The following is a 142,090-nucleotide window of genomic DNA, read 5'->3' on the forward strand; positions in this document are numbered from 1 at the left end:
TTTTTTTTTTTTTAAGATTTATTTATTTATTTGAAGGCAAAGTTACAGAGAGGCAGAGGGAGAGAGAGAAATCTTCATCCACTGGTTCACTCCCTAACTTGCCCGCAACGGCCGGAGATTCGCCGATCTGAAGCCAGGAGTCAGGAGCTTCTTCCAGGTCTCCCACATGGATTTAGGGGCCCAAGGACTTGGGCCATTTTCCACTGCTTTCCCAGGCCATAGCAGAGAGCTGGATGGGTGTGGAGCAGCCAGGACTCCAACTGGCGCCCATAAAGGATGCCAACCCGGCAGGCTGGGGCTTTAACCCACTATACCACAGCACTGGCCCCTCACTACCATTTTATTCCATGATGCATTTAACTGTCCTGAATGATAGGTTCACCTGCTGAAATCACTGGCCAATCCTTTTCAATCAAGGTTTTCTGTTTTGTAATTGACCTAGGTAACAAAGTTTTATGCGTCTTAGGGAAGTTTCATGTGTTTTCTATTGCCTTTACTAAGTTTAATTTCTTTAAAAATTTCGATCTTTAAGGAGTTAACTTCATCTACCTTAACCAATTAGATCTGGTCCACAGCTTTGGTTAAAATGCTCAGGTTTAACTTACTTTGACCAAATGACTTAAAACTCTGACAATTCTTTTACACATAAATCTCTAAAACTGAGTCCTTGTCCTTGAGGTTTCAAGCTGGATCCCTGGAACTCTCAAAAGATGAGGCTCTGTATTGGGAGAGATAATAACTGTCTTACATGCTTTGTGCTAGAAGCCATCAAACTGCATTCTACTGGGATCCCTTAGATCCACCTCAGAGGAAGGCTCTGCTGCTGTCCCTCAACCACACCCCCTTTCAACATGAAGCAGCCAGGGCCGTGGTTGCCCCCTATCCTTAGTAGCATTAGGGTCCATTCTTCAGAGAGGTTGGGTAGGGGTGAGATGTGAGGAATCAGATGGACCAATAGGCAGTTAGGTCAGGTCCCTGTTGGAATGAGAAAAGGGGAAGTCAAAATGTCTGCTTTCCCCAGAAACTGCCTTTAGGAGGACAACAGTGCCTATCCCCGCTCTCTGAGTTTCCAGTTTTATCATGAGACTAGCAAGGAAGTAGCAATCCCACATTTCTGATTTTTTTTTTTTTTAATCATGAGCAGGCTACATAGGATTAGAATTCCTGCCCTCTGATGGGTTTTGTTCCTGCCCTCAGATTGGTTATTAGCTGTTATTCTGTTCCTCCGAATTATGCTTAGCAAGTTTCTGGGATTTTCCTTTATTGGAGCCCCCTTCCTGATACTGCAGCAGGAGGTTTCTGGCTTACATTAGTCTTATTTCACTGGGCCAGCACTGTGGTGTAGCTGGTGGAGCTGCCGCCTACAGTGCTGGCATCCCATATGGGTGCTGGTTCTAGTCCTAGTTGCTCTACTTCCGATCCAGCTCCCTGCTGTGGCATGGGAAAGCAGTGGAAGATGGCCCAAGTCCTTGGGTCCCTGCACCTGCATTGGGGACCTGCGGAAGGTTCCTGGCTCCTAGCTTCAGGTTGGTGCATCTTCAGCCATTACAGCCATCTGGGGAGTGAACCAGTGGGTGGAAGACCTCTTTCTCTCTCTGCCTCTGCCTCTCTGTGACTCTGCCTTTCAAGTAAGTAAATAAATCTTTTTAAAAAAATCTTACTTCACACACACACAAATTGTCAGTGACAAAAACTTCCCAACAAACAAAAGTCCAGGACTAAATTACTTCAATAATGATTTTGATCAAACGTTTAAAGAATTAAAATAAATTCTTTTCAAATTCTTCCAAGAAATACAAAATAAATACTTCCTTACTCATTCTATGAGAACAGTCTTTCTCTGGTACCAAAGCCATATGAAGACAACACAAGAAAAGACAACTATAGAACAATATCTCATGTATATAAATGCAAAGCCCTTAACAAAATATGAGCAAACGGAATCCAAAATTAGATTACCTGGATTATAAAATGAGGCCAAAGATTAATTCCAGGAATACAAGAAAGGCTCAACATAAAAATAGTCAATGTAATATATAGCTTAATTGGGGCCGGCGCCGTGGCTCAATAGGCTAATCCTCCACCTTGCGGCGCCGGCACACCGGGTTCTAGTCCCGGTCGGGGCGCCGGATTCTGTCCCGGTTGCCCCTCTTCCAGGCCAGCTCTCTGCTATGGCCAGGGAGTGCAGTGGAGGATGGCCCAGGTGCTTGGGCCCTGCACCCCATGGGAGACCAGGAAAAACACCTGGATCCTGGCTCCTGCCATCGGATCAGCGCGATGCGCCGGCTGCAGTGGCGGCCATTGGAGGGTGAACCAACGGCAAAAGGAAGACCTTTCTCTCTGTCTCTCTCTCTCACTGTCCACTCTGCCTGTCAAAAAAAAAAAAATATATATATATAGCTTAATAGAACAAAAGGAAAAAAAACATATTATCTTCTCAATTGACACAGATATACTTGGCAAAATTCAACATATCTGATTAAAAAACACTCAGAAAACTAGGAATAAAATGGAACTTCCTCAACATTATAGGAGCATTTATGAAAAACCCACAATTAACATAACATTCAATGGTGGAAGACTGAATACCTTTTCTCTTAGACCAAAAAACAAAGATGTCTATTTTCATCATCACTATCCAACATTATACTGGAAGTTCTAACAGAACAATTAAGCAAAAAAAAAAAAAAAAAAGATGTCTGTGTTGGAAGATAATCAGTAAAAATATCTTGGTTTGTAGATGGCATGATCCTACATAGCAAAAAATCTCAAAGAACCCACTAGAAGACTACTAGAGCACATTCAGAAAGGTTGTAGGACACAAGATTAAAATGCAAAAACAATTGATTATTAAATACCAAACAATCTGAAAAGGACATTAAGGAAACAATGTCATGTATTATAGTTTCCAAAAGAATGAAATATCTAGGAATAAAGTTAACCAATGAAGTAAAAGACTTGTACGTTGAAAGCTACACAACATCGCTGAAAGAAAATAAAGATCTAAATGAGTACTAAGACCTAGATAATTCTATGTAAATATACTAGAAGGCTTATTACACTTATTAGAAATATTAAGATGGCAATAATACCAAAAACATAGAGTAGTACAGATTCAGTGCAGTCCCCTACCAAAAGTCCAATAGCCGCCTTTTTCAGAAATGAAAAATTCGACCTTTCAGGCAGGTGTTGTGATGCCATGGATTAAGTTGCTGCTGGTGAAGCCTGCATTCCATATTAGTGAAGTCTGAGTTCAGCTGCTCAGCTTCCAATCCAGCTCCCTGCTAATGCACCTGAGAAAGCAGTGAACCTGTCCCCAAGTGCTTAGGCTTTTGTAACCCATGTGGACAACTCAGATGGAGTTCCAGGTTCCTGGCTTCCGCCTGGCCAGGCCCTGACCATTGGGAAGTCAATCAGTGGGTGGAGGATCTCTTTTTCTCCCTCTATGTAACTGTACCCTACAAATAAATAAATTAACAAATCTTAAAAAAAGTGACCCTTAAATTTGCGTGCAATTGCAAAGTATCTTGAATAGCTAAAATAATATTGAAAAAAGAAAAATTCCAGGGCTTACATTTCCTAATTTCAAAACTGACAACAATGCTACAGCAGTCAAAACAGTGTGATACTTCCATAAGAACAGACACACAGATCAATTGAATAGAAATGAGAGTACAGCAATAAACTTTTACATCTATGAGGGCACTTCAAAATGCTCATAGAAATGGAACCAAAAGATAAGTTTATTTTGGTGCAAAAAGGTTTTCAAGCTGTGCAAATGAGGGATTTCTAAAAGATGAAAGTGCTTATTATGAAAAACTGTGCAGATTCCAAAAAATTTTGCACCACAATAAATTTATCTTTTAACTCGATTTTTCCATGAACATTTGAAGACCCCTCATGTGGTCAATCAGTCTATTTTTAAAGATTTATTTATTTGAAAGTCAGAGTTACACAGAGAGAGAAGGAGGCAGAGAGAGATCTTCCATCTTCTGATTCACTCCTCAGAGGACTGTGATGGCTGGGGTTGGGCCAGGCCAAGGACAGGAGCCAGGAGCTTATTCCAGGTCTCCCACATGTGTTTAGAGGCCCAAGCACTTGGGCCATCCTCTGCTGCTTTTCCCAGCCATTAGCAGGGAGCTGGGTCAGAAACAGCTGGGACATAAACTGGTGCCAACATGGGATGCTGGCATTGCAGCACAATGCTGACCCCCAAAATGACTTTTCAATAACACTATATATTCATTAGCAACTTTCCAAAATCTTTCTCCTTTGAATATGAAATACAGTTGATCTTTAGACCTTACTCCCCTTAATTCTTCTGTTTGTTTCTATTCATGTTTGTGGTTTTGTCGTCTATATTCAAACTAATCATTCTCTCACTGAAGATGGAAGTGTCACAGTTATCTATTTCCAGGTAATGAATCACCCCAATACTTAATGGATCACTAGCAGCAAACATTTCTTATTATCCCTCACGGTTCTGGATGTTGACTGGGCTCACTAGGCTGGTTGTGTGTCTCTTAAGCACCTGCAGCCAGAGGGTGGCTGATCTCCAGTCATCTTGAAGTTTTCCTCATTTGCAGGCATGCTGTTGATGCTGGCTGACGACAGGGCCCCTAACTGGGCTGCTGGTCAGAACACCTCAACATGGCCTCCATGTGGCCTGGCTATCTTCACAGCTTGATGATTGGGCTCCAAGAGCAAGCAACCCACAGAGAACCGGAGGAAGCTGCAAGGTTGTGGCTAACCTAGCCTCAAAAGGTATGCAACTTCACTTCTGTATTGCATCAGTGAGTCTGTCTTGAAAATCCACCCAGTTTCTTTTTTTTTTTTTAACTTTTATTTAGTAAATATAAATTTCCAAAGTACAGTTTATGGATTACAATGGCTCCCCCCCCCATAACTTCCCTCCCACTTGCACCCCTCCCATCTCCTGCTCCCTCTCCCATTCCATTCACATCAAGATTCATTTTCAATTATCTTTAAATACAGAAGATCAATTTAGTATATATTAAGTAAAGATTTCATCAGTTTGCACCCACACAGAAACACAAAGTGTAAAATACTGTTTGAGTACTAGTTATAGCATTAATTCACATTGGACAACACATTAAGGACAGAGATCCCACATGAGGAGTAAGTGCACAGTGACTCCTGTTGTTGACTTAACAAATTGACACTCTTGTTTATGGCATCAGTAATCTCCCTAGGCTCTAGTCATGAGTTGCCAAGGCTATGGAAGCCTTTTGAGTTCACCGACTTCGATCTTATGCTGACAGGGTCATAGTTAAAGTGGACGTTCTCTCCTCCCTTCAGAGAAAGGTATATCCTTCTTTGATAGCCCGTTCTTTCCACTGGGATCTCACTCACAGAGATCTTTCATTTAGGGTTTTTGTTTTGTTTTGTTTTGTTTTGTTTGCCAGAGTGTCTTGGCTTTCCATGCCTAAAATTCTCTCATGGGCTCTTCAGCCAGATCCACATGCCTTAAGGGCTGATTATGAGGCCAGAGTGCTGTTTAGGACATCTGCCATTCTATGGGTCTGCTGTGTATCTCGCTTCCCATGTTGTATCGTTCTCTCCTTTTTTTATTCTATCAGTTAGTATTAGCAGACACTAGTCTTGTTTGTGTGATCCCTTTGATTCTTAGACCTATCAGTGTGATCAATTGTGAACTGAAATTGATCACTTGGACTAGTGAGATGGCATTGGTACATGCAACCTTGATGACCACCCAGTTTCTTAAGGGGGCGTATGTTTCACTTGTTAATTAAAGGAGTATCAAAAAATTTTCAGGTATATTTGAAAACTACCACAGACACTAAGTAATGTGAGATCATAATACTTAGGCTTAATCAGTGCCTGCCTGGCATTTTAAATTTTTTTAAATTACCTTATTTCTGGGGGCTAACTGTGGTATGATGTTTTAAGCCATCGTTTCTGATGCTGGCATCCCATATCCTGGTGCTGGTTCAAGTCCTAGTTTCTCTGCTTCTGATCCACTTCCTGCTAACACACCTGGGAAGGCAGCAAAAGTGGCCCAAGTACTCGGGTCCCTGCCACCATGTGCGAACCAGGATGGAGCTCCTGGCTTTGGCTGTTGTGGCTACTTTGGGAGAGTACCAGCAGTTGGAAGATTTCTATTTCTCTTTCTTTCGGACTCTCTGTTGTTCTGCCTTTCAAATAGATAAAAAAATTAATATTTCTTGTATCCTGCCCCTCACCAACTTTTCTTTTTATTCATTTTGTATTATGTCAATATGGACTCATAGTTTTCTGCTTTATTCAGTAGTAATCCATTGCTACCCTTATTTATTCTAATGTTCAAATTATATCAGATTTGGTCAGTGAGAACCATTTTATTCTGACTTTGACTCAATTTTACTTAAGCACTTTCTTGCTTTCTGATGCAAAGATATATTGAATTTTCACTGCCCCAGCCCTAGAGCTGGCCATATTTCCAGAGAGCTGAGGTTTCTTTTAGTTGAGAATGAGATTTAGAAATCAAGCTCTTTTATTTATTTTTTATTTTAAAGACTATGTTTATTTGAAAGAGTTACAGATAGAGAAGGAGATACAGAGAGAGAGAGATATCTTCTATCTGCTGGTTCACCCCCTACTCCCAAATGGCTGCTATGGCCTGGGATGGGACAGGCCAACACCAGGAACCAGGAGCTTCATCCAGGTCTCCCATGTGAGTGTAGGGGCTCAGGCACTTGGGCCATCTTCCACTGCCTTCCTGTGTACATTAGCAGGGAGTTGGATTGGCAGTGGAGCAGCCAGAACTTGAACCACTCCCACATGAGATGCCGGCGTAGCAGGTGGCAGCTTAACTCGTTAACGCCACAACGCCAGCCCCAAAAGTCAATGTCTGAGTGTGTGCTCATTGATATTAGGATGTCTCTGCTCCCGAAATTCTTTTGGAGGCAGGAGTTGGAAACACACACACTTAAATCTATACTATGCATGTATATTGAAAATCTTGAATTCACACCAATACACATCTGATACCAGCATTTATTCTAGTTTCCTTGCTTTCCACAGTTATGACTCCCTGACCTGTGAGGGTGAAACCACGTTCTAATTAGCCTTCAGATATTTACTTATTAAGCCAATTTCCTGTATGAAACCAGCCTCCTTGCCCTAGTGGATGCCCTCTCACCATGCTAAGGCTCGAACACCATACATAGGTGTGCCCTCATTCTCCTGCTAGGGTGCTGGAAACTCACACCATGTCCCCGCTGTGCAAATTTGCTCCTTCCCTTACTAGGGCTCTAACATGAAAATATATACAATCTGCTCCCACACTTCCAGGAGATATCCCCTTCTCCAGCTCAGATTGGGTCTGAGCATTGTGTTACCCTGCCCAGATGGCTGGATACTCTCTTTAACCTGCTCTGATTCTGATGACCCACTCTGAGATCCCTCCAGGTGTGGGCACCTGACTGTCCTGTCTCACCTAATAGATTTTTGGATCCATTTTTTTTTTCCAGAAAGAGAAGTTAACAGAAGGGAAGAAGGCAGACACGACATCAAAATTGAGGTCCTGCCTCTGCCATGATTAGTGCCTGACTTAACAACATTATATCCTTGTTATTTGGTTGCCTAACTCATAAGGGGAGGTGGAATCACCATGATGTGGAGATCACAGGTTTCTCCTGAGACTGATAACACAAGTATTCATTGTGTGCCTAGCATGTGTTAAGTGTTTATTTTATGTTAGTTACTGTTAATGCTTAAATTCCAAATTTTTCAGAGAAAATTTTGACATGTTGATTTAATGTGTGATTTCTGGGTTGGCTTAATTTTTGGATATTGGACCAATGGAAATAGTTGATATAACTAGGCCATATTTTTAAAAATTAATTGATATCATGAATGTAAGGAATAGATGGGTGGTTTCCAGAGCCTGGGAAGGGTATGGGGGAGAAAGGATGGGAGAGGATTGTTAACAGTAAGGTGAGTAGTTGCATATGAGGATAACTGTAATGTTCCATTGCCCAGTAGGATAACTATGCTTGACAACAATTAATCGAATATGTCATGATAGCAGTAGAGAGAGTTTTGAATATCCCAATACAAAGAAATAATAAATGTCTGAGGTGATAGCTATGACAGTTACCCTGATCTGACCATTACATATCATATACATGTACTATAAAGTACAATTACTGTGCATCACTTAACACTAAAAATATAAAAAATTAAATAAATCATGATTTGAAAATTATTCATCTTGGCCGATGCTGCGGCTCATTGGCTAATCCTCCGCCTGCGGTGCCAGCACCCCGAGTTCTAGTCCTGGTTGAGGTGCCGGATTCTGTCCCGGTTGCCCCTCTTCCAGGCCAGCTCTTTGCTGTGGCCCGGAGTACAGTGGAGGATGGCCTAAGTGCTTGGGCCCTGCACCCCATGGGAGACCAGGAGGAAGCAGCTGGCTCCTGCCTTCGGATCGGCGCAGTGTATGGGCCATGGTGGCCATTTTGGGGATGAACCAACGGAAAAAAGGAAGACCTTTCTCTCTGTCTCACTCTCTCTCACTGTCTAACTCTGCCTGTCAAAAAAAAAATAATAAAAAAGGAAAATTATTCATTTTGTCAAAGCTAAAATAATTTGTTTCCATCTACTTTCCAGGTACAGCAGTGAGCAACTGGAACTTCACATGGGAGTGAAAGTCAGTGGATGAGATAATGATCACCTTTTGAACACAGCTTAAATTAGGTCTTAATGTCAACTTTTATCAGTTATGCACCATTTTCTCCAAGGATACCAGGGTGCTCGAATTACACATGGAAAACATGTAGCTCAAAAGAAGGAAAAACCCATCTCTTTTTTCTTTTTGATCACAAGTGCAAAGACTGACTATTGTTTCTTGTTGCTACAACCTCTTTGAGAGAGGATATTTGTAAATATGGAGGATATGTGAAACTGTACATTTTTAACTTAAAATAACTGTCAATACAAATGCATAAAATAAGTTTCAAATTGATCATTTTACCATTGTTTACAATAGTAATGTAGATATTCACTCACAAAAATTATTTAAAGAATTATAGTTTGCTTTTTTTTTTAATTTGAGAGACAGAGAAAAAGGTAGATAGATAGATGGACAGATAGATAGGCAGCTAGAGAGCTCTTCTTTGCTATCTCCCAAATGCCTGCAACAGCTGGGACTGGGCCAGGGCTAGAGCCAGGAGCCAGGAGCCAGGAATGAAATCCAAGTTACCCATGTGGAAGGCAAGAATCCATCATCACTGCCTCCCAAGTCTACATTGGTAGGAAGCTGGAGTCAGGAACCAGAGGCAGAAATTAAATCCAGACATTTTGATATGAGATGCAAGTATCTTAACTGCACAAACATGCATTCCCACGGAATTATAGCTTTTTTAATTAAATGGAATATTAACTATTCCATAAAATTTGTGATGTGAATCTGAAGTCTGAACATGAAAATACATTCATATATATTAATTAGGGAAAGAAAAGCAGATTGCATAAGAAGCATAATGTGATAGGGACTGGCGCTGTGGCGCAGTGGGTTAATGCCCTGGCTGGAGGCGCCGGCATCCCATGTGGGTGCCAGTTAGAGCTCCGGCTGCTCCACTTCTGATCCAGCTCTCTGCTATGGCCTGGGGAAGCAGTGGAGGACGGCCCAGGTCCTTGGGCCCCTGCACCCATGTGGGAGACCCTGAAGAAGCTCCTGGCTCCTGGTTTCGGATTGGCGCAGCTCCAGCTGTTGTGGCGAATTAGGGAAAGAACCATTGGATGGAAGACCTCTCCCTCTCTTTCTCTCTCTCTCTCTCTCTCTGCTTCTCCTCTCTCTGTGTAACTCTGACTTTCAAATAAGTAAATAAATAAATCTTTAAAAACAAAACAAAACAAAACAAAAAATAAGCATAATGTGATAATGTTTTATTCTGGTGATAATACATATATAGAAGCATAAAAGTCAAAATATTAACAATGATTGTTTCTTTGTGATGGATTATTATGATTTTTAATTTCTTCTACTTATCTGTATTTTTCAGTTTATCTACAATGAAAATAGGTTATTTTGATAAAATAATTTCTTAAAACACCTCACTGAAAATTATGATTAACTTTCTATGGCCAAAATATTGTTAACATTTTCTAACTTTCAGATGAGAAAGAAAACTAGAGATGGAAAATTACCACAAAGAAGCAAACTTTGAAACTTTGAGATTCCTGTGTTTTTCTTTCTTTTTTTTTTTCTGAGCTACAGTCTTGAAGAAATAAAAATTTGTAACTTCAGAACACTTGCTGACAATTTGGAACCTGTCATTAACAGGCCTGCTGGAGACCCACCACAGAACAAAGGAAAATGTTAGATTATGGCTCTGTTCTTTGGAGAGATTCCAAAGGATTCTCCAGGGATTGCACGTATTATCATATTATCCAGTCAATCTGAATTTCATTTAGGAAAAGTTGAAAATCCATATAAAACATGGGATCACCATTTAACCCTGTCTTCCACAGTCTGCTCTATAGATATTAGTTCTGTGGTATATGCTTTTTAACAGCTGATAAAATGAGAAAAATGTTCCTTGGGACTGGTGTTGTGGTGCAGCAGGTTAGGATGTCACTTGGAATGGCTACATCCCATATCAGACTACCTGGGGTCAAGTCCAGCTTCTGCTTCTAATCCAGGTTTCTGCTGATGTGCACCCGGAGAGGTCGCAGGTTATGGCCAATTACTCAGGCCCCTGCCATCCATGTGGGAGACCCAGAGGGAGTTCCAGTTTCCTTGCTTCAGCCAGGGTCAGCCCCAGCTATTGTGACCACTCAGGGAATGAACCAACAGATGAAAGTACTCTGTCTCGCTTTCTTCCTCTCTCTTCCCCTTCCTCTCTCTCTGTCACTTTGCCTTTCAGATAAATGATTGAAACATCTTTTTACAAAATGGTTCTGTATTCAAAGAATTTGAGGAAGTATCAGTCTCAGTGTTGACAAGTTTATTTCCAGGAGCTCCTTCATAGAACCTTAAATGTGCAAGAGTGCTTAGTGGTCTCCCAGAGAGATGATACCATTTAGATTTGTGTACCTTGTTGATCATACAATAATTTTCTCCACGAAGCATCTCAGAGGAGACTAGTGGCCTGTATTAATACTAACTACAGACAATGCAGGTCTAGTGGATGAGGTAGACTTGAGGAAGATATCCTGAAACCAAATGAATGGCCGGGAAGTAGCAGATTAGATTCAACGTGAGGCAACAGATGCTACCCAGATCCCAGTATAAAGTCACAGTACTAACTTCAGTAATACTCAATTATCTTTAAAAAGTACCCAGTTTTTGTAGAAGTGATACAGGATTATTGTTAAAAAAAGGGATGTACAAAGAAAAAAGTAAAACTTTATTTGATGCTATCATAGGTAATCTTTAACAGTAGTCAGAAAGCATAATTTTAAGTGTTCTATTTACTTTAGGCATTCATTTTTATAGGATCACATTCTACATACATGTTCTTTAATCTGTGGTTTTATTTATTTATTTTTTTTGCATATGGTAATTGTCTTTATTCATTACAGTTACATAAATATTTCTACATACATGTTCTTTAATCTGTGGTTTTAAAAATATCTATTTTTTCTAAAATATTTTCCAAGTCAATAAATGAACATTATAGGTCCTTTAAAGGTTACATAGTTTTCTGGCCGGCGCCACGGCTCACTAGGCTAATCCTCTGCCTTGTGGTGCCGGCACACCAGGTTCTAGTCCCAGTCGGGGCGCCGGATTCTGTCCCGGTTGCCCCTCTTCCAGGCCAGTTCTCTGCTGTGGCCAGGGAGTGCAGTGGAGGATGGCCCAAGTGCTTGGGCCCTGCACCCCAAGGAAGACCAGGAGAAGCACCTGGCTCCTGGCTTCGGATCAGCGCGGTGCGCCAGCCGCGGCGGCCATTGGAGGGTGAACCAATGGCAAAGGAAGACCTTTCTCTCTGTCTCTCTCTCTCACTGTCCACTCTGCCTGTCAAACAAACAAACAAACAAAAAAAAAACAACCAAACAAACAAAAAAACAAAAGACTTCCCTCTCTCTGCCTCTGCATTTCTGTTAAAAAAAAAAAAAAGGTTACATAGCTTTCCTTTACTTGAATGTGCAGTAATTTGCCAAGCAAATCCTGTCTTGATGGGCATCTATGTTCATTCCAATGTAATGGCAGTATTAATTACCCATTCAATGAGACTTTTTTTCCATTGATTTCTGTGAAAGAAGAATTTCCAAGATCTCCTCTTAATTTTTAAAAATTAATTCCCTAACTTCTTTGTTTTTTTTTCCGAAATATGTATGTTCCCCAAGTTTCCGATATTTAAGGCTTTGAATTTGTCTATTCTCATGGATTCAGCTATTATTTCCAAATTTATTTATTTATACACATTTATTTGAAAGACAGAGAGATGAGACATACACAGGGAGATCTTTCATCTAGTGTTTCACTTCCCAAATGCCAGGCTGGCACTGGACCAGCCAAAGGGAGGAGCCTGGAACTCCATCCAGGTTCCCCTTGTGGGAGGCAGGGCTCCAGCTAACTTGAGCCATTACCTGCTGCCTCCCAAGGTGCTTATCATCAGGAAACTGGAATCAGAAGCAGAGGCAATACTCAAACGTAGGGCATCCAAAGTGGTGTCTTTTTTTTTTTTTTTTTTGACAGGCAGAGTGGACAGTGAGAGAGAGAGACAGAAAGGCCTTCCTTTGCTGTTGGTTCACCCCCCAATGGCTGCTGCGGCTGGTGCGCTGCGGCCGGCACACCGCACTGATCGGAAGCACCGCGCTGATCGGAAGCCAGGAGCCAGGTGCTTCTTCTGGTCTCCCATGCAGGTGCAGGGCCCAAGGACCTGGGCCATCTTACACTGCACTCCTGGGCCACAGCAGAGAGCTGGACTGGAAGAGGAGCAACCAGGACAGAATCTGGCACCCCGACCAGGACTAGAACCCGGTGGCTGGTGCCGCAGGCAGAGGATTAGCCTAGTGAGCTGCGGCACCGGCCCAAAGTGGTGTCTTAACTACTGCATCAAATGCCTGCCCCTCAAGTATTATTTCTAATTACCTGTTTCTGTAATTCATATTTCTAGCCATAATAGGCAGCTTTCTCTGAGCTCCATCTGTCTCAGTGCTATTTCCTATTATATTTTAGATAGCAGTACTTGAGTATCCTGCCATAACTTCAAATTTCAATATATTCAGTACTAAATTCATCACGTTATGCTACAAACTGGCTCTCTTACCCTACTATATAATGTGTGTTATTGACTAGATAGCCTCTCATCTTTGAATATTTTTCTCCTTCACTTTCTGTATTCAAATCATTGGTGCTTACTTATTTCCTCTTTCATAACATTTTTCAAAAGTGTCAATATAAAACCAAGCTATTATTGAACTTCCATTATGTACGTGGTGTTTTGAATGATTGTTTCTGCCCAGCCAAGCACTGAAATAGTAACTGTCAATGTGATGGGGGGATTTTTGGAGCTGATTAGATCACAAGGATGGAGACCTTGGGAGTAAAAGAGATCCAAGAGAGCTCTCTTGCCCTTTTTCCACCACATGATGACATAGCAAGAAAAGCACCGTCTATGAAGAAAGGAGTGAGCCCCCAGCGGAGATCAAATTTTCTGGTATCAAACCTTCACCTTGGACTTGCCATCCTCCAGAACCCTTGTGAAATGTTTGTTGTTTAAGTCAATAAGCCTATGATATTCTATCATAGGAGCTTGAAGTGAACACATTATAATTCAGTCCTTATACCAATTATATAAGCTGATTTCACATCTATTTTATAAGTAGAAAAAGTGAGGTTTGGAAAAGTTGAGTACCTTGCCTGAAGTCACATAATTCATGAATGATTGGGCTGAGATTCCAATCGAACTCTTTTCTGACTTTGAAGTACACGTTTTCCCCGGAAGCATGTGCTGTTTTCTGTTGATCCTACTGCACTGACTTCCCTCGTTTTCCCTTACTTTGAGTTACCTCCCTTCAATCCCTTTCAACTTCAATCTACTCTCTCCAATATATCTCTGCTGCCAGCTTTATTTCCTATAAACACATCTATCCTAAGACCTAGGCCTGCAAAAGCTTTATTCCAATGGTTTCAAAGAATGTCACCTGTGGGAAAAATTCTTTTGCTCCCATTAAACCATTTCAAAGAAGGAAAGAATTATAAGTTATCAGAAGAGGCGGAGACAGCTAAAGTCTTCAATAGTGAAGTGAATGCACTCTCAAGCCAAGTGAAATCTGGAGAGGAACAGGATGTGGAGAAGGGATGAGCCAGAGGTCCGGATATTGCCTCCTTCTGCCTGTGTTCCTCCTACACACCAAGGGGAGCTGAGTCCCTCCCCACAGAACAGGAGACCACGTCTGGGAAACCTACCAACAATTCAGGATGGAAACTGGAAAAGGAAACCGATGTTTTGATTAAGCGAATATTTGAAATTATTTCATTCCGAAGAAAAATATCCCAATTAAAGTGCCAAGCATTCAATATTCACAAACAGAAAACAGATGCAACATGTGTTCAATTTGAAACTGACTTGGGAATAACTCTCCCCAAACTGAGTGAGGACATATTTAAACAATATAATTCATAACAGAGCTCTGGAGAGGTTTCTTAGAGGAGACAAAGGGGGTACTATACACACATTTAGTTATCCCAAGAGTATGTGCATGTACCAAACGTCATAAATATATGTCTGCTATTCAGCTGTGCAATTGCCACATGCTTTCCTAAATGACTAAATTACTGATTACACAAGACACTAAAATCTTTTTAGAAATACATATATTAGTAATGTTTTTAGAACTAAATTATAAAAATAATTAACCAGTGGAAAATATTTTCTTTGTATTTCCCTAGCTCATTCCTTTCCTGAAAAAAAAAATTGTTACTTCCTGATTTGGAAAATGAATTTGGAGCCAAGTTTTACATTCTCCTAAAATGGAATCTTCAACAAAGATTTTTTTTTATCCTTTGATCCACTTAGAAAAATGAGGCTTATCAACTGTTCAGAAATAAAAATTCTTTGATAATTTCTTTTGTAATATTAAAAGTGTTTTTGGGGAGCAAGAATAGGATCATAGTTTTTAAAAAAACTTTAGCCAAATTTTCATCCAAGTAGATCAAGAAATGTTTGCAGACTCATAAAATGCTTCCACATGTTTCTAACCAGAAAACTGATGATGGATACCAATTGTGGCATTTTACAGCTAATGCTATCATCAGTATTTTGAATGTATTTTTTGTTGTTACTGTTGTTTGTTTCAACAAATGAGATTGCTCACAGTTTGAAGATGCTGTTTAACAACAGATCTCACCTTAAAAATAAATTTATATAAAATCTATTCAACAAATATAGTGCTTGCTCTGTGCAGAACACTATACTGTGCTGCTACTATCTTTCTTCAGGAATTAAACTTCCATACTGGCTAATTTATGTGATAACTTAATTGACTGATTTTTAGAAGAAAAAAAATTTTTTTTTTTTTGACAGGCAGAGTGGACAGTGTGAGAGAGAGACAGAGAGAGAAAGGTCTTCCTTTTTGCCGTTGGTTCACCCTCCAATGGCTGCCGCTGCAGCCGGTGCACCGCGCTGATCCGATGGCAGGAGCCAGGATCCAGGTGCTTTTCCTGGTCTCCCATGGGGTGCAGGGCCCAAGCACCTGGGCCATCCTCCACTGCACTCCCTGGCCATAGCAGAGAGCTGGCCTGGAAGAGGGGCAACCGGGACAGAATCCGGCACCCCAACCGGGACTAGAACCCGGTGTGCCGGCGCCGCAAGGTGGAGGATTAGCCTATTGAGCCACGGCGCCGGCCTTAGAAGAAAAATTTTTATGTGATTTTTCTTTTACTTTCTCTCTATCCTTCTGTACACTCAATTTTGTACATCCATAGTCCCAATTAGTATATTTTTAAAAAAAATTTTATCTAAGTTGTACAAGTTTCATGTATTTCATATATACAGATTTAAGAACACAGTGATACATCCCTCCCTCCTGCCCATGCACTAACATTTCTTCCTCCTCCCTCTCCCATTCCAATTCTTAATTTTTACAGAGATCTACTTTCAGTTTACATAATGATCATAAGGTTAATCCTACACTAAGTAAAGAGTTCAACAAATAGTATGAAGAAAAAAACACTGCTCCTCAACAGAAGACATCAGGGCTGTGAACTATCATCATTCAAAATGTCCATTTCATTCTATTAAGTTACATTTTAGGTCCTCTGTTAGTTATCACAGATCAGGGAAAACGTAATGATATCTGTCTTCTTGGGGATGGCTTATTTCATTAAGTATAAAAATTTCAAGTTGCATCCATTTTGTTGTAAAAGACATGATTTCTTTCTTTTTTTTTTTACAGCTGAATAGTATTCCATAGTATATATACACTATAATTTCTTTATCCAGTCTTTGAATGATAGACACTGGGTTCATTGTGTATCTTTGCTATTGTAAATTGAGTTGCATTGAACATGGAGGTACAGATAACTCTTTCATATGCTGATTTTTTGGAGGGGGATAAATTCTTAGGAGTGGGATGACTGGATGATATGGTAGGTCTATATTGAGATTTCTTATACATTTCCATACTGTCTTCCACAGTGGCTGCACCAGTTTACATTCCTACCAGTAGTGGATTAGGGTACCTTTTCCCCTGCATCCTTGCCAGCATTTTTTTGTTGTTGTTGATTTCTATAGGAGAACCATTCTAATGAGGGTGAGGTGAAATCTCACTGTGGTTTTGATTTGCCTTTCCCCGACAGCTGGTGATCCTGAGCATTTTCTCATGTGTCTGTTGGTCATTTCTATTCCCTCTTTTGAAAAATGCCTGTTAAAGTCCTTTGTCCATTTCTTAACTGGACTGTTTGCTTTATTTTTGTTGAATTTCTTGAGCTCTTTATAGATTCCGGGTACTAACATTTTTTTAACTTTTATTTAATAAATATAAATTTCCAAAGTACAGCTTTTGGATTACAGTGTCCCCCCCCATAACTTCCCTCCCATCTCCCGCTCCCTCTCCAATTCCGTTCATATCAAGATTCATTTTCAGTTATCTTTAAATACAGAAGATCAGTTTAATATATATTAAGTAAAAATTTCAATAGTCTGCACCCACACAGAAACACAAAGTGTAAAGTACTGTTTGAGTACTAGTTATAGCATTAATTCACATTGGAGAACTCATTAAGGACAGAGAGCCTACATGAGGAGTAAGTGCACAGTGTATCCTGTTGTTGACTTAACAAATTGACACTCTTGTTTATGGCACCAGTAATCACCCTAGGCTCTTGTCATGAGTTGCCAAGACTATGGAAGCCTTTTGAGTTCACCAGCTCCGATCATATTTAGACAAGGTTATAGTCAAAGTGGAAGTTCTCTCCTCCCTTCAGAGAAAGGTACCTCCTTCTTTGATGGCCCATTCTTTCCACTGGGATCTCACTCACAGAGATCGTTCATTTAGGTCCTCTTTTTTTTTTTTTCCCCCAGGGTGTCTTATCTTTCCATGGCTAAAATACTCTCATGGGCTCTTCAGCCAGATCCGACTGCCTTAAGGACTGATTCTGAGGCCAGAGTGCTGTTTAGGACATCTGCCATTCTATGAGTCTGCTGTGTATCCTGCTTCCCATGTTGTATCATTCTCTCCTTTTTAATTCTATCAGTTAGTATTAGCAGACACTAGCCTTGTTTATGTGATCCCTTTGACTCTTAATCCTATCATTGTGATCAATTGTGACCTGAAACTGATCACTTTGGCTAGTGAGATGGCACTGGTACAAGCCACCTTGATGGGATTGAATTGGAATCCCATACCACACTTCTAATTCTATCATTTGGGGCAAGTCCAATTGAGCATATCCCAAATTCTGGGTACTAACTGTTATCAGTTGCATAGTTTGCAAATATTTTCTCACATTCTGTTGATTTCCACTTAACTTTACTGAGTGTTTATTGCAGTACAAAAATCTCAGCTTGATGTAATTCCATTTGTCAATTTTGGTTTTGATTGCCTGTGCCTCTGGGGTATTTTCCAACAAGTCTTTGCCTATGTCAATGTCTTGTAGTGTTTTTCCAATGTTCTCTTGTAATTTGATGATATCAGGTTGTGGATTTATGTCGTTGATCAATTTTGAGTGGATTTTTGTGTAAGGTGTAAGGTAGGGGTCTAGTTTTATACTTCTCCTTGCAGAGATCCAGTTTTTCCAGCACCATTTGTTGAAGAGACTGTCCTTGCTCCAGGGATTGGTTTTAGCTCTCTTCTCAAAGATAACTTGGCTGTAGATGCATAGTTTGAATTCTGGTGGTTCTATGCTGTTCCATTGGTCTGCAAGTCTGTTTTTGTGCCTGTACCAGGCTGTTTTGATTATGACTGCCCTGTATTATATCTTTTTTTATAAAAAAGATTTTATTTATTTATTTGAGAGGTAGAGTTGCAGACAGTGAGAGGGAGAGACAGAGAGAAAGGTCTTCCTTCCATTGGTTCACTCCCTAAATGGCTGCAACAGCTGGAGCTGTGCCAATCCGAAGCCAGGAGCCAAGTGCTTCTTCCCAGTCTCCCATGCAGGTGCAGGGGCCCAAGCACTTGGGCTATCTTCTACTGCTTTCCCAGGCCACAGCAGAGAGCTGGATTGGAAGAGGAGCAGCCAGGACTGGAACCGGCACCCATATGGGATGCAGGCGCTGCAGGCAGAGGATTAGCCTGCATTAGCACCACAGCATCAACTCTGTGATATATCTTGAAATCAGGTATTTTAATGTCTCCAGGTTTGTGTTTGTCATGAAAAATTGCTCTGGCTATTAAGGGTCTCTTATGTTTCCATATGAATTTCAGAAAAGTTTTCTCTAGATTTGTGAAGAATGTCATTAGTATTTTGGTTGGGATTGCATTGAATATGTAAATTGCTTTTAGTAGTATGGATATTTTGATGATGTTGATTCTTCCAATACAAGAACATGGAAGATTTTTTCCATTTTTTAACATCTTCCTCTATTTCTTTCTTTAGTGTCTTGTAATTTTCATTATAGAGATCTTTGACATCTTGGTTAAATTTATGTCAAGGCATTTGATCTTTTTGGAGGTATTGTGAATGGGACTGATCCTAGAAGGTCTTTCTCAACTATAACATTGTCTGTGTGTCCAAAGGCTATTGATTTTCTGTCCTGATCTTATATCCTGACAATTTTCCAAATGATTTTATGAATTCCAATAGGCTTTCAGTGGAGTCTTTTGGATCCACTATATGTAGGATCATGTCATTTGCAAATAGGGATAGTTTGACCTCCTCCTTTCCAATTTGTATCACTTTACTTTCTTTTTCTTGCATAATGACTCTGGCTAAAACTTACAGGACTATATTGAATAGCAGTGGTGAGAGTGGGCATCCTTGTCTGGCTCTGGATCTTGGGAGAGGGGGAATGCTTCTAGCTTTTCCCTATTAAACAGGATACTACCTGTGGGTTTGTCATATTTTGCCTTGATTGTGTTGATGAATGTTCCTTCTATATCCATTTGGCTTAGGGTTTTCATCATAAAAGAATATTGTATTTTATCAAATGCTTTCTCTGCCTCTAGAGATAATCATATGGTTTTTAGTCTTCATTTTGTTAACATGATGTATTATATGTGTGTTTGTTAATGCGATTAATTGATTTGCAAATGTTGAACCATCCCTGCATATCGGGGATAAATCCCACTTGGTCTGGGTGAATTATCTTTCTGATGTGCTGTTGGATTTAATTAGCTAGTGTTTTGTTGAGGATTTTTGCATCTATGTTCATCAGGAAAATTGGTCTGTAGTTCTCTTTCTCTGTTGCATCTTTTTCAGGGTTAGGTATTAAGGTGATGTTGGTTTCATAGAAAGAGTTTGGGAGGATTCCCTCTTTTTCAATTGTTTTTGAAAAGCTTGAGAAGAGCTGGAATTAGTTCCTATTTAAGTGTCTGGCAGACTTCTACAGTGAAGCCATCTGGTCCTGGGCTTTTTTCTTTTTGTTGGGAGGATATTTATTACTGATTCAATTTCTGTCTTAGTTATTGGTCTGTTTAGGTTTTCTATATCTTCATGACTCATTTTAGTAGTTTCTATGTTTCTAGGAATCTATTCATTTCTTCTAGGTTTCCTAATTTGCTGGCATAGAGCTTTTTGTAATAGTTTCTGATGATTCTTTATATTTCTGTGGTATCTGTTGTTACATTTCCTATATTATCTATGACTACTGATTTGGGTTTTTCAAAAGATAAGCTCTTCATGTTACTAACTTTTTGTATTTTTTTGTTTTAATTTTATTTCTTCTCCATTTTTAATTATTATTTCCTCCTAATAATTTTGCATTTGCTTTGTTATTTTTCCAGGTCTTTAGGGTACATTGATAGCTCATTTATTTGGTATCTTTCCAGTTTCTTCATGTAGGCACCAATTGCTATAAAATTCCCTCTTAACATTGCTTCTGCTGTACCCCCAAAGTTTATTTATTTGTAAGAAATAAAAAATTTATCTTTTTTAATTTTTATTTGATAGGTAGAGTTATAGACAGTGAGAGGGAGAGACAGAGAGAAAGGTCATCCTTCCGTTGGTTCACTCCCAAAATGGCCACCATGGCCGTCACTACACCGATCCAAAGCCAGGAGCCAGGTGCTTCTTCCTGTTCTCCCATGCGGGTGCAGGGGCCAGAGCACCTGGGCCATACTCCACTGCCCTCCTGAGCCACAGCAGAGAGCTGGACTGGAAGAGGAGAAACCAGGACTAGAACCTGGCGCCCATATGGGATGCCGGTGCCGCAGTTGGAGGATTAACCAAGTGAGCCACGGCACCGGCCCCCAAGGAATAAAAAATTTAATAACTATAATTTTAGGAATATAGTTATTCTTCCCACCATACACACCCACCCCATCCACATCCTCCCTTTCCCCTTCCCAGTCCCAATCTCCATTAAGATTCATTTTCAATTAACTTTATACACAGAAGACCAACTCTATACTAAGTAAAGATTTCAACAGTTTGCACACACACAAAAAAAAATGTTTGAAAACTAGTTTTACATTTAACTCTCCTAATACAACTCATTCAGTACAGAGGTCCTACATGGGGAGTTAGCACAGGGACTCCTGTTGTTAATTTAACAATTAACACTCCTATGTATGACGTCAGTGACCACCCAAGGCTCTTGACATGAACTGCCTGGGTTATGGAAGATTTTTGAGTCCACAAATTCCATCAGTATTTAGATAAGGCCATAAGCAAAGTGGAAGTTCTCTCCTCCATTTAGAGAAAAGTACATCCTTCTTTGATGGCCACTTCTTTCTGCTAGGGTCTTACTCACAGCGATTCTTCATGTAGAACATTTTTTACAACAGTGTCTTGGCTTTTCAAGTGTAAAATGCTCTCACAGGATTTTCAGCCAGACCAGGAATACTTAAGGGCTGATTCTGAGGTCAGAGTGTTACTTAAAGCGATTGCCATTCTGAGTCTGCTGGTGGACTGCTGCCTATATTGGAACATTCTCTCCTTTTTAATTCTATCTATTGCTATTACCAGACATTTGATCTTATTTATATGATCATTTTAGCATTTAATCCTATCTATATGCTCACTTTAACACTTAAGATAACATATTTATCACCTGGCTTAATGGGATTTGAGGTCCCATGACAAGTTTTGAAACTGTACCCATAGAAATAAGTCCATAGGAATGTATGCAGAACTATACAGCTTTACAGTTACGAACTTCCTCTTCCCTCTCTTTTTCCCACTCTTATTTTTTACTGAGATTCATCTTCAGTTGACATTATACACATATGATTAACTCTGTGTTAAGTAAAGAGTTCAACAAATAGTATGAAAAATAAGAAAAAAACAAAAAAACAAACTGTGTCAATTTTGTTTAATTGTTCAAAAAATCAGTTCTTTTTTGCTGATCTTTTGTATTTTTATTTCAATTTTGTTGATTTCTTCTCTAATTTTCTTTTCTCCTACTAGTTTTGGGTTTGGTTTGGTTTTCCAGATCCTTGAGATGTATTGATAGCTCCTTTATTTTTCTTATTTCTTGATGTAGGCACCAATTGCTATAAGAATTCCTCTTAACCCTGCTTTTGCTGTATCCCATAAGTTTTGATTGACACACCATTGGCCCAACTAACCAAAAAAAAGGAGAGAGATGACCCAATCAATAAAATTAAATGTGAAAAAGGAAGTGTAACAACATACACCACAGAAATAAAAAGAATTATTAGAAATTACTACAAAGAGCTGTATGCCAACAAAAGACTCCTGGACACATACAACCTACCTAAATTGAGTCATGAAGACATAGAAAACCTAAACAGACCCATAACCAAGATGGAAGTTGAATCAGTAGTAAAGACTGTCCCAACAAGTAAAACCCCAGGACCAGACAGCTTCACTGCTGAATTCTACCAGACATTTAAAGAAGAACTAATTCCAATTCTTCTCAGTTTACTCAAAGCAATTGAAAGGGAGAGAATTCTCCAAAATTCTTTCTATGAAGTCAGCATCATCTCAATTGTTAAACCTGAAAAAGATGCAACACAGAAAGAGAATTACAGAATACAAGTTGTATGTTGTCTTCAATTGTTACCAGGCGTATTTTTATTTCTCTTTTGATTTCTTCTATGACCCACTGTTCATTCAGCAGCATTTTATTCAGTCTCCATGTGTTTGCATATGTTCTAGAGATTCCTGAGTTACTAATTTCAAGCTTCATTCATTGCATTGTGGTCCAAAAAGATGCATGGTAGTATTTTGATATTTTTAAATTTGCTGAGACTTGCTTTATGGCCTACTATGTGGTCAATCCTAGAGAAAGTTCCATGCACTGGTGAGAAGAATGTGTATTCTGCAACTGTAGGATGAAAAGTTCTGTAGATATCTGTTAGGTCTACTTGGTCTGTAGTGTCAATTAACTCTTCTGTTTCCATGTTGATTTTCTGTTTGGTTGATCTGCCCATTGCTGAAAGTAGGCTATTGAAGTCCCTCATTACTATTATATTGGAATCTATGTTTCCCTTTAGAACAATTAACATTTCTTTTAAATATCCAGGTGCCCTGTAATTAGGTGCATATACATTTATAATAATTATATCTTCCTGTTGAAATGATCCCTATTCATTACATAGTGCTCTTCTTTGTCTCTTTTAAAACGTTTTGTGTTAAAGTCTATTTTGTCTGATACTAGGATGGCTACACCAGCTCTCTTTTGGTTTCTGTTGGCACAAAATATCTTTTTCTATCCTTTCATTTTCAGCCTGCATGCATCTTTGTTGGCAAGATGTGTTTCTTGTAGTCAACAAATATATGGGTTTTGTTTTTTAACCCATTCAGTCAGTCTGTGTCTTTTAACTGGAGAGTTGAAGCCATTTACACTCAATGTGACTATTGATAAGTAAAGATTTTACTCTGCATTTTTTCTAAAAATATTCCTATTTTTTTACTTTGAATTTCCTTTGAACTTTTACTTGGAATATATCTTGCCATTTTCTCCTAGCCTGTAGGATTTCTGATGAGAAGTTCATTGTGAGTCTAATTGGAGATCCTCTGAAAGTAATCTGGCATTTCTCTCATGCACATTCTAGAATCTTCTCTTTACCCTTTACTGTGGAAAGTTTGACTACAATGTGTCATGGTGAAGATCATGTCTGGTTGTGTTTATTAGGAATTCTGTGTGCTTCCTGTACTTGGACTTCCCTTTCTTTTGCCAAATTGGGGAAATTTTCTGTAATTATTTTACTAAATAGGCCTTCTAGTCCATTCTCTCTTTCCATACCTTCAGGAAATCCAAGGGCCATATGTTGGGTCATTTGGTAGTATCCCATAAATCTACAACACTATTTTTAACTTTCTTAATTTCTTCTTTTATTTGGTATGACTATAAAATTTCCAAATATTTGTCTTCTAACTTGGATATTCTCTTTTGCCTCATCAAGTCAATTGTAAACGCTTTCCACTGCATTTTTTTTTTTATTTCGTCTATTGCATTCTTCATTTCTTTTGTTTAAGATTTATTTTATTTATTTGAAAGTCAGAGTTGCAGACAGGGGTAGAGACAGAGAGAGAGAGAGAGAGAGAGAGAGAGAGAGAACTCTTCTATCTGCTGATTCACTCTCCAAATGGTTACAATAGCCGGAGCTGGGCTGATTGAAAGCCAGGAGCCAAGAGCTTCTTACAGGTCTCTCATGCAGGTGCAGGGGCTTGGGCCATCTTCTACTGCTTTCCTAGGCCATAGCAGAGAGCTGGATCAGAAGTGGAGCAGTCAGGACTAGAACTGGCACCCATATGGGATGCTGGCACTGCAGACTGGGGTTTAATTTAATCCACTGCACCACAGCACCAGCCATGCCTTGTTCATTTCTAACATTTCATTTTTATTTCTCTTTAAAATCTCAAATTCATTGGAAAAATTTTCATTTATGTCATGTACAGATTTCTTTAATTTGTGGATTTGCTTCTTATTACTTCTGAGTAATCCTATGATCAATTTTTTGAATTTCATGCCAGCATTTCATCAATCTCTTCATCTGCACATTCTAATATTGAAATGTTTTTGTCTTTCTTTGGGGGGGGTCATGATGTGTTCTTTATTCTTGTTTCTTGAATTTCTGCATTTATTTTTAGAGATTTGTGGAGATAGTTGTTGTTTTTTTTTTTTTTTTCTCTTACGGTTTTTATCTCTGAACTATGCCTCTGTGGCTTAGTGTAATTCTGCACTTTCAGTGAATACCAAAAGATGTGTTCTGGGTGTGTCAGGGGAGCTTTGGTTATTGCTCCAGGGTAGGGTGAACATCCAGGTTAATACCCAAGTTGGGAATCATAGAGCTCCTCTTGTTAACAGAAGGGGGTGAATAGTGACCTCTGTTGGTGTGAACACATCCTCACTTCCTCTCCTCCAAGGTGATCAGTGCCAGCTTTTAGCCCCAGTGACTGAAACACTCATCTGTGCTGCTGTATGAATCGCACAAATGATCTCCTCACTCTGAGCTTGGATACTCTCAGGCAACCAGGGAGTTCCAAGAGTGTGGAGCCACATACAGTGCTTGCCCAGAGACCCAGCTACTCCCTGCACCTTCTCATGCTGCCACCAAGTCCCCACAGTCTCAGCACACAAGACTCTCGCAGTTGCTGGGTACAGAGGTTCTGCTCTGCCTCACCAGCCTGTCTGGTCCACAGAGAGGAAGATGTTCCCTGAGTCTGCTGTCCATAGGTGCTCTGCCTAGACAGTTTGAGCCCTTGAGGCTGTGGTGTATTGGGAGGCTGGGGGCACCTCATAGTCCTACATGGGTGCACAGCCTTCTGTTTGATCTCACTTCAGTCTCCAAGCTGCCAACCGCTCCAGCTCTCAGCTGCTTGGTATGTTGTACCGCGCTTGTGCTACACAGCTGCACCTTCCACACAGGTCCAAAGTGGTCCTTTTCTTTCTACAGAATTTCCTTTATGGTTTTCTCTCTAATTCTCCCCCTGAGAGTGCACGTCCTACCCTTTCTTTTTGTACTAGCCTAGTGCAGTGCATCATTCCCTATTCCAGCATCTTGGAATCCCTCACCAATTAGTAAATTAAGAGTGGATTTAAGGCTGGTGCCGTGGCTCAATAGGCTAATCCTCCACCCGCGGCGCTGGCACACTGGGTTCTAGTCCCAGTCGGGGCGCCAGATTCTGTCCCAGTTGCCCCTCTTCCAGGCCAGATCTCTGCTATGGCCTGGGAAGGCAGTGGAGGATGGCCCAAGTCCTTGGGCCCTGCACCCACATGGGAGACCAGGCACCTGGCTCCTGGCTTCGGATCAGTGTAGTGCACTGGCCACAGCGCGCCGGCTGTAGCGGCCATTGGAGGGTGAACCAACGGTAAAGGAAGACCTTTCTCTCTGTCTCTCTCTCTCACTGTCCACTCTGCCTGTCAAAAAAAAAAAAAAGTGGATTTAAGAGGCTGGCAGTGTGGCATAGCAGACAAAGCCACTGCCTGCCATGCCTGCATCCCATATGGGCTCCACTCCCATCTAGCTCTCTGCTATGGCCTGGGAAAGCAGTAGGACATGGCCCAAGTCCTTGGGCCCCTAAACTCATGTAGGAGACCTGGAAAAAGCTCCTGGCTTCAGATCAGCCCAGCTCTGGCTGTTGCAGCCATCTGGGGAGTGAACCAGCAGATGTAAGACTCTCTCTCTCTGCCTCTGCCTCTCTGTAACTCTGCCTTTCAAATAAATAAATAAATCTTTAAAAAAGAATGGATTTAATATGCATATTATACATCTAATAAAATTAAAAATTACAAATCTAAAATGTGGTATAATGTAAGCTGTTATAAAATTATAAATATAAATACATGCATGTATATAGTGCGTGTTCTAAGACTTTTGCAGTATCACATTATGTGAATATCTGGTATTACAATTGAATACGTCACTGGTCCCTATTCCTCTGTCCCACTCTTCCTCCCCCATATCCATACCCATTACCTTGCCACTTTGCAATTTTCTTCCAGGGATCATTCTCTAATTTGTGCTTGGTCATGTGACTTGATTTGACCATTAGAATGAGAGACAAGAGAGAGTGTGCTAGTTGTGAGATGAGACCTTAAGAGATTTAGTGTATTTCCACTTTCTGTCTTGTTTGTTCCTGCCGTCCAGGGGAAGGAGATTCCAGGAATAGTCCACAGGTGCCAGAAGAGAGATTTAGACATACGGTGGTGAGTTGCCCCAGCTAAAGCACACTAGACAAACCCACTGAGAGCAGAGCTCCCAGTCCTTGTGTGTGAGACCAGCCGGTACCAGCTCTATTGTAGCCAGGACTGCCATAAGAGGTAACACAAGCCAGCTGAGTCAAACAATAGACAAGTATTTTCTTACAGTGCTGGAGGCTGGAAGTCTCAGACTGAGGTATTGACAGGTTTAGTTAATTTGGAGGCATCTTTCTGAAGCTTGCCAGTGTTCATCTTCATGTTCATATCAAATTCTCCCTCTATGCCTGTCTGTGTTCAGTTTGTCTCCTCATGAGAACACCAGTCACGTTGACCTCATTTTAACTGGATTATCTCTTTTGGGAAAAAAAAGTTACTTTAAAGGCAGAGTTACACAGAGAAGCGGAAAGACCAAGAAAAAAGGCGGGGGGGGGGCTTTCATCTGCTGGTTCACTCTACAAACGGCTGCAATAGCCAGGGTAGAGCTTCTTCTGGGTCTCCCATGTGGGTGCAGAACCCAAGCACTTGGGCCATCTTCTGCTGCTTTCCCAGGTGCATTAGCAAGGAGCTGGATCAGAAATGGAGCAGCCAGGTCTTGAACCAGCACCCATATGGGATGCTGGCATCACAGGAAGAAGCTTAACCTGCTATGCCACAATGCAGGCCCCTTAAGTTATCTCTTTAAAGATTCTTCCCCAAATTACAGTCATATTCTCAGGTGCTGGGGATTAGGATTTCAGCATAATTTTGTTTCTAGGAAACAAATACTCAGTGCATAACATCTTTGACACTCAACCTAGACAGATTCATAGGAAATAATAATAAATTAGTATTTTAAGGCACTGAGTTTTGGAGTGTTTTGTTAGAAGTGATTAGCTGAGTACAGATAGTGGGAAAAGATATTTAATTATTGAATGATAGTTTTGTAACAAAAATATTTTCTTTCAGATTGTTGCTACATATTCTTTTAAGCCAGCTGTATTTTTCCAAATGAAAAATAATATTTTCATTATTATTAGAAACGGTTATATATAAAATACAAAAGCAGGGGTCAGTGTTGTGACATGACAGGTAAATCTGCCACCTGCAACACTGGCTTCCCATTTGGGCACCCATTTGTGTCCCAGCTGTTCCATTTCTGTTCCAGTTCTCTGTTGATGGACTGGGAAAAGCAGTGGAGGATGACCCAAGTACTCATGAGGGAGAGCCAGATAAAACTCTTGGCTCCTTACTTGGGGCTGGCTCAGCCACTTGGCCATTGCAAACACTTGGGGAGTGAACCAGCAGATGGCAGATTTCTCTCTGTTTCTTCCTCTCACTGTAACTCTGACTTTCAAATAAATAAATAAATTTTTAAAAAATACAAAAACAAATATCCACTATCAATGTCCCCTCATCCCATCCATAGAAATCTAGTTTGAATGTCTTCCAATTATTTTCCTACTTATAAACACATAACAGACACACAAATTTTTACATATATATCCATTCACATTTTCATAAAAAGGCATTCTTTAATATATATTTTATACATATTTTTAAATAAAAGTGTTTCCAAGAATGGTTTTCCATGTTAATGTAGAGGTACATCATAATTTCAATGACCAATGCCAGTTTACTAATTTTTTATTGACTAGTGTATAAATTGCATTTGTTTTTTCATAATCATTTTATTTCTTTCTATCAAAATTTATGCAATAGAATTTCTTTCTAAAATACTTTTGGATTTGAGGTTAAAAAAAACACATGTGGAGACTATTACTACTTGAGTTTACTGTAAGATTTCAACTTCGGCTGACTTCACATAGATGGCTTTAACAGAGTATAAAGATGAAAATGTGTTTGGCCTTGATATAGTGTTCATTGAGTTGAAATAAAGATGATGACAAGAGCAGAGCCGATATTTTCATTTTATTCAACATTAATTTGACCAATGTCTACTGAGTTACATACAAAATGCATGGTGCTGTCCAACCCACAACAGAAATGAAGCAGACATAGATGTGGCAAGTATCTTCCTGCCCTGCCGAAGGAGCCAGCAGGGCGGGGGAGGAGGGGAGGTGGGATTGGGACTCTCCACCTTGAAATCCACAAAATTGTATATGAAATAATGACAGAAGTTCAATGGAAATGTACTAAAGAACTGGGCTTGCTTTTCCAGATTTTCTAGTTTTATAATGGATAAACTGTACATTTTCTTAAGAGCACCAATTTTCTCCTTGGTTTTTCTTCTGAATGAGAGAAACACAGAATTCCCATTACTCTAACAACAGGATGCATTCAGCAATCCTGCAGGTCTTTCCAAGGACAAGCCTCCCAGGCAAGTATTTTCTGAGAAGTTTTTGAAGTAGGACTTTCTCCTTTGGGCTTCGGCCAGCCATCTGTTGATTCTGAGTGCTTTCTTTCTTGCCTTCTGCCCTCCCATCTCAGTGGATATGGTCACAATAGGAGGTCAACCCCGATCATGCGAGGTCCTTGCTACCTCTGCTCCTCTTCTTCTGCATCAAGACTGCTGCTGCTCGGCTGGTGCCACTGGCTCCACTGGCTCCATCATTTCAGAACCTTACCTTGGTTGTGACTTCCTGCCAGAGAATCTTTCTCTAAGGAGAATGTGTTGGTGACGTTTGTGTAATTTCTCCTCCAGAATGCAAGGCCACTCAATGTGTCAAGCAATGCACACAACAGAAGTATTTTTTTCTGCAAAATTAGAAACCTTGTGGGAGGAAATAATATTTTTATCTGAGCACACTGAATTCAGATCAGTGTGATCCAGAAATTGCACAAACTCCATGCCAACCTACTCTCTTCCTTCCATCAGTAAATTTAGAAAGCACAGATTCATACAGCTCTACCAAGTCTTTATTTTATTTAATACTTTTAGCAATGCCATGTGTTTTCAGTATTAGGTTTCTAGGAAACAAATACTCATGCTATTGGATAAAGTAAATGACAGTTGTACCTGTTACATATTTACTTACTTCCTGATACACATTCAATCAGAGCTCTGTAATGCAGAAGAATGAGACTGGGACCAACAGATACACATATTTTCCACCAAGATGACAAAGATCTGGACCAAGGAGGAGGGGGATCAGGCTTTGTATGATAAGGCTCCGGTCATTATAGCAGTAGTAGTAACAATAGCAGTCACAATACCTAGCTAAGTACATTATCTACATTTACGTTGCTGCTTCTTCACAACAATAGGATGGAGGCAAATTCTATCATTATAATTATTATTCCCACTTCTCAGATGGTAAGACTGAGGAACAAAGTTATAGAGTGGCAGAGCAGAAGTTCATCCAGAGCCTGGCATTCATCTGCTATGTTCTGCTACTTATGAGCAATTATCTGTCACCCATCTTCAGTAACATCAACGTATTATTCATTTAACAGTAATGAAGTAATAACTATAAGTATTTATTTAAGAGGAGAGGAAAGTTGCTTAAGTCTTCCTGTTAGAAGAGAACTACCACTGCCGACAGCTATGCCCCACACTTGTCAATGGGGTGTACTATACCCATTATAGCTGTCACCATATGCCTATGTTTGAATCTAAACTCAGGTGAGACAGTATGTTTAAGAATTTACTCTGATACTTCGGTATGGAGCTGCCTACAGACAAAATGCATTGCATTTGCAGAGGACGCTCTCCCACATAGGCCCCGGATTGCCCTGCATGATGTGCTGGCCACAGGTGAGAAAAGATCCAACTACCCTTTCCATTCCCTCTACACAAATCACTCTTTTCTTCCTAGGTCCACACCTGTGGCTTCCTTCCTTCCAATCACCTCCACCTGGCTCGTTCTGAAGATGTCGCTGGTACTGGCCGTAACACCATCCACTTCTGTATGGACCCTTGCTGGAGAATGGGGTCACCTTCATCCACAGAGGACCTATGCAGCAAGACACGCCACCAAGTGTGGGGAGCAACTGGGAGCAACTCGGACTAGACTAAGTTACTGGAATTAAGACTTATTCTATGCATCTGCTCTCCCACAATATGGCGCTGGGAGAGGAGGAAATAGCTTCTACACAGCTGCCTCCAGTTCAACCAATAAACTGTAGGACCTGCTCCTGATTGGAGGAGAGCAGCGTACTCAGCATGTGGGTAGCAGAGTTGGGATTGGTGGAAGAGGACTATAAAGGAGGAGAGAGACAACATGCACCAGAAACATCTATCTGAAGGAACACCTGTGCAGCCCCCGAGAGAGCCAGCCGGCGGTGTGCCGCTCCCCCGCGGAAGTGGGGAAAGTGGCAGGGGGAACCGCCCTTCCACGGAGGTGGAAGGGATGGTAGCCAACCCGGGAAGAACCAGCAGCAAACCCGGGGAGGGCTGAGCAGACAAAAGAACAGCGCAGGGTCCTGTGTCGTTCCTCCGCGAAGACGGGGAGCGACATAATGGTGCCGTGACTCGGATATGAAGCCTAGGCAGGGTTTAGTGTCATTCCTCCATGAAGAGGGGGATCGACATAATGGTGCTGTGACTTGGATAGGAAACCTAGGAGGGAAGAAGCGGGAAGAAGTGGGAAAATACCGGAGAGAGAGACTATCAAAGAGCCTAGGGAAAAGCCGGATGGAAAAGTTGCCGGAAGAAGCTATCGAAAGCCTAGGCATAGACTCGGATACGGACTATGGGGGGAAGCTGGGAGAAATCTCTAAGGTCGAAAGCGAAAGTGAAAGCTAGAACAAACAGACTTGGATACGGACTGTGGGGAGAAGCCAGGAGAAATGAGAGGGGAATGTTGTTGGAAGAAAAGTTAGGAAACATACCGGGTAGAGAAAAATATGTTAGGGAAAATGAAGCTGTGGGGGCAGGCCGAGGCGGAGACATAAGCTAGCTTGGGATTCGTCAAGTCAGCCCGGGGAGCAAAAGGTGAAAAGCTAAAACCAGAGGCGGAGACGCGTAAGCTAGGTTGGAATCCTTCAGATTAGCCCAGGGAACTTAGACTGAAAACCAAGAAGCAGAAACGTGAGCTAGGCTGTGTGATTCGCGGAAGCTGCCGCGTGCAGAGAGTGCGGGGGGCACGAACGGGGAGAGCGCACGGGGCGCGAATAGAAGCCGGTAAGCCGCGCAGAGCCAGGAAGCCGCCGCGGGGGAGGCACCGAGAAGCAGCCTCGGGGTGGGCGCCGGGAAGCTGCGGGGATAAGAGAAACAGAAGTTTAGAAGTAAAATGAGAGAAATAGGAATGCTGGCAGATAGAAGTAAAATAGGAGAAATAGGAATGCCCGGAGATAGAGAAATAGAGAAAAATAAGGCCTCTCCACACCACAGCAATGAGAGAGCTTGGATTCGGTCTGCCTGATTAGTAAGACGATAAGCACCTGTGGGCGACTCCAGCAGGCAGAGCAGAGTGTGTGCCGTGGGGCACCGAAGACAGGCGCGTATCAACGCCAAAAAGAAAAAGAAAAAGAAAGGGGGATCTGTGGGGAGCAACTGGGAGCAACTCGGACTAGACTAAGTTACTGGAATTAAGACTTATTCTATGCATCTGCTCTCCCACAATATGGCGCTGGGAGAGGAGGAAACAGCTTCTACACAGCTGCCTCCAGTTCAACCAATAAACTGTAGGACCTGCTCCTGATTGGAGGAGAGCAGCGTACTCAGCATGTGGGTAGCAGAGTTGGGATTGGTGGAAGAGGACTATAAAGGAGGAGAGAGACAACATGCACCAGAAACATCTATCTGAAGGAACACCTGTGCAGCCCCCGAGAGAGCCAGCCGGCGGTGTGCCGCTCCCCCGCGGAAGTGGGGAAAGTGGCATGGGGAACCGCCCTTCCATGGAGGTGGAAGGGTCGGTAGCCAACCCGGGAAGAACCAGCAGCAAACCCGGGGAGGGCCGAGCAGACAAAAGAACAGCGCAGGGTCCTGTGTCGTTCCTCCGCGAAGACGGGGAGCGACATAATGGTGCCGTGACTCGGATATGAAGCCTAGGCAGGGTTTAGTGTCGTTCCTCCATGAAGAGGGGGAGCGTCAACCAAGGAGCTGGAAGATGAGGACAAAAGACACCTAAATACGCCCTTATCTGCTGGGCTGAATCGTAAGAGACTACCTTCTCGGGAAAATGGCAAGATAGCCAGTCAAGCATGAGTGACGTTTTGGCTGCAACTGGAATGCAATGTCACAGGGATAAATAGCTTCAACATTTCTTATGGATGGCAGATACTCACACACCTATAATGCCTTTCCTCTTCTGAGTTGTGAATCTAACAGAGCACGTGGTGTGCGTGCTGCATGGATACTTTTACTATGCGGTCTTTTACAGGAGAAGTTTGCTGATCCCTAATTGACATGAAACAGATTCCTCAAAAACTGGAGAACTCTTTTCTCCCCACAACTTCTTGAGCTAACAGAGAACTCATACTAATTTCTTCGCGTCAACATTCTCTTATGATTTATTTAAATTACTTGAAGAAACTTCTGGCCTGAAAAATGGATACAATTTGACAGAATTTTATTAGAATTATAGTGCAGATGAGCATTTTTTCCCTACAGTTTTTGCAGGAATCATTTATTTTATTGTACATATCCGTAGTGTGTTACTTTTCATTGTGTTATAACATTTCACTCCATAAGTATGCCACAATTTGATTATCCATTTACCTTCACATAAAATGTAAATAATATTACAAAAGACATTTTTATACATGGAATCTGGGTGCATTCTCTCTCTCTCTCCTCTCTATGTCCTTCCCTCCCTCCTTCCTCCCTCTCTCCCTTTCCCCTTCCTCTTTGTCACTCTGCCTTTCAAATAAATAACTCATAAAAACAAAGACCAAATATGACAGGAGGTCATTAAGGTGGGCCCTACTCCAATCTAACTGGGGTCCTTGTAAGAGGAGGAAGTTGGGACACATAAAGAGACAGCAGGGGTGTACCCACCTGGAGAGAAAAGACTATGTTTGGACACAGTGAGAAGGTGGCCATGTGCAAGCCAGAGAGAGAAGCCTGAAAGAAAAACAACTTTACCGCATCTTGATTTTGGGCTGCCAGCCTTCAGAACTGTAAGAAAATAAATATCTATTACTCTAACCACTCCGTCTGTGGTATTTTTTGTGGTAACCCCAGTAAACTAATACACTAGGGTCGCCCAGCTTACTTCCTGGGCAGAGTTTCCAGGCACAGTGCAGGGGACACGAGATGGAGCTTTGTGGTCTCCTTGAGTTGAGCAGCTGGGGCTGGGATCTGGGGCGGTCCAGAGCATCAGGGAGGAGAGGGCTCTGTCGAGAGGCCTCCCCGCATCTGCAGCGAGGTTTTCAGGTTGATACTGATCAGCAGACGTCTCCAAGAAAATACCTGAGTCTGGGGAAAGAGCCACCCCAAAAGAGAGAGGGAATAACATTGGGAGCTCAAACACGGCTGGAAATATTTTGTGCTTTTAGCAGCCAGCCTAGAAAACGACCCAATTCATACAGCAACAGGCAGGGTTCTGAGGAAGGCATTGCCTTAGCAGTCGGCCAGAATCAACTCCGGACTGCTCTTCTCTAACACAACGGAACCGCAAGCTGAAGAGCTGAGCTGTTTCCACAAATTAACTATAAACCGTAAGATTATTTACAATAATACAAAAAATCTAACCTCTAACAAGGCAAATTTCATAATGTCTGGGTGACACTGAGGAGAAAAATCAGTCAATGGAGGAAGTGCTAAATTATACAGAGAAAAAATTAGAAGTGTAATTAGGACATTAAGGTAATCATTTTAGCTCTATTCCACATGCTTCAGAAGATAGGGGAAAGACATGAAAAAGACCCGGCTGGAACTCCAGAGATCAAAAGTCCGATGTCTGAGAGGAAAAGTTAATGGGTGGGATCCGGAGCTGACTACCGCCCCAGAAAGATGAATGAGCTTGAGGAAACAGCAACCACAGCTGTTCAAAATGTACCAGCAAGAGGAAGGTCGGAAAAAGTGTAGAGCGCTCCGTTTAGCTGTGGGGCAGCGCCACGTGGCCTAACAACTCTAACTCTGGTCTCCATGGGAGGGGAGTGAGCGCAGAAAAAAAATCACTTAAGAAATAACCAAGGGGCTCAATGAATCACTACGAGAAATGTGATGAAAATGTCACACTGAATGTAATAATTAAACTGATTTTAAAAGTGATCAACCTCAAAGCAGGGCCGGTGCTGTGATGCTGAGATGTGTAGGTTTATCCTCCACCTGTGGCAACAGCATCCCATATGGGCCCCGGTTCTAGTCCTGGCTGCTCCTCTTCCAGTCCAGCTCTCTGCTGTGGCCCAGGAAAGCAGTGGAAGATGGCCCAAGTGCTTGGACCCCTGCAACTGCATGGGAGACCTGGAAAAAGCTCCTGGCTCTTGGCTTGGATCAGCGTAGTTCTGGCTGTTGAGGCCATTTGGGGAGTGAACCAATGGAAAGAAGACTTTCTCTCTGTCTCTCCCTCTCACTCTCTGCAACTCTATCTCTCAAACAAATAAATAAAATCTTTAAAAAAAAAAACCTTATGTTTCTGTGTGGGAGCAAACTGTTGAAATCTTTACTTAATGTATGCTAAACTGATCTTCTGTATATAAAGAGAATTGAAAATGAATCCTCATGTGAATGGAAGGGGAGAGGGAATGGGAAAGGGGAGGGTTGCAGGTGGGAGGGACGTTATGGGGGGGAAGCCATTGTAATCCCTAAGCTGTACTTTGGAAATTTATATTCATTAAATAAAAGTTTAAAAAAAAAACTTGTATATAAAGATAATTGAAAATGAATCGATGAAGAATGGGGTGGGAGAGGGAGTGGAAGATGGGATGGTTGCGGGTGGGAGGGAGGTTATGGGGGGAAAAGCTGCTATAATACAAAAGCTGTACTTTCGAAATTTATATTTATTAAATAAAAGTTTAAAAAAAACTTAAAAGGAGCTAGAAAGAAGAGACATATAAAGTATGTGGTTCCTCATTAGAAACAATGCAAAGCCAGAGACGGTGCGGCAGCGTCTTTAAATACTGAAAGGAAAAAACAGTCTGGCTAGAATTCTACATCCAAAAACCACTTCAAAGCAATGACTAAATAAAAATTTTCAGGGATTAAATTTAAAATATCTGTTTCTTAAAGAACTACCCCCAACACACACACACACACACACACACACACACACACACAGAGAGAGAGAGAATACAGGAAGTGCTTGTAACACATATCCAAAAGAGACTGATCTCCAGAATTTATAAATACTGGAATACGTCAGTGAGGCAAATAGTGTGAAGACCTAACAGGTGCTTTACAATAGACGAGATCAAATGGAGAATAATTAAATACAAGGCATGAAAATCTTCTTAGTCGCCAGAGAATTGTAGATGAGAACTGCATCATTAAGCACCTGTATTATTGGGCAAGAAACCAGCAGTCAGTACCTTCACACATCTTATAAAAAGGAGTGAGAGAGAGACTATTTCTTAGTAGCTTCCTGGTCAATAAAATAGATTCTCATTTTTCTGCCTGCTGTGGTGATAACAATGTACTGATTGAGGTATCTTATACAAAAAGCCCTACAAACTTGGTTATCTGTTAACGAGTTGTCAGAAGTCCCAAATTAGAATTGATGAATTAAAACATTGAAAAATTATATTAACTTTTGTTAATAATATCAGCAAGCAAGAAACTAGGACCTCAAAAGGAACAGCTTTAATCTCATAATCAAATTGGAAAGAATATTTATAGAAATTCTTTTGTATTTTTCCAGCTAATTAATTTAATGAGAAACGGAAATTGTGGTTAAACTATGAGTGCACCTTAACCGAGATCACTGTTTTTATGTATGAGAGGGTGAAAATAGAGAAAATGCTCCTTTAGGGTAATAATTATGTATTATTCATCATTGTGTTCTTTGTTGTGCTATAGTGAATTCTTATAACATAGAAAATTGTTCACAAATGTGTGTTGTGTAGAATTTGATGTGCTAAGATGCTTTCAGCTACCTGTAGAAAGGGCAGGACTAAACCCCTGTTAGAGTTACATTAGGATTACAATGAGGTTCCTTGCTTTGTTCCTTTGTCATCTGGTGTGTTTTGCAACATTGATCAACCTGTATAACTGAATGATAGCTCTTGCAATCCAAAGAAACAAAGCTGTAATTAAAGTGTAGCATGCGCTGGGGCCAGTGCTGTGGCATAGTGGGTTAAGCTGCAGCCTACAATGCTAGCATCCCTTATGGGCACCGGTTTGAATTCTGGTTGCTCCACTTTCAACCCAGATTCCTGCTAATGCACCTGGGAAAGCAGTATGGCCCAAGTGCTAGGGGCTCTGATACCTACTTGGGAAATTGGATGAAGTTCCTGGATCCTGCTCTGTCAGCCTAGCCCAGTTCCCACTGTTGTGGTCACTTGGGGAGAGAACGAGTGGATGGGAGATCTCTCTTTCTCTCTCCCTCTCTCTGTCTCTGCTTCTGTCTCTGTAACATTGCCTTTCAAGTAAATAAATCTTTAAAAAAAATCCTAGCATGTGTCCGTTTACCTTAGGCTCACTTTATAAAACCCAAGGAAGTACAACACTATTCAAGAAGACAAAAAATCAGTGAGCTAGTTTAAAAGGTTGCGAGCTTTTCAGTACAACCACTTACTAAATGCTAACTGAGAAGACGGGAAGAAGGTGGCCAAATTCATTTCTAGAGTTTTTCAAAGAGGACATGAAAATAGGCTAATGACAGGGGATTCAAACTCAGTAAACACTTATTGAGCATCTGCTTGTGACACTGTACAAGTTACAGTCTTGGTTTGATCCTTACTGCAACAAGAGTGCAACTGCCCTAAGTTAGAAAAGTTGAATTAGAACATTGAGTCAAGTCTACAAAATTAAAGAGGGAACAAGTTATGCAGGCAAACAGGAATGTTTAGAATTCCCCACTGATTGCCCCAGTAGCTGTTAGCAATGTTACAGCCAGGATGGATGGAATATCCAACCTATCCAACCTCTCCATGTGACTCTAATTTTATGCTCCTCAGAATTTAACTCAATGGTCTTCATACCTTAGGGTTTGTAAGATCCACACGACTGGGTTCCATAAACAAACCCATGCTTAATATGGATAATTTAAGGAGTTTTCAAGGGTAATTTTGGCTACACGCAATGTTTAGCTTTCCTGTTCACTCTGGGTGTCACCTGACTCAGAGATGCGATTCCACTGAGTAGGGCGCCAGGACAGGCAGCTGGGCTGGATTTTAGTTCGAGTCAGGATCTGGGGTTGAATAGCCTTCAGGTGGGAAAGCTGCCCACTCCTAAAACTAGCTTACCATTTTCATCAAAACTGGCCTCCAAACCACCTGCAGGGAGTGGTGTCGATTCATACAAATAACTGTTTTCAGAGCTGGGCTTATAATTGCTTAACTTGGCTTCAAGCACTGGTGTCAGCCCCGATCAGGGAGATCATTTTCCCTCAGTAAATAAGGTAGAAGTAGACCAGGTGGTGATGCAGTCCTGAGGCCTCAATGTTGTCTTGAAGGCAGAGTACTTCAGTAATGGCTCTCTCAGGCAGGTCCTCTGCAGGTGGGGGGAATAAACTCCCACACCTGCTTGAGCCCCTGCCGACCTGAGCTACCGCTCTGGTGACGCTAGACCTTTGCACACTGTAGCCCTCTGCATGGCCAACTCCTCACCAGCCCTCAAGTGCCACCGGGCTCCCTCCTCTGAGCAGGCGAGTCCTCTGTGCGGTGGGTCCGGGAGCCCTGATCCTGCAGGTGGAGGGAAGGGCTGCTCCTGGGTGTTCCACCAGCCCTGGGGCTTCCACTTGTGGCGTGGGCTCACCTTTCAGTCATCAGTCCCCACGAAAGACTGCAAGGCAAAGTTAAATGAAGCTTACTTCGTTTCTACACTTCATTCTGCATTTGGATGGGAAATGTACATTTTTGGAATAATTTTGATTTAAAGTAATTTTAAGAGGACATGGGCTCATCAAGGAGGACTTTTTATAATGATAAATGAAGACCTAGCTTTCTTGGAACATTTATAGTATACTAGCTTATGCATTAATTAGGTGATAATTAAATTTTGGTGTAGTCTGAAACTCAATACACACCTTGTTAAACCCTGATAATTACAAATTATAATAATCGTAAATATGGAGATTAATAGTTAATGATAGGCCGGTGCCGTGGCTCACTAGGCTAATCCTCCGCCTTGCGGCGCCAGCACACCGGGTTCTAGTCCCGGTTGGGGCGCCGGATTCTGTCCCGGTTGCCCCTCTTCCAGGCCAGCTCTCTGCTATGGCCAGGGAGTGCAGTGGAGGATGGCCCAAGTGCTTGGGCCCTGCACCCGCATGGGAGACCAGGAGAAGCACCTGGCTCCTGGCTTCGGATCAGCGTGATGTGCTGGTGCCGGCCGCGGCGGCCATTGGAGGGTGAACCAACGGCAAAGGAAGACCTTTCTATCTGTCTCTCTCTCACTGTCCACTCTGCCTGTCAAAAAAAATAGTTAATGATAAAGAACCTATTCAGTAATAATCAAGAAAAATTTTAAAGTGCAAATTCAGTTCTAAGGGAAGTGGAACATGACTCGTTAGTTTCTTAAATAGACATACGGCAGAATGATCAAGTGGTAAAGAACACTTTGACCACAAGAGGGAGCTCTTCCCTTAAAAAATAGTTGGCGCAGCCCTGGTTTCAGCAAGCGGCACTGTGGATTTTTAATTCTGGCGTGGCGTTGTTTTTGGAGGCTTCTTCCACTACTAACAATGCCAGAGGGGTGGGTAAGCGACAGAAGTTGTAAATCAACCGGAATATATTAGAACTGGCCACGAATGCTCGAAAGGGTGACCTCTAATTATACTTATTTAAAGTTACGGATTTAATTTTCGGTTTTCTCCGAGATCATGAAGTATTTTTTTAACCTCCTTTCTTTGAAAAGCCGTGTTGTCTTCCAGAAACGAAAACTGAGAAATTATTTATTTTGGTTTCACTTATTCAAGGAAAAGGGGAGTTGGTGCCATAATTTTATCATTGTGTGGACAGGAAGAGTCCCGTTGGCCCCCGCAGTGTCACTTTGGTCAACTTCCCCTTAACCCCAGCCTCACTGCCACGTCTGGATCTGGGGTTTGCTGCTTCTCCCCTGGATTGTCCGACAGCTTCTTTACAGTCTCCCCAGTGACCGCACACCCCATCTAGTGTGTCTGAGATGTAATGTACTTTATACATCACTTCCGGGATAATTTCCATGGAATATATTTGTTCACCACATCACCTTTCACTTTTTCAGTAGCTGGCTGTTTCTGCAAAACAAATCTGCGGGCTGCAACTCAGCATTGCAGACCCAGGTCAACACCACCTCCTGCTGAAGCCCCTGACTCTGGGCTGGGCTGGAATAATTCGCATCTCTCTCCCTCTCCCTCTCCCTCTCCCTCTCCCTCTCCCTCTCCCTCTCCCTCTCCCTCTCCTTTTCCCTCTCCCTCTCTGACCTGTGGCATGTTTCCTGTCTGTGTTATTTTCTAGTTGTTTGTGAGCACATCTCATATTACCTCCAAGACCAACTTCCTCAAAGGCGTGAATCCTGGCTCAGAAGCCAGACAGAAAGCTTGGCCTCAGCAGGTCCATGGGAATGAAGGCCTGCTTAAGAAAGCCAGACTTTCTGGGGGCAGAATTGAAAGAACTGGGTGTTCTGGCTGCATCACAGGCTGCCTCAAAACTCAGCTTATTAACAGCCTGGGAAAGCAGCAGAAGATGGCCTACGTGCTTGAGCCCCTGCTACCCATGTGGGAGACCTGGAAGAAACTCCTGGCTCCTGGCTTCAGCCTGATTCAGCCCTGGCCATTGTACCCACTTGGGGAGTGAACCAGCAGATGGAAGATCTCTCTGTCTCTCCCTCTCTCTCTATAACTCTGACTTTAAGATAAATAAATAAATCCTTAAAAAACTTTATTATCTCTAATATATAATATATTCATATAATATTATATTATGTATTAAATATTACGTTATTAACTATGAACTTATTAGTATTTATCAAGATTCTGGGAGTTGAGTACACTTAGGTGAGTGCCTGCCTCTTACCAACAGTGATCACAGCCTGGTGAGGCCTGGGCAGAAGCAATCTGGATGCTCCACCAGGCTGAGTGTCCACGGTGGCTTCCTTTATATATAAAAAAATGGGAACCTTTATTTTATTTATTTGGAAGGCAGAGTTACAGAGAGAAAGAGAGAGAGAGAGAGAATGAATTTCAATTTGCTGGTTCACTCCCCAAGAGCCAGGGCTGGGCCAGGCTGAAGCTAGGCGCCATAACTCCATCCGGGTCTCCCACTTGGGTGACAAGGGCCCAAGGACTTGGACCATCTTCTGTTGCTTTCCCAGGCACATTAGCAGGAAACTGGATTGGAAGTGGAGCAACTGATTCGAACCATCACTCATATGAGATGCTGGCTGTGCAGGCAGAGGCTTAACCTGCTGCTCCACAACACTCCCTCCTACCCCCCCCGCCCCTCCCCCATCGTAGTCTTCATTTCTCTGTCTGGTTCCCTGGGCTGAAGTGGCTGAAATCTCTGGTGGTTTGCTTAGCACGTTTCTCTCTTCCTCCATTTGGCTAACTTGGGCCTCCTCAGTGCGTGCTGGGCTTAGACTTCTAGCATGCGGCTGGCTTTCCACAGAATGAGCATTTCAGAAGAAACAGGTGGAAGGGTCGAGGCTTTTTCATGTGCTAACCTTGGAAATCCCACGGATTGCTTCTTTCAGGTGGTGCCCAGGACCGGAGAGGGAGAGGATCGCACAAGAGCCTGAATCCTGGGGGCTGAGGTTCCTCCCGAGGCCCTCTCTGCAGCTCAGCTTCCTTACCTGGTAGCATTTTCAGCAGAGGAAACACTCCAATCTGAGGTCTGGAAGGCAGAAACATAGACCAGTTAGAATTGGTAGTGGCCAGGGTAACGGAAGCTTCATTTCAAGACAAAAGCAATGGCGAATTGCTATTGGTTAGTACTCATATGTCCTCAAATCCTTTTACTCTCTTCTCTTGGGGAGGAGGGTCCATCTTCTTGACCCTGAAAGTGTACCGATTTTCTGACTTTTTTGTCTGATAGAGTATAGCAAATAATAATAATAATAATAATGCTATGTGACTGCCAACACACCATCAAAACAGATGAGTCAGGTTTTTTAAACAAAATTTAATATTAATTAATTTGAGAGACAGAGAGAACACGTGCATTTGCTGGTTCACTCCTCAAATGCCTGCAATGGGTGGGATAGCTGATACTGACGGCTGGGAACGCAGTCCAGGTCTCCCACTTGGGTGGCAGGAACCCAACTGCTTGAGCGCTATTTCTGCTGCCCTCCCCCCCACCCCCCCAGGGTGTGCATTAGCAGGAAGCTGGAGTCAGGAACTTGGGCCAAGCGTGGAACCCAGGTGTTCCGAACTGACACGGAGCGTCCTCACTGGCTTCTTAACTGCAAGGCGCAAGCCCCGCCCCCGCCCCCATGGTGCATTTCCTGTCTTGCTCTTTGGAATCTTTGTTCTTGAAAGCTTTGCTTTCTTTGCAGTCTGATTCCCTGGAGGCTGCCATGCTGTGAGGAAACCAAACTAGGAGACACATAGGGAGGTCCTGAGCTCACAGGAGAGACAGGTCACACCCAGCCGAGCCCTTCTCCACACCCTGACCCCCCGGGACACTGTTTTGGGGTGACTTTTCATGCGGTGATAGATCGCTGGAACAGGTGAGGACGGCGAAGAGCAACTTAGTGTTTACTGACTGCATGGTTTGCCTGCCTCTATCCTTTTGTCTTTTTGTTTCTAACAAAACAGACTCGTCACGATGCAGCCACCATTACCCACGTGCTCCCCTTGGCACACCTGCCAAGGCCCACCGTGCACGAGCTGCTCCCCCTGGCCCTGCTGCTGTGCCTCCTGCCATGGCTCCACCTCACCTCTGCCACATCTGAGTCACAGTTTCCAGAGCAGGAAACTCTTGCCAAGATTTACGATTTAGACTTCCTGCCTTTTCGTCTCCCTTTCAATATTAGCTTTCTTTTTGTTGGTGGTGATAAAGTTCTTTTTAAAATATTTATTTATTTATTTATTTGGGAAGTGTAGAGTTCTAGAGAGACAGAGGAAGAGAGAGAGAGAGGTCTTCCATCTGCTGGTTTACTCCCCAAATGGCTGCAATGTCCGGAGCTGGGCAGATCTGAAGCCAGGAGCCTGGAGTTCTTCCAGGTCTCCCATGTAGGTGCAGGGGCCCAAGGACTTGGGACATCTTCTACTGCTTTTCCAGGCCATAGCAGAGAGTTGAATTGGAAGAGGAGCTGGGACTCAAATCGGCTCCCATGTGGGATGCCACTGCTGCAGGCGGTTCAATGTTAGCTTTTAAAAATTGTCTTTATTTGAAATGCAGGGGAAGAGAGAGAGAGAAAGAGAGAGAGAGAGATCTTTGATCTATTGGTTCAAGTCCTCAAATGCCTGCCTGAACCAGGTGGTCCTGACAAGGCTGAAGTCAGGAACTCAGAAGTCAGGAATTCAAGTCCCAGCACTCTGATACGGGATGTGAATTTTCTAAGTGAAGTGGGTCTTCTGTCTTTTTGAAGAGTTATTTATTTATTGTTTATTTGAAGGGCAGAGTGTCAGAGAGAGCAAGGGAGAGAGAGTTTGGTCTTCTATCTACTGATTCACTTTCCAACCGGCCAGAACAGCCAGGGTTGGGCCAGGCTGAGGCCAAGAGCCAGAAACTCCATCCTGGTCTCCCACAAGGATGGCAGGGACCCAAGTAGTTGGGCCATCTTCTGTTGCCTTCCCTAGCACATTTGCAGGCACTGGATCAGAAATGGAGCAGCCAGGACTCGAACCGGCACTCCAAGATGGCATGCCAGCATCACAAGTGGTAATTAACCCACAGCATCACAACACAGGCTCCCTCAGCAGCCTCTCAACCCTTGTGCCACATGCTTGCTCTGCTTCCAATTTTAGAAGTCCCTACTATGGGGAGAAAGTTGTTGTAATTCCTAGGAAGTAGCCAGATGGAGGCTCCCAGCTCCTGGTGCCCTGTTGGGCTAGGGTGAGGCTATTCCCCTCCTCCCCCATACCCACCCACTCTACTCAGAGTCAGGATCCCCGCGGAGCCAGTCCTTCTTCAACCCATTCCTCCTGTATTGAAGCAAATTGGAGACATTTGCTTTTGTTCCCTCTTGGGAGTTGCTTTGTCTTTTGGTTTCTTTATCTGTATTACTGCCCTAGCTCTCAGTGGCAAGAATCAAGAGGACCCTTCTATCATTGCCCCTACTGGGCAGGAGCATCACCCACTTTTTCTGTGGCCTTCTGTGAATCACAGGCCCAAAGAGGGCTGAAATGTATGTGAGTGGGAAAGTGAGAATTGAAGGCAGTGTGAATGGTAAGACCACAGGAGGAAAGGGCCAGGAGACAGGCAGAAGCTCTGGGTGTGGCCAGTCTGGACAGCCTGTAGATGAGCTGAGACGTGGGCGTGGCTGTACCCTCAGAATGTAAAAGAACAAGGGAGCAGGTCAGGGGTACTGCATATTTAATGCCACACAATCTTTGTCATCATTCGGATCTGATATGGGGGTGAGGGCAGGGAGTTCCTGGTCTATAGGCTCTGGAGAGATGCTTAGATTTTCTCAAGATGATTTCCAGCAGGCAGCAGGAGTTGGTTGGGGCATTGGAAGGCCAGCTGTTTGTATCCCTAATGAACCTTTGCAGATGAAGTGAAAGGCTGGGTTAAGAATTAGGGTGCGTGGGGATGAGGGGTACATAGCCAGGGCAGGGGAGCTCTTCAGATAAGCGCCTCAGCTCTGCCTCTTCACTCCTGTCTCAGGGTGAGTGTGCAGTGCCTTATTCTCTCCTCCAGATCAACCTTTGAAGCTTGAAAGCTCATTGAATGGTTAAGATTTTTTTTTTTTTATTTGACAGATAGAGTTAGACAGTGAGAGAGAGAGAAAGATCTTCCTTCTGTTGGTTCACTCCCTAAATGGCCTTTATTGCTGGCGCTGCACCTATCCGAAGCCAGGAGCCTCCTGGTCTCCCATGCAGGTGCAGGGGCCCAAGCACTTGGGCCAACCTCCACTGCCTTCCCTGGCCACAGCAGAGAGCTGGACTGGAAGAGGAACAACCGGGACTAGAACCCAGTGCCCATATGGGATGTCGGCACCTCAGGCAGAGGATTAACCAAGTGAGTAGTGAGTCACGGTGCCAGCCCCTAAGATTTTTTTTAAATTTATTGATTGATTTGAGAGGTAGAGTTACAGACAGTGAGAGGGAGAGACAGAGAGAAAGGTCTTCCGTCTGTTGGTTCACTCCCCAGTTGGCTGCAATGGCCGGAGCTGCACTGATTGGAAGCCAGGAGCCAGGTGCTTCCTCCTGGTCTCCCATGTGGGTGCAGGGGCCCAAGGATTTGGGCCATCTTCTACTGCTTTCTCAGGCCACAGCAGAGAGCTGGATTGGAAGAGGAGCAATGGGACTCGAACCGGCGCTCATATGGGATGCCGGTGCCACAGGCAGAGGATTAACCTAGTGCACCACGGTGCTGGCCCCAAATGGTTAAGATTTGAGATGGGCTGCGTAGCTGCAAAAAACCTAGGAGGAAATGGTATTGGCATTATCGGGTCTAGCCAAGACCGGAGAGATGCCAGTTCCTTTTGTCCTGCTGCCCTTCTAAATGCGTCTCTGAGGCCCAGTAGATCCTCCTTCAGGACCTCATCCCAAGAAAATCAGTAACAACATCCATTGCCTCTGAGAGGGGAGAAGATGACACTTGGAGAAAAAAAAGGCAAAACCACTGGTGACTCAGATTTCGCAGTGGGCTCCTGGGATAAGCAATGCGCCTGCCTTGGAAGGAAGGAATACTGGGAATGAGTGGAGAGAGCTGGCAGGCCACAACCGAGGCAGGGGCTGTCGGGAGAGAGATCCCTGGGCCTGGGCATCCCTGGTTCTCTTCCCTACCAAACTTTGGGCCCCTCTTTCTGCAACAAGGCTGGAGAGGATACTTCTGTCCATGGCAAGCATGGGAGAATCTGAGCCTCCCAGGTAACAAAGATGGCAGATTTGCAGTTGTATCTAGGAGGAAGTCTCAGAGGAAGTCACACTGAGAGCAGTGGTGATTGCGGGTAGGAAAGATCTCTGGCCAAACTCATTCCCAGGCTCTCTGACTCTCTAGGAATGGGGAGGGAAGAGAATGCCTTGGCGTGCTTCCTGCAATTCAGCCAGTGGAGCCCCGGCTCTGGCAAGTGCTCACTCTGAGAAAACAAATGCACAAGAGAGAAGCACAAGAAGGAGGAAATGCCACTCTGACGGGATCAGCTGCGGCGGGCGCTCGCAGGCAGTGTGCTCCGGCCCAGGAAGTAAGGACGGCACAAACAGGATCTGAGCGAGGTCATTTGTTTTGGAGAAGAGAGGGAGGCCGAGCCCAGGGCAGCTCCCTGGGACATCCTGGCTGAGCACACTGGGGGAGAAGTCCTCCCTGCTTGCCAGCACTCCGCAAGTGTAGCTCTCACTGAATCTCTATCAGCATAATTAGAAAATTAATAGCCCTGTAATCACAAGATCAACACGAAGAATTACCTCCTTGGGGAGCTGCCCAGATGGAGCAGCTTCCTGAGAGAATGTCTGTGATCTGCACTGAATATCTCGCTCTTTCTTAAGTGTTTCTAGCCGGTTTCTCCTCCTGGGAAAATGCCACTGCCTGAGCATTAGACTCTGAGTTTTTGGAGTAACTTCTTCAATATACTTCTGCTTTATGAACCTTCACAGGAGGCCTGAATAATATGACTTTATATGAATAATGGATAATTGGAACTTTCTCATGGGCTTTTTTTTATGATTTTAGACTTTGGGTATTAAAAATTCACATGATCTTATCACTTGGTGTTCAATACCAACTAAGTTAAAGTAATTGAAAAAAAAGAAAAATAGCTATGGATCAAGGTGCCAGAAATATATATTGTTCACAGTCTTTCAAGAAATAAGGACTGCTTTGCCTTTCGATCATACTTTCCACTGTTCCAGAAAAAGTGATACCTCTCTTTTGACTTAAGTCAATCTTTTCCTGTTTTCCAGAGCCCCAATGTAGGCAGAATTAATTAACCAAAAGTGGTGGGGGAAAGGTCAAAAGCACTGATTTAAAAAAATAAATAAATAAAAGCCTTTCCTGAAAACTTTTAAATAAAAGTAGATGCAGTAGCTCTCTGCTCAGGGGCCCTGAGAAGTCACACACCCCATTTCAGCTTTTGTGTTCCCTACCAGACCCTGAATGGGATGGTGGGAACACCTTTATACAACAATGGGCCTGGGGCTGGGGGTGGGCAAACGGAATGGGCAGGCTGCCAAGTTCAACATAGGCGATTTTGTATCTCAGAGAACTTACAGACTGTTTCCAGGCCTGAATGAGATGCAACACAATGATTTCTCTGCAGGGTCCCTGCCCATTCTACACAGAGGCCCTGGACATAGGATGGCCTGTCTTGACATTTTCCTTTATGCTTTTTTCCCCTACTTGATACTTCAACTTGAATTTCTTTTCTGAAAACAATCACCTGGCAAGAATTAGCCCTATATATCACTGGGGGGGGGGGTCACTGAACACAGCTGGGGTCTTAGTTGCTAGAATTGTGTTTTTTAAATGGAGTATCCTGAAATGATTCATGTGGAATTGATTGGACCCTGTAGAAGGCCTTGTTGCGTGACTCTTGGTCAAGGCAGTGCTTTCTCAGAGTCATAGAAGTTACAATCGAAATTTAAGACAATTTAAGGTCTATCCCTTATAAAATGGAAATATAGATCATACATACATATGCAGACAATTGCATATGAGAATGCAGTTAAAATATTTTTAAAATTTTTATCAATTTGAGAGGCAGAGAAAGAATGAGATAGACAAGTAACTCCCATCTGCTGGTACAGGCCTCAGATGCCTGCAATGGTCCGAGATGGTCCAAGGCTGAAGGTGGAAGCTTGGAACTCAAGCCGGGTCTCCCATGTGGCTGGCAGGAATCCACTCACTTGAGCCATCACTGCTTCCTGGGATCTGCACTAGCAGGAAGCTGGAATTGGGTGCAGAACTGACATACACCCAGGCACTCTAATGGGGAACATCAGTGTCTTAACCACCAGGCCAAATACCTGCCCCCAGCACGGTTTTAACGTGCCACATGTGACCTTTCTTTCCTTTAAATGTCTAGATATGTTTTCAATGATAGTTCATAACACACACACTCAAGTTGCACAAATTCACCATTGGAAAGAAGGCCCAACAGTTGTGCCCTATAATGTGCTTAGTGGCAAATTATCTATAGTGACCATCCCAAGGATGGTGCTCAACACACAGTGCTATGTTCTAAATGTGGGAGGGAGAAAATATTTACAACTGAGTCAGAGAATGCGTGGTGGTTCCCACTGTCGTGGCTTCTGAAGGGAATTCAAGATCAGTTCTGACTGTGCATGCTTTCTACCACATATGTATAAGATGCGATTCTGCATGAGCACATGGTAGTGTCCTAGGCCTGTCCTGAGAGCTAGGAATAGGAATTTAATTTCTTTTTTTAAAAAAGATTTATTTATTTATTTGAAAGTCAGAGTTACACAGAAAGAGGAGAGGCAGAGAGAGAGAGAAGTCTTCCAACTGATGGTTCACTCCCCAACTGGCCACAACGGCAGGAGCTGTGCTGATCCAAAGCCAGGTGCCAGGAGCTTCTTCCAGGTCTCCCACATGGGTGCAGGGGCCCATGGACTTGGGCCATCTTCCACTGCTTTCCCAGGCCATACCAGAGAGCTGGATCAGAAGTGGAGAAGCTGGGCCTCGAACCGGCACCCATGTGGGATGCCTGCGCTTCAGACCAGGGCATTAACCCACTGCGCCACAGTGCCAGCCCCGGAATTTAGCTTCATCAGGCCATAACTGGGAAGTGCTTTCAGAAATGTGACTAATGTGAGTGCTCAGTGAGTCTTTGGGAGAGAGAACTATTGACAGAGCAAAAACAAAAGGCTCATCTCTTAATTTCCTGAGCTTAGGATAAAGGTAGAATCTTTCTTTTTTTTTTAATTAATTTATTTATTTGAAAGACAGAGATATAGAGAGAAGGGGGGTGCAGCTGTGAGATCTTTTTTCTGCTAGTTCATTCCCCAAATGGCATCAACAGTCAGGGCTGAGCCAGACGGAAGCCAGGAGCCAGGAGCTTCTTCCAGGTCTCCCACATGGCTGCAGGGGCCCAACAGCTTGGACCATCTTCTGCTGCTTTCCCAAGCACATTAGCAGGGAGCTGGATAGGAATTGGAGCAGCCAGGCGTGAAACTGGGGTCCATATGGGGTGCTGGCACTGCAGGCAGAGTCTTAACCTTCTATGCACAGTACTGGCCCTAAGGTAACATTTTTCTACTCTTAGAACATAGGAGTGCTGGTAGTACACCTGCAGGTAAAAGAGTAGTCCATTGGCTATTTTTGTCTTGGCATTCAAGTTTCTAATCTATCCTAAAGACACACCAGCAAATATGGGCAGATACATGTACGAAGTCAATTGTTGGAGCACTGATTGTTTATCAGAAACAACTCAAATGCCCGTCAGTAGAGGACTACCCAACATAGTACGTCCACACAATGGAATACCTTATGCAGCTATAAGAAGAAATTAAGAATAATGTCCCCATAAATTACTATGGGAAGATCTCTTGGATATACTATTAATGAATTAAGTTTTAAGATGTGACCACTAAAACTCAAAGCAAATTGAACAACTTAGAGGTGGGTGAAGTTACCAGACCAGTACCTGCAGACTGAGGCTTTGGAGCCACCCTAGGCATACAACAAGAGGACTGCCTCCATCATTGCCCCCCACCCCAGCCTCAAGCAAAAGGTGTAGAAAATTCCAGATGCTGGGGAATCGGTCAGGAAAGTGGGTATAGGACCTTGCCTTGGAGTTCAGTGTCAGGTCTTGTGTAATGAGATTCAGCACTAGGTAAAACCTGAAGACCCCTGTACCTAGGCTAGGATTCAGAGGCAGGGCCTTTAGACATGCCCCGGCACTGGGCAGAGAACTTCGAGTGGTAGGAAGGACTTACATTTTGTCCTACAACACCACAGGCCTCAGGTGGGCTTGGCACTCAGCCATGAGACTGGAGAGGGCTCTGTGACTGTGACACTCAGATGTGATGCAGCTGTGGCCAAGAGACCACTTCCACCACTTCTTGCCCAACCTTGGGCAGACACTGAGGAACAAGCCACTGCAAGAGTAGGACACAAAAGTGATGACAGAACTATGTCTTGGCATTCACTGTCAGGCTCATAAAGCCTAACACTTGGCAGATCCTGATAGTCTCTGTACCCAGGCTGGTGACATTGGACAGAGCTTCTACCCTACTGCCAAGTGGAGAACTGTGGTCCCAGCTGCTTAGACTTATATCCCATCCAGCATCATTTGCAGCTTATTGTAGCAGTTTTGGGCCATTAAGTCCCCTTCAGCAACATGCAGTCCATAGCAATGTGTGCCTTGGTCCTACCCTTATGGTGCTCTGTCTCAGCAGCCTGTGGGTTCAAGGTGTGACCTAACATCAGCTGCTGGCTGTGGGACTTCCCATCCCATTCTCTCCCCAACACCAGGCAGTACAAGATGGAGAAAGTACTTGTTGCTTGGGGGAAGAAAGGGAAGGGGGGCACAAATCAGTTCATAGCAACCTGGGTCTGATCCCTCCCTGATGAGGCCTACAGCCAGGCAGAAGCCCATGATGCCTGACAACAAGCCAGTAAGTATGTCTAGGTGTCTGGGTCCATCCCAGGCCTTGGTAGAGATTGGCAGGATTAGACTACCCTTTTGAGACAGTTCACCAGTTCAGTTATGAACAACACACCAACTATAGATTTGGGAGAAACAGGATCAGATACCTTTTAGTATTGAAACAGTAATAATCTATCAATAGTAAATTTGTGGCAAACCTCAGTACAGGGCACCATGATATGCTGAAATAGTGGAAATGTTCGCAGGCTCAAAGAAAAGCAAACTGAGAATCTGGAAGAACAGGAACAAACCAAATGAGATGCTGAATACTGGGGAAAAAAAACAATATTTCAATGTGTAGATGACTTCATATACAAACAAGAACTTTTAGAGAATCCTGACTCACATAACAAACAAAATAAAGTGTTAGAAACTGACCAGATAGCAACTGATAGCTGTAAACCCTCAGGTGCAGAATTTGAAGCACTCACAGCTGTTTCGAGAAAACTCAGCCTCAAGAAAGCAGAGAAATGATTCAATAATTTAACAGATAAACTTAACAGTGAAATGGAAATAATTTTTAAAAATCAAACAGAAACTCTTAAACTAAAAGTATACTAAATGAAATTAAAATGTGATAGAAGGCACCAATAGCAGAGTAGAACAACCACAAAATAAAAATCAGGGAGCACAAAGATGGGCTATTTGAAAATAGAGGAGGAAAAATAAAAATGAATGAAGAAAGCTTGCAGGGGTGTTTGGAACTGTATCAAAAGAAGAAATAGCCGAGTTATTGGCGTTCATGAGAGACTTGAGAAGGTTAGAAAGTTAAAAAGCATAGTCAAAGAGATGGTAATAGAACACTTCCCAAATCTACGGAAAGACATAACTACCCAGCTACAGCAAGGTCAAAGGTCACTAGTCAGATTCAACATTCCACTTAACCAAGTCTACCTGAGACAAATTACCTTCAAACTCTCAAAGGTTAAAGATAAAGACAGGAGGGGTAGGCATTTAGCCTAGTAGCTGAGACAGTACTTAAGATGCCCATGTCCTAGACTGGAGAACCTGAGTTTGAATCCTGACTCTGGCTCTTAATTCCAGCTTCCAGTTAACGCAGATCCTGGGAGGGAGTAGGGAATGGCACAAGTAGTTGGGTACCTGCCACCCAACTACTGTGGGAGATTTGTGTTCCAGATCCTAGCTTCAACCTGTTCCTTGCTCCAAGTTTCAGCGTGGCCCAGCCTTGGCCATTGTGGGTGTCTGGGGAGTGAACCAGCAGATGGAAGTTCTATCTGTCTCTTTATCTCTGCCTCAAAAAACAGAACAAAATAAACAACAACAACACAACAAAAAACTAAGACAAGAATTTCAAAGCTGCAAGAGAGTACAAACAACTCACCTAACTGTAGAGACTCAGCAGAAACCTTACAGACTGGGAGAAAGTGGGATGAGACTCAGTCCTGAAGGAGAAATCCACCAATTCAAAAATACTGTAACCAGCAAAGCTATCATTTAGAAATGGAGAGACAAAGACATTTCCACTCAAATAAAGATGAGATTATTGACCATCATTAGAGCTGACCTATAAGAAATGCTAAAGGAACGTCTTTAAACTGCAAGATGTTTATTAATGAGTAAAAAGAAAATGTCAGATTTACAATCTCACTTTAACAACACAGGGTAACTATACAGACAAACTTAGAGTGCTCTATTCTTATAAACAGGGTGCATAGACCATTCATTTGTTTAATGTAAAGACTGAAGCAAAGCAAAATAATAACTGCATTAATGTGTAAATAGGCAATATAAGAAGATGTGAAATCACCTATCAAAAATTCAAAATTGGGGGTGAGCATTTGATTTAGCAGCTAAGACTCTGGTTAGGATACCTGTACCCCGTATCAGAGTGCCTGAGTTCAAGTCCTGGCTCTGAATCTGGTTCCAGCTTTCTGCTAAAGTGTGCCCTAGGAGGCAGAAGGTGGTAGCTGAAGCACTTGGGTCTCTGTGACCCACATGGGAAACTTAAATTGAGTTCCTGGCTTCTGGCTTTGACCTGGCCAGCTGCAGCTGTTGTGGGCATTTGGTGAGTGAACCACAAGGGGAGCTCTGTTTGTCTCTGCCTTTAAAATAAGATAATGAAAGAAGCCAAATTGTTACTGTTCACAAGACATGATTTTATATAGAGAAAAACTCAAAAGGCTGCACCAAAAACTATTACAATTAATGAATTAATTCAACAGTACTACAAGATATAGAGTCAATATACAAAAATCACCAGCATTGCTACACATCAGTATCAAACTCCCTGAAAGAACATAATCCCACTTCCAATAGCTACAGAAAAAACAAAGAAAATACCTGGAAATAAATTTTCCCAGAGGTGTAATATTGCTATAGTGAAAACTGGAAGACCTTGATGAAAGAAATTAAAGAGGACGCAAAGAAATGGGAAGACCTCCCATATTCAGTTTGGAAAAGCAGTGTTCTTGAAATGTGCATACTATCCAAAGTAATGCAATGTCAATGACATTTTTTGCAGAGCTAGAAAAAACAATCCTAAAGTGCGTCTGTAACCCCAAGAAACCCTGAATAGCCAAAGCAATCTTGAGCAAAAAGAACAAAACGGGAGGCATCACATTTCCTGACTTTGAAACGTTCTAGAGGGGTGGGCATTTGGCCTACTGGCTAAGACACCAGTTAGGACACCTATATCCCGTACCAGAGAGCCTGAATTGTATTTCCAGCTCAGGTCCTATTCCAGCTCCCTCCTAGTGTGGGCCCTGAGAGACAGCAGACATAGATCAAGTTGCTGGGCTCCTTCCACCTATGTGGAAGACCTAGATTGCCTTCCTAGCTCCCAGCATCAGCAACCAAACCATTGAGGGAGTTGGGGAGTGGACCTGGATAGGAGCTCTCTTTCTCCCCCTTTCTTTCTTTAATATATAAATAGTAAAATTTAATTTCTACAAAGTTATAAAATGTAAATAGCATAGTATTTTCATATATATATAAATATATACATATATAAATATATGTGTGTATGTATATATATATATAGTGATGGGATCATGTAGAGAGCCTGGACATCCAGGCTTTATCTCTAGCAACACCTTGATCCTTGACAAAGGTGCTAAGAAAAAGTATTGGAGAAAGGGTAGTCTTTCCAACAAATAGTGCTGGGAAAACTGGATATCTACACACAGAAAAATGACATCAGACCCATGTCTCTCATCAGGTAAAAAGTCATCTCAAAAGGTATTGGAGATGCATATGTGAGACCTGAAATTACAAGGAAACAGAGGATATACTTCAGGACATCGGAATGGACATTTTTTTTATCAAACTACAAAAGCACAGAATACAAAAGCGAAAAGAGACAGAGTGAATTTTTAAAAAAATATTTATTTATTTGAAAGTCAGAGTTACACAGCAAGAGAAGGAGAGGCAGAGAGAGAGAGAGAGAGAGAAAGAGGTCTTCCAATTGCTGGTTCACTTCCCAACTGGCTGCAATGGCTGGAGCTGTGCCAATCCAAAGCCAGGAGCTTCTTCCAGGTCTCCCAGGCGGATGCAGGGGCCCAAGGACTTGGGCCATCTTTCACTGCTTTCCTGGGCCGTAGCAGATAGCTGGATCAGAAGTGGAGCAACCAGGACTTGAACTGGCACCCATATGGGATGTCGGCACTGCAAGCGGTGGCTTTACCCGCTATGCCACAGCACTGGCCCCAAGACAGAATTTATATAGAGCTGAAAAGCTTCCTGGGGTGGGTGTTTGATATAGTGATTAAAATGCTGCTTGAGGAGCTGGCATCCCATAACAGAGTACCTGGATTCAAGTCCCAGCCTCCCTGTCAATTCCAGTTTTCTGTTTATGCGCACCTCAGGAGGCAGCAGGTGATGTCTCTACTATTTGAATCCCTGCCACCCATGTGGGAGAGTTCCAAGCTCCTAACTTTAGTGTGGCCCACCCTGGTTCTTGCAGGCATTCGGGGAGTAAATCAGTGGATGAAAGATTTCTATCTCTCTGTCTCTGCTTCTCGAATAAGTAAATACTGTTAAAAGTACATGAAATCCTTTAATGTAGCAAAGGAAGCAATTAACAGGGTGAAGAGACAATTTGCAGGATGTGAGAAAATATTTGTAAGCTATACCTTTGACGAGTGGTTAATAAGCAGGATATATTAGGAATTTAAAGAACTGATTTCAAAACAAACAAATAGGGGCTGGCGCCGTGGCTCACTTGGCTAATCCTCCGCCTGCGGTGCCGGCATCCCATATAGGCGCCGGGTTCTAGTCCCGGTTGCTCCTCTTCCAGTACAGCTCTCTGCTGTGGCCTGGGAGGGCAGTGGAGGATGGCCCAGGTGCTTGGGCCCCTGCACCCGCATGGGAGGCCAGGAAGAACCACCTGGCTCCTGGCTTCGGTTCGGCTCAGCGTGCCGGCTGCAATGTACCAGCCGCAGCACGCCGGCTGTAGCAGCCATTTGAGGGGTGAGCCAACGGAAGGAAGGCCTTTCTCTCTGTCTCTCTCTCTCTCTCACTGTCTAACTCTGTCATTAAAAAAAAATCAAATTTTGAAAGATCAGTGGCTCTAAATAGACATTCTTCAAATTAAGACATACAAATGGCCAACAGGTGCATTAATAATCCTCAATATCACTAATCACCAGGGAAATGCAAATCAAACCCACAATGAGATATCATCTCCAGTTAGATGGCTATTATCAAAAATACAAAGGATAAAAAGTGCTGGCGAGGATGTAGAGGAAAGGGAATCGTTGCATACTGTTGGTTGTGAATTAGTACAGCCATTGTGGAAAACAGCATGGCAATTTCTCAAACAAACAAACAAACAACACAGAACTACCATACCATCCAGGAATACTGCTACTAAGTGTGTATCTAAAGGAAATGAAATCAGTCTCCCAAGGAAACATCTGCTCTACCATCTTTATTCCAGCACTATGCACGATAATAATAGGAACAACCTTAGTGTCTATCAACTGTTGAGTGAATAAAGAATATTATTCAAGTCTAAAAAATGATGAAATTTTATACTTTGTGTTAACCTGAATGGAGCTGGAGGTATTATGTTACATGAAATAAGCCAAGCACAGAAAGACAAGTACTAAATGATTTCACTTACATGTGAAATCTGAAATAGTTGATCTCCTAGAAGTTGATGTGGGATGGTTACCAGAGGCTGTAGAGAGTAGGAAGGAGTCAAAGACGATAAGAGGTTGATTAATAGGCACTAAGTTATAGTAGCTAGGGAAAAGAAGTTCTGCTGCACAGTAGGGTAACTATAGATAATGAGAATGCATTATATATTTATTTTTGAAAACCTCAAAGAAAGGATTTGAAGGTTTTACCATAAAGAAAAATGATAAATATTTGAAGAGACAGGTATGTCTACCCTATTTTGAACATTATACAATGAATACATGTATCAAAATATCTCATGGTACCCCATAAAATGTATAATTTAATGTATCAGTTAGAATTTAAATGAAAAAATTTAAACTGTATATTGAGTTAATAGCATTTCCCCCTCAGGGCAGCAATACCTCAGCTATGGGAGTTGGCCATAGATCCCAGATGGGCTATACTCACAGAACAAAGGGAACTACAAAACCCACAAAAAGCAAACAAATACTTCAAATGTTTCCAGTAATTATATTGTTGTTGAAAGGCTTACTGTTGTTATTCTGAGACTATTTTATATGTTTTGTGAAGTAAAGCAAGAGAACAATTGTACAGATGCTGCTGGGAATCAGAATTTTGGGTTGAAAAAAAGGTGTAGATAAAAGATAAATGACATGAACTAAACAGGCAGGTAGTCCTGAATTAGAATTTGTGTTAAAAACCTTATAAACACTCTTATCTACATCTGTTTGTCCATACATGCATACGTACATATACTTTTCCGTCCATCCGCCTGTCCATCCATTCATATATACACACATCCCTAATCTTCAAGTTTTGTTTCTGGAGAGTCCCTGAAACAATGAAACAATCTTTAAAGCAGGAAGCATCCCTAACACAGAGATTAAGGTCTAACAACCAGGGCTCTTGAAAGAAAGATCTGACTCTAGATCTGACTCAACAAAGATGTAAGATAAACTTTTAAGATCTGGTCCTACCTGAAAACCAGTGTCATGGTTGTATCAACAGGAATCAAATGCCAACTTGCAAGGATTCCCACTTGAAAATTAATAAAAATGTTAACTGCAATAAGTTGAAGCATGTCAACTATATCTAAATTTATGACTTTATATGAAAAAAAAAAGAAGTCTATTGGAGAGTGCTGTCAGAATGGTAGACAAATCCTACGTACAGGTCAAGGGCAACAGTGTGAACAAAGCTACCATAACCACAAGGCAGAGGAACAGGGATCAGGGACTGACACTGGTGTAGCAGCATCAGCAGCAGGGTCTGGCGGCCTCAAGGGAATGGTCGCACAATGTGGGGCCTTGGATAGTGGACAGGAAGGCTAAGAGGCCCAGGAATGAGGGATGGGGACTGAAACCCCCAGATTTCTCTCTTAATTTCATTTACCTCTACATAGTCTCCTTCCTCACACAATGACCTGGGAAACAGTAAGCAAAGACATCAAGGAAATAAAAATCTGTTACCATGAGAACCACATATTGTGGTAGAAAAATCTAAACATAAGGTTCTAATATTAAAATCAAGTTTATTAGAAGGCAAATGTTTTTCTGCTCTTTCATTTCAAGTAGAAAATTTTTTCTGAAGTCTAAGATCTTCTGCAGTCATCTCGTGGGGATTCATATCTGCGAAGGAGCTTCCTTTCACAATTTAAATTCTCCATAGATCACTAATAATTCCTCATCGCTCTGGCGCTCTAAAGAACTAAATACAAGACTCAGCTCCATTTGGCTTTAAATTATCTGTGGACACTATGGAGTCCTTCTGTGGGGGGTATATCTAAGCAGTGACTGGGGCCAAGCTTGTTTGGCTTAGGAGGCCCGATGGTTTTCCTGACTGGGGTGCTATGATTGAGTTTATATATTTTTATGACTACAGGCTTATTTCCTGGTTTTCAGATTTAAAGAAACTATTTGAAATAATAAACTTCCTTGTTCTCTTTTGATTGAATCTATGGTGGTAATAAAAAAATAAAGAACAGCTGTGCAGAGAAGTAACTTCTAGCCAACTTTGGATAACAAAGACCTAACATGTAAGAAAATGAAAATCTTTCTTGGGGCAAACAGTCTTCCAATGTTAACCCTAACCTTTGCAGTATTCATGATGCTCTGATTTTGGGAGAGATAAGTGATCTACAGAATTTTAAACTTGAAGACCCAGGAGTTGGGAAAAGTAATTTGGTAAAATTTCCTCTTAGTTACCTGGCCTGGCATGCAGGTTAACCTGTACCCATCATTTCTCTCTTTTCTTCCTTAAGAGGACACTGTGACTTCCCAAATGAAAGTAAACTTCCAAGGGACCGGCTCCATGGGACAGTAGGCTAATCCTCCGCCTTTGGCGCCAGCATCCCGTATGGGCGCCGAGTCTAGTCCCAGCTGCTCCACTTCCAATCCAGCTCTCTGCTATAGCCTGGGAAAGCAGTAGAAGATGGCTTAAAATCTTGGGCTCCTGCACCCACGTGGGAGAACAGGAGGAACCACCTGGCTCCTGGCTTTGGATTGGCGCAGCTCCAGCCGTTGCGACCAACTGGGGAGTGAACCAATGGAAGGAAGACCTTTCTCTCTGTCTCTCCCTCTCACTGTCTGTAATTCTACCTCTCAAATAAATAAATAAATTTTAAAAAAATAGAAAGTAAACTCCAATATCTGGCCTTACCTCAGACTAAAGAAGAAGGTAGTTGAACATTGACTAAAGTATACAGATTTCTTATATAGGGAAACGTAAAGTACATGGAAATGTTGTTGGGGTGGGCATTTGACTTTGTGGTCAAAACACCTCTTGAACGCTGTAGCCATGTTCGAATGCCTGGGTTTGAGTTCTAGCTCTTTTCCTGATTCCAGCTTCCTGCTAATGTGCTCCCTGGGAGGCAGAAATGATGGTTCAAGTACTTTGGTCTGTGCCACCCATGTAGGAGGCCCAGATTGAGTTCTGGGCTCCCGGCTTTAGATTGGCCCAGCCCCAGCTGTTGCCTATTTCGTGCAGTCTTTCTGCCTCCATCTGCCTCTCTCCTCTCTCCCTCTCACTCAATCTTTCCCTCTCTCTCTCTCTCTCTCTCTCTCGGTGTATGTGTGGGTATGTGTATATCTCTCCCCCATGTCTCTTTGTCTGTCTGCCTTTCAAATAAATGAACTAAATAAAAATTAAAAAAACTTTACTGTTGTTTGCTATAAATGAACATTTGACCTCTGCCTAGTGGTATGCTTTATTCTTATACGGGCTCCTTTAAAAAAAGGATTCATTTTGGAATGTCATTCTGGCTTCATGCTTGATTCTGTGAAAATTCTGGCTCATTTCCTCACTAAACTTGTATGGTTATATACAAATTTCTGAGATTGAGCAGGGCCAGTTTCCAATGGCTGAATATGGTTCATATTTACACAAGGGCTCAGGAGACTGAGGAGATGGTCGTACTCCAGGAAAGCTTTATAATATTGATAATTCATCAGACAGGTTTGAAGAGGAAAAAGGACAGACAGTTGGGGAGGAGCGGCCAGAGCAATGCTTGGAAGGTAACCGAGGGTTTGGTTTGGAAGTGTCAGAATAATGTCGAGAGATGTGAGGGGTAAGTGGAACTTACTGTCCAGAACAGAGTCATCTGATCTGAGCAGCTAGGCAAAGGGATGCTGTGGACAGCCGTGGGAAGAGGACGCTCAGGAACCAGCTGAGATCTCATTGTCCTGAGCTGAAACTGGGAGTCTCTGAGCTTTAGAAATAGCTCACTGGTTCTTTAATTGGCTTCCGTGTAACTGACTCAGGCCAGGTAGGATGATGCTCCTTTTTGGTTAACTCACAGTTGGCTGACTTGAGACTTTAATTATCTCTGCATAATCCTCTCACAGCAGCACCTAGAAGAACATTTAACTGAATAAGTGGAGTAAGGTATGGTAGCCACGCCTCCTTCCATCCTCCAACTCTCAAGAAAGAGGATCCATATAGTCCATCTATTCAGACATGCCCTAGAAGGGGAGCTCTGGAAAATGTAGTTGAGATGAGACTGGGTGACACGTCATAAAGACTTATCACTGGTGGCCAGCACTGTGGCATAGCAGGTTAAGCCACCTGCAGTGCCGGCACTGTTTTGAATCCCGGCTTTTCCACTTCTGATCAAGCTCCCTGCTAATGTGCTAATGTGAAAGCAGCAGAAGATGGCCCAAGTGCTTGGATCCCTGCACCCATGTGTGAGACCCAGAAAAGGCTCCTGGCTACTGGCTTTGGCCTGGTCCAGCTCCAGCTGCTGTAGACATTTAGAGAGTGAACCTGTGGGTGGAAGATCTCTCTGTGTGTGTGTGTGTGTGTGTGTGTTCTCCCTCTCTCTCTCTCTGTAACTCTACCTTTCAAATAAATGTCTTTTTTTTAAAAGAGAGACATCACTGCTATTGTAAGATAATTTTTCTTTCTTTTAATATTTATTTTATTATTTGAAACACAGAGTTTCACACACAGACACACACACACACACACACAGAGAAACATTTTCCATCTGCTGGTTCATTCCCTAAAATGGCCGCAACAGCCAGGGCTGGGCAGGCTGAACCCAGGGGCCAGGAGTTCCATCCAGGTCTCCTATGTAGGTTCAGGGGCCTAAGTAATTGGACCATCTTCTGCTGCTTTCCCAGGCATATTAGCAGTGAGCTGGATTAAAAGTGGAGCAGCTGGGACTTGAATAGGGGCCCATATGGGATGCTGGCACTGCAGGCAGCAGCTTAATCTGTTACGCCACAATGCTGCATCCTCTAAGACAATTTTTCAAGTGAAGGATACAAGTCTTAAAAGTATGAAGGTTGGCCGGTGCCACAGCTCAATAGGCTAATCCTTCACCTAGCGGCGCCAGCATACCGGGTTCTAGTGTCGGTCGGGGCGCCGGATTCTGTCCGGGTTGTCCCTCTTCCAGGCCAGCTCTCTGCTGTGGCCCGGGAAGGCAGTGGAGGATGGCCCAAGTCCTTGGGCCCTGCACCCCATGGGAGACCAGGAGAAGCACCTGGCTCCTGCCTTGGGATCAGCGCGGTGCGCTGGCCGCAGCGCGTCAGCTGTGGCGGCCATTGGAGGGTGAACCAATGGCAAAAGGAAGACCTTTCTCTCTGTCTCTCTCTCTCACTACCCACTCTGCCTGTCCCAAAAAAAAAAGTGTGAAGGTTGAGAATTGTGCTTTACTGGTTTTAAATACAAATTAATTACTATTGCAGGAAATATTAACATTTTGCCATATTTTCTCTTGTATTAAATAATATACACTTAATAAAGTAGTTAAACATTTCTAAATTAATTAGTTAATTTGAGAGACAGAGAGAGCTCCTATCTAATGGTTCACTGTTCAAAAACCCACAGTGCCCAAGACTGAGCCAAAGCCAATGCCAGGAGCCAGGAACTGAATTCAGGTCTCCCATATGAGTAGCAAGAACTCAACCACTTGAGCCATCTCAGCTGCCTCCCACAGTCTGCGTTAGCAGGAAGCTGGCCTCAGGAGCCAGATGTGGGAACTGAATGTGGGTATACTCTCATATGAGATGCCAGCATCCTAATAGCTGGCCAAATGTCCACCCCTAGAATAAGTGTTTAAAATTCAAAGAAGGGATATTCATGTTATAGGACAAAACTTAAAATCAGGACATTTAGGTTTTCAAAGAAAAGTCATAAAGCCTGTTTTCAACCATGGCTTAACTTCTAGCTAATCACCTTAGCCAAGTTACCAGTCCAGTCAACAATACCTAGATCTGAATTTTGACATGGATGATATAAATAGCTGGTCAGATGCACTCCAAGGCCTTTCAGAATCTAGAAATCTATCAACAACATTCATTAAAAAGCTGCTAATTATTTCTTAAAAACTATCTATTTGGCATCATTCACTAACCTACTTACACAGAAAGCCACTTCAATGACCCAGTGTCTCCTGTAAAACTAGAAACACATTCTATTGTTTTTTTTAGAAGATTATTTATTTATTTATTTATTTGAGGGATAGGAGCCAGGAGCTTCTTCTGGGTCTCCAACATGGGTGTAAGGGCCCAAGCACTTGGGCCATCTTCCACTGCTTTCCTAAGCCATGAGCAGAGAGCTAGATTGGAAGGTGAGCAACCAGGATTTGAACTGGCTCCTATATGGGATGCCAGAGCCACAGGCAGAGGCTTAACCTACTATGCCACCATTCTATTGCTTTTTATGCCCATGGATTTCTAGAAACCTATTGTACCACTAACACATCAACCTTCTGTAAAATTAATTTTCTTAGAGAAGTTTCAAAATGCTTCTGCTTTCATGGAATAGAAAACTGGACTATTATGCAATGGGCTCCTTTTATCAAAGTTGAGCTGAACATCATTATGCATCTACAGAACAAGAGAAACACATTGTACCTGTTCCTGCACTCAGAACTACCGCACAACACAAACCAGATCAGGACCTCACAGCCAGACTTGAATATTTACTCAGCTTACACTTGATCTTAGCCAAAAGGCCAAGAAGCGATGGCCTGGCCCTTTCTTGATTTGCTTCAGTGTCTCAGCAAGATAAATTAGTCAATATTATTTCCCCAACAGTTGGGAAGAACTCTGCAGCTGACATTTTGATTCACATGAATCAATCCTTTTTTTCCTAGGAGGCTATGCAGCAGGAGCAAGGATCATCACCGTGTTCCTGGGACAAGCTCTCATGACAGTTTTGGGGAGAATAGTTAAAAAATCTAAGAATTTTGGGAGAAAAAATATATTTTATTCAACCATTGTCTATGGCCATACTACCTTGAACACGCTAGATCTCGTCTGCCTTCATTTTCAATGTGAAGGAACATAATGAGCAAAGTATGTCAATTTCTTAATATTTTCAACCATTTCTGCTCTTCAGAAGAAAATGAGTGATTAGATCAGGTCAGACAACATAGTAAAGTTCTCAAAAGATTAGGAAAGGGGCTGGTGTTGTGGCATAGTGGGTTAAGCCACCGCCTGAAGTGCCGGCATCCCATATGGGTGCTGGTTCGAGCCCCTACTGCTCCACTTCGGATACAGATCTCTGCTATGACCTGGGAAAGCAGTGGAAGATGGCCCAAGTCCTTGGGCCCCTGCACCCACCTGGGAGACCGGGAAGAAGCTCCTGGCTCCTGGCTTTGGATTGGCACAGCTCTGGCCGTTGCGACCAACTGGGGAGTGAACCAATGGATGGAAGATCTCTCTCTCTGCTTCTCCTTCTCTCTCTGTGTAATCTGACTTTCAAACAAATAAATAAATCTTTAAAAAAAGATTAGGAAAAATGTAAATGTGAGGAAAGAGCATGTGGGATTGTTTCTTAAAAAATCGAGAGAAAGGAGGAAAGGAGGGACAGCAGCTAGCATGAGGTTTGATTAAGTAGACACTAAGGTAGATTAGGCCATATTATTCCCTTCAAATTGGACTTTTTTAAAAAAAGACTTTATTTTTTTATTTATTTGAGAGGTAGAGTTACAGACAGTGAGAAGGAGAGACAGAAAGAAAGGTCTTCCTTCAGTTGGTTCACTCCCCAAATGGCTGCAACAGCCATTGCTGCGCTGATCTGAAGCCAGGAGCCAGGCGCTTCCTCCTGGTCTCCCATGCAGGTGCAAGGGCCCAAGCACTTGGGCCATCCTCCACTGCTTTCCTAGGCCATAGTAGAGAGCTGGATCAGAAGAGCAGCAGCTGGGACTAGAACTGGCGCCCATATGGAATGCCAGCGCCGCAGGCGGAGGGTTAACCTACTGTGCCACAGTGCTGGCCCCTGGACTTTTTATTATATAGTTGGGAAATACAAGAAATCCTTCTCTAACATTTCTAGAGTATTTCATTAATTCAGTAAGTATTTATGGAGCTTCCACTCTATGCCAGGCATTGTCTGAGGACTCTGGAAACAGAGAAGACCAATTGTGATCTATTCTCCTTGTGTGAGTTTTCTTGGCCCATGCATAATAAAAATGTGTACTTGAAGTGTGAGATTTTGGCATTCTAGGTAAAAACTAGAAAATTAGCTAAAGGAAAAATGCAAAAATCCAGTTCCTGTAATGTTCTTTTTGTATGTTTCTGTTTTTGTAGGATGTTCTTCTCATTAATCCTCCCTAGACAACTCAAGTCAGACATAATATGGTTTGTCCAACATTACACTTTTTTTCTCCAAAAAATCTTAGCTCAGGTAACACACACACACACACACACACACACACACGCACACACACACACACAGAGAAATTGAGCCATCAGTAACTTCCCTTTAGCTTTCAGGAAGTGAATTTGTTTAATAGCTTGTAATTACTTTTAGAAAAGGTCCTATCTTTTAAGTATATAGATGGAAGTATTTACTGATGAAATAATGGCATGCCGCAAATTTCCTTCCAAATAATACAGGTGAGAGAAAATAAATGAGAATCAGATGCAACAGGATTAGTCAGGAGTTAATTAAGAAAGCTAGGAGGCAGGTATGTGGCATTCCTGAAACTGTTTTGTTTATTTACATTTAAAAATAATTATAGTATCACATATTTTAAGTTATTATGTGTTATAGAGTATATTGGATGACCTTGTTCAGTGCTTAAAATCAGAATGAGATAGATTAACTCAATCTATCGAACAAGAACATTCTCTGCTGTGGTGTTCTCAAAGAGCTGAATAAATAAGCTGATGTGATTTTAAAAATTAAGTTAATAGACGCGTTATAACAATATTGCATGTGATAGCATTGAGGGTGATGTTATTGAAAAACAATTAACTAAAAATAAAAGTGAGAATGAAAGAAATGAAAAACATGCAACATCTCAACTGTTTAATTTGGGAATAAAATAAACAAAAGGATTACATGAGCCAAATTGAACATTTGGTGTCCATGAAGAAATGAAAACACTCTGGGAGTTGAGATCATAGTACAGGACAAACAATTTTCCTTAGCAAATGGAAATTTGAGACTGTGAGTTGTCGCATTGCATGTTTTGTATGTGCTTTCATTTGGTGCACTCACAGACTATGTTTATTAAAGTATTTATGTCAAGCGATTCCACAAAAAAGAGTATATGAATATGGTTTGGGACAGTGTATCTACACAATAGCACCCATCTGATTGGGCAGTTAAGTTACAATGAATTTTAATGTTTTTGAACATCTGGACTTCTGACACTTTGCATGCATCCAATAAATAGTGGATGCATACTTTGTTCCAGTATTATTTTGGGAGTGGAAAAACAGGAATATAATAGGTAAAATTCTTGCTTCCATTAAGCTTGTATTCGGATGGAAAAAGTCAAACAACAAGCATAAATTAGAGATGTGGTTGCAGAATGAAATGAAACAGCAGATGGAATCAGGGAGGAGGTACACTGTGATTTTTTAAAAAGGGTACTCAGAGAGGGCCTCTGAAAAGAAACGTATGAGGAAGCAAGACACACAGGTACCTGAGTGAGAACAATCCTAGCTGGAGAACAGCAAATTCACTTGTCCTGAGATGAGGCCATTCTTGGGGTGTTAGAGAAATGGCAATGATGCCAGTGTGTTTGGATCAGGGTTCACATGAAGAGGGATAGGGAATGAGGGACCCATATGGGCATCTCCAGAGCAGGCTCCCATTAGAAGAATTCTGGGTCAGTTGAAAATGGTGATGCTCCTGTGTGGTGGCCTTAGTCATTGACAGGGGCCACCAAAAGAGGACTGTGATCTCACTGGAGAGCTGAGGTGGATCCTGGTGAATTGAACAGCTATCAGCACAGCCCACTTTCCACAACTGGGCAGCAAGTCCATTCTTAAATAAGTATCTGAGAAGTTCATATCTGTTCAGACACAAAAAGAGCTTTTAGTAAGTAAAATGGCAAAGTGACCAGAAATATAGGTTGAAAATTCCTTCATATTTGAAATGCTTGAGACCATAAGTGTTTGGGATTTTGGATTTTGGAGTCTTTGAATGTATATAATGAGAGATATAGGAGATAGGACTCAAGTTTAAGCATGAAATTCATTTATTGTTCATATACTCACAGCCTGAACATAATTTTATGCAATATTTTTAATAATTTTGTGCATGAAACAAGGTTTCCTGCTGTGAAAATTTCCACTTGTGGTGTCATATTCATGCTCAAAAAGTTTTGGATTGTAGAGCATTTAAGACTTCAGATTTTAGATCAGGGATACTCAACACAATTCAAATTAAAGCTTTACCTTTCCTTGGTTGAAGCCTACTCAGAGGTTTGGTAGCCTGCAAGGGAGGACATAAGCACATGGTTCCCTTTCCTTGCTCACCTTCTCCCCTAACTGATGTGTCCAGCCAAGGGGAAGAGGAGCATTGAAGAGAGTCCTTTCCTCCTAATGTGTGTAACAGTGTTCAACCCTCTGAATCTAGTGAATACTCAGATCTGACTGTCTGACAGGCTTTGGGATTAGGTGAGCAGAGAGAGACACTTGGCTTTAGCACAAAATTTAAGAGGACATCAAAAATACTCAATAATCAAGATGAAAAAATCGAAACTAATGCAGAAAAACCTATGATGAACAAAATTTTGTATCCTTCTTAAGAGGTCTAGGATGTGGGGATATTAGTATCTGTTGTATTGCTATCCAACTTTGAAGCTGTTAAGGCCATAGAAAGGTTTGCATTTAACATTACGTTTTTCTGATCATATGCAAGTATGTGCAGCTCTGCACTCTGCTTGTCTGCACTTCTATGCCTTTGTGCTTTTATTCACATAAGTCCTTCCTCATCTTGTCAAACTTGAGTGCCCTCATTTTTCAGGGCCCAACTCCAGGGCATCTTCCCCTTTAAAGACTTCTTTGACTACTCATTCCTTTTCCCACTGCTCAGCAGAGTTTTCAGTGCTCCCATTGTATTGCTCTCATTTCACATAGATCCTCTCCACAAGCATTTTGTGTACTGCAATACATTCTGATATTCTCTTAATCATAAATATTGTTCTTCTACTTCTTAAGGAGTTTTCAGTGGCAGTATGTAGGTACTAAATAAAGTTTTTGGATGAATTAATACATATATATTACCCACATCTCAGAAAACCTGACATCAGCAGAATGATGCACAGGAAAAGAATCTGATAAGTGGAGTTTGAGGAGCAGAGCTCCACTCAGGTGCTCCCCTTGGATTGGGGCAGGGGTGGGGAGGGGCTCACAGCACCTTGGGAAGCATCCAGGGGATCTAATTCAGAGTTTGACCCCTGGGAAGCTATGTCTAGATTTTGACAGGCTGAAGAACAGCTTCAGAGTCTTATACAGGTTCTTACCTCTTTATTCTCACAGTGGGAAGTGAGTAGATACAGGAACGCTACTTTGTTAGAGGCATCTGCCAAACTAAAAAAGAGGATCCACAACCAACCACACTTCTCCTCTTCTTATATGAGCTTATAGACAATAATGGAATGGAGCCAAGCAGTTGCAAAACTGAACTATGGCAGTTCTGGATCTGCTGGTTACCATGACACCAATTGCCTTAGAGGCGTAGAGATATGGGAGCAAAGAAGCATGGGAACATGGTAAACTTCACTTTCCCAATACCCTACTCTTTCAAATTTTCTTGCCTTGCAATCTATGTGTACATTATCTTCCAGGAAGTTCCTTGTGTGAGGAGTGCACATGGAGTGTGGAACATTGCTTTTAAAGGTAATAGCAGTAATAGAAGATACAAAAAGAAACTGCAAGAGAGCATGCAATACTTAATATAACAGTTAGGGTTGTCAGCCCTCCATTTGTTAAGGATACCCACCAGTCTTGGAGTGAGTCCCCAGTCAATGTTTAATGTGCAATATTTTTTTGTGTCACAGCAGCAAGTGCTTGGGTTACATTATGATTGGCATCAGGTATACAAACACATTTAGTCTTTAGCATGATGCACACACCACCTTGGGCTACTGTAGGGATGTCTAATGCCATGTGATTTTGCAAAACAACCTTTCCACTTTGGTATGGTTCCTCATTCAAGAGGCCCAATGCTTTGCTACTTGCATTAAAAGCCTTGGTTGTATACAGGGCCAGTACAGTAATCTCAGCTTGAGTGATAATGGTACCTGAATGTGGGGAGAGCAGAGTAAATGGATAATACCACTGCTGTGTGTTTCACTCTGTGCCGAGTCTTGGAAGGCAATTGGGGAAGTGTGGAGGTCTATCATGTGGGTAGATAAGGCCATCCCCACATATATAAGGTAAATAAGGCCATATATAGGATCCACAAGCCCACAAAGCACCCAAAGGCACAGGATAGTCACCCACCATGGTGTTGGGATTTATCTTCACCCACTTGGTGTCTTTGGTCATGTGCTATACAGTCATAAACAGAGATGCAGAAGTCCATCCCATTTGGGACCAATTTCTGGGTTGTTTTAATGCATTTTGGCACACATTAGGATAGCTCTATTGTCTCTGCAGAAAGCCAGTCCATATTATCGTACACAGAATACTCCAACCCTGACCAGATTTTATTATACCCCTCCTGGGCTAAAATTTTCATGAGTCCAGGTGTGATTTCGTAACAGGTCAGAATTAACTCCAGCTTTCCAACTAAGCACAGTTTTGGTCAGTGGCTGCAGTTACCTTTCAAGGCAGCCCAGTTGAAGAGCTGACAGGTAACAACTCAGTGCATCTGCCACAAACCAATTGGTTGGTCACTGGGGCACAGGTATGTGCCCAGTCCACCAGGCTATTCACAGCCACCAAGCTAAAGGCAACAAGACAAAGAAGTTAACGGCACAAACAATGGCAAATCCTGACCATCAGGTTGAATTCAAGCAAGTGATTTACTTGAAATAGCACCATAGCTGGCAAAAGGGGTTGCCTTGGCCTCTTATAGCAGACTCAATGGCATAGCCTTTTTAGGTACTGTACTATATGTAGGGTTACTGGAGAGGTTAACATTGGCCATAGAGCTAAAATGAAGGTACCCTTGAGCAAGGTAGTGGCCCCTTCTTTGTGTGGCTCATGTACCTTTGAGCCAAGTGGGTAAATCTCCAAGGTCATGTTCAAGTATTTCCCCCCATGAAGACAGAAAAGCAAACCAAGTATTACTGGTTTTCTGTATTTTCCGTGGTCACAGTCAAGTGGAATTCTCCCTGGCTTAAGGGCTATGGGAGCCAGCAACACCACATTGCTTTGTTTACTAAAACCTTGTTTCAGCTGAAGCCTTCTTTACCAAATGGTACAAGGGCCTCAGAATTTGTGCCAGATGAAGAATAAACATTCTCCAATGTCTCAGCAATCCTACAAACTCCTGTAACCATTTCACAGTTGTTGGGGTGGGAAATGGAAATAAGACTGAATCTTATCTACCACTACCTGAGGAATGACCTCAGTCTTACCCAAGCAAATAACCCCCAAGAATTTGCAGAAGAGTCCCAGTCCCTGCATTTTGATTCATTGATCACCCATCTCATGACTTTAGATGGCTCATAAAAGTAGGAACAGCTGCTTGCAAATCAGCAAGAGTCACAGGTTAACATCACGTCATCTATGCAATGAAACATCTGCGTGGCTGGCAGCACAGGCCACCAAAACATGTCTGTTGCTACCAAACCATGACACAAGGTGGGGCTATGTAGATAACCTTGTGGAAGAACAATGAAGGTCACCTATCATCTATTACAGGTGAAGGCAAGCTGATCTTGACTTACAAGAGATCTGTCAATAGAAATAAAAGCATTAGCAAGATTTCAAACAAAACGATAAGTTCCCAGTTCATGGCTGAGGAGGTCCATGATGTCACTCACTGATGGAACTGCTGCATGCAGTGGAAGAATGACTTTATTAAGCTCTCATGTCATCCTCCATGTTCCATCTGGGTTTTTCACAGGCCACACTGGTGAGTTAAAAGGGCTATGTACGGGTCTAATAATGCCTACATAGCTTCTCCAGTTCTCAGATGGTTCTGGTAATTTCCCCATGATCCTCTGGTGGTTTGTACTGCTCAGCATTTGTCATCCACCTGGGTGTGAGTAGCCACAATGGTGGATTGGTGGCATGCCCTCTAAGCACTGCTTTAACCATGCACACTCGTGGGTAGTGTCGCTCCCCGTCTTCGTGGAGGAACGACACAGGACCCTGCGCTGTTCTTTCATCTTCTCGGCCCTCCCCGGGTTTGCTGCTGGTTCTTCCCGGGTTGGCTACCGTCCCTTCCACCTCTGTGGAAGGGCGGTTCCCCCTGCCACATTCCCCACTTCTGCGGGGGAGCGGCACACCGCCGGCCGGCTCTCTCGGGGGCTGCACAGTTGTTCCTCTTAGATGTTCCCCTTAGATGTTCCTGGTGCATGTTGTCTCTCTCCTCCTTTATAGTCCTTCTCCGCCAATCCCAACTCAGCTGCCCACACGCCGAGTACGCTGCTCTCCTCCAATCAGGAGCAGGATCAGCTCCTGGAGGTCATCACTCAAGTTGGCAAGAGGCAGCTGCATAGAAGCTGTTTTCTCCTCTCCCAGCGCCATATTCTGGGAGAGCAGATGCATAGAATAAGTCTTAATTCCAGTAACTTAGTCCAGTCCGGGTTGCTCCCCACAGGTAGAACTCTCCAACTATAGTTTTCAGTCATAGGTCCTGCAGGACCTATGTACTTGGTTCAAGGCCTGCATGAAATATGTGCTGATGAGCATCAATGGAATGGATGCATGAGCAAAGCAAAATGAGTGTACAAGCAAAGGAATACTCTGTTCAAAAAAACTATACTTTTACTTATATACATTTATTATCACATCATTCAGAGGTAGACAGTGAGTCTTGTCTGAAGTCTCACAGGCATTAAGTACCAGGTTAGGACACGACTTCTTACTCCCGAGTCCTTAAACAATAACTGTTCTATAGAATGTCTTTCTGCCTGTGTGTGCATATTTGTATGTACATGCATGTGCTAAATTCCTACAGTTAGATTTCCCTAGATAGGACATTCAATCAGAAAATGATGACAAAATAGAAGAGTTAAAGATGTAAATGTTACCTTTCTGCTAGTTACTGTTTGTGGGAGTGGATAGAAACTATTTTTTTCATACATTACATATGTAAAAATCCAATTTACGATTTTCCCCTAAGTTAGGTTAAATATGTAGGTATAATGATTTTCAGGGTGCGATGTAGCATGTCTTGCAATCTTATAGTCAGTTCATCGGGCTCTTCAGAACAAGAGAAGGGTTGGTTTTCATCTAGGCCAGCTACTTCCAACTGTCTGCATTTACCCCCATGCAAAGTAGGGGCACCTGGAAGTCTGAGGAGTCAGATGTTCCTAAGCAACACACTGATATCTACGAAGAAAGAACTGCAACCAGTGAAGTGTGAAATACAGTATTTTGAACTGTGATGCGGCTGTCAATACTTATTTAAGATTTAGTTTTTTTTTTTTTTTTCAGTATCTCGAGCCAAATTTAAACAGTTCCTGTATGAATTCTGCCTTGAAACTAGAGGAAACATGGCATCATTCGGAGCCTGGAGAACTAGACTCACATTCCAATTCCACCACTTGCTTGCTCTGTGACCTTGGACAAGTCTGAACTTATTTCCTCAGCTGGGAAGTGAATGAATTGTGCCTGTCCTGACTGCTTGGGAGGGTGGAAAATTGTAACTAGACAGAGTGTAAAGGACTTTGTAAACTGTAAAGTGCTCTCCGTATGCCAACATCTTGCTTGAGAGATTTGTATTACACGTTGACTTACATTCAGGAGAACTGAAGTAACATGGCTTTTGGTTTATTGTTGTACACTGTAATGCAAATACTATATAGCTCATTATGTTTTATATTTAAAGCCATTTTGATAAAATGTTGTCAAAACATATATATTAAACACAATAAACCTCTCATAATATTTTACCTAGGGGATTGGATTTGCATTAGTAAAAGTTTTCCACAGATTCATTTCTTATTTATGTCTGTTATACTTTGGTGGATAATATATTAATGTGATACAAAAACTAGATATTAAAAAAAAACAGAAAATATTCTTCCTATCTTTGTCTCACAATGGGATAGTTCCTGTATCCCTTCCAATAGATAACTTCTCTATGAGTATCCTAAAAATAATTTTGGACTGTCTTTATGCATATTCAAACTTCAGGTCTTTTTTGCTGGGGCTTGTGGTGTAGAAGACTAAGCCTCTGTCTGCGACTTAGAGCATAAGGAGGAGAGACACGCAATGTTCTACGGTGCCCAAGGTTACAGGCTGGTTCAGTGGCAGAGTCAGATTTGGACTTAATCTGTTTCGTTCCAAACCTGTTATCCAGTCCAGTGCATCACATTGTAGAGTGCTAGAATTAGAGGCCACAGAAAAACAAAGTTTGAGTAAGATAGATATGATAAGGGAAGCAAGAAGTCAGCCATTGTGTATTTTGCCTCTATGTAGAGAAAGGTTCCCAGTCTGAGTGGCAGGTGGTGAGCCACAAGTGAAGTATGCTGTCCTGCAAACAGATGCTGGCCTCATCCCCAAGCTGAGAATCTATGTGCCCTAGGATGCCTTCCATATCTAGGTGTTCAGGGGCTCCTAGATGTCACATGACTCATGATGCATAAGCAAAACAAGTATGTGAGAGTGGGACCACAGGACCATGCTCATTCACCTGAGTGGCAGAAGAGCTGGTGGTGTCGGAATGAGAAGCGTTTCTTCCATGTGAAACCCAGCAGTCCATTTGTCCTTTACTCTGAATGGTCTCAGTCTAAAGAAAGGTCAATAAATGATCCCAAACATGAGGTCTCCTCTGCCAAGATTACATTTAACATTAAAAATTTTTATGTTTATTTTCTTGAGAGGCAGAGAGTGAAACAGAGAGGAAAGACATATACACACACATACACACAAAGAGAGACAGAGAGCTCCCAGTCACTGGTTTACTCTCCCAAATGTCTGCAATGACTGGGACTGGGCTGATGACAAAACCAAGAGCCAGAAACTCAACACAGGTCTCCCACATGGGTGACATGGATCCAACTATTTGAGAACCAGCAGTAGAAACAGGTGGCCCATACTTCAGACAAGAAGAGAGGGTTTCTAGGGGATTGTGGGGAATAATGGCTGGGGACTATGGTAGAGTTACATGTTTAAGTGGTTTCCTGTACATTCTCTCTATCTTCCTGAGGCCTCTCTGCTGTCAGTTGACTATCTTTCTATATATATAGCATACATTTGTATTACAAGACCAAAAATATGTTACCTTTAGAAACTGAAAGTTGTGTCTGTTGAGGCTTGTTCTGCATCTGGAAGGGAGCAAGCTACCCAGTGCTTCCCACTGGCAAGATGGCAGGTCAGTTAGGTCATGCTTCCCACCTAGGTTTTGTACAGGAGTAGTTACTGTGGCCCCATGGGTCAGGTAGGGCTAAACTGGCTATCATCATTGCTGAGTGTCTCTTTTATTATATTAACTCCATTAGGTTTTACTTTTATTTCTTAGATTCTTATTATTTTCTTTCTACCTTTCTTCACTTCTCTACCTTCTTCTATCAGATTCCTTTTTCCTCCCTCTCTTCCTTCCATTTTCTTGCTCTCTTCTCATTATTTATTTATGTATTTGGAAAGCAGATTTACAGAGAGGCAGAGGGAGAGAAGGAGAAGGGGAGAGGGGGAGAGAGAGAGAGAGAGAGAAATAGAGAGAGATCTTCCATCCACATGGTCACTCCCCAAATCAGAACTGGGCTGATCCAAAGCCAGGAGTCAGGATCTTCTTCCAAGTCTCCCACGTGGGTGCAGGGGCCCAAGAATTTTCCACTGCTTTCCCAGACCATAAGCAAGGAGCTGGATTGGAAATGGAGCAGCCCAGATTTGAACCGGCCCCTATATGGGTTGCCAGTGCTACAGGCAGCGTCTTTACCTGCTATGCCACAATACGGCCCCTGGAAAGCATTTTAACATCAGGTGGGAAATCCTAGAATACAGAATTAAGAATGCTCCCATTTGGTAGGCACCATTTATTTCAGGAAGCTTGAATCATATGAAAGTTTCGCCCGAATCTCCAATAGCAGAGAAATGGAGCTGTACACTTGCTACATGTCTCCAAGAAATTCAACCTGTCTGAATCACAGTTACACAAGCTAGAGTTTGTTCTCTCAGAAAGAATAATTTCTACACCTGATCATACCCAAAAGGCCAAAGAGCAATTGAAAGAATAATTTCTAGTTGGTCCCTTGGCACTACAGTGCAACAACTGCTGAGTTATGTAAATAAATTAAGTTTGGAAGTATGGTGGTCAATTTATTGCCTGATCTAATAAAAATCTTAATATTTTTTAAGTGCTTGGCTTTCTGTAGGCACTGAAACATGAGAGTTATTGTTACCTCACTTGGAGTCATTGTTAGCAGTTTTTTCCCTGAGTCTTCCCCTTCCTCTCTGCCCTCTTTCGAGTGCCTGTTCTTATCCTTCTCCTTATTTTTTCAGAATTTCTTTGGGGTATCTTGTCTTTCTGAAAAACCCCTTGCTGCAGTCCAGGCATGTGTCACTTGCCATTGTCTTTCACAGTTACTTGACAGCAGGGTCAGGGCAGGAACCTTTAACCATGAGTGTGGGGTTTCTCTACACCACATGGTCTCTGGGAAATGGCACTTGAGTATAAATTAATTAAAATTCTTGTAGAATATCATTGACAATAGCATTAGCAGTAGTCAGTTTTTCTAATCATCAGAATGAATCTTTCCTGTTTTTTGTGTAGATGCTTTCTTTCTCCTAGGGCAGCTGATGTGTGAACATCTCATCAGCAATATGGATACTACCCGAATGGTAGTCAGCACAGAAACCTTACAAAATTTCACACAGATCAGTGCTCTGCCTGCCAGCATATTCCATGCCAGCCAGCCTGCTTTTGTTTTCCATTGGAATAGGTTGCAATTTAGATTTTGTTTGTGGATTGTGAATGCAAATACAAGATCATACTCAACTGACATATCAAAAAGCACACACATGGCATATTTGGAAAACAAACGGCATCTTAGAAAACTAGAACTCTCTTCCTTTCCCTTTCTTTATTAATATGAGACAAAATTTATAAAAATATTACTTTCATCATAATGTTGCATGGTATAAGAAACTGCATAGAACTAAATTATGCTACTTGGCTTTCAAGGCCAAATGAGAGAAGCTAGATCACAATGACTATGATACAAATAACTCACCAAGCTAGAAAAAAAAAAGCAGTTTCCATTCATATATGCTTCCATCCATTATGAAGCCCAAAGGTCACACATCTAAATTGGACGCAGGTCCCAAATAAAAAGTATGCATCTTGGCCTACCTGTGTGCTCTGCTGCATGCATTCTCCATTTCCCCCAAGGTCTCCTTTAGCTGTCCCTCAGTGACTTCTCTTACTTATATAGATCTCTTACTTATATAGATCCTCTAGAGCATCCCTGTTTTTGTGAGGCTGCCTACGCTACATATGCATTTAAAAATTCTGTTTCAGTAGCAAGCTCTTGACTCAGCAGTTAAGACATCCATTAGGATGACCACATCCCACATCAGAGTACCTGGGTGTGATCTCCAGCTCCAGCACCTGATTCCATCTTCCTGCTAATGTGGACACTGGGAAGCAACAGTGATAGCTGAAGGAATTGAGTTCCAGCCATCCATACTGGAGACCTGAACTGAGTTCTCAGCTCCTGGCTTTGGCCCAGTGGAGTTCCAGTCCCAATCTGTGTGGGCGTTTTTGGAGTGAATCAGCAGATTGGGGTGCTTGCAGTCTCTCATCTCTCAAATAAAAACTTTTAAAAATCTCTTTCAAAAAAATTCAGTCCCCTGGTGTCTTATTCCATTTTCTGTTGCTATTACTAAATATCTGAGATGGAGTAATTTTAAGAGGAAAGATACTTATTTGGTTTATAGTTCAGAGGCTGATAAGGCCGAGAGCATGGTGCTGGCATCTGCACAGTATGGTAGAGGGTGCCACATGGTGAGACCGTGCAGACATGCCAGACACAGGCAGCTTTTAAAGCAAAATCATCAATAATTTATTAATCCATTAATGCATGAAAGAATGGATTCATTCATGAAGATGGAGCCCTTATGACCAATCACCTCAAAATACCATTTTGATACAATTTGGACAATTAAGTTCCCACCACATCAAATTTGGGTGACACATTGAAGCCATAGCATGCATTTTTCAGTTGGTTTAGTTTTGTCTTCTCTAATGGTTCCAACCAAACAACATGTCCTACTATGTAATCTGAGTTTAGATTTAGCAGGTCAACCCCTGGAGTTGCCTAGAAGCCAGTAAGAAACCAAGCATCCTAAGAAGCCTGAGGCAAGTCCCTTTGCTTCAATTTTCTCATCTGTCACCAGGGCACCATGCATGGCTAAACAGGCTCTGCACTGTACCACTTCCAGGAGCACTATTCACATCCTGGCTGAGCAACGAGGCAGCCTGTCTGTAACAGGATGAAAGGTGGGCAAACTCCATGATTTTCAAAGTCCTTTTGAGCTAAAATGTAATTGTGATGAGATGCCCTTGTATTCCTCGATATAAAATGTAATAAAAGAGTAAATTTTAAAATATTGATGAGTTTTAAAACTTTATAAATCTCATGAAAATCAAAACTTGCAACTCACCTGGCAGGCCAAGATGCAGTGACTTAAGCTGAGATTGCTAGCAAATTTAAATGGAAGAGCAGGTTGGGATGCCTGAGTCCCTTTTCAAATTGCCTGGACTCCTGATTCCAGCTTGCTGCTAATGCACATCCTGGGAAGCAGTAGGTGATGGCTCCAGTAGTTTAGTTCCTGACCCCATGTGGGAGACCTGAATTGAGGTCCCAGTTCTACTATTTTGTTCCCCTTCCCCTGCCTCTGGTCCCAATCACTATAGGCATTTGGGGGTGAACTGGCGGAGGGTGGGGGTGGGAATACTCTCTTTTATTTTTTCTCTGCCTCTAAAATTTAAAAAGAAAGAGAAATCATTTTTTCCTAAAATCTTAATTTTGTTTATTTGGAAGGCAGAGTTACAGAGAAAGAGAGAAGGAGAGATAGAGAGGTCTTCCATCTGCTGATTGGCTCCCCAAATGACTGCAACGGCCCTGGTTGCACCAGGCAGAAGCCAAAAGCCAGGAGCTTCACATGAGTGCAGGGGCCCAAGACTGTGGGTCAGTTTCTGCTGCCCTCCCAGTGCATTGGCAGAGGGCTGGTTTGGAAGTGGAGCAGCCAGGACTCAAATGGGCTCTTATATGGGATTCTAGAATTGCAGACAGCACTTAAGCCATTACACCACAAGACCGGCCCAGAAGAAACCATTTTTAAGACAGATTATTAGATGTCAAATACTGTTCCTTTATATTGTGATGCAAATGGAATATTTGTAGGGCTTAGACTTCACCTTAAATAGAATTTGCTGTGTAGTGAGCCTCCCTATAAAAATCACTGATCTTGGAACTCAACCTAGGATGCTTAGTTACTTAATTGCTAACAAGACACCCTTAGTGAAGAGATTCTCCCTGTTAAATGATCATAACAGTGATCAGGCATCCCAACTTGCTCTTCCATTTAGGTAATAGTGATGATATTCATGCTAAATTGATGTATTTCATATTCATTCAAGACAATACAGAGAGACTTCAAGTTTACTAATGCCATCTTGACTACCGTCAAGTAACCTTTCCTTTCTTTTGCAATTTCCAGCTCAAGAGTATCTTATAGTACAATGTGACAGGAAATTCACAAACTTGAAGCTAAGCCTTTCCTGCTATAAATTAAACCTGTTTCCTCTTTGGTGTAAACAAAATTCTTAATTATCACTCCCCTTTTTGACAATCCCTTCATAGAGTCCAAGATACTTTGATCTTCTTATTCCTTCTCACCTCTAGAAAAGGACTTAAAAAAAAAGCCTCTATTATTTTTATGACTCATCTAGAATCTACATCTAACTTACACAAGCCAGAGTATCCCCTGCAATGTACAGAGCTTCACATACATTTTTTTTTAAGATTTGTTTATTTATTTGAAAGAGTAACACAGAGAGAGAAGGAGCTGGAGAGATGTCTTCCATCTGCTGGTTCACTCCCCAAATGGCGGCAACAGTTGGAGCTGGACCGATCTGAAGTCAGGTGCCAGGAGCTTCTTCTGGGTCTCCCACATGGATGCAGGAGCCCAAGGACTTGGGCCATCTTCTACTGCTTTCCCAGGCCATAGCAGAGAGCTGGATTGGAACTGAAGGAACCAGGACTCGAACTGGCGCCTATATGGGATGCTGGCACTGCAAGTAGCAGCTTTACCTGCTACACCCCGTTGGATGCAGTTCTTAGCACTTGGCTTTGGCCTGGCACAGTCCTGGCTATTAAGGCCAGGAGTGAACCAGCAGATGAAAGGTCTGTCTCTTTCTCTCTATCATCTCTATCTCTATGCATCTCTATCTCTGTCACTCTTTCAAATAAATAAAAATAAATCTAAAAGATAAAAATAAATAAAATGAGCTATATTAGAAATCATATAGAAAACTACAGACAGTTTTGGTCTACAACTGACAGTTGAAATGTAAAATAATCAATAAAATGACAAATACGGAGTTTTTCATAAGATGGCCAAAATGGCTTCCTTATGAACAATTTTAGATGTTGCATACTCACCTCAGCTACTGCATGGTATAAAGCATATTTTCAGATAACTAGGGCAAAGTTAATAACTTCAAAGTAGAAATAAAAGCAAACTGAAAACATAGTTTGAAGGCTAAAACAATCATTTCAGTAAGTCTAAATTTAGCATATAATCTACTAAGGAGTGTCCTTGGCAATGGAATTGAGATACAATACACACCAGTGACCTCTTTGTGTCACTGGGAGCTTTCCTTGGCTCCCTTTTGCCCTATCTTTTCACCAGGTCTCTGCTCTAGGACTATTGATGTCCTCCCAAATGCCACTAGAGAGAAAGCTTTTTATCACAGCTAATCTTTTCTCAAGACAAATAGTATTCAGCGTGAAAAGAAAGTTACTTGTTAATTTATGTTGCTTAGAATTCTAGTACAGATAAAGGAATTAAAAAAAATTACCAACAGACTGTAATATAATCAGGAACTGGGTAAAATTCAACAATAGGAGGAAGTCAAATAGGCTGACCTTTCCCAATTGTTTTATTTTTTATTTTTTTATTTTTTATTTTTGACAGGCAGAGTGGACAGTGAGAGAGAGAGACAGAGAGAAAGGTCTTCCTTTGCCATTGGTTCACCTTCCACTGCGGCCGGCGCACCATGCTGATCCGATGGCAGGAGCCAGGTACTTATCCTGGTCTCCCATGGGGTGCAGGGCCCAAGCACCCGGGCCATCCTCCACTGCCTTCCCAGGCCACAGCAGAGAGCTGGCCCGGAAGAGGGGCAACCGGGACAGAATCCGGCGCCCCGACCGGGACTAGAACCCGGTGTGCCGGCGCCGCAAGGTAGAGGATTAGCCTAGTGAGCCGTGGCGCCGGCCCCCAAGTTGTTTTAAAACTGACATGTGTGTGGGAGTTACTGGTGTGGTTTCGTTGTAGCTTCTGTTTTCATAAGGAATTAGGAATCTGAGCATGGAAGTGGCCAGTTCTTTAAACTAGGAGAACAAGAAAGAATATATCCATCCTTTAGGGTAGAAAAGTTATTCTAGCTAGGGAGCCTTTTCCCAAGATAAATTTCTAATCAAGCGAGTGAAACCCAAATTGTGTTTCTCTAATGCTATTGACTTACAATGCCTTGAATAGTGTGGAGTCTGAGGGAGCAAGGGATGCAAAGAAATACAGAACCACTAAGTTAATAAATGGTGTCTTTTCTTAAAACATATTTCTATTAAGTTGTGCTTGTAATGTGTTTGAAAATAGGTATTCTTAGATCATTATTATAGTTGTTATTATAATGTCTACGTAGACTGTGGCTCAAGTATTTTCTAACATGATACCTGCATAGTGTTGTATGTCGTATTTTGTTTTGTCTTTTCATATAAATACATTTAACAAATTACCAAAAAGAAGGGCCATTATTAAACCATGATTTTATTTAGGTTTATAAAATATGGGCACTAAGATCACACCCCATTGTTGAACAGGGGCTTACTCAATTTATACTTTTTGGTAAAAAAGTAATTCCCCCAACTAAGAGTGTCAATGCGTTTAAACAATGGATAGTAGAAGCAGAATCCTCAGGTCAGTCATTGGATTGTATCTTCACCCCAAATTGTCCCATGTTACAAATATTCAGCTCCAAATCAGTAACCAAATTATCTCCTACTTCTCTAACTTTGCTGCCCTTTCTCCCAATACTACCCCTTGAGTCTTCATGGACGCTGTTGATCTTCCATTGTTTCCTATCTCTGCCAGATTCCTGCCCAAGATTTCTTAGTCCACAGTTTTAACATCTTTCACACTAACATCATTCCACATTATTTTTCCTTCTGTCACATCTATCCATCCTCAATCCTATCTAGATTAATTAACTATATGTTCCCATGGTAGTGGAGTAGAAAGAGAAAAATCTCATCATTGTTTTAATGATAATTGCAAATTCATATTTTTATCTATTTTACTTGCTGTTATTTCTCTTCTCATTTCCTATGAAAATGCTGCTAATCTTTTCATTATTTTCAAGCCTTCCGCCTTATTTTCAGAAGCTCATATTCAAGGAATGTCCTTGACTAATGATTCACATAAAATATAGGAACTACTAGGTCGGTGCCTCTTGATTTCTTCTTATTGCAACTTGACAGTATTCTCAGTCATCTTTTCACTCTCCAAGACCTAGCTCAAAATCTACCTCTTTTTCTTGTGAATACCCCTGGATCATTCTCTACTGTCTCAGGTAATCAGTTTTCTTTTCTTTGAATTCTAATCACTACGAATATAATCACTATCAAAAGGACCAATTTGTAGGGATATATCTCAAATTTTAAGCCCCTTGCCAAGTGCATATTAAGCTTTAGTTCAGTAAATGTAGACTATGATGTTTATCAAGTTAAGTTTTTAGAGTTTAACTTTTTAAAATAGAAAGTGCATTCCTATTGTTCAAATTCCAATAGGACAAAGAGGCATCCAAAGCATTCTTACATACCTGGGTCAACCTACCAAGTTTCTTGTGCATTTTCTAGTTATTCTTAGCATATGGAAACAATTAAGCATATTTTCCAACTCACATTTTTGTATACATAGATATTATATTACTCAAAGTTACATGCTCCTCACTTAATAGGTAGCAGATTATTTCAAAGCAGTACATAAAGTATCTCTATTTGATAGATACATAATTTGATGGATTAAAGACAGTTACAGAGGGCTACAATGTGGAATAGTGGGTTAAACCACCTGTGACACTGGCATCCCATACTGGAGAGCCTGTTAAGTCCCAGTTGCCCAGCTTCTACTCCACCTCCCTGCTAGTATGCCTGGGGAAGCAACAAAAAACAACCCAACTGCCTGGGCCCCTCCCACCACATGGGAGACCCATTGAGTTCCTGGAAACTGGCTTCACTTTGGTCCAGTTCTGGCCACTGTGGCCAATGGGGAGTGAACCAACGAATGGAAGAGCTTGTGCTCATTGTCTCTCTCTCTCTCTCTCTCTCTCTCCATCACTCTTCCTTTCAAAGAAATAAAATAAATCTTAAAATAAAGAAAGTGTTGTGTAGCTGATAACTGCTGCTTACAACACTGGCATCCCATATGGACATCAGTTTGAGTCCCAGCTGCTCCACTTCCAATCCAGCTTCTACTAATGGCCTGGGAAAAGCATCAGGAAATGGCCCAAGTGCTTGGGTCACTAACCACCCACATGGGAGACCCAGATGAAGCTGCTGGCTCTTGGCTTTGGCTTGGCTCAGCCATGGCTGTTATGGTCACTTGGGGAATAAACCAGAGAGGATGGAAGATCACTCTCTGTCTTTCTGTCTCTGTCTCTCTCTCTGTTTATCGCTTTCAAATAAATAAATAAATAAATATTTTTTAAAAAAGTTACAAAATTCTTTGTCATTGCTTAAGTAAAAGGTGAAGTCTACTTCCCTCTCCTTATATCTAGGCTGGATCTGTAATTTGTTGTGTTCAATAGAATGAAAGAAAAGTGAGGCTGTATAACATCTAAGTCTGGTTTTTAAAACATCTGCAGCTTTATTCTCTGAGAATACTCCCTATTGGAATCTAGCCACCATGATGGAAAAAGCCCAAGTCATGAAGAGAAGCCACCTGGAGGAGAGTTAATGACAATGGACTCTGGTCATAAATCTCAGCTGATTTTCCATCCAAGATCCACCACCAACTACTAACCACGGGAAGGAGCCATCTTGGACATTCCAGCTTGGCTGAATCTCCAGATGACTGCAAATCCAGCTGACATTATATAAAGCTTTCCAACGAAGCCCAGTCATTCCTGAAATTGTAGGGAAAATAAGTTAACTGTTAACTGTTTTAAGTCAATACATCTTGTGAGTTGTGAGTTGTGAGTAGCAATACATAATTAAAACACATAGCAATCTATCATGTGGTATACTCTAATTCGTTTAACCCAATCTCCACTGATGGACATTCAGGTTGTTTCTACACTTTTGCTATTGCAAATATATTGCAATTAGGCATGGAAATTTGATACAGCCAGTAAGATGCTGCTTGGGATACCCACATCCTATATTGGAGTTCCTGAGTTTGGGTCCCAGATCCACTTTCAATTAAACTTTCTGTTAATGTGCACCTGGGGAGGCAGCTGTTCATGCTACAAATACTCGGGTTCCTGCCACCCATGTGAGTGACTCAAGATTGGTTCCAAATTGCTGGTTTCAGCCTGGCCTGCACCTCATAATTGTGTCATTTGGGGGAATGATCCAGTGGGTGGACTCTCTTTTTCTCCCTGTATCTCTTTCAAATATAATTAAATATATACATAGAAATTAGTAATAGTGCAGATAGGTCATTTTTGTATTGTGAGTATAACTGTGGGATGAGTTTCTAAAAAATAATTCTGTATTTAAGAGGATACGCCTTTGTAATGTTGACAGGTATTACAAAATTGCTATCCTAGTAGATTTCACTAACTTGTACTTCTACCAGTAATACATTTTTTTACTTTTGTTTAATAAATATAAATTTCAAAAGTACAACTTTTGGATTATAGTGGTTCTTCCCCCCATAACCACCCTCCCACCCACAAACCATCCCATCTCCTACTCCCTCTCCCATCCCATTCTTCATTAAGATTCATTTTTAATTATCTTCATATACAGAAGATCAACTCTATACTAAGTAAAGATTTCAACAGTTTGCACCCACACAGACATGCGAAGTATAAAGTACTGTTTGAAGACTAGTTTTACCATTAATTCTCATATTAAGGACAGAGGTCCTAAATGGGGATCAAGTGTACAGTGATTCCTGTTGTTGATTCAACAATCAACACTCCTATTTATGATGTCAGTACTTCTACCAGTAATATATGAAAGTTCTCCACTACCCTCATTAACTTTGTGTGTTAGCAAATTTTTTATTTTTGCCAATCTAATAGGCATAAAATAGTATAATCTTAATTCATAATTCTATTTCATAAGTGAAGTTGAGAATACTTCAAAATATTTAGTAGCCTTTGTATTTCCTTTTAAATGAATGGCCCATGTCCTTCGCCTAGGTTCTATTGTGATATTTGTTTTTTTTATGCTAATTTATAAAAACTCAGAAGTTTAGTTCTTTATTTATGAATTGCAAACATTTTTCCCAGTTTGTCATTTTTCTGACTTTATGTAGCCTAATTTTTGAGATGCATGATTTGATGTAGTCAAATTTATAAGAGTGTGGGTCTTTTCCAGTCTGATAACTGGAAATTCTGCCTTTTGTTCTAGTGCACTCTCTAACTTTACTTTTAACTGTTTACTAAGATACAAATCCATTTTTTTCAGGGTTTTCTGTTGTATTTCATGGTCTATTTGCACATCTTGCCTATGACCTGTGTGCTCCTCTAGGACAGGAAATCTGTCTTCTTTGTGGCTGTATCCTGAAAATCTAGCACAATTGCTCATACATAAGACTCTCAATAAGTATTGATAACCACAAGAAAGAAACTTTAGTCCTACACTAAATTCCACAGATAAAGCTACTCTTTCTGACATCATCTGGGAAGAATCTGTTTAGAGAAAGAAGGAAGCTACATTTTGAACAAGCATGTTTGAAACTAGAACTTAAGGCTCAACAATATAGGAACATTTTTTTTCTTTTTTCCATTTATATTTACTACCTGCCATGTGTGACTTCTCTTTCTTCTGATGCTAATTAATTAACTTAATACCACCGGTGCCAAAAGTTAATTTACCATCCTCCACACAGAGACCAGTATTAGAGGCCTAGAGTGTTTATGGGTGGATAGGTAGTTTAACCTAACCTAACCCCTATCACAATAATTCATTTAAATTGGCTTTCACCCTGGCTTTATAGGTCCTCTAACTCCACAGACTCAGTGTAACTCTCTAAAGAGACTGATTAAAAAGCAAACCAATCCTGATAGGAGCCTCTCACAAAACAAACATGAAATATGATTTAAACATTTGGTAACCAAATACATAAGATATTCAAAACAAAGGAAATGTGTTGCTTTCATTGTTTGTTTTTAGTGCTGCCTCTGCCCTTCCAAGGAATGTCACTGCTTTAAATTCCACTCCTCAACATACACTTACTGCTCCTATAAATCACCTTTTGATTTACCTAAGGATCAGAACTCTACCATTTGGCCAATTCTCTGGCTCTAGTATTTTGTGACTTACAAAAGAAATTGTTTGCTTTTTTATTTTAAAAAAGTTAAAAAAATATTTTACTTTTTAAATTTATTTATCTCTTGTTGAAAGGCAGAGAGAGAGAGAGACAGACAGACAGATACACACACACACACAAATCTTCCATCTACTGGTTCAGTCTCCAAACACCTAAAAGATCCAGGGCTGGGCCAGGCTGAATCCAGGAAACTGGGCCTCAGTTCAGGTCTCCTATGTGGGTGGTAGGGACCTAACTACTTGAGCCATCACCTGCTGCCTCTCAGGGTGAGCATTAGCAGAGCAGGGATTTGGAGCAAGGCCAGGACTTGAACTAAGGCACTCTGATTGTAGGATGCAGGTATCCCAAGTGGCGTTTTAACTGTTATGCCAAACACCTGTCCCCTTAGTGATTAACATTTTATGGTTCTTTGTAATGTCTCTGATACAGAAATATGTGTATGTAAGCACATGTGTACTCAGAAAAATTCTATCTTCCTTCTTCTCATTCCTGGGTGCTTTAGTCAGAAAAGGAGATATTTTAGGAATGACAGAAACTTGAGGAACAAAGCCCATTGTTGTTGCTTGAGTTGAGCTATGGCTAATAGGAATCCAAACGGATAAGATAAAGTACCTCTTCTTCCCCAAGTAGTAGTCACTTCCACTGAGAAAATATCTGAATACTGCAATGATTAACAATTTTATTTAATTCCCATTAAATGAACCAGGTTCTCTTCTTTCAAGTGTAAACTGTATTTATACATTGCCTTTTCCTGTGTTTCTCAAACAGCCACAATATAAACCATTCTTTTAAAAGGCTTAAAGTTTAGTTGGTCTATTTCACTAACTTAACATTTTTTTCACTGTATTTTATGCTAAATTCACAAATTTCACATGATGGTTGGAAAGATATATTTTTACACTGGCTTAATGACATTCCTTCACTATGCTATGCTCACTAGATTTTATTTATTCAGAAAATACAATGCATCTATTTGAAATGATCTCTGGTTAAGTTTGTTGAAATATAACAGATTCATTTACAGAGTTGCAATTCCTTCCTCAACTTAAAAAAATGAAATTTTTATAAATGAAGATAAAATTAATAGAATCTAAAATGTCTATCTTAAATGGTCATGTCTCAATGATTTTGGAACTTGAAAATAACTTAACATGGCTAAAATGTACTCTTTGCTATCATACTCGGGCAAAACAACTCCAGGTTACTTTAAGAATGTTTCCTGATAGAAAGCAATAAAGACAGAAGTATTCAGGGAAATGATCACCCCTACTATTGTCCTTGTAACACAAAGAAATAGTTTGTTCATGTCCTCAATTTGAAGTCTTTTTGTACTCATGAATATAGGGTATCCAAAACATACGTGGTGCTTTAAGGAAGTCAAAATTTATTTGATGTTTTCCCATCAAAAAGTGGTGTCAATTTCCTTCTTTCCTAGAATTTGGGAGAGCTCTGTGACTGCTTGGAACAATAAAACAGGGATGTGAAACTGTGCCAGTTTCCGGGGTCTAGGCAGTAAGGGATTGGAAGCTTTCATTTCCTAACCCCTGGGACACTCTGATGGAACTGGGAGAAGCCAGCTGCCATGAGAGAAAGCCACACTGAGATACTATGAGAGCTGAGAACACCTATCAGGTCTCCATTATTCAAACCATCCCAGCCTAGGCACCAAGACCAGTCATCAAGAAACCATCTTAGACCTTCTCCATCCAGCAAACATCTCCTGATAAAGAACAATTACCCAAGACATACGGCCCTTAGTCTAGCCATTCCAGCAACCCTAATCTATTCTTAGAATTCTAGCTATGGCCAAACACATTGTGTATCAGAGATAAGCTGTCTCTGCCGTGCCTGTCCTAATCCCTGATCTACAGAATCATAAACTTCATGGATATATTCATTATCTTGATTCTGGCAATGATTTCATAGTTGTGTATGTGTGTGTGGTCATCAAACTGTATACTCTAATATTCTGTGCCCATTAAACATCAATAAGGTTATTAAAAAAGAAAAATTTTAACGATTCATGTGTTACACCACTGAGTTTTCAGATGTCTTGGAATGTGACAATAGAAAAGCTGAACATGAACCTCTTATTTTTATATTTATTTTTCTTCATACTTAGTAAAATTAAAATGTTTTTAAAGTATAAAGTGGGCATATGAAACTTTCAAGATATATTGTTCTTTTTTATTATATTCAATTTTTCCTTGACTATCTGTATAATCCAGAGCATAAAACAACAAAATGAGTTGATCTTTTCTAAAGTTTTAGTTCAGTGCTCACTATGAATGCACATGATAGCAGGTATGGAATACATCATAATAACAAACATTCAGGGCCTGAGCTGTGGCACAGTAGGTTAATTCTCCCCCTGTGGTGCCGGCATCCCATATAGGCACAGGTTCTAGTCCCTGCTGCTCCTCTTCCAGTCCAGCTCTCTGCTATGGCCTGGGAAAGCAGTAGAAGAAGGCCCAGATGCTTGGGCCCCTGCACCGGCATAGGAGACTGGGAAGAAGCTCCTGGCTCCTGGCTTCGGATCAGCACAACTCCAGCCATTGTGGCCACTTGAGGAGTGAACCAACGGAAGGAGGACCTTTCTCTCTCTCTCTCCCTTTCACTGTCTGTAACTCTACCTCTCAGATAAATAAATAAAACCTTAAAAAAATAGCAAACATTCATTGAGGACTTCCCAGATGCCAGATGCTAAGCCATCCATACCTATATATGGGTATTTTTTTATTCCCAACTTTACACATAATGGACTGAGGTACAGAAAGATACATTAAGGCATTAAGTCAGGTCCTGTTGACTTACTCAACTGAATGCCTAATCACTACTTCATTATGTGCTCTCATTAGGAAATAAAATTATGACCACAAATCTGACAAAAATGAAATCTATCAGAGAAGAAAAAGTAAAGTTAGTGATCTTTATTCTGCCCATTTTGTTCTTTATTGTAGGTCAAACTTGCATGATTCTCATTTGTGCCTACATTCTAATCAATGATAAAAAAACAAAACAAAAAAAAGATATTCACACAAAGAATTTTAAAGAACCAATTTCTGGTCAAAATCTAAACTGCATTAAAGTACTGTTCTTCGTAATCTCAAAGAGCATTCACGAGATAATACAATATTTCCCAAACTTCAGTTAGCAAATGGGAGAAGTGGCAAAAATTGAAATAGAGGAAAATTTTGTCTAAAAATTCTAATAATGTAAAGCACATATTTACATTTGAGCTTAAATCATATATATATAAATTACATAAATATTACTTATAATATACTTCTGCTAACAAAATTAGAATTCAGGACAGTAATGAAGTCAGAAGCAAACAAAATGTATAAATAGCTGGTTTTTATATCAGTCTTCTTGAGCTCAGAAAAACAAAACTGTAATTCCCAAGGAATATATTTTTCCTGTGATATGTTTCAACAGGTTTGATAGAAATGCTTTTTCTCTCCTCATTGTACTATTAAGTTTGCTGTGTGCCACACATTACTAAGCATGAAAAAAATCTTCCTACTATGTGCAAGAACGCTGAAAATGTATAATTTCTAAGGTGTATGAATAACAACTTTCATTGTAGTTTGGAAATGAAAATCTTGTATTGATACATCTTCGTTTTAAATAAATGAATCACAGGGGTTCTGACAAATTTTATTTTTAGATCACATGAAAATTTTAAATTTAGTAGATATACAGCAAGAAATCAAAAATTATATGAGCATTTGGTGTAACAGTTAACATGCTGCTTGGGATGCCCACATCCCACCAGCTCCACTCCTGACCCCATCTTCCTTTCCAATGCAGACTTTGGGAGGCAAAAGTGATGGCCACCCACGTGGGAGACCTGGATGAACTTCCAGTCTCTTGACTTTGACCTGGCCCAGACTGGCTGTTGCAGGCATTTGGGAAGTGAATCAGCAGTTGAAATATTCTTTCTCTCTGTTTCTGCCTCTCAAATAAATAAAAAAATTTAAAACACTAACAATTAATATTAAAACTCTCACTTTAAAAATTCAAAAGTTTCTGGAACAATATGATTTTAAAATATTAGGAACCATATGAGAAAAGGAAAGTAAGACATTCTTTGTATTACTATAATCCAATTCGTGAAATAGTGCCTCAGAGACTATCTGAAAACCACACTATTCAATTTTCCAGTTAATAAGTGGTATTTTATAAAGTGACTTGATCAAGTCCATAGGCTTTTTCTTTATAATCTTACTAGATATCCTTGATTTTACTCAAATTCATCTATTTTAAAGTATCTACTGCCTCATCCAATGTGTGTCAATTTCTCAGAAAGCTAGACTAAGTAGCTCTGCTTTGTAATTTATTTAGAAAGGAATGCTATTGCATGGTCACTTAAATTCAATTTCCTCAAAACTTCTTTAAATAAAGCTGCCAATTTATTCTAACATAGGTAATTCTAGGTTCTGCTTTCAAATTTGCCAATTTCTCTGACTCACATTCTATGATGAAAGTTCTAATATTTTGCTAGATTAGTTAATATTGCCTGTTGAGCAACATGTTCTATCAATGTACTGCTTTCAGCACATGCTAACATGTGTAGACTAGAGAATGCTAAATCTCTTTGTGCTCATAAATTTTCACTTTTTAGTTGATAAATGGAATAAGGTATTATGTTGAAAGATTTTGATTATATTTAAATATAATTATGTTGCAATAATTAGGGGGTAAAAAATACCTCCTATTTCTTTGAAATCGTATACAGTGGAGGCTTCTTGGCATCCTAAGTGAAATATAGGAGTATGCCAACATTTATATGTTAGTCCATTTTATTTGAGTAAACAATACTTTCACTAATCTTTTGTCACATCCCCAAGTATCATTTAAAAAGAACTACACTGATTTAATTTACTTAATTCTATTTAAAACTTTAAAAGATAACCTATCCAACGTCAATTGGAGCATCACTTATATTTCTTACATCATGTGAGTTTAAGTATTTGAGTGCATAGTTATTTATACTAAACAATCACTGGTCACCTTTGGAAGACAGTAGGGAACCAATTCATTATTTTAAAAATTGGTTAATAAGGGAAAAGAACCATATATTTATTCTGCCTTTCTATAATGAAATGAACTTTAGGATAACAAATGATTGATAAAAGAAAGTTTCTTTTTATCAAAACAAGCAACCAAAAAATAAATGAGAAAGGGATGACAATTAGACAAACACCATTTGGTAAGTTAATTACTTGAGTGGTCTAAGCAACAGCCAGTGGCTTTGAATATCACACACACACACACACAGAAAGCAACCAGATATTATATTCTCCTAACAGAAATATATACCATTGCTGATGATACAGTCTTTCCAACTCAATCTGATCAAATCTTCAGATCTAGTCACCAATTTGCAAAAATAATAAGGAAGTGTACTAAATGAGGTATAATCAACAAAATTCATACTGTGGAAACTGTAGAACAAACAAACAAGTTTCTAGTACAAATAAAACTGTAAGGGAAAAATGAAGAGATGGATAAAGATATTTAAAGATATTTAAGAGATACACTTACCAGGTGCAGTTCATGGATATGTATTAGGCTTCAGCAAAGAAATAAAACCAATAGCATAGAGGTAGATGTAGAAGAGAATATTTTATGGGAATTGGCTCATGTGATTGTAGGGGCTGAGAATCACATGATGTACATGCAGTTCTCCAGTAAAGTAGATTGTGTAATTCAGTCTAAGTCTAGAGCCCAAGAATCTGAGAGTCCTCAGAGCTGTTGATGCTAAGTCCCGTATTCTGGAGGCCTTAAGAACCTGGAGCTAAGATGTCCCAAGGCAGGGAAAAATGGATGCCTCAGCTCCAGGAGACAGGATTCCCCCTTCCTTTGACTTTTGTTCCGTCCAGGCCCTCAACAAATCGGACCCAACAACATTGATTTGGGAGGATCTTCTTTACTCAGTTTACTGTTTCAAGTGCTAATCTCTTCGGAAAATGCCCTCCCAAACTGACCCAGAAATACTGTTTCTGGCTGTGTGGGTATCCCATCACCCAGTAAAGCTGACATATAAAATTAGCTATTTCAGAATGTTATTTGGATTCACATTCAAACAGATTGTTTATTGGAGAAATTGTTATATTTGGTATTTGATGACACTAAGAAAATTTTCAGTTTTGCAGGTGTGCTAATGGTATTGTGGTAAAAAAAATGTCTAAATGTTATCTTTTAGAGACATACTGTGAAATATTTATAGTCTAAAAGATTTATTATCTAGAATTTTTCAAAATAATCCAGCAGGGTGGGAATGGATGGGGAGTGAGTGAATATTGAACATGGGTTGATGATTGTAATGCTATTTTATGAGTACATGGTGGCCTGTTCTACTATTTTCTCCACTTCTGTGCAGGTGGAACTTTCAAAAACAGAAGTTAAAAACACAGGCCGGCGCCGCGGCTCAGTAGGCTAATCCTCTGCCTTGAGGCGCCGGCATACCGGGTTCTAGTCCCGGTCGGGGTGCTGGATTCTGTCCCGGTTGCTCCTCTTCTAGGCCAGCTCTCTGCTATGGCCGGGGAGTGCAGTGGAGGATGGCCCAGGTGCTTGGGCCCTGTACCCCATGGGAGACCAGGAGAAGCACCTGGCTCCTGGCTCCTGGCTGCTGCCTTCGGATCAGTGCAGTGCACCGGCTGCAGTGGCCATTGGAGGGTGAACCAAAGGCAAAAGGAAGACCTTTCTCTCTGTCTCTCTCTGTCTCTCTCTGTCTCTCTCTCACTGTCCACTCTGCCTGAAAAAAAAAAAAAAAAAAAAAAAAAAAAAAAAAAAAAAAAAAAAAAGAAGAAGAACTTAAAAACACAGAAAATACATGGAGCATGAATTTGGTAGAGAGAACACGGAAATTGTAGTGGAAACGTGGAAACATCAATAACTGTCTAAATATTTGAGTTTAAAACAAGGTTCTGGGGCTGGCATTGTGACACAGAAGATTAAGCCACCTGTTGCAATGTCACCATCTCATATCAGGGAGTGCCAGCTGGAATCCACTTCTGATCTAGCTTCCTGCTGATGCACCTAGGAAGGCAGCAGATGATGGCCAAAGTACTCAGGTCCCTAACACCATCTACAATAACTCGTTGGAGTCCAGTTCCTGGTTTTGGCATGACCTAGTACTGGGTGTTGTGGCCATTTGGGAAGTGAACCAGAAAATGGAAGATCTCTCTGTCTCTGTTTCTCTCTCTGTCACTCAGCCTTATTAATAAATCAATTAATTTTAAAAACCAAACAGGGTCTCTGCTGTTAATGAGCTGCATGACCTTGCTATTCAGTATTGGACTGCATTTGTTTGTTAGGGCTACCATAACAAACAAATTTATCTTCTCACACAGTTCTGGAGACCAGAAGTTCCAGGTCTAGATTTCCACAGGTTTGGTTTCTTCTGAGGCCTTTCCTCTTTTGCTTTCAGGTGGCATCCTTCTTGGTTTTGCAATTCATTTGTATGCTCTTTTTCTCTGTACACACCCATCCCTTGTGTTTCTTTGTGTGTTCAATTTTCTCTTGCTATAAATACACAGATTGGATCATGATCCAAACTAATGGCTTCATTTTAACCCAGTCATCATCTTAAAGGTTCTGAGGTCCTAGGGGTTAGGGATTCAACAGGAATTTGCTGCCAGGGGTGGAGGGAGTTGGGTCACAACTCAGTACATAACAAGTCCATTCAGGATCTTAGTGTTTTCATTTGTAACATCAATACCATATTAGCCGCTTAAAATGATCATCTTCAGTGTTGACTCAAAAGCTAAACCTTTGAAGCTGTATTACAAATAATGTAGCCCAACATTTGTATTCACTTCTTGACTTCTAGACTCAGAATTCTCAGACTTGTTTTCTCCAATGTAGTAGTCACATATGCAACTGCTAAGCCCTTAGCATATGACTAAGATACGTTATGACTACAAAATTCACTAGATTTTGAAGTATGAAAAAATATAAAATAGCTCATTAATCAGTTTATATTGATTACATGTTGTGATATTTGAGATACATTGAATTAATACATTATTAAAGTTAATTTCACCCATTCCTTACCTTTTAAAAATGCCTACTAAAACGCTTTAAAATTAGTTATGCAATTCACACTATATTTTCAAAAATACAAGTACATGTTATTTGATCTAAGTCTTGCTTTGAGGACCTTCTTAGACTTCAAATTTATAACTCTAAGAATTCTTTTCTTTGCTTCCTCAATAGATGTAACTGATATTGCTGTTTTTATTAAAATCCTCAGTAATGGATAATCCTATTGTTTTTCATCACTTCTCAGAGAAGAAAGAAGTTTTAGAATAGGTTGAGCATCCCTTAATCAAAATGCTTGGACCAGAGTGTTTTAGACTACATTTTTTTTTTAGAGTTGGAAATATTTTCATATCATAGATTTACTGGGGATGGTACCCAGAACTAAAGACCAAATTCATTTGTGTTTCATATACATGTTATAGACATAGCCTGAAGATAGTTTTAGACAATTTTTTGTAATGCCTGCATTTCTACTATGACACATCATAGGAGATCAAATGTGAAATTCTTCACTTGTGATGTCATATCATAATCCAACAGTTTAGGATTTTGAAATATATCAGATTTTTGTTTTTCAGATTAGGGATAATCAATCCCTAACAATGATTGACAAAGATACTCTTATTTTTCATCTGCCTATGGCAGTATATATGTTCATATTTCAGTTACTTGCAGTTCTATTAAAACTCTTATGTTTCAATTTTATCAAACAGAACTGGGATTATAAATATTTGCAGTAATTATATATATGCTGTTTCTAAATCTTATGATTGTAATTGTAATTTTGTTTTTATAAGTTAATTTTAAGAGGAATAACTGCGGATAGTATTTCATAATCAGTAATTTTTCACCTTTTTTGGAATGTAAAATATGATTAATATCCTTTGCTTTTATTTAATCCATGTAGTTTTAATTAGGGAGATGTAAAATTCATTAAGTAAGTTTACTTATTTGTCAAGATGACAGTAGTACAAACTTATATGATTAACTTGGTCCATAGTCTATATCCTTCTCGAGTAGTCTCCAAGATTATCGAAGTATTTCTACAAATTGAAGGCAAATCAAAGAATGAAAATGAACCTATTTTTAAAAGAATTTTAAGGTAGTGGAGTAAGAAAAAAATGGATTTTGTAAATTCAAGTTTTTATCAGATGCCTTGTAATTAGATCTCACACTTAATAACCTTAATTTTGAGTCCTTCAAAATCGTCTGTTATTAAAGTTGGCATAGAATCTCCAAATAATAATTTTTGCAGTATAAATATCCTCCCAAACAATTTCTTAAGTTTCCACATTTAATTCTCAGATGTTTGGACTTCTTTTTTGGACTAAGCTAGAAGAAAGAGGGGAAAAGGAGAATGGGGAGAGACCTTTGGTCAAAATGGTTTTGCCACCTAGTCATGGATCACCACCTTATCACAGAGAAAGCAAAATACTGTAGAATGGACCACTGAGTATTTTGCTTCTCTAGTGAATGTGCTTCAAACACTGCACAACATTACTAAGCATAATAGAGTCAATGCAAACATTAATTTAGCTTAAATAAGTTAAATAATATAGTACATGATGATCATAGATTATGATATGATTTAAATTGCTTACCAGAAAAAGTGGTTTCATTTTTTTTCCCTGGTTGTTTCAAGGGCTTACTGTGCCATTTAGCACATATTTAACTTCATTTAGCCTCTATCAAGGACAGAAACAAGATATTTATACAAAATGCTTATATTTTGACACTAGATGACTAACTCTGTAACACGGAGGTAGAATCCATGATTACTTCAAAGTTCTGTAAGGCATTGCATTATTTTTGAATGTTAAATTTCAAGTCCCTATAAACAAAAGTGTTTCATTTTTATTTTCACAGCAGTCTACTGAGTATTATGAATTCCTTTTTTAAAAAGAATTAAACACATCTATGTACCCAAATATGAGGAGGAAAGGTGTAGTTTCTGGTTAAGTCATTATCTCTCAACATATTAGGCAGGAGATCAAGCTAAGTGCTACATTATGGCTAAATGTAAGTCATAAGTACAAGCAATAACACATATTTCCATGTGCACCTTTGAAGGAGGAAATACCAACAAGTACCTTTGGGGTTGAATAAATTCTGGACAAAAATTTATGTTTCACCTTGTCCTACCTGCAATTTAAAAAAAGAATATGGCAACTATGTAACAGTGAAAAGATTGGTTTTTATAGCTCATTAATGATTAGCATATTTCTAGGATAAAAGTAAAATAGAAAAAAAGATAATTCCATCCATTTTACTCAACTACAGCCAAGTGTATCTATTTAACACTTTTAAAATATGGAAATCATGTAGAAAATCCTAAAGCAAAGTTGTTGAAATTCACTCCTAAACATTTAAAAGTATTTTCTTTCCATTTCCAGAATAGAATTTTTGAGCATAAGTTAAAAGGAGTGCTTGAACTCTTAACAGGACTGGAGAATTTACAAATTAAAAGTCCTTACAAATTCATCTTTGCTAAAACCTGTTTTAAGTACTTTCATACAGTTGGGAAGTAGACAGGGAAAAAATATTCAATCTCTACAGTGAATGCTCAAAGGAAAGGAAGGGGCTGGCACTGTGGCATAGTGGGTAAAGCCGTCAGCCATAGTGCTGGCATCCCATATGGGTGGCGGTTCAAGTCCCAGCTGCTCCACTTCCAATCCAGCTCTCTACTATGGCTTGGGAAAACAGTAGAAGATGGTGCAAGTCCTTGGACCCCTGCACCCACGTGAGAAGAACCAGAGGAAGCTTCTGGCTCCTGGCTTCGGACTGGCGCAGCTCTGGCTGTTGTGGCCAATTGGGGAGTGAACCAGTGGATGGAAGACCTCTCTCTCTCTCTCTTCCTGTCCTTTTCTTTCTGTGTAACTCTTTCAAATAAATGAATAAATCTTTATAAATAAAGGAAAGGAAAAAACTAATTGCCCCATAAATCAATTGTTTGATTTTCAAAGTTGAAGGGCTACATTAAACTATATTCCACTCCCAATTACTATTCAAGAATCTAGCTAAAATATGCGTGTTTTTTCACTGATCTTACTCCAAAGCTTTAACCCTAACTGCAAGGTTCTCTTAAGTTTGTTTTTGTATGTGGGAAAAAAAGATTAATTTCATTGTTAGACAAACATATTGTCTAATTATATCATTTAAATTTTTGACTTCTGGGGTTGGTGCTGTGGCATAGCCACCTGCACCAGTATCCCATAGGGGTGCTGTTTGGATCCCAGCTGCTCTACTTCCAGTCCAGCTCCCTGTCAATGTGCCTGGGAAAGCAGTGAAAGATGGCCAAGTGCTTGTACCCCTATACCAATGTGGGAGACCTGGGAGAAGCTCCTGGCTCCTGGCATGGGATGGGCCCAGCTCTGGCTGCTGTGGCCATTTCAGGAGTGAACCAGTGGATGGAAGATCATCTCTCTGCCTCAGTCTCTCCTTCTCTGTAACTCTTTCAAGTAAATAAATAAATCTTAAAATTTTTTTTGACTTGTGAGCATATAACTCATCTTCGATGTATGTAATTTTACATTCTAAGTGTAATTTCAAGCACATCCTCTAAACCCCTTAAATGGAATAACAGTTATGCTTACCTTTTAACACTTAAGATTTAGAATTTTTCTCTAAAATTTGTGTTTTAAAATAAAATTTGTAAAAAATCCTATTTTAGCAGGCTTGATTATATCAACTGGTAAGACTTTATTTTACAAGCAATAAGAATTGGATCAAATGATTATTATAATCCAGAGGAAGTATTTTGTAACCATACCAAATGCCATTATACACACTGCCAATACAGATTTAATAGACAAAACTGAACTGTACAAGAATTATTTATTTTTCCTTAATCTCAAAGCTATTTTTAGTAATACAAAAAGCCATATTAACATTTTTCCATTAGAAAACATGATGTACAAAACTTTGGATGAAAAGATATGTCAAATTTCATTTAATTACTTGGGAGAAAAATCCACCACTCCATCAATACCACCCAAAGTGTTTTAGGCAGTGATTAAAATGAAAACAACGCATCTTAATAAACTCTAGTTGTTAAAAGAACAAACCTAGCATATATAATAGTTTCCTACACAGTATTTCTGACTATTCACTTTGGGAGTTATTTTTTAAATCCACTTTTTTTTTTTTTTTAAACTGAGACTTACTACAACCAGGCACTGTACTTGGCCAACTAGTTTTTGAGAAAAAAGTTGGTTAAGATGGGAAAGACCCATAAATCAGTCCTTTGGTTACTAGGTTTGATTTTTAACTTTCAAACATTCTCCAAGATCAACAAAATCTAACTCAAAATGCACACTCTTACAAATGTTATTTTATTAGTGGGGATGGTGTTTGGTAAGGAGAAATCATAAGCTATTATTTTGATCCATTATTCCAATTATAAGTACATACTAAAAAGCTAATTCGTTATTTTTCTAATGAGTTTAAGATATTTGGCATTCAGTTGTTACAAATGCAATTCACTGATTTATCATGAGTCCTATACTACACACCACACAAAAGCAGCAAAATGGGTGTGCAGAAACAATTTTGCATCTAATGAATTAATAGTATTTGATACATATCTAAAAATTCAATTCAGTTTAGGGTTCAGTGAAGAAAAAATAGCCTGTTATAGGGTGCTAAAAAAGAGAGGAGGTAAACAAGTAGGGTTATTAATATATAAGAAATATTTATTATTCACTATCTTTTCCTTTGAGTAACAAGATGCTAATGAGCTTTCATAAAAAAAAAAAACCTGCTTGCAGCTATGCTAAAGACCCATCAACTGACAACACTGTTCATTCAACACCAACATTTTGTTAGATAAACCTATTTTTAAAGGTATAACACATGTTCTAAGCAATAATTTGGAAGCGCTAAGCAATTACAATGTAATACATCATCAATTTCTGAAACATTGTTAGCCACTTTTTACTAGCCTTCAGCAGTTTGGATTCAATAGACTTATTCAGTATAAAATTTAAGTTTCTAGATCCGCATGACAAGAAAATGTTTTTATGCAATTTTCTCATAAGACATTTAAATAGTCTTAGGGTCACACAACGTTTATCCTAAGTGTTTTAATCTGACATGCTATATAGCTACAATAAAAATAATTATGTTCAATTCTTAAATGAAAACTAAATGCGAATAAATGGTTAATAGATTACAATGGAATGTTTTAAGATCTTCCTATATGTAATTTGACACTGCTGATTTTAAATTTCAGAGCATAAAAACTTTAGATTTAAAATAACCAAATTTATCCTCGATGGCATGCAAGATCTTTCTAAAAATTAACCTAAGACCTAGAAGTCTCAGTATTATCAGAACGTAAAGAAACACAACAAATTTGTACATTTTATTCACATTTATTTTTCGCTTTTAGTGTGCTCACAGAAAATTAGAACACCTTAAGCAGGAGTTTAATAGCAATTTTTGTAAGCAAAGTTACATTCCATCTCTAAGTCAAATTGGTCAAAGCTTCTCCAGTATTTACAAAACATGATAGACAAGATGCTACACAAAACCATTGCATCTGAAGATTTTTTTTCTCCTTTATTCTCAAAGACGACTGGAAAAGAAAGCATTGCCTGCTGTAATGAAAAACATACCACAGTATAAACAGTAACCATTCCACTTATCACAGCTTTGTTGAGTTTAAAATTTGTGTTTAAAAGGTCCAAGATGACTTAAGTTTTACAAAAATGGGCAGGGTGGAAAGTTGCAAACTTCATGTGCTTCTGGATATCAAGATTTGTTTTTATACAATAGTCACAGTTAAAAACACCCTGCTGGTAATACATAATTACACTTTATTAAGGTCATAAACCAGCAATAAACAATAAAGCCTATACAACTTGTAGTTCTACTTAATCACTGACTGGTACAGCTAACATGAGATAAGTGAAAAGTTCCTATGGTTTAAATGAACTCCTAAGACTATGATCTTTTTTTTTTTTAAATCTGGGTATTGGTGTTTTTTTTTTTTTCCTTTCCTTCTTAGTCAAGACTTGTAGTGTTGTAAACCTGCCTCACAAAATACATCGTAATAACTTTTCTTTAAAAAAACAAAACAAAACAAAACAAAAAAACCCAAACGACTAAGCCTTTACACCATCATTTCTAGTGGCACATTATCTTGGCAATGCTATGCACCACTATGATTTCCCCATTGTGGCCCTTATCACTTCATTTGCTATCCCTTTTTGACCCACCCATCTCCTTCATATATGGGCATGTCCATAGAATGACAAAGAAAGTTTACATTTTTGAGTAAAGATGCAAAGTATGCAAAAAAATTAATACTGATGCAAAAAAATAGAGAGAGAGAGAGAGAGAAACAAGGCAGAGGAAGGTGTTTAAGCTCTCCTCGACCAGTTGGAATGGTGGTAACAGAATGATCTGAGATGGGATCTGTGGGGAGGGGAGAAGGGAAACAAAATTTGCTGCTTAAAAAAAAAAAGTAAAAAAAAAAAAAAGGAGAGAGAGAGAGACATCTTTAAAATCAATCCCTGGTTGTAGACAAGTTCTCCAAAACCAGTACCTGGCACCACTCCAACAAACAAACTGGGGGGGAGGGAGAAAAGTTCTTCGATTATCTCAAAAACTCTCGCCCTTTTACTCTGCGGCCTCCGCTGGGGGAGCTTCTGGACTGGACTCGGGCTGGGCCTCCTGTGAGGGGGCTGCGCAGGCTGACGAGGCGGAGGCAGCCGCGGGCTCCTCGGCCGGGGCCGCCTCCTGCTCCGGGGGCGCGCCGGGCCCGGCGGCTGAGGGCGCCTCGCAGGCGGCGGCGCTGGCCGCGGCCTCCTCGGCCTTCTCTTCGGCCTTGCTGGGCTCCTCCGCGGCCTTGGGCTCCTCGCTGGAGGACGGCTTCTCGGGCGCGACGGCGGCCTCCTCATGCTTGGCCTCCTGCGGCTCGCCACCTGCCGCCCCCTCCTCGCCGGCGGCCGCCTCCTCGCCTGGCGCCGCCGCCTGCTCCCCGGAGGCCGAGCTCGCGTCGGCGGCGGCCGCGGCCGCTCCCCCGGCGGCCTCGTCCTTGCTGCCCTCGGCGGAGGCGCCGGCTGCGCCCTCCACCTCACCGCCCTCTCCCGCCTCCTTCTTGTTCTTCTTGAAGGAGAAGCCGCTCAGCTTGAAAGACTTCTTGAAAGAAAAGCGCTTCTTTTTTTTTTTCGGGGTCTCGTTGCTGGGCGAGGGTGTGGCGCCGTCCTCGGCCTTGGGCGACGACGTCGAGGAGGCCGCCGACGCGGCCTCGCCTTCCGCGGCCGTGGGCGAGCCGGGCTCGGCTGCCTCGCCCTCCGCGGGGGGCTCCTTCTCCGCGGGGCTGGCCCCGGCCTCGGGGGTGGCGGCGGCCTGCTCATCCTTCTCGGCCGCGGCGGGGGACGCGGCCCCGCTCCCGGCGGCCGCGGGCTCCTCCTTGTCTGCGGCCGGCGCGCTGCCGTTGGCCTGCAGCTCCTCCTTGGCGCCAGATTCGGCGGCCGCGGGCGAAGCGTCGCCATTTACCTTCACGTGGCCATTCTCCTGCGAGGCAGAGAAAGCGGGAGCGTCACTGAAGCGTTCCCGCCCCACCAGTGGGCCCTGAGACACCGGCTTCCCCCGCACTTCTTTGGCCCCGGGGACCCTCCTCTTGCCATTATGGGGAGGGGTGGCCTTGGAGACCCAGACAGGAACCCCCCCCCCCAGATTTAGAAATGGGGCAGCGCTGTTTGGGGATCCCTACAGCACAGCAGTAGCTGTGACCGTTCTGTGAATGTCTCTCGGACTGCGAAGTGAAAAGCAAAGAGGAGTAACGATTCCAGTGTCTCTTCACAGGCTTTGGGGGGAAAGAAGCCAATTAATGATACACCGAACGCCCTGTGGAAGAACGCACTTCGGAGCTGGTGATCTGCACCTAGGACACTTATGCCCCTTTCACCGTAGAACTCCGAGAACTCCCAGGGGTATCCCAGCACTCCAAACAGAAGCGCCGCACTTCACTGCGCGCTCAAAAGCACTGCGCTCGCCCAAGGCCCGACACCCGCAGGGGGCGCTGCGCCTCCATCGCACCAAGCTGGGCGCAGGCGGCGAGGAGGGGCGGGGCCGCCGGGCCACCCCGCCCTGCCCAGCCAGGCCCTGCCCGCAGGCCAAGGCGCCCCCGAGCCCGGATCGCGCAGCCCAAGAGTCCGCAAACAAAGCTCAGGTGGCTTCCCGGCCTCCCAGTCGGGCTAAAACCAACAAGGCTGCGGGAAACCCATTATCTCTTAGGTCTGGCCTCAGCTTCCATGCCCACCTACAACCGTGATTCTGCGAAGACAGGCGCGTCCTGGCAGCTCATTTTGCATTTTTAACGGGTTTAAAGCCTCTTGGCAGAGCTGACTTCCCCCAGTAGGTTGGAGCAAACGAGGCAACTCGGCTTCTGCTCTAGGAAAAGAGGCGTGGTGGGTGCCCAGTGTTTGCGAAGCAGCCACCCATGGCCGACCTCTCGCGCCCACCCAACCGTGGCTATCTGCCTGGGTCCGAGCCGCGCCGGGCGGCCCTCCGCGGGTGGTCGAGGCGCCACGTACCAACAATCCCGACCGAAATGCAACAACTACCTCTTCGGGGCCATCTGGAACGATCCTTAGAGGACCTACCTACTGTTCTCACCCTCGGGATACCGTTTAAAAAGTCAAATGTGTGTGATTCCTCAGACAGCTCCGAATAGCATTTAGGAAAGTGGGAAAACCCCATCCAAAAAATACCGAAACCCTTAAGTCCAGTTCCACCAGCCTCCTTTCCAAGAACCCAGGCACACCGCCTCGGCATACAATAAGACAGCCCTACAACCCTTCCCTACTCGCCTTTATCCGCCGCCATCCCCACTGCGAACCCCCTCCCCTGCACACACACACACACACACACACACGCACTCACACCAGCTCACACATCGAGAAGGCGACCCAGGCTGGACAACAAACGCGAGAGCCACCCAAACACCCCCCGTGTCCTCAAACAAATGAACCTGGCTGTGGAGCGAGGGGGGACACCTAGCTAGTCACGTTCTGCCAGTCTCCAAACCACGCCATTTTAGACGATTTGTCACTCCTGTCCTCCCGTCTACTCAAGAATTAGCCAGGGTTCTCGGGACCCGCTCCGTAGGCGCGGGGTGGGGGTGGGGGTGGGGGGAGATTCTGCCTACGAAAAATAAAGCAATTTAGGCTAGCTTTAACATTCCACTTTCCCACTGGAATCCGGCCACACTCGAGCTCCACCGGCTGCGCCTCGGGCGCGACCGGGAGGCAAAGAGAAGCGTCGAGAGCACAGAAAGACACCCAAGAAATGACCAGAACCACAGGTAGAATTTACCTGCCCATTCGCTTTGGAAGGCGATGAGGCCACCCCCGCCTCCCCGGGCCTCTCCGCGGCGGCGTCTCCCTTCGCTGCGGTCTTGGAGAACTGGGCACCCATGCTGGCTTCTTCAACAAAGAAACTCAACAGATCCAAGAGGAGAAACAAAGGGCCTCGGGTTGGTGTAGCGACGGGGCGAGCAGCAGCAGCGGCGGCAACAGCAGCGGCGGCGGCAGCGGCACTCACACCGGAGGGAGGGGGGTGGGGGCGGTGAAGAGGACAGAGGAGAACCGATTAAATACACTCCGGATGAAAAAATTTTAGTCGAGGAGATCAAAAAGCAGCAGCGCAGGAGGGAGGGAAAAAGGTGGAAAAGTCGAGCACAAAAAAAGGAGCCCAAGTGTAGTTTTTTTTCCAAAAAAAAAAAAGTAATAAAAAAAATCCCAGATTTGTAGCCGCACTGTAGACAAGAGGAAAATGGAGAAATCTCCCTGGTTGCTAATAAGATGCGGGGTCCAACGCCCAAGTGCACAGATGAATGGGCTCGCGGGCGCTGACGCGGCCCCCGCGCGCGCCGGCCAATCCGCGCGCCGCACACAAAGCAGGGGGCGGGGCCTCCGCGCCCGGCGAACAATGGAGCCGCGCTTTGCAAACGGTTTGAAAATCAGCCCCGAACCGAGAATTAATGTCCTCCAAATAAATAAATCAATTAAAAATACATGCCTCTCGCCTCCCTCTGCTTTAAAATGATCCTACGTCCCTTGATTGGCTTGCTTTGTTTGGAATTAATTGGCGCGGGCGGGGGGCGCCTGCAGCCGGGGGGCGGAGAAAGCCTTAACTTGACTCTCGCTGACTCGGGCCGGTCTATATCCGCGTCCGTCGCCGAGCTCGCTCCCCTCCCCCGCCCTCCCCGTGTGTTTATGTGTGTGCGAGTGTTAAAGACAATAGTCGGGATGTGTGTCTTTGCAGCGTGTTTTCTTTCTGCCTGTGCCATCTGGGTTTCACAGATAGTGCGCAGGATTTTTTTTTTCCCTTTTCAACTGCTTGAATTGTTAACTTGTCCCACATTGAAAGGTATTCAGACCACGAAGATCGAATTTCATCAAACGAGATTCCGAGTTGGAATTAGGTCTGTAGGCCAGATGTGGGAAACGCAAAAGCGGCAAACACGTCTTCCCCTCTGTCTCCCACACGGACACGCAACACAGGATTTGGAGATCGGCCTTGGGCGCTCCTCAAATTCCTCCTTTAGCTGTTCCCAATCATTTTTTCCCCCAGAATACCCAGGGAGGACTGTGTACAGAAGATCGCCACATTTGATCACTGTCTGAGTTGCCACGGGTTCCCCGCACAGCCTCGAGTGCACGCATCCATATTTACAGTTGGAATGCTTCTCGCATCCATGTGGGTCGTTCGCAGCCCACTGCCAGAATCTGACGGGTTCTCTCTGGGAACGCGTTTGTTGGCGTGCACGCCAGCGAGCGTGCGCCCCCCACCACCGGTTCGCAGGTCTAAGACGACACTGCCTGCGTGCGGAGCGGCTGCGGGAAGACGCCCGGGCGCTCCAAGTCCAGCTCGGGTTACCAGGAAATCGCCTAGAATGGCACACAGGATGCCTCCATCTGCCACTGCACCCCGGCCCCGCCGAAGCACCAGGCGCTCTTTGTGTGTGAGACACAAGGCATTGATTTAAGGTATCCGAGAGAGGGAGGGAATTCAGGGTACAGACCAATAAGCATTCCTCTACCACCCACACTTTCGCTCGTGACAAAATCAGACCACCTTTTCTCGTTTACATGTGGTGATCACTGCCACGAATAAAAATCTTCCCCTGGTGGAAGCGAGAAGCCATCGAGGGAATGGCTCACTTCTCCCGGTCCTGGCTCTGAATTCTCAGCTTTATTTCCTGCTCATTGTAGGGAAATAGGTCACACTCTGAGTGGGAAAAGACAGTCGTGTCGGGCCAGTAACTCTTTGTCGAAGTGTCGTTTTGCAAACCACCAGGCTGCCCCTCGCCACTTGGCGCGCGAAGGTCCTCTCGCCGTCCAGTGCCCTCGGATGCGCTCGTCACTCACGCAGTCATTCTCCCCAGAGCAGATGGAGAAGCGCATCTCGCCAACAAACGTGTGACCGCCCTTAAGGCAGCCCGCTGGCCCGGCCCCAGACCCCGGCCGCCAGGACGGACGCCAATCCCCAGCAAAGCCAGCGGGGCCGATCCAGCACCACCGTCCACAAGATTCCTAAAACGGTCATTGCAGGCTGCTGAGTTCCCGCCACCCCCACCCCACCGCCCCGTCCCACACCCACTCCCAGCGTGCAGCAGGCCCCTTCCTCTGCAGCCCCCGCCTGTCGGAAACTGGGGGTGACTGCTCGGTCGCTTGCGGATTTTCTCCCAGACGCGTCCTTAGCCTTTCCATTGGGGGGCTGCTTTTTATTGCTCCTTTGTTACCCGGCTGCCGCGGAGCTCTCCCCCCTTTTCTTTCCCCCAATGCCTATTTGACTGGTATCGGCTCGTTTCCCGGGCAACGGCCGGGGACGATTCGGGGCTGGGGCGGGGGGAGGGGCGGGGCGGAGCCGGCGCGGGTCGGGGGCAGCTGCGGGTTGGGGTGGGGGGCGCGCAGGCGGCGGCGCGGCGCGGGGAGAGAGAGGGGCCGGGCGAGAGCGGGGAGCAGATGGCCGGCGAGGGGCGGGCCCGGGCGGGCGGGGCGCGCGCGGGAGCCAATCAGGTCCCGCGGCAGCTCGGGGGCGAGAAGACAAGTGTAAACACGTCGGCTCGGCGCCCCACCCGCGGTCCCCAGCTTCGGTTAGGAACGTTGATTTGCGTGTGATACGAAAGCGCCGGAACTGGCAGGGGAGGAGGTGCGGGCGCTGGGCCTGCCTCCCTCCAGCCTCCCCCACCGCTCCCCGCGTCAGGCCCACCCAGGGGTTGTATTCTGCCCCACGGCGCGCGAGGGGTGAGGAAGGAAGGGCTGGGAGATGAGCAAAGGCCGCTCTTGGGAAGCTACATCATCATAATGGCAGGGCAGGGGCGCCGAGCTGTGCAGCGCGGGAGTTCCTGAGGACTCTGGCGTCCTCACACGCAGAGTATAGGTTTCAAATGAAGCGCCGGAGGTGTTTGTACGCGATGAAAGAGCCCGGAGTGGGTCCTCGTGACAATGCAAGGCGGGTGTCTATAGCCAACTCACGTTTGTTCTTCATGGCGGAGAGGCAGAGCTCCCCTTTCTGCGGGGTCATTCCCCAAATGCCAGCCACGGAGCCAGGCGCTGGATTCGGATCTCTCATGTGGGTGGCAGGGATACAGCTACTTGAGCCACCACCATCACTGCCTGCGGGGACATTGGAATCGGAAGTGAAGCTGGGGCTGGAACCCAGGCACTCTTTGGGTTGTGGGGATCCCAAGTGGGGTCTAAACGCCTGAGCCAAATGGCAGCACCCCAAGAATTTATTTGTACTCACCTTTCACCATGCCCTAGGGTATATTTAAAAATATATATATTTGAAAGGTGGGATTATACAGAGAAGAAAGTGGGAGAGAGGGAAAGAGAGATAGATAATCAATCTTCCAAATGCTTGTTAACTGGCCACAAGGGCCAAGATTGGGCCTTACAGAAGCCAAGAGCCAGGGATTCATGAGGGACTCCCACGTGGGTGCAGGGCTCCGAACATTTGGGCCATCTTCTGCTGCCTTCCCAGGCATATTAGCAGTGAGCTAATACCTAAAGTGGAACAGCCTGGACCCAAACCAGACTGCAAATGGAATGCCAGTGTCACAGGTAGCTGCTCAACCTGCTAAACCATAGAGCTGGCCCCATAAGGTATTTCTAAGATGATGATAATCTGTGCATGGTTTTCTCTAGAGAAAGAATAATTTATCTAGGAGATTTCAGTTAAACTTTTTTCCATAAAATTTTGGAAAGAACTTTGTAGATCATTCCACAAAATCCTGAGGGCCTACTGTGTGCCGAGCACACTGATCAAGGGCTTGTCTTCATAGCAGTGAACATGACAAATGCAGTCGCTAACCTCAGGGAGAGTATATTTAGTTAGATTTACACTTCTAACTACAGTTAAGGTGAGCTGCACCATCTGGCTTTATCCTCTCACCAGAAGAAGAAATAGGCCCGAGGAAATTGCCAGGTTTTTCAAATGGTAGAACCCAAAATAGAGCTTGCTCCCTCATGATTCCAAGTTTTGGCTTCTTCCACCATGCAGGTGCTACCTAGGCTTTCCTTGATGGCACAGATTCACTCAGTAGGTGAGTTTTGCACTAGCAAAGTATTAATTTAGTCCCTGCTGCATACCAACAAGACAGGTTAGACAACAGTTTATGGTAGGGATGAACATGAGCTTGGGCTTGGGTTTTCCTCTCATGTAGCTTACATTTTGTATTATACTGTCTTAAAAGTTGTTGAGATCTAAAGAAGAAGGACAGAATTAACTGTCATATAGTTATCCATAGTTAACTAATCTGTGGTAAATAGCTAAATTATGTGCTGCAAAACCAGTAGCAAAAAATGAGGGCCACTTTCTAGAGTCCAAACTAAAATGCGTTCACCTGAGAGCATTCATGTACTGAGATTTATGAGAATGGGTTCCCATTGTCCAAGTGATGTTACTGTCCATCCTTCATCTCACTGTTGGTTTTTTTTAAATTTTATTTATTGAAAGAGTTACAGAGAGAGGTAGAGACACACAGAGAGAGGTCTTCCATCCACTGGTTCACTCCTCAGATGGCCGCAACGGCAGGAGCTGTGCCAATCTGAAGTCAGGAGCCAGGGGCTTCTTCTGGGTCTCCCATGCAGGTGCAGGGGTCCAAGGGCTTGGGCCATCTTCTACTGCTTTCCCAGGCCACAGCAGAGAGCTGGATTGGAAGAGTAGCAACCAGGGCTAGAACCGGCACCCATATGGGATGCTGGCACATCAGGCCAGGGCTTTAACCCGCTGCACCACAGAGCCGGCCTCACACTGTAGGTTTTTATATTAGCTGAAATTTAATTCCACAGAAATTGTGTAACTTAGAATTTAGTGAGAAGCAAAACACAGATTTTTCAACTCACCCAAAAAATACTTACTGAACTCCTATCATGTGCAGAGAATTTGGGATATGCCAATGAACACAACAGACAAGAAATCTTTATGAAGCCTACATTCTAGGGTCGAGAGACAACTGCAAATTAACAAATACAAGTAAGCAAATTATATGGGATGTGAAAAGTCTATAAATGTGAGGAAAGAGAAACTGACGAAAAGTAAGGGAGAAATTCTAAACAGAAAAGCAAAAACCTCACTGAAAAGATGAACTGAACAGACTCAAAGACGTAAGGGAATTATTAATAGGAATAGCCCAGCCAATGCCTCTGATCCAGCAAAAGAGACAAGAGTAAGAATTAAACAAAAAGATCGCATACAAAGGTAAACTCTAAAGGGAAGTATAGGGTGCTACAAAATAGTGTAATTTAGTAAGAATGATTAAAGTGCATTTATGTGAAACTGAAGGGAAGAGTAGTATTAGCCAGGTAAAGGGGCAAAAACTTGCATTCAGGGGCAGCAATAGCAAAGTGCCAGGGGAGGGAAGATAGTGACAAGGGTTTGGGAAGAAGGAAAAGAGATCAGTTTGGACATATTTGGTGTTTGCAAAACGTTCCAGTAGAAAAATCAAGTGCTCTTGAGTCTGGAGTTCATCAAGTGGTCTGGAATGTAAGTATAGATTTGTAATCTTCCACATGTAAATATTTTCAGCACCCAAGTCCTAGAACCATGCCAAAGACAGTGGTGTCCAGAGTCACACTCTGAGTGATACCTGCTTTAAGAAGGGGAGCAAGAAAGGAGTGTAGGTGGCAAAGAAGAAAGAGAAGGATCTTTCAAGGACTAGATGGACAACCCGGAGAATGTGGTATTGGGAAAGTCAGTGAACCCAGTGTCTCAGTGAGGTGTGGTTAATTGTGTCACGTGCTGGATGTTGCAGTGTAGTGACGGGCTCCAGGACACTTTTTGAGAGTGGAAGTATAGGATTTAGTGTTTTGAGAAGCAAATGGGAAGGAAGAAGATAATAGCGAATGATCTCTTTTTTTTTTAACCTTTATTTAATGAATATAAATTTCCAAAGTACAGCTTATGGATTACAATGGCTTCCCCCCCATAATGTCCCTCCCACCCGCAACCCTCCCCTCTCCCACTCCCTCTCCCCTTCCATTCACATCAAGATTCATTTTCGATTCTCTTTATCTACAGAAGATCAGTTTAGCATACATTAAGTAAAGATTTCAACAGTTTGCTCCCACACAGAAACATAAAGTGAAAGATAATAGATGATTTTTTAAATGATGATGAAATCAGATCAGACCTATTGTCATGTTTAATCCCAGTGAGAGTCAAGTTGGGAATTGATAATTTCTTCCTTTTTTTTTTTTTTTTTTTTTTTTTTTTTTTTTTTACAGAAGATCAGTTTAGTATACATTAAGTAAAGCTTTCAACAGTTTGCACCCCCATAGAAACACAAAGTGAAATATACTGTTTGAGTACTCGTTATAGCATTAAGTCTCAATGTACAGCACGCTAAGGACAGAGATCGTACTACATGAGGAGTAAGTGCACAGTGACTCCTGTTGTTGACTTTACAAATTGACACTCTTGTTTATGGCCTCAGTTCTGTGGCATAGCAGGTAAAGCCACTGCCTGTGACTCCAGCGAATGATCTCTTTATAAAATTTGATGGGGCAAAGGGTTTGGAGAAAGAGCAGTAGCCAGAAGGGGCTACTACTGTCTATTGTTTTTTGTTTTGTGTTACGTTGTTTTGGATGGAAGATGTTAGAGCAAGTTTCCTCTGAAAATCCAGTAGAAAGGAAAAGGTTGTAGATACAATAGGGAAAGGGGGAGAATGGAGTGAGGTCCCTGAGAAGGCAGGAAGGATGAGGGCATATGGCACATGTTTGAAAATTGGCTCTTGAAAGGGATCTTGCTCTGGAAGAAGAAGAAGGAGGAGGAGGAGGAGGAGGAGGAGGAGGAAGGGGAAGGGTTGGGGGCTACATATTTTCTGGTGTGAAGATAAGAGAAGTCCCTTCTGCTGGTTTCTGTTTGCCCTTGGAATCATCAGCTAAGACTGAGGCAGAGAAAGGAGATTTAAGAGTTTGATTATGTTTTAGAAGGCACAGAATAATGATCAGGAGGCATAGGATTTACACTTAGGGGTATGGTAAGACTTCAGAGCAATAATGAATGTTCATCTGAGATTGATAAATCCCAATATTGCTTAATGAATACATCAAAAGATCGCTCACATGTAAATGTATGACGGTGTAAGTGTCCGTTACTACCCTCCTTTAAGATTTCCAGTTGTTCACTCTCCCAATTTATACTCAATTTGTGTTAGACCCATAAATACAATACTTACTCAAAAAATATATACATAAATTAAAATGGTATTAATTTTTACAGTTTAATCTCAGTTAATCCTATGTGATTCCATACATATATGTTGAAAGAGGAGGAAGGAAAGGGTTCCCACTTGCACCAGGTACTACACGGTGTGAGTCTGTGCTAGGCTTGAGATTCAAGCCTTATAATAACTCCCTGGACTTGTGTGTATCAGTATTCTCATCTTTCAGATTTGGAGATTGATGTTTAGCTAGCTTTAGAAAATTAAATTCAACTATGTTGGCCTTTGTCAACTGATGGCTATGCGGTGTCTAGAAATCTAATAAGAGCTCAAATTGTCATAATATGCACAGAACACTGTGCATAGTAGAAGTTGGATTATCTGTTAGAATCTGTACTAAAACTGCACACTTGGGGCCAGTGCTGTGTCGTAGAGGATGAAGCTGCCACCTGCAGTGCTGGCATCCCATATGGGTGCTGGTTTGAGGCCTGCCTGCTCCGCTTCTGGTCCAGCTCTCTGCTATGGCCTGGGAAAGCAAAGATGCCCCAAGTCCTTGGGCCCCTGTACCCACCTGGGAGACCTGGAAGAAGCTTCTGGCTCCTGGTTTCAGATTGACACAGCTCCAGTCATTGTGGTCATCTGGGGAGTGAACCAGCAGATGGAAGGTTCTCTCTCTCTCTCTGCCTCTGCTTCTCTATAACTCTGCCTTTCAAATCAATAAATAAGTCTTAACAGAAAAATAAAACCGCACACTTTCTTAACTTTATCCTCCCTTTAGAATGCTTTGTGTACTGTCCAGTAGCGCTTATGTAAAAAGATTCCTCCAGAATTGGGAAACATCAGAGTCATTGCTTATCTGAAGAATCAAGGACTGACATGTCTACCTTAGGAGTGAAGTGTCAGAATGTCAGATCCCCTCTGGGTATATAGATGATCATCACAAAACTACTACAAATGTGTGTATATTTTTAGTCACTGCTCTTTGGACTTACCCATTAAATTAGTAGGATTTAATTTTCAGTATTTGATAAGATAATCAGAGTGCCATATACTCTAGAAAAGGTAAGTGAAAAGCAGGAAAAAATTTTAAGAAAAAGGTTTCAGAAACTCTGAATCAAACCTTATCTACCTACAGTAGTGTTTCCAAGGATTTGCGATATATTTACCCTCCAGGGACAGACTAAAAAAAAAATCCATATAACCTTTTGGAAGAACTAAATTGAAAAAGGTGGGGGAAGGGTGACAGTGTCAGTCTAATTTCCTTCCCCACTTTGTTCTCAGAGATAACAAGGAGGTGAATAAAAAAAAGGAAATCAAAGTTTTGAGTAAGAGGATTAGGTTCCTGGTCTCTTAGAGTTACCTGATCACTTTTCCCATTGTTCTGATACTGTGGTTATGTATTTATACATTTATTTATCATGGTTATTTATTTATTTATTGTGAGAGCCAGAGACTGAGACTGAGACAGAGAGCTCCCATCCACTAGCTCATTCTCCAAGCACCCACAAAGACCAGCACTAGGCTAGGCTAGAACTCAACCCATGGCCCCAACTGCTTGAACCTATTACTAACTACTACTGCTGCCTTCCAAGGTCCGCAAAGTCAGGAAGCTAGAACTGGGAGCCAGGGCTGGAAATTGAATCCAGTTACTCTGATGTGGGCCACACACTCATCTCTGATACTGCATTCTTAACTGGCCAACCAGTAGCAAGAGTAGAAAATTCATGCACAAAAAAATGATAGCATAGGAGTGATACAAAGGGTAATTTTTCACTGCTATTTTAATGCTATATTTTCTGATATTAAAGAGATTAAGTGGTTGGCTGAAATGATATATTTTAATTGGTTTGTGATTCTAGAAATTAGAGCATGAGATACTTTTAAAAAGTTTGTGAAAATAGATTTTTTTAAAGAAAGAATTATTTATTTTTGAAAGTCAGAGTTACACACAGAGTGGGAGAGACAGAGAGAGTGATCTTCCATCCACTGGTTCATTCCTCAGATTGTCTTCAATAGCCAGAATTGGGCCAGGCTGAACCCAGGAATCAGGAGCTTCATCCAAGTCTCCCACATGGATGCATGGGCCCAAGCACTTGGGCCATCCTCTAATGAATTCCCAGGCAAATTATCAGGGAGCTTGATCAGAAGTGGAGTAGCAGGGGCTTGAACTGGTTCTGATATGGGATGCTAGGACTTCAGGCAGTGGTTTAACCCATTATGCCACAATGCTGGCCCCTTGATAATATCTTTTTATTTCTGTTTTTCACAAACTTTATGAAGTACCCTCATATAAAATTATATTAATTATTTACCTTTATTCCAAATAACAATGTAGTTTTCTTAAGGATCTACTAACCCTTAAAAATTGCTTGTTGCAATCAATAAATTGAAAGTTTTTATTAAGCTACTCCTAAACCAGGGCCTCTGTAAGAATCCTTCAGTTTGGTGAACTTTTCAGTGCTTTGTACAGCACATTGTCAAGCCTGGTGGTGAGATGTCTATGAAAGAGGCAAGTATTCATTTGCTCAACAGATATTCTTTATTCAGCACATGTTTTATACCAGGCACTGGGTTGTTGTGCTTTGCCTATGTGACTTTATTGAATCCCCACACCACAAATCTTACAGTGAAGAAACCATTACTCTATTTTCTTCTTGAAATAAGTCCCTGAGAGGTTATATAACATGCTCAAGTTTATGATGCTTGTAAGTGGTTGGAGTTGAGTTTTCAAGCCAGCTCTTCATGATTCTAAAGCTTGTGGTTCTGTTTCCATTACTCTTCCATGCTACCTTAAAGATGGTAAGAATTTATGGAATGTTTCTATTTCTTGTTGAGGTTACAAAAATACCCATACCTATGAGATAATAAAAATGAACCATAAGAGATTAAGCTTTATTGATGCTTGTTTTCAGAAGGGTGGTTAGGCATAGTGGTTAAAATGCTGCTTCGGATAGCCACATCCCATAATCAAGTGAGTGAATTTGAGGAGGAGGAGAAAGGAGAAAGGAGAAAGGGGGAAGAAGGAAGGAGGAAGAAGGGAGGAGGAAGGAGAAGGAGGAGAAGAAATAGAGAGTCAGGATTCCTAGAATGAGGGAACTCACAGAAGAGAGGGGGTGATAATAATGAGGTATTCTTCCAGTAAGATTATGCTTGGAATTTGATTACTTTTTTGTTGCACATGTTGATAGTTTTTGCATTTAAAGAATTTTTGAACATATCATTTCATTTAATATCCGTAGTAAATTCAGATATCCATTGGGTTAATTACCAATTAAAAAGGAGTTAACTAATTAGTTTAAAATCGTAACCATAGCGTCTCAGACCATCTAGTATCCTGTGGACTGCTGGAAACAGACGGGGTCCTCCTCAGGCCTGATCCTCCTATTTCTGCCTCTTATGTACCATGTCTTACATTCCCATTCCTCTCTGGCATCTAAGAAAAAGACACCTATGTCCAGTTTCTAATTGATTTTGACTTTTATTCTCATTGCTTTGAAGGCTGTTTCAATGCCAATGACACTAAGCACACAATTTTCTGCCCTAGCTCTAACTCAAATCGAAATCAGGGTTTTCACCTGCTCCATGCTGATTTAGGTATTGCTGCTTGTACATTTTTCATCACTTCCTCAGCTGCAAGATTATCATTATCCCATCCAAAACACCACCACCTCTGAAATAATTTTTTCAATTATCTTGGAGATGTTTGCAAATCATACCTCTCCACCATTTTCCCAGATGCTGGGACAGGCAGCAGTAATGACTCAAGTGGTTAGGTATCTGCCACCCTTGTGGGAGACCTGGATTGAGTTTGCAGTTCCTGGCTTAAGCCTGGCCCAGCCCTGAACTTTGTGGGCATTTGGAAAGTGAATGAATAGATGAGAGATCTGTGTGTGTGTGTGTGTGTGTGTGTGTGTGTGTGTGTTTGTGCTTGTCTCTGTCTCTCAGCCTCTCAATCAATTTAAAAAGAGTGAAACCAGATATAAGGTTAATATGGCTAATACTTTAAGGTTAATATAGCTAACACTCTGCTACCAAACAGTACTAAAAATTAAAGCAAAAAATAACTAGCTAAAAAAAAAAACCCTGAAGGTTTTCCCTGTTTAGTCAACCTATAAGCCTCTCTTTCCACCTCCATCATCTTTCACATCTTGGGTGCAGATCCCCTTATGTTGTCTTTTTCCCCTCTAAAATTACTAATTATAAAACTAGTTGAGTAGCCAGGGGATGCTTGGATCTCTTACTGATGGTTTGCTACAATGCCGAGCACTCCATGATCATCCTTGTCAAATCAGGTTTTTTTTTTTTTCTTTTAAACACGTATGATATTTTTATTCCTTCCCGGGGCTAAAACTGAAGTTAAAGTTACTGATGTTTTCTGCCTGAATTACCTCCTATGTCATTGCTGATGTTCCCAAGGCATGCTATACCACAAATATCTCCCCTGTTACTTCTCCAATTAAAAACTGAATTTTAACTCCCTATAATCTAACCTTCCCTACTTGATTTCCAAGACTCTTCATGATTCGCCCCCATAATCTCTAGGCAGAGGACTAGTCTGTGTCATTGAGTGATGATTTATTACACTCTTCCCTGTAATTGTTTTAACTTGCCTCTGTAAAGAAGCAGTAATTACAAGTTTATAGTATAGCCCTAATAAATATACTTCATAAAGAGAAGATTGAAAAACTTCAAGATATTTCATAATTCAAAACAAAGTAGGAAGCCAGTTCTCTTCCAGCTTCTCTCCCATTCTCCTTTCTTTTCTTTCTGTAAAAGGAGCAGATCTCAAAGGGGTTGTGGACTAGTCTCCCTTTTTGCTGAAGAGAGAGGCTAGTCTTTGAATTTCTCACTGTCCTCTTACAGTCTTATACTAGTGTGCTTGTACAACTCAATCATGCCAAAAGTAATCAACAATGTTTTGCATCAAAGTGTTCCCTGAGGGGAAGAGAGAAGAGAAAATGGCAAGAGGTAAATAGATGTTTCCTCCTGATTATGGACAAGACCAACTTACCCTTTCTTTTTTTAAATATTAATTTATTTGAAAGGCAAAATGACAGAGAGAGAGGGAGAGACAGAACATCCTCCATCTACTGGTTCACTCCTTAAATTGCTACAAAGGCCAGGACTGGACCAAGATGAAGCCAGGAACCTAGAACACCTTTTGGGTCACCAATATTAGTAGCAGGGCACAAAGACATGAGTCATCCTCCATTACCTTCCCAGGGATATTAGCATGAAGCTGGATCAATAGTGGAGCAGCTAGGACTTGGACTCAAACCGGCTCTGTAACATAGGATTCCCACATTGCAAGTGGCTGCTCAACCTACTAAGCCATGCCAGCCCTGAATATGCCTCTTCATCAGAATATGTTTTCATGTCTACAACATTTTATTTTATCAAGCTAATACTTAATTTTCCTAGCTGGAATCTCCTGCTTTTTCTCATTGTGGCTTTAAATATCCTGAGTACTTTCAGTGAGTTTAAACTACAGAACAGTAATTAATTGAATAAAATAAGCAGTAATTTTCTCTGCATTGAATTTTATATCCTTTTGACCATGTGGCAAGAAAAGAAAATCTTTAAATTTTCATTTAAAATTCCATGTTAATGCATTTGTGATATTTTGAGAATATTCAATAATGACAACAACAAAGAATTCTTAAAGCAATTTAAATGTAATCACTACCTTTTGAGAATAATTTGATTTTCACTGTAACTTTTACTAACACAATAAGAGATCCCTTCAGTGGTGTGGGGAGAATAGTAAAAATAATTATTTGACACCATGTAAGCTAATCTTCAAATCAGCCTGGGGAACATTCCTTTTTGGAATTGCCCTCACAAATCACATATGAAATCTGTCAGTACTTTATAATTGTATTCTACAGTGATAATTCTTATTATTACAAACTACGTTAGCCACTATGATCACTTTCCTTAATAATACTAAGAACATCAAGGTGAATTAAACATTTGAGTATACGACTTGTTTTTGAAATATAGTTTTAGTCACTGTGCTTTTGGTTGTTTCTAAAATTAATACTTGTTTTTAGAGAGTTTATCATTCTTGGGGTGAAGCAGCTGTGATGGAGTGGGACTACACTATTTGAGGACATGTGTTCAATTTCAGGTTCAAACACTTGGAAACTATGTTAAGACCTTATACAGTTGACTTAGCTTCTCTGAGCTCAAATTTCTTCCTTTGTAGAATGTAGATAAAAATTCCTGCCTCAACAAGTTGTTAAGAGTTAACAGAACAGGGATTTCTAAAGGTAAGATATTGTTATTTTTACATTTGTTTTCTAGGAAGGTTCCTGCTGAGACCTTAATGAGAATAGAAAAAATAATGAATGTTTTGAGGTAACAGGGACCCAGCCCTTAATAAGACCCAGCCCTTAGTAAGTACACTTAAAAAGTTTTACATAGAAGCATATAACAGCTCCATAACATGGAAAGAACTCTCAGGGAAAAGGGAAGATGTTAACTATTTTGGTTGATCATTAAGGAAGTTACAGAAAAAAAGACAAAAATACTGTAAAATGTTTTAAAAATTAAAGTACATTTTCCAGGTATACATTTTATAAATACAAAACAAATTCACAAATTATCTTGAAGACTAAATAAAAATCAAGTTAATAAACTCAGACTTAATACCTCCAGCCAGTACTGGTACAGAACTTAAAAGATGAAATTCAATCCACTCATGTGTAGCGTTGAAGGAATGTGCTCATTAAACAATTCTGAAGGCCTTTAACCATCTTACCATTTTGGAATAGCAGAGTTTATTGAAAACCTCTGAATAGATTTGGAAATGAAAGAGAACTAAGAAAAACATGTAACATCAGACCTGTTGTAAAGTGCTTATTTGTAAAGTGAGGATTTGCAGTGAATCCTTATCTTGTCTTGTGTGCTGGGCAGAATTCCCAGAAGAATTCTGAGAAAAACTGACTAGGAATTACTGAAGGCCCTAAAAGGCCTATGGCAGAACTGGTGATTCCACATTAGTAGTTGTCTTTGTCTTCCAGTGAGCTAGCCTATCTCTTGAGGGCGGTGGGATTATATTTCTTAATTAGTGTCAATTTTTAATTAACACTTAGACTTCCACATGATTAAGAAAATACTGTCTCCCCACTTTTGCTTTCTTATAGCTCTATTTTCTCAATCTGTGCTTCTTTTCAAATATGCTACAAACCACAATTGTTCAGTCTCTTCCCTTGAGCATCTCATCTCTGGCTGCACTAGGAGAGCCAGTAGAGAGACACTAGGGTAAAACCAATTTGCAAAGTTTGCATTTCATTTTTTTTTTTAATAAAATCACCCTTTTCATAGAAAATCCAGGTAGGGTAGTGAGCTTCCTTCAGATTCTCACTCTCCTTTTTCTGTGTGTTAACTAAAAATGTTATTAGCAGCATTCTGTCAATTATTCACTACCTGAATTTCTTTGAACAAGATGTTTTATACACATACAAATTTCATTTTGGCTAATTTATAGCAAGTAAAATATTTGTGTTGATTATTATGCTCCTCATTTTTTTAAGGTTTTACAATTTATTTTGAGACAGAGAGATCTTCAATCAGTTGGTTCACCCCCCTAGATGACTGCAACAGCCAGGGCTGGGCCAGGATGAGGCCAGGATCCAGAAGCTTCTTCCTGGTTTCCCATGTGGATATGGCAGCCCAAACACTTGGGCCATCTTCCATTGCTTTTTCCAGGTCATCAGCAAAGAGTTGGATTGCAGGTGGAGCTGCAGGGACACGAACCAGTGCCCATACTGGGTGCCAGTGTTGCAGGCAGCGACTTTACCTACTCAGCCACAATGCTGGCTCCATTCTCATTATTAAAAGATGTGATTCATGAACACACCAGGAGATAGATCTTTGTACGAAATAATAGTTAAGAGTTTTGGAATTCGCTTCTCTTTTCCCTGGCCTCTTTCCAGGAGGGGGCTTGCTGGAGCCCTGGGCCTCCAGGGCGCGTGGCCTTCACCTACCCTAGGCTTCCAGGCCTAGATGCTCCTCCACCTGGCTGGTTCCTGGTGCTGGGTTGAAGTATTGTATTTCGCAAAGAGTGCTGAAATAGCAGGAGTTTGTTCAGAGACCATTTCTGTGCCCCAAGAAATAAAAGCATCACAGCTGTGGAAAGAGATAGAAACTTGACATCCTGGATTGGCTGATGTTAGAAATCAGGTGATATTTGCTGTTCATCAAGAATATGTTGAGCTTGGAGATCAGCTCCTCCGGCTTCAGTCCGGAGACAAAATTGCTATCATCCCCCCATTAGTGGAGGCTAGTGCATTTAAGCCATGTAGGAAAGATATGGATGATGTTGAAGAGAAACCTAAAGATACAATAAAATTCACTGCTGAGAAACTTTCAGTGGATGAGATCTTGCAGTTGGTGATTTCTCCACCCTGCGGTGCAGTGTCCCTATTCGTAGGGAATACAAGAAATAACTTTGAAAGGAAGAAAGTCATTAGCTTAGAATATGAAGCTTATCTACCAATGGCGGAAAACGAGGTCAGAAAAATCTGTAGTGACATCAGGCAGAAATGTCCAGTCACACACATAGCAGTGTTCCATCGACTTGGCTTAGTTCCGGTGTCAGAAGCAAGCATAATCATTGCTGTGTCCTCAGCCCACAGGGCTGCATCCCTTGAAGCTGTGAGCTATGCCATTGATAATTTAAAAGCCAAGGTACCCATATGGAAAAAGGAACTTCCATATGGAAGAGAAACAAAGAATGCTTTTGGGCAAAGAATGATTAATCAGTTATATTTTTTAGAGCTCTCACACTTGGGTAAAGTTTCACCATTGATTCCTCTGTGATTTTTCTCCTCCACAGATTGATAGCTCACCGAAGCACAGTGTTTTATAACTGTGGGGAAAAAGAGAAAAAGCTAAATAAGTGCATATTTAGGCTGAAGGGTTACCTGGGAGCTAGAGCCAAAGCAAGGACTTCAGGGAAGACAAGCATCCGTGGTAGATGTCTTTCCGTGACTAAGCCTAGCTGTGACTCAGCTTATACTGAGGGCTGGCACCTGCTCACCGATCTCATCTCAGACATGGTCTCCCCTTCAGCTTCCCGTCCTGATATATATATTTTAGACAGTATATTTTTAAAAATAAACTAATTAAGCCCATAATTTTAAAAGTTTACAGATCTTCCCATTTTTAAAAAATTCAGTGATAATACCTAAAATATTTCATATTCTAGAGATTTTTAGTAATTTAAAATCTATAATCTTGATCATAATACTTGTTGCATTTTGTGGTTACTAGTATTGTATCAATGTACAAATCAGCATGAAATTGTTGTAAAACTACCATCAACGTGTTTTATGTTAAAATGTTAGTTGATGTCTAAAATTTGATTTGCAGAAATTGTTTTAAGCAGAGTAATATAAGGAAGGTTATATGATTATTTATTAAAGCATTTTCAGATAGTTTACTTTCCAGTTGCTTTTGCATCATGATCCTTAGTGAAGTTATTGGTAAACAATTAAATTCTCTGCAAGATTTTTTATGAAAGAGTAATCTAGTTTTTACTGGGCAACCTATATATTGATAATTTGTATATACAAGTCCCATATAGTATATTTTTTCCAATTCTTTTCAGCTTTATTGGAAGATAATTGATAAATAAAGATCGTATATTTAAAAAAAAAGAATTTTGGAATTAGCCAAGAAGAAAAAGTGCTCACCATCACTAATCATCAGGGAAATGCAAATCAAAACCACAAATGAGATATCATCTCACCTTAATTAGAATGACTGTAATGCAAAAGATAAAAAATAATAAATGGGGCTGATGCTTGACCTAGGTGTTAAGATACACACTTCAAATATTGGAGTGTGTGAATTCAATACTTGCCTCTTATTCTTTACACCAACTTCTTGCTGTTATAGACCCTGGAAAGCACTTGTGGATGGCTCAAGTAGTTGGGTTCCTGCTATTCATATGAAAGACTGGAATTGGGTTACTGTCTCCTGGCTTTGGCCTGGCCCAGCCTTGGCTGTAAAGGGCATTTGAGGAGTGAACCAGCTAATGGGAGCACTCTTTCTCCATCTGATCTCTGTGTGTCTCTCTATATCTCCAATTAATTAATTAAATTAAAAAATAACAAATGTTGACAAGAATGTGGAGAAAGGGCAGTTTTTATATATTATTGGTAGGACTGTTAGTACACCCATTATGGAAAATAGCATGGAAGTTCCTTAAAAACATCTAAAAATAAAACTATTGTATTCTTTAGTTATCCCACTACTGGGGTATATATCCAAAGGAAAGGAAATTAACATTTCATAGAGATGCTTATACTCTCATATATTTTTTAAGATTTATTTATCTATTGAAAGTCAGAGTCACACAAAGAGGAGAGGCAGAGAGAGAGAGAGAGAGAGATCTTCCATCCACTGATTCACTCCCCAACTGGCCACAAAGGCAGGAGTTACGCCGATTGGAAGCCAGGAGCCAGGAATTTCCTCTGGGTCTTCTCATGTGGGTGCAGCATCCTAAGGACTTGGGCCATCTTCTACTGCTTTCCCAGGGCTTAGCAAGAGCTGGATTGGAAGTGGAGCAGCCAGGACTCGAACTGGCGCCCATGTGGGGTGTCGGCACTCAGTGCCATGTGGGCACTTGTTCGTGTCCTGGCTGCCCTCTGATCCAGCTCTCTGCTAATGGCCTCGGAAAGCAATGGAATATGGTGTTTGCCCCCCCCCCACCTATGTGGGAGACCTCCAAGAAGCTCCTGGCTATTGGCTTCAGTTTGGCCCAGCGCTGGCAGTTGCAGCCATCTGGGGAGTAAGCCAATGAATGGAAGATCTCTGTCTCTTTGTCTCTCCCTCTCTCTTTCTGTAACTAACTTTCAAATAAATAAATATGCCTTAAAATAAAAATAAAAACTTAAGAAAATAAGCAACCAATTTAAAAAAAAAAAGTGTAGTGTGAGGTAGGGATCTCACTTGATTTTTTTCCCTTATGTTCTACCACAAGTGATCTGCAATACTGCCATTAACATGACCTTAAATTCTAATTAAAACATGGATGCATTGCTGAGTTCTCTCTTCTGCTGTACTGCACTTTGTACATCAACACATTTTTTAAAAAAATTGCTGTAACTTTGTAACAAATTTTTATATCTGACAGAGAAAATTGTCCTTTATTTAACAAAAAAAGTCAATATTCTTACTCATTTGAACTTTCAGATGAAATTTAGGATCAATCTTTTAATTTCACAAATACTGTTTCTCTTAATATTTGCTGAACTTTTATTAAATTGATAAATCAATGTGCATGCATTTGATATCTTTGTAATACTAAGTTTACCTTTGAGGAACATGAAGTTCTCTGTATTTAGGTCTTTCATCATTAAGTATATAGGTTTAGAGTTATCTTCACTGCATATTATGCAAGTTATTTCTAGGTAAACTATTCTTTGTTTCCTGTTATTTTTAGATTGATTACCTATATAGATGCCAGAGTCAGAGGATGTAGTAGAAATAGCAAATGATTTGCCAAAATGTGACTAGTTAATAACAGAATTTTGATTGGATTCCAAATCTTCTGTTGGTGCAGCTTCTACAACACAACAGACTGCTTATTATTGTCTCATTCTTGCTGCTACCTCTTTCTCTTTTTGAATGCAGCTTCGTGGTGATTAATGAATCTAAGCCAAGGGATTATAGCATAATCCCATAAGTCTTAAAATCATAAGTAACTGGAACAATAAATTTTTACAAAGTTAAATTTTCTCAAATTTTATTTATGTTTAAAATGAGTAATATTTATGGTGATGGAATTTTAGGATTTTATTTTTAATCTAGTACTTCTGCAAAAGCTTCACTTATGTGAAAATTAGAAAACATAACTTCATTATGATGAAACAGCATTCATCATATTTATCATGGTTGTTAAACAGAGTTGTGTATACTGTTAATACTTGAAAAAATGATGATAGTTTCAATAATTGTTAGTACATTGTGACTCTTTCATCAAGTGTTTTGAGGTCAGGATAAATCTAAATTTCAATAAATAAATGTTGAAATATTTAAATAAAACTATAGTTATTTTCACAAAACTTAAACTGAAGCCAGTAAATGTATAGAATCATGCTTACTGATGCACCTTAACAATGTTTTCTCCAAATGGCTTGTTAAAATAAATCCAATTCATTTTTTCTCTTGAATGGTCACCAGTCATTTCCTGTAAAGTTAGTAGGTGAATATACAAATTCTTTTCACAAGAAAGAAATCTGAAAGATTTAATGACCTCTGGATCTCTTTTCCTGTAATCTTAAGCTCAGTTTCTCAAACAAGGTGAACATTTAAATGTTCATTCGTCATAAATAGATCTGGTAGATGATAAATCACGGCTCATTCTAATTATGAACAGTTTAGGAAATGCAGTGAGAGGATCAAAGATGAAGGGGTTCAGGTCACATGGAATGGAGGCCCACTGAATGAAGAACACAAAATAGAATGAGCACACAGTGTCTGTTCAGTTAGGAAGTATCCGAATGTCTGACACTTGTGAAGATAATCCTTAGAAGCGTGTGAAGATAGCTGCCCCAGCTGAAGCGGTATGTCAGTTGAGGATTCTGACACCCTTGTGTACCTTGAAAATAAGCCAGTTGGATGTGAACCTTCTGCACATCTGGTGTGCAGAAGACAAGTGAAAGTGGGACTTGGGTGAGTCTTACATGTTAGTGAAATCTTTGTTCCTAGTCACAAGGATCTCAGAATGTCTTTGCCTTTTGATTTTACTATCAGTTCTGTCTTCTGCTGAAATGGATCCTAGGAAGACATATTGCAGAAGGTGATTCAGGACGTTAAAATGAAATGTTTAAAACCATCAAAACCTTTAGTACATCTACTCTTCAATATCTTTACTATTTGTTTTTTGTCTTATTGAAGTTTGAAATGCAAAACTCAGTAAGCAGGCCTTCTGTCTTCCTTCTTGAATGAAGCAACCACACCTGGACTGAGGGCCACAGGGATCTGGTTCCCAGATGTAGGGGTTGGAAGTAACAGTCTCAGGATGTTGGTGCTCCAGCTTTTCACTGAAGAATTGATGCTTCTTTGGCTGACTCACATCTATTCTACTGAGAAGCATTTGGAAGAGAGCTTGTGTAATGCTACTTGCCTGGGTGGCAGTATTACTTCTTTCTTAGCCAAGGAGAAACCAAGTTTGAACCTTCAGTTCTACTTGAAAAATTGTAGTGGTTGATGCAGGTATCAGCAAATCTGAATTTTTATGGCATGCAAAGTAAATTATAATTCAGTTCTTGACTGAAATGGACCTTCCTTTTGGGTTGTTGAGTATCTCAGGCACAGGGCACACAGATTTCCATAAGTAGCCTTGTGCATATTGGGTCTTAAAATTATATACGTGATGTTTTGTCTTTCCCTCACTACATAGGTTCCATCACTTATTATCTGAGTAATTAGACAAAGAGAATACAGATCCAGTCTTGAGAAGAAATTCAAATTGCACAACAATAAGTGGTCATTAAGAAAGAAGCATTTCATTATCCTTAGATTGTGATTTAATTTCCAGTAGAGCACCAGCAAAAGGGATTCTTAAAACTAAATATGATAAAAACTCACTAAAATCTGAATCTTCTTTAAATCTTACTAGTTAACAAATGTTGGACTAATCAATCAACTTAGTGCTTCTAAGTTTACAGGTGTTTAAAATGCTGCTCATTAACTCTCTAGTTAACACAACAATGTTTCCTGTGTGTGTGCTTGTGTGTGTGTGTGTGTGTGTGTGTGTGTCTGCAGCATTCTTATAGTACCTGATTCAGGTTTAGTTATAGTGGATCATTCCTTACTAAGAGTCAGCTAACCACCTCTCTGATCTCCTTAGTCATTGGCCTCACATACGAATGACACTGATCTTCTACTCCTAGAATACTGAGGTGCTCCTGAACTTCTCTTCAGTTGATGTGACACTATTGACAGTCATGTGGTGCCACATAATAACACGTGCTCAACAGGTGATTAGTATTCTTTACTTCTACATTTAATAGAAAGTTGAACGAGTATGAGGGGTGGGCACTGTGGCACAGTGGGTTAAGCCTCTGCTTGTGATGCCTGCATCCCATATCTGAGTGCCAATAATAGCACGAGATATTCCAGTTCTGATCCAGCTTCTTTCTAATGCACCTGGGAAGGCAGCAGAAGATGGCCCAAATACTTGGGTTTCTGTCACTCACATGGGAAACCAAGATGGAGTTTCTGACCCTGGCTTCAGCCTGGTGCAGCCCCAGATGTCATGAGTATTTGTAGAATGAATCAGTGATGGATAATATCTTGCTTTCTGTCTCCCCCCTCTCTTTCTGTCACTCTGCTTTTCAAATAAAACAAGCAAACAAATGAAAAAAAGATGTGTCCTCTCCTATAATTTCCCTGTAGTCTGTTAATGCTTTTGTCCTTTTACGAGGCCCAGCATTACCCTGGTTGAGTTGACCTGAAATAACTTACCATTTGTGAGTTTTCTTACAGGGCACAATTCTCGATTCTAGGGATCGGCAACATTTTTGTGTAAAGTGCCAGATATTTTAGACTTCGTGGACATATTAGTTTACTGGAGTATTGTTAAAAAAGACCACAAACTAAGTGGTTTAAAACAACAGATATTCACTCTCTGCCTGTTCCGGAGGCTCTGTGGGGAAAACCATTCCATCCCTTTTCTAGCGTCAGATGGTTGCTGGCAATCCTTGGCATTCCTTGGCTAGCAGATGCCTAACTCCAACCTCAGCCTTCGTCTCCTTATGGTTTTCTTCGCCCTGTGTCCTCTTCTCTTACAAGGACATCAGTCATTGGAGTCAGGACCTATTCTAACCAATTATGATCTCAATTATATCTGCAAGGATCCTATTACTAAATAAGAACAGGAATGAACCTTTGGCCTAGCCCTCTGTCTTTCTGTTTGTCTCTGTTTCTCAACTAAAAAGGTCAAATTCTGAGGTTCTTAGTAGAAATGAGTTTGAGGAAGATGTTATTCAACTCACTGCAGTAGGCCATGAAACTCCTGTTTTAGCTACTCAACTTTGTCATAGCAGTAAGACAAACAACCATAAGCAATACACAAACGAGTAGGCTATATTCTAATAAAATTTTATTTATGGACATTGAAATTTGAATTTTATATAATTTTCACATGTCATTAAAATTATTTTTCCTTTGATTTTATTCAACAATTTATTTATTTATTTTAAAGATTTATTTTATCCAACCATTTAAAAGACCAGGCTTGATTTGTGGGCTATGCAAAACCAAAAATATTTGACCCTCTGGCTATAGTTTGCCAACACCTAATATACATCACTGATGAGCAGACAGAGGTAACTATAGGGTAATTTTTCTTCCTTCTGCTTGTAAGTAAAAGAGCCAAATTCTAAGAAAAGCTGTTTGTGATTGCATCAGAAAACTTTCTTTAGATAGCCGCATGTTTCAGCAGAGAGGAAACCAGACTGATCAGTAACGTTGCGTTTTGGCAGTGTCATTCCTGATGTGCTTGCCAAAATTTTGGTGAGGATTTTGCTGTCAAGATTAAGAGGTGATGCAGGCATAAATGAAGAACATGACCTGAAATCTTTGTGTTGAAGGATTAGAACATTTCCCAAGTGGGCTCATAGTATTCCTTGTGCCAAAAGTTTGAGTATACTTTTGGGGTGATTTTAAATTAAAGGCATTTTGTGATTCAATACTACATGGAATTCTGCTAAGATGTTGTCAATCCCTAGACACTCATTCAGAGGCTGGCTATTAGATAATACTCTGCACATCTGAATAGACTTTATCTTCTAATGCTAAGAGTTGCTAAATCAACCAGGGACAAAAAGAAAAAAAAATTTTCTGATTTATCATGCATATTGCTTGTAAGGTTTATGTAATATGAAATTTGGAGTTATTAATGATTGTCCTTGTGGAAGTGGGTGTTTGGCATAGTGGAGTACCTGGATGGAGTACCTGGCTCTGCTCCTGACTCCATCTTTCGGCTCACGCAGACCCTTTAGGTGATGGCTCAAGAGATTGGATTTCTGCCACCTGACTTTATTTCCCTGCTCTGAACTTTGGCACGTAGCCTGGAGCTATTGTGGGGCATTTGAGGAGTAAACCAGCATGGGAGCCCCCAACCCTGCCACTTTCTGTTTCTCAAAACAAAACAAAACAAAATTGTGATTGTGCATTTGCTTTTTCTAATTATAAAAATAATACCTGTTTACTGTAGAAAATGGAAATAAAGTGGAAGTTTCCTGTAATGTAAATTCCCAGAGATAATTTCTAAAGTTTTTTGTGTTTATTTTTCCAAATATCCCAACAAACTATCTAGTTATAAAAGCAAGTGAAAAGGACATGCTAAGAAGATATTTTACATGTTTTAAAAGGAATTTTAGGACAAAATTTATGATCATTAAGAAGAAAGTGTGTTTAAGTATTATATGTAATTATGCATTAAACTCATAATACTGAAATAGTCATATTTCCCGATGTTAAGGGATATGGCTGTTTTGTTGCAAATAAACAGAAAATGAACTAGTAAAAACAATAACTTTCATACTACATAATGAAGTACAGTTATGCAAAACTCGCTATACTTCGGATTCAGCAATGGATCTTTTCCTTGTATGACAAGAGACTCCAAACTTTCTTGATACCAATATTTTAATAGAGTTTATCATCCACAACACATGTTATTAGCAGAGGCTTTATCTGGTTGAGAATTGAGAAAATCCTGTGAGACTTGGTTGGATTTAGGAAGGAGTTCATTGCCAGAATCTCAAGTGGGTTTTGTAATGACTGGTGCGGTTTATTCACTTAGCAACCCAGAACAGAATGGCTGAGTTATTAACATTCTTAGGCAACAGGGAAATCTTGTGTATGAAAGTGCATAGATAATCTTCCACTTGTACACAAGAGTGGATAGACCATCTTCACACATAATGATGTGTGTGCAATAATGCCAACATACTTCATTCTTGGTGTCTTTGGAGGCAATGCAGGCTTTGGAATCATACATAACTCTCTTCTCCTCTGTCGGGCCCTAGGCAAGTTCCTTAAACTGAGTTTTGGCTTTTTCATCTGCAAAATGACAATAAGTAGTACTTGTTTTGCAAGAATGTGTAGGGATTAGTGTTGATGTGCATGTAACAGACACTAACCCAATGTCTTGTATTTAGAAGGAGCTCAAAATATATTACATATTTTGTTGTTATTATTAGAGTTAGTTATATGAGCTAATCAAACCCAATTATTTGATACAAGATGACACTGAGTTCAGAGGTTTTCTGCTCTTAGGTTCTTCATGCAGTTGTTGACATAGCAGACATAGCAAGAAGGATACTGTTGACACTCTGATCCTTTGTCCATCATTCATTAATTCCTTATTCACTATGATGCACCATTAAGTTTCAAGTATTATGCTAAGCCTTGAAAATACAAAGGGGAAGCTCCTGAGAAGCTCACAGTCTGATAGGGAAGCAATGCATAACCAGATTAATTATTTAGTTTCTTAGGTGGGATAAGGAAGTTATTTTGTATGTACAAAAATGATTGAGAAATACGATATATCTCAACTTTAAGGTACATTGTATCAGTGATACTGTGGTATTTGAGTTCAGCCTTGTAGTATGCATTGGAGATTGCCAGTCAGTTAAGGTGTGTATGAGAGAGAGAGAGAAAGAGAAAGAGAGAGAGAGAGAGAGAGACATGGGGTGGGGGAGGTGGGGAAATGGGGACAGGGGGTAGAAGGTGGTATTTTAGGTAGAAGAAAAAGCATATGGGAAAGTTAGGGAGGTGTTAAAGAGCATAGCATATTCACGGCAGCTTGGATGATTTGATAAGTTTGGGGAGGTCAAAGGATGCTATGCAAGTAGTCTGGAAGGCAGCACCTCTTTACTGAAACACTGCCATACATTCTGTGGTAGCTGCAGGACTATGGAGAGTTCGGTTGCATAAAGGTATAAATGAGTTTTTGTGACCTGATTTTGGAAACTGCCTATAATTTATAGCTTTGCTTGGGGGTAAAATGTGGTCCAACTTCAGATTAACAGGATTAATTTGTTAACCATGTCTTTGCTTTTAAAAAGATTTATTTATTTATTGAAAGGCAGACAGAAAGAGAGAGGAAGAGATATTGTCCATCCACTAGTTCACTCTCCAAATGGCTGAAGTGACCATTGCTGTCCCTGGCCAAAACCAGGAGCCTGGAGTTCCATCTGGGTCTCCCACATGGGTGGCAGAAGCCCAAGTACTTGGGCCATCATCTGCTACTTTTCCAGGTGCAATAGCAGGGAGATAGATGGGAAGGGGAGCAGCCAGGACTCGAACAGACACTGAAGACAGTGACTTAACTTGCTGCGCCACATTGCCTGCCCAACTTGGGACCTGTCTTAGTCTGTTCTGACCGCTTAAACAAAATGCTTGAACTGTATAATTTGAAAAGAGAAATTGATTGCTCCCAGTTCTGGAGGCTTCACTCTCCAAGATCAAGGTGCTTACAGATACCTTGTTTGGGGAGAGCCTACGTCTCACAGTTCATGCCTTCCTGCTGTGTCCTCACATGGTACAAGAGGTGAATAAACTCGCTGGGAGCCACTTTTATGAGGGCACTAGACCCATTCATGAAACTGGATTCCTCATGGCCTACTTACCTCCCAAACTGCCCCCACCTTAATATAATCACCTGGGGGCTAGATTTTGATATACTTTTGATGCAACATAAATATTTGTACCATAACAGAACCTAAATTAAAGAGAGACATTCTGTATAACAATTGACTTTCACATGGTAGGCACTAAGTAAACCCTGGTGAAATGTTTATATGGGGCCAGTGTTGTGGCATAGTAGGTTAAACATCTACTTGCAACACCAGCATCCCACATGGATGCTGGTTCAAATCCTGCCTGTTGAACTTCCAATCCAGCTCCCTGCCAATGTAGCTGGGGAAACAGCAGAAGATGACCTAAGAACTTGAGCTCTGGCACCCACATGAGAGACCTAGGGGAAGCTCCTGATTCCTGGCTTCAGCCTGGCTCAGACCTGTCTGTTGTGGCCATTTGGGAAGTGAAACAACAAATGGAAGATCTCTCTCTCTCTCTCTCTCTCTCTGTAACTCTACCTTTCAAATAAATAATTCTTAAGAATATGTTTACGCAATTGTTCAGTTATTCTTGAATAACTTTTGATATATATAGAACTTTGTGTAATTCCATAAGGAGCAGTGAAACTTCCTTGATCTATGCTACAACTTTGGGACTCTAGTTCTTAATTCATCATCATATCTGATTAATGTTACTTGGCACATTTTATTGGGACTTAACTGGGAAGGGAAACAGTCTATATTGTTTTAATAATGTGTTCTTATTCTGGGGCTGGCGCAGTGGCACAGCAGGTTAACGCCCTGGCCTGAAGCACCGGCATCCCATATGGGCTCTGGTTCTAGTCCCAGCTGCTCCTCTTCCAACTCAGCTCTCTGCTATGGCCTGGGAAAGCAGCAGAAGGTAGCCCGAGACCTTGGGCTCCTGCACTCACCTGGGAGACCCGGAAGAAGCTCCTGGCTCCTGGCTTCAGATCGGCACAGCTAGGCCGTTGTGGCCATTTGGGGAGTGAACCATCGGATGGAAGACCTCTCTCTCTGCCTTTCCTCTCTGTGCAACTGACTTTCAAATAAATAAATAAATCTTTAAAAAACAAAAACAACAAAACAACAAAAAAATGTGTTCTTATTCAATTACATCACACTTCCATATGTTTTTTATTTATAATATTTTACTACCTTTATGTATACTTTAGAAAAGAAATATTCTATCACTGATTTTGTTGAGATTTATAGAAGTTATGGTACGTGTGCATGTGTATGTACATGTGTGTGATTTTTAATACCTCATTGTGTGTGTCTCTTTTTTAATGCAGTCTAAATTGCATTGGGGTGGGCATTGTGGCACAGTAAGTTGAGCTGCTTTGGGGACACGTGTTTCCCATTTGATATAACCTCCTTGTAATGCATACTGGGATGTAACAGATGATGGCTTAAGGACTTGGGTCTCTGCCTCCCTCATGAGAGACTTGAATGAAGTTCATGGTTCCTGGCTTCAGCTTTGGCCAGCTCTGGCTGCTGCAGGCATTCGAGGAGTGAACTTATAGAGAGAATGTCTTCCTCTCACTTTCTCTTTTTCCTCTCTTGCTTTCTCGCTGCCTTTCAATCAAGCAAAAATAAATGGGTAAATTATATCCTAATTTGTAAAATTTAGACTAATTTTATCTTTAGAAATAAGAACTCCTTCCAGTTCATTACTTTATGTCTGATATCCAGTGTAACCAGTTTCTGTTAGTCTGGTATCCAGTGATTACGACAGACATGAGATGCTTGATGATAGGAACATGTTCTGAGAAATTTGTCATTAAGTCATATTGTTGCTGTATGAAAACAATAGTGGGCACTTGTACAAACCTAGATAGGAAAATCACTCAAGCGAGCTTTTTGATGCAATCTAGAAAGGTAGCACAAAATATATGAAGCTGCTGCAGGCATGGCATAGCATATTGTTTTACAATAACTTTTTTATGACTACAGGGAGTACATTCTAAGATAACAATAAAAAGTATACTATGAGTATAGTAAATACATAAACAAGTAACAGAATTGTTTTTCCTCATTTTCAAGTAGTATGTACTCTACATAGTTGTATGTGCTATGTCTTTAACAACTTACAATGTAGTAACTTGTTTTACATCAGCATCACCATAAACATATGAATAGTGTGCTGTGCTATATTAAAATGGCCACAATGCCACTAGGCAATAGGATTTTTCCAGTTTCATTATTGTCCTATGGGCCCACCATCATATATGTGGTCTGTCATTGACCAAAATGTTATTATACAGCATGTGATTGAGTTTTTCTTTTGATTTTTTTCATGGCATTGCCACTGGTATATGTTTAGTGCATTGAATTTGCTCAGAAAATCTTTGATTCTGAATATGTTCTGATTATGGAAACTTCAGACTTTATTTTGCTAAAAGGTATTCTTATGTATGTTCTTTAATATGTATTGCCCAGGACTATCCACAATTCTTAAAAAAAAGAAGATAGTGGGGCTGGCACCGTGGCTTACTTGGTTAATCCTCAGCCTGTGGCGCCAGCATCCCATTTTGACTCTGGGTTCTAGTCCTGGTTGCTCCTCTTCCAGTCCAGCTCTCTGCTGTGGCCCAGGAGGGCAGTGGAGGATAGCCCAATTGCTTGGGTGCCTGCACCCACATGGGAGACCAGGAGGAAGCACCCGGCTCCTGGCTTCAGATCGGTGCGGCGCGCTGGCCGTTGCAGCCATTAGGGGGTTCACCAATGGAAGGAAGACCTTTCTCTCTGTCTCTCTCTCAGTCTCTAACTCTGCCTGTCAAATAAAAAAAAAAAAAGAAAGAAAAGAAAAAGAAAAAGGAGATAGTCTGAAAAGAGCTGCTCAAAGTTTTGCTCTCCTAAGGGCAGGAGTAGGTAAGTAGTGTGCGAAAAAGATGTAGTAAAGTGTCAGTCTCATTGTTTACTTGAAAAGAAATGGCAGCTTAAGGAAGCCTCTGCAATTACCTTTTAATAACTTGATAAAACTGCTGTTACTTCTTGGTTCATATTTAGGGAATCTAAACCTTACTGGATCTGTGTGGTCCATTGATTCCATTAGTTGAGTAAGCTTTTCAGACAAAATAACTGTACATGAATATAATGTTTTGAAGTCCTAGCGGCTTTTTGAGCAAAGGAGTAGCTGTTCTCTAACCAAGTCACTGAAGAGATGATTCTGGATGTTTCTGTAGCTATGGAAACCACTTTAGGTCAATAAAAGCTAGTTTTACTGTAAAACAAACCACCCAACTCTAGTCAACAACATTTATTATTTTTCATGTTTCTGTGGACTCAGTAGCAATTGGATGGTCAAGGATGGCTTCATCCCTTACTTGTCTGGGTCCTCATCTGGGGGTCTTGAGTGATAAGGGTGGTTGGGACCTCTCTTTATGTGGCATCATCCAGGTTTGTTCACAAGAACTTCCAGCAGTGAAAGAGGGCAAGTCTCAATGCGCAAGTCTTTTTTCAAGTTCCTGCTTGTGTCATATTTTCTAATATCCTATTGGTCAAAGTAGGACACATAGCAAAGCCAGATTCAAGGGTGAAAATACAGACTCTACTTCCTACATACAGGGCTTCAGGAAATTTGTGGCCATTTTGAAACTGTTTCCAGCCAGTTACTGTAGAAATTATTCTATTTGTTAAGCAGGAGTTTATAAGAGTGACCATAGTTGTCTAGGGTTTCAGATAATATCATACTTGCAACTTTTTTTTTATAAAAAGTACCAATTTAACAGCCTCAATTTAAGAAGGGAAATTAGAGAATACAGTACATTTTCACACTGTTTTATATTTTACAAAATTCATTTATGTGTATCACCTTTTAAGAATCCTTTATGGCTCTTTGCAAGGTAGGTATCAGGATCATCATCCTCATTATGTGTGTAAATTGATGCACATACATGTTAAGACTCTTAAACACCATCACTTAGCAAGTCAGAGAAGTGGGACTCACATTGAGTCTTCTGATGGTACACCTTATATCTTGGCTTCCATGCTGTACCCAGGAGCTTCTGGTGTACCCCACTGGTAATGTATTACAGCAAGTGACAAACAAAAGCTGTCATTAGAGGTGTCTGTAACTTCTCTTACCATACCATTTGTTCATCATGTTCATCCAGTGAAGAGTATAAAGATCTAGAATTTTTTTTAGAAGAGATTTTTGTTTTTACAGGCAGAGTAGACAGTAAGAGAGAGAGAGAGAGAAAGGTCTTCCTTTTTTCCGTTGGTTCACCCCTCAATGGCCGCTGCTGCTGGCACGCTGATCCAAAGCCAGGAGCCAGGAGCTTCTCCTGGTCTCCCATGCAGGTGCAGGGCCCAATCACTTGGGCCATCCTCCACTGTACTCCCAGGCCACAGCAGAGAGCTGGACTGGAAGAGGAGCAACCAGGACAGAATCCGGTGCCCAACCAGGACTAGAATTCGGGGTGCCGGCACGGCAGGTGGAGGATTAGCCTAGTGAGCCGCGCACCGGCCCTAGAATTTTTTAAGGAAGAATGTCTGTACAAATGATACCCTCATTAAGAACTCTTTCTGCTATCTTTCATTTCTGGCATTTGTTAATACCTGTATTTGGTTGTTTCTACATTATGCTTCTCAAATTTCACAAAAACAAATGAATTTGCAAATTTTTCTAGACCCTAGATATTAACAATTCCTCTATCCATTATTACTGTAAGAAATAGGTTTATTCAGGGACTGGCACTATGAAGTATCAGGTTAAGACACTGCTTGTGACACCAACATTCCATATGAGCTCTGGTTCAAGTCCTGGTTGTTCCATCTTCTATTCAGCTTCCTGCTAATGCACCTGTGAAGAAAATGGGAGGTAACCTGAGTACTTAAGTCCTTGCTACCAATGTGGAAGACCTAGATGATGTTTCTGGTTCCTAGCTTTGTACTGGCCCAGACCTGGCTTTTGTAGCCATTTGGGAGAGTGATCAGCATATGGAAAATCTCTCTCTCTCTCTCTCTGAATTTCAAATAAATAAATCATTAAAAAGCAAACAAACAACAAGGTAGGTGTCTCCAGGGGGGCCTTTGTAGTGTATAAGGTTAAGTTTCAGCTTGAGATGCCCAAATGCCCTATAGGAAGGTTCAAGATTAAGTCTCACTTCTGTTTCTGATCCAGTTTCTGCTAATGTGCACCTTGAGAGACAGTAGATAATAGTTCAAGTACTTGGGTCCCTGCCACCCAGCTGAGAGACCAAGATGGAATTCCTGGCTTTGGCTGACTCCAGCCCTGACTATTGTGGGCGTTTGAGTAGTGAACCAGCAGATGGAAAAACTCTCTTTCATTCTGCCTTTCAAATAAACAAAAATAAATAAAAACTTTACAATGACTAAGCTTATCCTGTATCTTTCAAATAATTCAGCATTTACATGCATGCATATGTATACACATATATATTACACCTTTTGTGTCTTTTTTTTTAGAAAACTTTTATTTAATAAATATAAATAAATTTCAAAAGTACAACTTTTGGATTATAGCAGTCCCCCCCCCCATAACCACCCTCCCACCCATAAACCATCCCATCTCCTACTCCCTCTCCCATCCCATTCTTCATTAAGATTCATTTTTAATTATCTTTATATACAGAAGATCAACTTAGTATATACTAAGCAAAGATTTCAACAGTTTGTACCCACACAGGCACACAAAGTATAAAGTACTGTTTGAAGACTAGTTTTACCATTAATTCTTGTATTACAACACATTTAGGAGAGACCCTACATGGGGAGTAAGTGCACAGTGACTCCTGTTGTTGATTTAACAACCGTTGTGTCTTCTGTATTACACTGCTCAGATTTGATTCTCCAGCAGAGCATATAAACTCTCCGCATGCCTGGTCTTTGACTTAACATATAGCACCAGAGAGAAGTTGGCTCCCAAAGTCGTCTTTAAGAAGAGATCAATATTCCTTAAGCCTGTATTTTTCACACAGTAATGGGAGAACAGCAGTCCTTTCAAGCCTGGTTTTCCCTGAGATGAGCTCATACATGAACCAGTGAGACGTGCAGTTCTCTGCACAGGCATGATGTGCAGCCACCATCTAATGTACTCCTTGGTGTCACAGCTCACCTTGGCAGAGTGACCCAAAGAAGCGCTCACTGGCTAATTCCCCTGAGCCTTTTGAAGCGTTAGTGGACCTTTAACTGCCTGCTTAAAATTTTCAGTTAACTTACCATACACACTCGGTGGGAGATTCAAACTAGATAATCTTGGTTTAAAAAAACTGTTTATAGACTATTAAAAGATATCCAAACATAAACTATTAATAGAAACATGTCCAAGAAGGTACCAATAGCAGAGGCCAATGTAATTATTTTAAATTATTAATTACTATGTACATAAAAATTCAAGGTTTTTTGGAATTCCTCTCTGTACATTTCCTGGCTCTTTAGGCTTAGCAATGCTCTAGAAATATTTTAAGTCCAGGAACTCACTCTAGTAATGAAATTTTTATTGTTGTCCCTTGTGCTCATTACAAGGCTTCTCATCCCATCAGGGAAAAGAGAGGGTCTACAGAATGACCTTAGTGTTCTGTTCACGAGGAATTAACATTCCTGCTTGGCCATTCCCTGGTTGCTCCCCTCACTGCACAGCCCTGAGCGTTGTCCTCATCCTCGGTCTGGATTCTTTTAGTGAGTCCTAATTACTTTGGCTTTCAGGCTAGGGTAACCTTTATGGCCAATTTATGGGCTTTTTTCAAAGAAGTTTCCTAGTGTTTCACAGGGGTTTTATTTACTTTCATAAGGACTCATCAATGTTTCTGTTATAAAGAACCGTATTGGTTTGCTTTGCTACTTTTCTCTGCCTCCCATACAGGAAATTACATTTCAAGCAGAAGCATCACACAGAGGAAAGATGTCTCCTTATTCAGTGGAAGCAATTTCTGTCTTATGTGTTATTTTGACTGTCATAACATTCTCAGGCACAAACTTTTCTATCTCGATTGATATTTATAATCTCTCTTTAGGTATCTGTAATGTCAGTGCCTGTGGGAGTGGGAAGCTCAGTACATGGCAGGCAGGAGAGCTGATGTAGTCTGTTCACTCACAAACGGACCAGTGTCATCTAAAAGTCCCACTGTCAAAGGAAGTCCAGAGACTGATTCTGTCTATGAACCAGGAGGGGCAATTCTACCCAGTCTTGAGCTAGTCCTGGTTGGAGGTGGCATGGCTCACTGGGCTAAGGGTTAAAGATTCCAGTTCACTGTCTACTTGCTGCTATTTTTTTCTGTAACTGGATAATTCCCTGATGCTTGATACCTTTATTTAATCATCTGTAATGAGGACTGATGGATTTCTATTTGGGCTTGTTACCAACAGGACATGTGGCATGTCTGTGCAGCTGCCTTCAAGACATCCTTCTGCTTTCTGAATGGCTGAAACCAAGGTACATGATTTCTACTGGAAAGAAGAGAGTTCCAGCAGCAGTTTTGAGTTATAGGCACTGGAAAGGCAGAATCTGTGCCTATCACTGTGTTGGCTCTCAGCTACTGGCCACCTCCAGAACTACACAGTATTGCACACCTCTATTAGATCATGGTTCAAGATCTGGGTAGTCTTGAAGATTATCGACAAAACAGAAGGCTGAGTGTCTACTTGGGTTGAGAATGGGTCATGGGGCATTTACACAAGTTTGCCTAATTTTTTTCATTAAGTTAGTAGATGGTTTTTCATAAACCACCTTGTACTTTCTGTCCACTTTCATTGTTCATTTATAATTCATTTATTGTGATTTATCCAATCAACACATATTCTTAGAGGTTTAATAAGTCTAAAACATCATATAACACACTCTAGTTTTTAGGGTTCTTGGTCAAATGCTGCCTTTGCCATGATTTTTTTCCCTATTACTGTCCATTATGGGGTATCTTATTTTGTTTTGTTTTGGTTTTTATGATTTATTCATCTACTTGAAAGGCAGAGCTACAGAGAGAAAGGCAGAGAGAGAAATTTTCTATCCACTGGCCTACTTCTCAAACGACTGCAATAGCCAAGGGTGGGCCAGGCCAAAACCAGGAGCCAGAAGCTTCATCTGGGTCTCCCACATGGGTGCAGAGGCCCAAGCACTTTGACCATCCTCTGCTGCTCTTCTGGGCTCATCAGCAACAAGCTGAATTGGAAGCAGAGCAGCTGGGACTTGAACAGATGCCCATACAAGATGCTGGCATGGCAGGCAGCAGCCTCACCTGCTGTACCAAAGCACTGGGCCCCACAGGTGACCTTTTTTTCCCTTTGCTTCCTATTTCTTAATTTTCATAGTACTTACATGCTTATACATATTAATGTTATTTGTATGCATGTTTTATTTTTCCCATACTGTAAGTCTCATTTATCTTTGAATCCTCTTACTTCCTAGCGTATCTCCTTGTACTTTACAGATACTCATGGGGATGTAATAGAAGACACATACTGATAACAATAAAATAATACATAATACTATATCGGCATATAAGTAGTACACATCAGTGTGTATTCTGGGAATGAAGGGTAGGTGATTTGATGTCAGTGTAGTCATGGCTGCAGATGTGAGATGAAGACATTCCAGGAGAAGAAGAGAATTAGCCAGTGGCACACATGGGAAAGAAGCACACATATTCAGGGGACCAGGAGTGAAGTTGCTGGGCAGCCAGTAGCCGCTAGAGGATTGCAAATGTAAAGCTAGGACGATTAGACTCTTCTGAAGGTAAAGATTACCTGCCTCCAACTTTGGTGTAATTAGTGTCAAGATCAAAGAGATATTATAGAACAATTTCTCTGGTGATAGTATGTAAGTTAGTGCATCAGCCTGGAGGCAGGGTGTGTTAGAACAATTAGTTACTGGTGCAAGAGTCTTTAAGCATCTTGGTACAGATATAGGAGGGTGCTTCAAAACACACATGGAACAAAAAAGTTAAAAGATAAGTTTACTCTGGTACAAAATATTATTGAAACCCATGCGTAGTTTTCTTATAGTATGTTTTTTCTTTTCTTTCTTTCTTTTTTTTTTTTTATTTGACAGGTAGATTTAGAGAGAGAGAGAGAGAGAGAGAGAGAGAGAGAAAGGTCTTCCTTCCATTGGTTCACCCCCTAAATGGCCGCCATGGCCGGTGCTGCACTGATCCGAAGCCAGGAGCCAGGTGCTTCTTCCTGGTCTCCTACACGGGCGCAGGGGCCCAAGCACTTGGGCCATCCTCCACTGCCCTCCTGGGCCACAGCAGAGAGCTGGACTGGAAGAGGAGCAACCGGGACTAGAACCTGGCACCCATATGGGATGCCAGTGCCACAGGCGGAGGATTAACCAAGTGAGGCACGGCACTGGCCCCTCTTTTTTTTTTTTTTTTTAAAGATTTATTTATTTTATTTGAACTCTGACAGAGTTACACAGAGAGAGAAGGAGGGGCAGAGAGAGAGGTCTTCCATCAGTTGGTTCACTCCCCATTTGGCCACAATGGCCGGAGCTGTGTCAATCTGAAGCCAGGAGCCAGGAGTCTCTTCTGGGTCTCCCACATGGGTGTGGGGGCCCAAGGACTTGGGCCATTTTCTCCTGCTTTCTCAGGCCATAGCAGAGAGCTAGATCAGAAGTGGAGCAGCCAGGACTTGAACCAGTGCATGTATGGGATACAGGCACTGCAGGCAGCTGCTTTACCAGATATGCCCTTATAGTATGTTTTTTCCATGAACTTTTTAAAGACCCCCTGATAAAGCCATGAGGCAGAGACTAGAGTAGAAGAGTGAAATCCTCAGTAAGAACAGTGTGATGGAGTTTGAGAATGAGGAAAAGGGTGGAATAGGGACTAATTTCAGGAGCTGGTGGTGATGCCACACTTAAGACACCACTTGGAATGCCCACATCCCAAGTCAGGGTGCCTGGGTTTGAGATGTGGCTCTGTTTCTAACTCCAGCTTCTTGCTAATGTGTACTTTGGGGGGCAGCAGTGATGGCTCAAGCGACTGTCTCTGCCACCCATGTGGAAAACCTGATAGAGTTCTTGGCTCCCAGATGCAGCCCTAGCCCTTGTAGGTATCTGAGAATTGAACCAGTGAATGGGAATTCTCTCTGTCTTATCTGTCTGTCTGTGGCTCTCAAAATAAACAAGCAAATGAACAAACAACTAATTTGAAGGTCTTTTGTTTGGTGACTTTGTAAATAGTTGATGCCTTTAATGAAAGTCAGAAAATCCATTTTGGATGGAAAAGATTGCATTCAGCTTTGGGCATTTCTAGTTTGAGAATGCAGTGGAATGCATGATTCCAGAGGAGTCAGATACAAATAAATTTGTTAGAAATTCAGAAACAGAGGTTAGGAAAGAGGGTAGGGGTTATAAAGTATGAATAAAACTTTATAAAACAGAGTTACCCATTACTTGCCTTCATATAATTCCTTTTATAAGCTGATGGCAGGACCAAGTCCTATTTGTTTTTGCTGTTTGCCTTTGTGTGTAAAGCACTTGGAACATAATAGGTATTTCATGAATCCTTTCTCTTGGAAGCTACCTAGAACCGTGAACAACTTTATGTTACCTCTGGTGATGAGGTACAAAGAAAGCATTTAAGTGCAAAAATTCAGGCAAGTAAAAGTTTTAGGTAACATTCTGTCTTTTCTCTCTCTTAGAAAATACTTTCCTAGCGAAGTTATCAAATTGAAACTTGGTTTTCTTTTCACCTGGTGAACAACTTTATGCCTATTACAGACAGGATGCCTCAGTTAATTTGTATTTTGTAGTTGCTGGTTTCTCAGGTTTTTTAAAATTCTAAGAAATCTAATCTTCTTGTAGTCAAGCCGAAAGGAACCAGATAAAGTTACTAATCCTTGACATATTGAGAATGTACGTTATACCAAACATCTCTATTCTTTCTCCATATTTCTCTGTAAATTAACCCAGCACTGAGAAATGATTGCCGAGCCTTATGAAAAAGTACTTTCTGGTTCAATTTCTGTAGCTGCTTAATCTGCATCTCCCCTCACAGCCTGGGAGAGTTCAAGCAATGCATCTTTCCAAGTGTGGAGGGAAAAAGTCAGCTCCCCCTGGCTTCAGCAGTTCTCAGAGGAGCTGGACGGATGCCTGGTTGCTCCTGGGAATTGTGCAGTCGCCAGTGCAGCTGCACTCCTCCTTACATGGTGGCCAAGAAAAGTCCCTTTCTGTGCACTGGTTTTTTAGCCCATAGACATAGAGGCACCAGGATGTTGTAGGGGACTTGGAGGCACTCTGCCCTATAAATATGACCTCCTAAAGTTGCCCCTTCCTCTTTCTCTTTGCTCTAGCACAGCTTATGTGGCAAAGCAGCAGCAGACAGCACAGTTAATTCTTTTCTCTCTTGAAAGGAGAGACACCCTGCCAAGGTGCAGAGCAAGAGAGGAAGATGGAATGATAGAAAATGGACTCCATTCCTACCCCTTCAGTGGCTAGAAGAGATGTGGTAGAGGGAGGGCCCTGGATTGAGAGACCATAGAGAGGCCTTGTATTTTCTAGCCAGGCGATGTGTTTCAAGTTACTCTGCCACTCTGGGTCTACATTTCCTCCTTGCAAAATCAGGAATTCTAATGAGATGGTCTCTGAAACCTCTTTCCACTCCTAATATTGTTGTTTTAATTCCGTGGAGTGTAAAAGAACACACTCCAAGTTACTCTTGTCATATTCCTGTTGGAGTACCAGGCACATCCAGCTCAGAAAAACACTTCTCCATACCTTTCAAAGAACTTTGAATGGGTGGGTGGGGGGTGGGCATTTAACCTAGTGGTTAAGAAACCTGCATCCCATATGAGAGTAACTGGGTTCATTTCTGGGTTCCAACTCCTGATTCCTGCTTCCTGCCAACACAGATTCTGGGAGGCACAAGTGATGGCTTAAGTAGTTGGGTCCCTGGAATGAGTTCCTAGCTCCTAGCTTCAACCCAACCCAGTCTTGTCCTTTGTAGACATCTGGGAAGTGAACCACTTGGTGCGTGGGAACTTTGTCTCTCTTTCAGTCTGCCTCTCAAATAAATAAGTTTTTAAAATAGAGTACTTGGGGGGAGAATATAGACAAAAGTAAATCTCAGAGGATAAAATTCATCCTGACATTTCTACTAAATTCAGGAAACTACAACCTTGAACTATGGTTTGTTCGTTGGCTAGAACTTGAGTTTTGAGTAGGGGCTCAATGTCTATGGGGTAAAAATCCATGTATAGAAAGGGTACCCTCTAGGCCGAGCTCCTGATTCCTGCTGGCCTTGAACAAGCAAGGGCTTCCAGTCGGAGGGACTGTGGCTTGATAAAATGGTTCCATGTAGCTTTCTGCTCTTGGTTAATCGGTGGTACGCTGTCGATTATTACTGTGGGCAAGATGTGGAGTCCACGTAGATACTTGGCAAGGGTTTGTATCTATATGGTCGCTATTGTGCGAATTGTGCTGAAATCCTATAATATCTTCAGGCAGTTTAATTTGGTAGTGGAACCAACTTGAATAATTAAACAAAGCGAAGATTTGACAACACTGTACTTGTGGTACAACACAGCTGTGATTCCATGAGCTCAGCAGGAGAAGGAGTTGGGGGCATCTGTCACAGCAAAAGCATGCTTTGTAACAAACAACAATTTAGCAGCCATCCAAAAGGCTACAGAACAGAGGCTATAGAGTACGATCTGTCAGGAGTGAATGGGTCATGGTGTCTGCTTGGCGGGAGGGGTGGGTGGATGGGTGTTAAAGGGGTGGTTGATCATGTCTGCTGGGTGACAGGCATCTTATGAAATGAACTCTGTGCCAGGGTAGGTCAGACCACAATACTCTCCTTTTATAAACACTTTTACTAACTGGTTTATAGGCCCTCAGTAAGTAAACCAGGAAAGGTTAAAAAAATTATTCTTTGAAACAACTAAAAATTTAATACCTTTTTCATATGTCTGCAATAACCTTAAAGATGGAAAAACTCCAAAGACTTTGTCCATTAGATCTAACAGAAGTTTGTATGTTTGAAAAGATTTCTTTCCTGCTTCCTTTTTGTATTGGGGAAGGCTTAAAAAGAAATAAAAAGATTCTTGAGAAGTAACTAATTTTCTGATGGTGGACTCTGGAATCTCTATTGCCAAAGGATTCTCTTTTATTTCCCCCTGAATGTGATGGCTTTTTGTGTTCCCAGTGGTACAGGGGATGCTTTTCAATGACCGTTTCCTCCCTAGTCACATTCAGTCCTGAAGAAACCATTTGTATAGCGTGCATGAGCTGCTCAGCAAGGGAGAACCGGAGCATGGGAAGCTTTGGAATAATTTTGCTGCAAAGCAGAACGGAGCTTGGATCTTAACGTTAAATACTTTTGAACTCCGGGCCTCGGCTATCTAAGTAGATCAGTATGTGATTCTAAAGGAACAGCAAAATTGAAATGTGATTTACATGCTTTGATTTCAGATTCCCACAAGAAAATGTATGTTACTGTCATGCTTTTGTTTGGTGATTAATGTAACTGCAATTGTGGTCGTTTAAAAAAAAAGGAAAAGGAAAAAAATCAATTTATCTCAGATTCTATTTTTTCTGTTTTAATTAACATAGGCACTTCGTCTAGATTAAAAGCATAAACTTGTGAAACTTGACATATTTTAGATTTTATGGAGGGTATGTGAAAACAGTTATTAAATACTAATTTCAAAATAATCCCTTTAAAATCTCTGTTTTAATCCAGGCTATCTTGGCAGTTATTTTTCTGCTCCTGGCTCCTCTTTTTAAGACTCTCCCCTGGCCTATGAGCAAGTTGAGAATCCATACTTCCTTTCTGTTGGTTTTTTCACTGGCCCACGTCTTCCTGTTCATTTGAAGATGACTGCGCAAACCAAACATCCGTCTCTCCTCTGTCTGACTTCTGCTGTGGCTACACTTGACTTGGCGACCACTCACTCTTCTTCATGGAGCTCTCCACAACTTTCCTTGCTTCCTGGTGTGTCTCTAACCCATTTTCATTTCAAATGCTTTCATCAGATTTTCTCTTCTTTAGCTTTACCTTTAATTTACCTATACTTCATTTTTAGGGCAAAGCTCCCAGCCTCTCTTTACGGAAGTTCTTACTGTCAGCCCTCTTCTTCAAACCTTTCACTACCTGTGATGCTTCACCCTCCCATTCTTGGTGACCTCATGCCTGTATGGTTGTACTTGGTTTTCCTATTTTAAATGTCTCAACTTTGATCACTGTAAAATGTTTAGAACAAAAGTCCTCTTTCTTTCTGATATGTTTTTAACACATTTTGCTTCAAATTCTTTTGTTATATTTTTCTCATCTTCAGCTGCATTTTATTTTGTCCATAGGCAATTTGCCAGCCTCTTATGCATTTTTTTCTTCACCATGGCCACTTTTTTTTTTTTTAAGGTTTATTTACTTACTTGAAAGTCAGATTTACAGAAAGAGGGAGAGAGAGAGATCTTCCACCAGCTGGTTCACTCCCCAGATGGCTGTTCATGGTGGGTAAAGCCACTGATTACAATGCTGGATCCCAAATGGGCACCGGTTCATGTCCTGGCTGCTCCACTTCTGATCCAGCTCCCTGCTAATGGCCTGGGAAAAGCAGCAGAAGATAGTCCAGGTGTTCGCATCCCTGACACCCACCTGGGAGACCCAGGTGAAGCTCCTGGTTCCTAGCTTTGACCTGATTCAGCCCTGTCTCTTTCATCTGGGGAGTGAACCAATAGGTGGAAGCTCGCTCTCTCTGTCTGTCTCTGC

At 41.5% G+C, this 142,090-nt stretch overlaps 1 protein-coding gene, 1 long non-coding RNA gene and 1 pseudogene across 3 annotated transcripts; 1 reads left to right on the plus strand and 2 right to left on the minus strand.

Annotated features, from left to right (window-relative positions):
* Positions 1 to 41,307: 41,307 nt before the first annotated feature.
* Positions 41,308 to 89,720, minus strand: LOC108177460 (uncharacterized). 2 transcript variants are annotated; one of them, XR_011388575.2, is made up of 3 exons: positions 89,613 to 89,720; positions 81,582 to 81,684; positions 41,308 to 41,477 (listed from the first exon to the last, which is right to left on the minus strand). It is a non-coding gene; the product is annotated as an uncharacterized LOC108177460 (long non-coding RNA). The 2 variants fall into 2 exon arrangements; XR_016233410.1 differs by lacking the exon at positions 41,308 to 41,477 and adding an exon at positions 64,200 to 65,218 and having other exon boundaries at positions 89,613 to 89,708.
* Positions 89,721 to 95,793: 6,073 nt separating this feature from the next.
* Positions 95,794 to 101,950, minus strand: MARCKS (myristoylated alanine rich protein kinase C substrate). The gene is made up of 2 exons (XM_002714938.6): positions 101,439 to 101,950; positions 95,794 to 99,635 (listed from the first exon to the last, which is right to left on the minus strand). The coding sequence occupies exons 1-2, from the start codon at positions 101,538 to 101,540 to the stop codon at positions 98,736 to 98,738; spliced, it is 1,002 nt and encodes a 333-aa protein (XP_002714984.1). The 5' UTR covers positions 101,541 to 101,950; the 3' UTR covers positions 95,794 to 98,735.
* A 14,909-nt stretch (positions 101,951 to 116,859) lies between these two features.
* Positions 116,860 to 117,691, plus strand: LOC138849610 (molybdopterin synthase catalytic subunit pseudogene; annotated as a pseudogene).
* Positions 117,692 to 142,090: the final 24,399 nt, after the last annotated feature.

This window comes from Oryctolagus cuniculus, chromosome 5 (assembly GCF_051225735.1).
Source record: "Oryctolagus cuniculus isolate XC-2025 breed Fujian yellow rabbit chromosome 5, ASM5122573v1, whole genome shotgun sequence".
In the NCBI taxonomy this organism is placed as follows: Eukaryota; Metazoa; Chordata; class Mammalia; order Lagomorpha; family Leporidae; genus Oryctolagus; species Oryctolagus cuniculus.

Excerpts from the sequence above, each read along its gene's own strand:
- MARCKS (XM_002714938.6), bottom strand. The coding sequence starts at position 101,540 with ATGGGTGCCCAGTTCTCCAAGACCGCAGCGAAGGGAGACGCCGCCGCG. Across the intron at positions 99,636-101,438 it reads CTTCCAAAGCGAATGGGCAG|GAGAATGGCCACGTGAAGGT; the intron begins GTAAATTCTACC and ends TCTGCCTCGCAG.